Source organism: Battus philenor, unplaced genomic scaffold (assembly GCF_028537555.1).
Source record: "Battus philenor isolate CCGP_79_NKW_IND1 unplaced genomic scaffold, ilBatPhil1.0.hap1 SCAF_22, whole genome shotgun sequence".
Classification (NCBI taxonomy): Eukaryota; Metazoa; Arthropoda; class Insecta; order Lepidoptera; family Papilionidae; genus Battus; species Battus philenor.
Genome location: NW_027181685.1, coordinates 8,377,116 through 8,519,151, shown reverse-complemented (window position 1 = coordinate 8,519,151; position 142,036 = coordinate 8,377,116). Strand labels below are relative to the sequence as shown.

At 31.9% G+C, this 142,036-nt stretch overlaps 1 protein-coding gene and 1 non-coding gene across 2 annotated transcripts; both read right to left on the bottom strand.

Annotated features, from left to right (window-relative positions):
* Window positions 1-20,616: 20,616 nt before the first annotated feature.
* On the bottom strand, window positions 20,617-20,698 carry TRNAL-AAG (transfer RNA leucine (anticodon AAG)). Its single transcript has one exon. It is a non-coding gene; the product is annotated as a tRNA-Leu (tRNA).
* Window positions 20,699-38,427: 17,729 nt separating this feature from the next.
* Window positions 38,428-141,005, bottom strand: LOC137923856 (glutaredoxin domain-containing cysteine-rich protein CG31559-like). Its single transcript, XM_068767138.1, has 5 exons — window positions 140,758-141,005; window positions 95,544-97,182; window positions 58,923-59,156; window positions 42,257-42,322; window positions 38,428-39,237 (listed from the first exon to the last, which is right to left on the bottom strand). Exons 2-5 carry the CDS (start codon window positions 97,008-97,010, stop codon window positions 39,061-39,063), a joined length of 1,944 nt encoding a protein of 647 aa, XP_068623239.1. The 5' UTR covers window positions 97,011-97,182; window positions 140,758-141,005; the 3' UTR covers window positions 38,428-39,060.
* Window positions 141,006-142,036: the final 1,031 nt, after the last annotated feature.

Below are 142,036 nucleotides of genomic sequence, written 5' to 3'. Positions count from 1 at the left end.
TTTACTTCTTTTTAATTTTCTGTTATAATGTAATAATAATATTCATAATAAATAATGTTTTGTAAATAACTAATACGTGTTACTTCATATGCGGTTCGCCAAAAAAATTAAAAATTTAAATTGCTCCGTTGATTAAAAATGTTGCAGACTTCTGCACAAGACCTTTCCGTCTCCGATCAACACAAAATAAAGGCGACCAAATATTTTGCTCGCTCCGTGATTCTACGCCGTAGCTAATACATGTCGGTCTAGTGATCACAGTCTTGTATATTTCTGTAGGAAGAATACAGACTGATTACGTTCTACTACATAGATTCTACTGCATAGGAGTAGCATACTGTTTCAGTAGGCATAGTAGTGGCACCTCAAATTTTCCATTGTCACATAAACTTCCAAATCCACTGGCCTATAGTTTTTTTTTTCATTCGTCAATGTATTTTATAGGTAAATATCTCGGTGGACTTTTAAGCAAATATATAGTCATTTTTATAAGTGAAGTTAAAATACCAAAGATACAAAAAGAGGTCATATTGATTGATGTTGGATGTCGTGTCTATCGGCTTTTACGACGTTAAAAAGAAGCTGCTTAAAGTTTATCTTTTATAAAGGATACATGATGTATTTTGTATTAAATATTTTACGTTGTTTTATAAAAGTTATTTAAAAGAGTACAAAAAAAAATGCTTATTACGAACAAATTGGTATATGACATTGTAAGAATGTCCAAAACTTTACGCCTAAGATATCACTTAATTCTGACCAAGAATTTTCATTAGCGACACTGTATTTTAGAACAGAAATATTTGCATAGTCTCCGCTGCAGTGACTTGCATAATGGCTCTATTAAGAAGTGCTTTTGTAAATTATTTGACAGACAAAATTTAATTGTAAAAGTGATTGAAATACATTACAAAAAGGCTGAATAGTAACTAAAATTATTAACTTTGTGGTTCGTATTAAAAAGATGTAATTTTCTTGTGTCATATCAGTAACTGAACATCACTAACAATATTTCGGTGATTACAACATGCTTCGTTTCTTAACGTAACTTGGAATTACTTAAGCATCGAAATTTATGGTGCAGAGTTTCCAAGTTATTATTAAACAAGTCTTCCTTGGTTTCAGTAATGTTTTTGTGGCAAAAATAATGCTTAATCAACAAACGATTTTTTTATTAAAGTTAAAATTAACGATGTTGTTTACTTTTAATGGCTGTCAAATAACGTAGCTTGCTTAAAATTTGACAATAGCCTTTTACAGCAACAGCAACTTCACGGCAGCAAAGTTGCATTTAAAGTTACTGTCACCAATATGCATAAAGTCACGGAGTAATCCAAACACTTCTAGTAATTAAAGGATTCTTTCGTATAAGACCATGGGTGTACATATAAGTTAAACAACTGAAAAGAACTCACGCAATGTCGAAGTTATCGTAGGACCAATGAATGTACAGATTCGTAATTAAAAGAAATGCAAACACGTGTACATTACCGTCTGAAACAGTTGCACTGGTCCTAGATGGTAATGCAAATCAGATCCCACTTCAAAAGTCGAACAATAAGCCGCAAGAATTTTTATAAAAACATAATGTATCTCGTAATTTACCACACGGTCATGCCTATTTGTACAACATATATAATATTACTTTGTGTACTTTATTTAATAAGTAGAATATAAATTTTTATTCGTATAAAGTTTATATAATGTAAATGTGTTAGAGTCTATATATTTTTATACATCTTTATATATTGGAAATTCCAATAAGGATACGTGTTGTTTTCTGTCTGACCCATTTACAGTCGCGTCTTCATCTATTCTATATTTAGAACTTTAATCAAGCGACTACACCGGAGGTCGGAATGCGGCTTATAAATAAGACTTATTTAAGCCTAGTTACTTGTTCACATATAAATTTGCTATTTCGGTGCCTTCGTCTAAGATAAATGTTGAAAAAAGTTAAGTCGTATTTACGACGTACGTAATTTCGATTGTCATATGGTAGGATGGGTAAAAGTTTCTACGCATTTTATATGAAAATTCAATATCAATTTTTCTTTCAAAATTAGTAGGAAATTAAGCATAGTGACATGATGACAAGTTTTGAACCAAAATACGCAACTAATAAGTTTGGTTTTAGTATTACCGTGTTAATGATAGAAAATTTTTGAAGATAACGAAAAAAATGGAAATCTGAAGGAGCAAGGTAAGAGTTATATGTCGAATGCATTATCGCATCCCATCCAAACTCTTAATTTATACTGGAAAGATGGAAACCTGCGAATTAAATAGAATGAATGCTTTCTTTTTTCTATACAAACCATACAGTAAATGAAAATTTCTGACTCTAGGCAGTCAGTTGATGGTAACAAAATGGAAAAGAAGTGTGTTAGTTTTATTACTTAATTAAATAAAAAACTGTACCACGGAGTCGCAGTTTGGATATGGCAGCGGTAGGCCTATAGTAAAGGATTAGCGTCTTATTAAAAGACGTTTGTAACACTTTATCAATTTATTTAACACACGAACAAATTTTTATTAGCGCTTGAGTGCGAGCAAAAAGGACGTGCATTCGTCGTAGGACTCTGGGGCGCAATGTGCTCTGCGACCGAGTGAAAGTGGGCAATAGAACAAAGGCGCAAAAGAAACAAAAGGTCTGCGCCCGCGTCACCGGTGCGTGCATGTGCTCGCTGCACTAATTCGGCACACTAAGTTCGCTCGTCGGCTACGCTCGCCCACAAAATCTTACACCTATTATTCATTCAGACATCACATCAGTATATATACGACTCCCACAGTACTCCCCCGCAGAGACCGAAGGTCACTGAGGTCGATAGTGGTCTGGAAAGCAGACAGTACGTCCCGATCTGGTTTTCCTTACTGGAACGGTTTCTTCTGTCAAAGTTGGGTTAATATTTTCACGAACGGAATTGGCTAAAGTCGGAGTCTGCTCGGTTCTGGTTTGTGGTGTCGTGTTGTCATCTCTGGTCATATATGCTAGTTTCAGTCGATCTATAGTAACGGTGGACTCTCTTCGTAGTCGTAGTGTTTCGCCGTACTGCGGCCGGTCCGCAGCACCATACATGTCCATGTACGCTTCATCATATGAGCTAACACTAACGTCTGTTCGATTGGCCAGACTCTGAATCTTATAGATAGGTGTGCGTAGTTGCGCTGGCGGCTGCGGTTGTGGTTGCGGTTGTGGTTGCGGTTGCGGTTGTGGTTGCGGATGCCATTGCGGTTGTGGTTGCGGTTGCGATTGCGGTTGCGATTGCGATTGCGATTGCGGTTGCGGTTGCGGTTGCGGTTGCTGCGGCATATTGCTGATCCGCTCCATCATCCGCATTGCGCTCTCGACTACCGCTTCTGGATTCCATCTTAATGCTTGCTGCGTTTGTTTCTGGGTCACCAGTAAAGAGTTGGCATCTTATTAAAAGACGTTTGTAACACTTTATCAATTTAACACACGAACAAATTTTTATTAGCGCTTGAGTGCGAGCAAAAATGACGTGCATTCGTCGTAGGACTCTGGGGCGCAATGTGCTCTGCGACCGAGTGAAAGCGGGCAATAGAACAAAGGCGCAAAAGAAACAAAAGAAACAAAAGGTCTGCGCCCGCGTCACCGGTGCGTGCATGTGCTCGCTGTACTAATTCGGCACACTAAGTTCGCCCGTCGGCTACGCTCGCCCACAAAATCTTACACCTATTATTCATTCAGACATCACATCAGTATATATACGACTCCCACAATAGGATAAAATCATCACCGAGCGAGGCCCGCAGCTGTACCGTCGTCGGGGCGAGAAGAGGCTGTACTTGAAAGAAAACGTTGTTTTAGTCGTCTTGGCTTCTGGGGTTTTTAATCGACAGAGACCGTTGTCCAAGTTGAATAAAGAGACCAAGGTACTTAAAATTCTAACACAAGTTACTACTAGTAAATGGTCTACCTAGTGATTGCCGACAAGTTTTACTGCAATGAATACATTTACTATATTATATATTTACCTTTACTGTCAGTGTATAATGCAATGGTACACCCTATCAAAAAATAAAAAAGGTTTCTGAAATATTAATGATGATGCATATGAAAAAAAAAATATTTTCGAAGTATGGATTGCTACGTATTAAAATTATTTATTGTTCACTATTTGACTCGGCAGTCTATACTGCCAAGGTATTGGCCTGTCACATTCCAATAAAATATTAATATATAATGAGAAGGGTTAAAAGCATTAAAGCTTTTTGCATTTAAGCATTGACCCTTTTAAAAAATTTTTACATCTATAGCCAATGACCCTGTATATTAAATCGTTACACTTAAAAATCATTCTAGTAATCGCTATGAAAATGGTACGTGTATGTATGTATTTTTAGTACAAAATTAAATGTATATTATTTATCATTACCTATTATTTCATTTGCAATAAATAGATTAAGCCGCATAAGTAAGTTAAAATAAAAAGGTTAGTATACATAAACTATGGTATTTCAACCTTCAAGAAGGTACATTAATAAACGTAAAAATCATTTAAACACTGAGCACGTAAAATATGCTTTAAAATTTTCATATGATATAACATGGTTTTCCAAATGAATAAATACAGTGATATTTCAATGTTACGTTGACAATTTTATTCGTATAAAAGATCTTGTTAGTCACCGATCAGATATCAAAGATCGTCTCACGTCTGTCGAAAAATATGGGACACTTGAATATCTTGCTAGAAAAGTCCAATTAATTTTCCTTGTACGTACAAGCAGCTTATGGTATGTCATCTCAAATAGGTCTTCAAAGATTACGACATTTATGATCCGTTTTATTAGTTTAATACTTCATTTATCGCTAATATAAAATAAAAATAATAAGTGTGTTTTCAAAGATATTTTAATTTTTGAAATAGCGTGACAAGATTGAGACTTAAATCAATCAACCATGGAATGGAGCTGGACAGGCTACACGCTCCGAAGATACCCTCAACAAATTCCGAGGTATACTCTTGACTGGACTCCCCAAGGAAGTTAATGTGATCATTTTATGTAGTCCTGGTGGCGGACTATTGTTGCACAAGCGGAGCAAATAGGGAAGACGTCAACAAAGTTAAAACAAATAATAAGTTAAGGTAAAAAAAGTGATAAAACCCGGTTCTGTGATAATTTAGGGAATGAGGCGAAGGAAGTGAGGCGATGAATGAACTGAAAAAAGTATGAAAAAGAATGATAGAAAATTTTAGAATGAAAGAATAAGAAAGATAAATCATACGAAGAATGATAGAAGAGTTGAGAAATAAAAGGTAAAGAAAGTAAAAAAAAGGGAACCCTGTTCTACAATAAGATAAGAGAAGAGTACGAGCGGTGCCTGATAACGGAGGCCATTAAAAAAACGAGTAAAAACGCGAGACTCAAGATCCACCAAAACGGCCATGCATTGTAAACGCTGTTTGCTTCACCTGGAGGAGGTAAGAACTTAAGTAAAAGCGATACTGGAAAAGTAAAGATCTTGTAGGCTATTAATGTTTTAAAATATAAATTTCTTTCGGTTGCCAACTTGAGATATAAAATGGATTCATTGTCCAGTAACATATGAGCTATATACGTTATATACTTTAAAATATCGACTTAAGCTTTCACTCTATTACTTTGCGTTAGAAATAGAATAGTGTCTACTTTGACTGATGATATAATGTTTTTATAGAATATAGTTTGGTATCAAACAAGATTTTTTATAAAAATCTTAATAAAATGAAATATAAAGATAAATAGATAGCTATTTCATACCACAATGACACATACATAACAACATGAAAACTAAAAATAAAAAGCTAAAACATCGTCTTTATCCGATCGTTTACCAGCCTTTGAATAAGGTTATAACAGTATAAGTAACGCTAAAGGGCAAATTTGTGTATACAATTGAAAATGTACAGCCGCCCACGAAAAGGACTGTTTGTGTTAGTCTAAATATAAGACGAAAGCCGAAGGCTACGACCTTGTGCCCAGCCGCCGCAAGTAGGTCAGCTGGGAGAATAGCCTTGCTTCCTGATATTGAACTTGGTAACCTTATACAATGGTCTTTGTAATGAATTAGTGATTTACAAAGAGAGATCTCTCACTGCGTTTGTAAATTCTCAATAAAAAGTTGTTAAATAGGCATAACAACATTTGTTTATTAAATTAATTAGTGTTCTATTTATTTCCTTTCGTAAGGTGTTCTAAGCAAAAACGAAACAAAAGATAAAGCAGGTACCATATTTAAACGCTACCAATATTTATGTTTATGATAGGATACTGAAGTTTTCATTATTAAATTACTTTTGTGGAATGTTCTTGAACACCGACTCTAGGATTTGCAAGAGTTTGACGATTCTATAATGCTTGCATCGTAAAGTATCGGCAGACAAGTTGCAAGGTCGACTTCATCATCAGGAACGCGATTATTTCTTAATGGTCTAACAGTTACTCACAGATAAAACAATATAGTATATGTATATGTATATATAAGTATTCTTAAATGTATGTATCTATGTATATATAAGTATTCTTAAATGTATGTATCTATGTGTATAGTAATATATGTATTAGTAAGTACGGACATTGTAAACTGCCCTCTCCTTAATTTCTCTCATCTCCATCCAAAGGTAGTCAGTCTGGTAGAGATCGCCTCGAGCGATAAGACTGCCTCTTGTACCATATGAATTGTTTCTTTTATTCCTTTATTTGTCATTTGTGGTGTACAAAAAAGCGTAAATAAATAATAAAAAATCACTCGTTCATCTCCATTTTGTAAGTTAAATATTGTAATAATGTGACATGTACTTAATTACGTTCTAATTCTAATTAATTTGTAGTCCCACCGTCAAAGACTTGCCGCTTTCCTAGAGGACCAATGATAATTCGTTTTTAAATGTCTCCCGGCTATTTTCATGGTTCACGTATTACGTATATATACAGGGTATCTAGACGTATATATTATATAGTTTTACGAGTGTATTCAGTGTGAGTTGTTATTAATAATCTTAGGTGGGTAGTTAGGCAATTATAATCAGACCGATTAAAAAAGGTTTTTAATTACGCCACAACTTGACATTATACAGGTTCTTGTGGGTCTCTACGAGCTTTTTCGTAGTGGATTTGAATAAGAAACGTTATATTTTTATATGGAAAACTTTCTATGATTCCCGGGATCTATTAATATTAAATTGAAAAACTATGATAAAAATTTTATTATATATAGCTATGTATAATTAAAAGCACACTCTCATCTAAGACCCACAAACAAATTAACTAAAAAAATCTCCGCACAGTAAATACTGTTATTCCACTTTTAATATTCTTATAGGCTAACTAGCATAGTTTCCGCTAGATAACTTATCACCTCGATGGTTATCAAAGGAGTAGCCGAGCTCCCGACTCAATAATCAAAACGCTGTATCAACCCGACCACTCTCAATCCTTTTACTGGAAGTTGTCAAAAGAGTGACGGGGTCGAGTAGTGTTGTCATTTAAAAAAAAAACTACCTTTTATAAAATTATTACAAATTAATAAATATTATTTGCGTATGTGGTAATAAAATTTATAACTTTAATTTTTTTTTATTTAGGTACATTCGAATGTATCATTGAGCAGTGGTACCCCAGCGATTTAGGAGTGAGAGTCGCGATCGTAGGTAGTGAGTTTGATTCCCGGGATACAATTATACATAATTCAAAATTGGTGCTACTGCTCATAAACAAGTTCCCAAAGAATGGGCAGCAGCGTCTTTTGTGCGCCATAATACCACAGTGCGATCGCTAACCTGTCAATCGAGGCGATTATAGTATATTCCCCCACAGATATACTCGGGGAGGGGGGGCTCTATCTTGAAGTAGGCGTCAAGAATTGAAAGGACGAACGTATCATTTAATTGTTTCGCTATTTCATGAGAACTCTGTCGGCTGTAACACAGTCTATAATTAGTATAGCTGTCAACGACGTGCTGGAATTATATATATTTTATAGTTTTTTGATACACTTTTAAAAATCATCATTATCATTTCAGGTGAAGTTCCACTACTGGCTTAGGCAAAGATTTCTAATAGGACACATTCCAATTCATTTATTCGATTCCAGCGTTATATTATATAATCATCGTTCTGTTTAACTTTGATGATAACTAGCTTTTCTGCCATTGTTACCATCGGTATTCTAGGTTGTTCTAAAAATATGTTAAGTATTTTTTAAAAAGCTACCAGTTCTACCCAACGCACACCAGTGCATCATAATTCGTAAGAAAGTTACGACATAAGTATGTTAGCTTGTTAAGTACGTAAGTACGGTTAGCTGGTACAATTATTGTGTCGCCATTCAAATTGGAACAGTAATTTTCAGGTACTATCCATGAATGTACATTTATATTGTATAAAAAGTTCCCCGTACAGATTTTTATTATAAATAAAATTTTAAATTAATAATATCAATTCGTTGGTTTGCTTGGCTTATTGTACAAATCATTGGAACCACAGGGAAGCAATACAAACTAAGTAAATACATTAACCAAGGCGACGGAGCAGTACCATCGATACTCGAAGGAAATCACGTCGCATGTGTGAAATAATCACAAATATAGACTTAATAACATTTAGATAGAGTATTACAATTTATTTATTTTTGGAATAATTATATTAAACAAATTTCTTTTAACACGTTTATTGCATGTCATATTAGTTATGTCGGCATATAGTCCCCCACTGCAAAGCAAAGGCCTACCTCAAAGATTACCACAATAACAGGTATTGCGCCGCCCTCGTTAAGCCACTACTTGCGAAGTTGACTATGTCATCGGTCCAACTAGTGGGGCCTATCCACGTAGCGTCTACCAACTCGTAGTCGCCACTTAAAGACCTTGCTGCACCAACAACCTTCGTTTGCGCGGGCGATATGCCCTGCCCATAATCACTTCAGACAATCAATTCTTAAAGCTACGTTGGTGACTTTAGTTCTTCTGCGGAACTCCGAGGAAATTTCGACTTTATTTTTATTTCATTTCGAAGTGGAAGTCACGATGTCTTTTTTAAACGGTTTCATTTAGTTCGACCCGTACGGAATTTGTTTATTTGGGTCAAAATTAGAAATTGAAATTTAAGCACCTTCCCGTTTCAGATTGATCTGAAATTTGGTACACACATTTAATTTAGATGACAATACAATATAATAAAATCAATAACATTATAAATCTAAGATGGCCTCCGATACAAAATGGCGGATTACATATTTTTCCTTAACCCCCTCAATATGGGTATCAAATGAAAGGGCTACACTAGTAAAACACGATGATTATGTCAAAATTTAAAATTCAAGATGGATGCCGTTCCAATATGGCGGACTAGGTACATATTTTTCTACAACCACCACAATATGGATATCAAAAAACCGTTTAACTTAAAAGTTTTTAAATGTATTTATTGGATATAAACTTGGCCACAAAAACTTTAATTCAAATTTGTCTTAAAGTTGAATTTAATTGTAAAGTAAAAAAATATAAACTGTTCGTGTTTCTTAAACACTATAGGAATGGTTAGTTATGGATTATTCTAGGCGTTGAAACATTTTAAGTTTTCAACAAGATATTTGAAATAAGATTTTTATTTTACCAATTTATATCGTTATAATCTAATATAAGAAAATTATCTATTTCGGAAATACACTACATATGAATTATTATTTACATATGTCTTCTTGCGTTTTGTTATCTTTAACTTCTTTTAAAATTAAAATCAAAATCTGGTGTGTTGTGTTTAAAACCTGTCAAAGAAAGATATTAAAAAATGAGACATTAAATGCGCCACAAGAAATTTAATAAAAGTAGTAGATAAGACCTCTTCAAATATTTAAATTGTCCGGAATATGGTATAGGCTTATAATTTACTTTTATCCTAAGCTTACAGCAAAGGGATTTCGAGCGTAAGAAAATTTTTATCAAAAAGAGTACCATTTCAATAAGTAAGGATGATGTTAATTATAATATTAATTAATATCCTTTGTTACGAACACAGCCGCTCACCTAAACTCTTAACAAGGATGTAAAAAACTTAATAACTTAATTAGCCAATTTGTTATTAAAAAGAGTAGTTAAAATATTAATTACTTGTAATACAGCTTAAATTTTGTATTCATCTTTATCAATTTACTGTTAAACCTGCAACATAATATTAATTTTTTTATCAATTAATGATACAACATTATAATACGGTTAAAATTCAATATAGTTATCACCAATAATTTAGTTTCATTAATTATTTTTATCGTATAGTTGCAGAGTATTAATACTAACTATAACTAATAACTAAAAACTTCGCCGCTTATTGGCAAGCCAACAGTCGCTCAACCAGCCAGAGAGAGAGTTATGCTCGGAATTTCAAATTAAAGTGGTATTAGACAGGCCGCCTAGCCTACAAACTATGATCGCTGGGACTTTAAGGTTCTAGAGTGGAGACCACGGACCGGCAGGGTAGTGTAGAACGCGTACCAACAAGGTAGACAAACGACGCTGGATACTGACCGTTTCCAACCAGATCTTTTAGAAATCTACGACGTGGGCCTATGTTCGACTATGGAAGACCTACAGTTGAAATGGTGATAGATGGTGATGATTATAAAATACAGATCAAAAGTTTAATGTTTAGTTATATATATTAAAAAAGGTTTTAACTTTTTAGAGGAATAAAAAAAAATTTGAAATATAAAATGTCGCGTAAAAATTCAGTAAGCCATGTCTATTCATTCTACGTTTAATAGTACAAAGGTCAATGTTTTCTTAACCTTAACCTAACATACGTCATTCATTCGATGAAAAGCGTTCGCCCAAATTACTCTCGTGGTCGCGTCACCCTCTCGGGAAATTGCTACATGTTATTTCAATCTCATACTTTATGCGGCTCTTAATTTTTGTTGAGTAAATATACTTCACTACGTATTTACTGAGTGAAATGAAATGATAAAGAAAGTTTAGATTGTACAAATATCATAATATAGTTTAAAGTATACATGCATATTGACGTATCTCTCAGTAGCATGTCAGATCTCTTTACTGTTGAGTAGGATTACTTTGTAACAGGTTCTTATAGAAAAACAATACGATATCCCGCACTGCATATGCAACGTCGTCAAGATTTGATGCACAAGATCAACCTTGAAGGTCCGTGTTTTTCCTATGGCCAGTTTTATGTCGCCCCTTACTGTGTTGGAAAACCATTTTTATTTATTAACGCAGCTAATATATATAACTAACAATGTTAAGTATTAAAAAGCATTGCAATACATACAATGTTTATTTATAGATGTAAAAGGTTTATTAGGGTAAATTTTTAATCGCTAACGTTTCCGATTTTCCGTTTTCTTGGATGGTTTTAAGTGTAATTTACATTATTATGTCTCCCGGCTATTTTCATAACACGGATAAGTTGATTATTCAGGTTACGTAAATGAAAAGCCGTAATCCACCATTTTAATCTGCAATACCATCTTACATGTATATACATAAACGTTGATTATTTAGACGTGTAAAAGATTTGAAGGTGTTAATGTATAGCATATTCACTTTTTAACGATAATACAGTAATAAATTGGAATACATTTACTACGTTAATTAATTATTATATATCATCTATCCCTGCAGGGTTTGTACTCCATATCTTATGAGTCTACCGCATTCCAACAGAAAGAAAATAATTTATGTAATATATTTTTGGATGATCACATTATACAAATGATTGGAAATCGATGTAAAGGCTTTAAATCTTTTTGACGACTGTGTATGTTTATATCAGTTGACAAGTAGTAGTTTCCGATTACTTTATTCCGTTTGAATATATAGTTACGTTATATAAGCTATAATTAACCCTTTTCTTACTTTTCTGCGTTGTAATATCTCATTTATACAAAAAATATAAATGGAATGTCTGTTTGTAACATTAAAATAATCACTTTTTTCTGCATTTATATGAATATATATACGGTACTTATACGAATATTCATTTTTTTTTAATTTTAGTCTGTCTGTTTGTTCCGGCTAATCTCTGAAATGGTTTAATCTATTTGGACAAGACTTATACTAGCAAGTAGCTGGTTTAATGAGTAATTAAGGCTATTTTTATTTTTTAAACATTGGTTTTCTTGTAATATGCAAATCAATAACAATTTAAATAAAAAACAAAAAAAACCTAATTTCATTTTTGTGAAATACCACGCGGATGAAGTCGCGACCACGTCTTGTCATGCATATAGAATCAGGGTAGATTTTGTGAAGGCTCTCAAGTGATTTGTCTATTGTAAAACTGTGCCCCTATACGGTACCTATATGGAGTAACCATCTTGATTTTAAACATCACGTAGATTTTGTAAACTGAAACTTAATATTGAAATCACTTTTCGGCATGAAACAAAAAATACAACTATACGAACTTGTTAAGAACTTGAATGTGTAATTCTGAGTACGGAAGAGTTTTCGTTAGTTGTGGACCTCACCTCACAGAACGGCCGCTGAGGATCTCAAGGTTTTGGATTAGAGATAGCACACATAAGGTGGATAGACGACCTTGTTAAGGTTGGTGAAAAACATTTTTCAACGGGTCCTATTGAAAATCGGCTGAAATTATGATAATTGTATTGAGATATATGTGATCATTGATCAGCTTTACGATGATCGTAAATGACTTGCTGCAATAAAAAGCTACAAAAAAATTACGTAAACTTTTAAAAATATAATACGTACATTCGTATAAAAAGATACTCCTATTTCTCATGTATAATTTTCATTGTCAGAAAATATTTTTCTAAGTTCACGAGAATCGATTTCTTTGTTAATCGAGTTCATAGAATATGATAATATGTTTTGCTTTCACGTCGCAGCGCCTTTAGGGAAGGCATCTCCATTCTGATGGGTTACATAGAAACGTGAGTCGAATGTGAATCGGCAAAGGAATCGATGATATCCCTGCCATTGTTGCTCCAACAATAAGATACGATTTGCGACCTAAATCGATTTACACAACGATTCGGTGTCCATACTTATTTCTGAAAATTCGGGAATTCGTCCTTTTTTTATACTATTTATATGAAATTATAAGTTTCAGCAACTAGTGCACGAAAGTAACTTTAAAGGAGTATTCACTTTGTGATTTGGTATCGTGAAATCTGTATAATTAAGGACCGGGGTTAATAGAGAACAAAAACAGATTGCCAGATAAAGAAACGTAATACTGCTTCAATTAGGCAATTCATACAGAAGTTTAAAATTTTTCTTTTCGTATAAAAAATTATTGATATATTAGCATAAATATATATTGTTAAGCCAAGGCATACCTATTCAAAGAATATTATAAGTTTCTTAGGTATTACTTGTTAATTGTTAAGCTTGTAATATACTCTACCGTTAACCTTTTACTCTACTTTGACAGAATGTAAATAAAAAAATGTTGAAACAAGTTTTAATATAAAAAAATATATCAGTGAAATATAAAAAATATTGTCATAGGAAATTTTTGACACTTTTACGAACCTTTTTTAAATGCTTCGTTTATCTGTTGAGAGCGCCTTGGTCGTTATTATAATTTCAAAGAGCTTGACTGTATATAAGAAGATTACGACGTCTGAATTTAAGTGTTGAGTAAAGTGAAACGCCGACTTAAAATACTAACGACAACGTATCAGGCAATAACTGACGGGCACAACTTTCTTATGTCAAAGTCACGAAAGAACAAATCCGTAACCTATTGATACGCCTTACCGTAACAATACTATAATGATGTCAAGCTTTCGCTCCACACCTTGAGTACGTTTAGTTGGCCTAGTAATTAAAGGTGCCTATCATAGACTCAGAGGTCATTTTGATAGATATAAATGCTAGTCTCGAGGACATCATCTACACCGTCTTTCACTTCAGTACATTTATTTTGTACACTTTGGATTTGCGCTCTCTTGGTAGACAGTTTTTATTATAGAGCTCCGCGGCTTTCATAATAGGTGCGTAATTTTTAAACAAAAATCGTCTAAACAAAAATTTTTGTCTAAAAAATTAATTCCATTTTCGACTAATTATATGATATTGTTAGTAAACGAGCAGTTGTAACCCAGCGACAGAAATTAGACTTGCGATCGTAGGTCGCGGGTTTGATTCACGATATGAAATAAAACATTAATTATGACACATATATATATATATATATTTATATATATATAATCGGAGCCATTAGTAGATTAGGAACCTTTGAACATTAATTCTGACATATATTGATGAAGAAAAAGTATAGTTCTTTATATCCTTTTCTTTTATATGGATAGAATGAACCTTAAAGATAGTGGTTGTTACGCTATAATTTTGGGAACAGGAAAGATGTACATCAAAAATATATAAGATTATAGGAGTACATAAATACGCCACCTCTACCATTGTAAAAATAAACACTATTTGTTTAATCTAAATTATAATAAGATTACTAGCACTGCAGTACCTGTTTGCTCATTCTTAGACGAACGGAAATAGCCGATAAAACTCAGCGTAAATTGGAGAGGCAGTGTGGACATAAGACACAGAACACATGGCCGCTGAAGCTTTAAGATTCTAGAATGGAGACTACTGTCGGGCACACGCAGCGACGTCCACTTTTAACATGGACAGACGATAAAATTTGCTATTAGCCATTAGTCTCCTAATTCAGACTTAATTAGGTTTTCAACTGAAAAAAGATAATTTATGACACGGAGTGGTCTGTAAATAATGTTTTGATAAGCTAATTGGATTTTTAAATCAGTAATAAAGTTTCGCTAAGTAATCACAAATATGAATAAAAATGTAATTTACTGGTACACTTAAAAATACAATTTAAAAGTTGCAAATAAATACTGTGAGAGGATCATTTTTTACTTCTGAAGAGTCAAAGCTAATTAAGAAGATGTATCATGTCTAGAAACTTATATAGGTATGGTGTGTAAATTTGCCTTTGCAATAACCTATTTAACGATATTTGATGTGACCTCATTTGTACTAACCACAAGGGTTTGTTATTTTGTTTACATCCCCGCATATCCAATTAGGGTTGAGTTAAAATATTTTAAGTCTAATTAGTTGTAACCGAGAACAAATTGCGCTAATTTAGTGATCACGCGGTTAGCCACGATTATGGGATGGATTTTTTTTTAATCTGGAAATAAAAAGGTAGAGGGATATCCTTGATAATTATATAGTCACACCTCTTTAAATCTATTAAACCTTTAAGTAATCATCCTTTCCAAAAACGTTTTTACATTTTTATACACTTTTTTTGTTTTATCTCTAAAATATTGCGGGGAATCGTATGAACATTAAAATCGAAAAAACTTATTAACTGCGAAAAAACTCAACTAACAATCTTTTATATGTCATAGACATTGCTTATAAAAGTAATATCACAATTTGAACTAGCAGTCACTTCGTTAATAAATTAATTAAAAAACAGCTCTTGTTGAAAAAGTTTATTTGAAAATGTAAGATTGATAACATTGATTGAAGAAACTTATATCGCTCAGGAGACCATTTCCCCAGACCTTGCGTTATTGCGCTCATATTACGAAGTTTTCAATTGTTGCTAGCAAAAAATCGGACTCTAAATTAGCGAAATCTTCTTCAATGTTCGCTTTCAAGGCTTGTAAGGTGTCGTTGATGTTTGTAAATTATCATTGACGTTGTCGGCAACAGCAGTGATGTTCTATACCAAACAAACAATACGAAGTTGACCACTTCTTGCGACATCTCCACCAAGTTTGCACCGGACGCTCGGCCAATCGCTTCATTGTTCGAGTACATATAGCACGACAACGAAGAGAAATTCACGCTGCATTAAAATAACATACTTAACATTTGTCAAATAAAAAGTAACAATAATTTCAGGTTCTTGTGGTGTGTATCACGTGTTAGCAACTAGTTTCTTTAGCCACCTGTCACTTTTTAACGAAGGTCTGCAATATAAACATATTCAGCTATGTATTTAGTAATAGTAGGTCAAGCAGAGAGTAATGGAGAGACATATGCTCGGAGTTTCGCTGCGAGAACTAATCATAAATGAGAAGATCCGCAGAAGAACCGAGGTCACCGACGTAGATCTAGGAATTGTTCGTCTGAAGTGGTAGTAAGGTACATCGCTCGTGCAGCCGATGTCCGCTGAGGTCAAATTATATCGAATGGCAAACACGAGCCAATAGACGCTATGGGTACACCTCCACTAGATAGACCGTTGACATAGTTGAAGCCGCATTAAATCACTAGATGCGGGCAGCGCAAGTAGGATCGTAGCAATCTCTAGAGGCAGGCTTATGCCTTGCAGTGGACGTCTAAAGGCTAATATGTGTAGTAATAATGAGTAAAAGTAAAATACAAGGAATTACAGCGAGACTAAAACTAGGCGAGACTTGTATTTTGGGTCTCATGAATATAGTTACAGGTTATCTAAAGCGAGTTGCGTGAACAAGTGATTTGGTTGTATATAATTGGTTATTCAGGGGAATTGTTTACAGATATTAAAGTTTTAAAGAATTTAATGTACAGCTCATTTTCCAACAAAAGGCTCTAAAGCGTTTTTGCACTTTTTTCCATTCACCTGTGTATAGTGCTCGCTCTGAAGTATGCTACATTAACTGTTTTTTATTGTAATGATACAGGATGATTAATTCTGGGAGTACAAAGTTTGCAGAGACAGAAACAGTAATTAATTTTAATTAGTTAATTTTTTAAATTGTATTAATTTACAAGCACAACCATACATTTAAAAAAATCCTTTAAATCTTGTACATATATAACCAATTACTCTGTAATTGAATAAAACATTAATGTACTTAAATTAATGTTCAATACAAATTAGATTATTTTTAATTAAAATTTAGAACATGCATAAATCACAAAAAAAGAAATATTTTTTATCGTATATAAACATTAAAACAATATAAAATGAAAAATCTTTAAGCATTTTTATTGCGATCGAATACAAAAGAGACGTGTGTTTAGGATAAATTCCATTGTTAGATGTAAGGTTCAGACAAACGTTTGATTCCAGGAAGGCTCGGGCTTACTTCACAGTAACTCGTTCACTAAAGATAAATAACACAATGTCCAAAGGCACCAAACAGACGTTTTACTGTGTATTTCAATAAAACATATACTTTTATAAACGAATGTTACATAATATCTCCTAAACTAAGATCAAACACAAAAAAGAAATTAAACTTTTTTACTTTCTGTGTTTATTTCGCTGAAAAGAAAATGTACTTATGTAATTTTTCTTCTCACATTGTTTTATTTATGTAATAGAAAATGTAGGCATTTAATTTATCATCCACTGTAAAGGATACCGCTTAAAGGTAATTTCAGGACGTTTTTGAAGCTCAGCAAAATTTAAAGATTTCATTTGAAATAAATTTTTTTCTTGTGTTGTGCATTCGTAGTTAAGCGGTAGAGCACTATGATTTGCTAGGTCGCGGGTTCGATTACTGTGCTACAATGTATTATGATTTACGTAATTTTGTGCATTAATTATATAGGGTTGCCACTGATCACAAACACGTCCTCTACGTACCATAATACCACACTGCGATCGACAACTTGCCGAGCGTAGCGATAATGGTATTATATACTCCGTATATATCTCTGAGAGAGGCCTGTGCTTTGCAGTGGGCATCTATGGTCTGAAACGATGAAGCTATCATTTTTATGTACTAAGTTATTCTTCGTTATGTAAATGTATAGCTTTTAAAATTTCTTATCGTTATTATGTACAGTGTTATTATTTTAGGTATTTAAAAACGAACGGTTTTTTAACAAGGCAGGTAAAAGAATCAATTAAAATATGAATTTTAACATTGTCATCATCATTTCAGTCGTAGGATATGTACTACTGGACAAAGGCTTTCTCCGTGGATTTCCAACAGTATCTGTTGAAAGCGACCTATATCCAGTGTTTTCGGACAATCTTAACAAGATTGGCTGTTTACCTTGTAGATATATGCTGCACTAAACGGTCCGAAACTTTAAGGCCCCTGCGGCCATCTGTAGTGTGCTGTGTGGTTGCCACTTGCCTATCACCTGTGCTATGTTAGTTACTTTCGATGATCTATAGATCTACTGATTCCTATATAAATACTTACACACATAAAAAGAAACCGGCCGTATGTAGGTCGTTTCAAACCAGTCCTCTTGGAAATCTATGGCTGTTCAGCAGTTGACATTTTATGGTTGAAATGATGATATCGTAAAGTAATATTAATTCTGTCGTTTATTGTTGCTGATAATACCGATTCATTAAGAATTTTCTTTTACTTTTAAAATATCAATACACATTTTAAATATCGATTTTCCTCATAAAAGGCCGCCTGTAAATCGCGGTATTGTCGAGGGCGTTACTGCGCACCGCCTGTACGTAATCCTCTCAAATCCCAGCCACCGGCGGACGTAAATTGACCGTCAAATTGACAGGGTGACGTTTCCGGGCACAATGCCCAAATTGAATATCGAAGTGGCGATTTGCCAGTGTGAATGTGAAACGATAATTAGACTTTGAATTGTCAGTTTCACCATGCAATATTGGCTTTTGCTTTATTGTTTGAAATCGTTTTTATGCATAGTGAAAAATCGTATTCAAGATGAATGGTTAAATTTATAAAAGCGTTGAAGAGGTAAATGTATACCTAGTTTATTAGCAAAACGCTTATTAGCTTTTACACCTATTTCCCAGTACAAAGTGATAACTATGAAATGTGTTAAATCAATTCATTTTTTAAAATATAATGCGACTGGTCAATAACTTCTGAGAGTATAAAGTCTGCAGGGATAGAGAGTAAATAATAATGGTTTTATATATGTAGTAATCCGAGTTTCGAAAAGTGATTTTTCATTATATTATCATTAAGTTATTTATTGTTTCTGAAACCTTTTTTCTTGATAGGGTATAATAATCAGTATAACATACGCTACGTTTAAAGAAGGTTTAGGTAAGCACCTCAGTAATAAAGTCAAAAGTTACTACCTAAATATTATTGTTTGAAAGAAACTTTTCGAGTTCTTTCTATAATTTTCTTTACAAAAGTCACGTGGACAAGGCAAAAACGTAGTATTTTCCATTGACATTGATTTCTTTGCAGTTGACATCGACAGCGTCATCGGTACTGGGCGATGAAATGGCCACAACGTTTAAATCTACAAAATCCATTCGACCTATTGTGCAAGCGATTTTCATCCATCTGTTTATAAAGTTAAGGTTTATAAAGTATGCTATGGTAGTTCTAATTGAATTTGCGTTAAAATCGTTCGGCATACACGTGTTTGTACTAAATAACTTTTACCATAGACTTGCGCTATTTTAAATCTTAGATGTATTGTAATAAGGTTCGTGATTCACGAAAAATAAATTGGTATTCATTGCTATTTTAGTTATCAAATGAAGCGGGAACAGTGGAGGTTGGTAGAAAAACAAGAGGTGCCAATTTAGTCGCAATATGATCACGTGGTTCCATTCACGGCAATTAACTCGTCGAATTACTTCGGCAACCCGATATAGGAAGGGCGTTTTACCTTGACTTTTAGTGGCTTGTGGGTGGTAAAGAGGGTTAAAAACACAGTATATTTTTATTACATCGAACGCAATATTTATTGATTTCTTTTACATTTTTGTTCTACGTACGAAGGCGAACTCAACGTCAAAAGAGTGAAGAGATCTATTGACGGTCGATGTGAAAAATAGCAATTATTGTATTGTTTCATTTAACTTACTTTATTATTATTAGTAAAATGCTGAAGTATTTTTTTGGAATGCATGCCAGAGAAGGACAGATTGTATTGAGTTAATAAAGTCAGTACTGTTATAGGAATACAAACTTAGAAGTAAAGAAGATAATTAGATAAGTGAAGTGAAAGAAAAAAAGACGGACAGAAGAGTGGTAAGCAAGGAATGGCGCTTTGAAATAAGCAGACGTCTTAGCCGAGAACGGTGGAAAATATTGTCTAATTTGCTGAGATTAAAAATTAATCGAATGCAGTCATTCAAAGCGCAGTTTGTTAGATTGGTCTGCATTCAGATCAAAATAGCACACATTACTTATAGTCATTATACGAAGAATGATTGCGTATGTATTGCCTTTATCGAATTACGCCTGTAACCCGTATTAGCAGTGAAGAAAAAGAGGATTGAAATATATTTTACGATACTATTATGACGCTCTTACATAGCTCTAGCTAAAAATAAAATCATACCAAATTTACATTTGATAATGTAACACAAGTAGTGTGGTATTATGTTATCTCAAATTGTTATCTATACATATATATCATGTAGTACAGAAATTGATTCGCTGTTGTTGTATAACAAAATTAAATTAACGTAATAAAATATGGTCCTGTAAATCTTAAAAAAAATATTTTAAATCTTGTATTAATTTTATTGAACATAAATACGTAAAAGATTTTTTTCTTATTAGATTTCATATTAATATGAAGTAAAATATGTAACAAAATTTTATTAAAAATTAATCAAGAATTTCATTTTCAGAGGAAGACAAGGTTAATTTTCATAACGGTTAGTTAAGATATCGTTCACATTAAATTAAACTTGATCATAAAAAATAATTGGCAGCGGTGGGATTCGAACCCACGCCTCCGAAGAGACTGGTGCCTTAAACCAGCGCCTTAGACCGCTCGGCCACGCTACCCTGTGTCTACCCATTTCAAAATTATCATTAGATATTATATACTTAGTATGTATATAATATACTTTATTGTTTAATCTTAATTTATTCGAAAACTATAACAAATAATACTACATAAACATTTATTTATTTATGCACTCTTTTTATAACTTGTCTATTGATGAGTTAACGCCTTCAGATATTCTGTACCAATTACCCAAGGTGCAAAGATAACTAATAGGTGTGTAATTATTATAAAATATTTAATTTCATAATATTTAATGGCTAGCCTGCGGCTTGCAAGCCACATACGGCTCTTTGAAAGATTATTTTTTACTTCGATTGTTTGTCGAATTATTGCGATGTTTAAATTTATATTGCGAGTGTCATAGTTAGAGGGAAATTAAAACAAATTACTAATGTGAGTAATTTTATTCCTTCATAAACAAAAAAATCCAAACATCGATCGTAATTAACTAACCAGCATCTAAAATAATTACTGAGGTGTACTGTCGCTACCATTTATTAAATTTTAAACAATTATCTGTATCAACTGTTAATATCTAAATCCAATACATATATTTCGTACTTTTATTTACCTTTATCAATTAAATATTTTTGTAAGGAAAATAACATTCCGCATCTTTTGAATGCATATTTAATAGCGGATAGCAAAATTTTCAAATTTCGAAAAATGGCTTCAAGAAGCTTGAAATACTATACGTATTATTTAATTACTAATATACAGGCGTTGAAAGGAGAATATAAAGTATACCTAAATTACATTTTCATGTACAGAAGCGATCGATAGCAGTAATATTTTTATATTTCATCATAATTTTAGGAGTAGTACTATCAATATCAGGAAGGTTTTGAACGGTTATGCTATTAATAATTATACCAAAAAGTAATACTCGTGTTTTCACACAAAACTTTCTACTCTTAGTACAAGATATTGAGAAGACTTGAAAACTTTGCAACATGTTTCTCTTATTGTCTACATTTCAATGTATTTTGTTTTTGAATCTCTTACTATATTTTAGACTAACCAACACAAATACACATATAACGCATGCTCTAGTTTACGAATATTTGTAAGAAAGTTTTAATTTTTTTATAACAAGTGTTAATAATACAATAACAATACAATAAGTATGAGTTTCATTGGTTCCAACACTACAATAAACTGCTAGTTTGTTGTAACATAACACAAAACAAAGTTAAATTTACATTTAAATTGTATATAAATAGTTTTTTGAACATAGCATCTATACTAAACCAATATACTATAATACTTAGGGTAATTTAAGAAGACTCAGATTTTCCCAGAGAGCAATGGAGATATTTATGCTCGAAGTTTCGTTACGAGATCCAATCCGCAATGAGTTTCGCATAAGAACTAAGGCTACCGATGTACGTCGAAGCTTGTCTGAAATGGCAGTGGGTGAGGTACATAGGCACCTGCAACCAAAGGCTGTTGGGCCGTTGAGGCCTATGATCGCATAACATAAAATATATTACACGAAAGTAGGTTAAAAAGCTTTTTACTGACAAATTAACTACATACTCTCCCTTTTAAATCACCTATAACCTTGTACATAATCAGTTCTTTAATTGTTTTCTATTTTAATTTTGGTTTTGTTATTCGTCTATTTTGTTAATTAAATTTGTGTTTAATTACTATTTTACGAATGAAGAGCCTAACTTTTATAAAACACGTCTACACCAAGCGCAAGCCAGAGAACGAAATAAATTTTGTGTAAAAAAATAAATGCGAATGAATGTAAATATTTACTCAAAAATACGAAAAAAATTATCTTAGTACATATAATAATAATCATATATTACACGTCAAGAATTCGCGATAACATTCTTTTGTTGCAGACGTTTTCTATTTATAAAATTCTTTTCTACACCTATACTAATTATTCTTCTTTCACAACGTCAACGTTATTCTTTTATTTCGTAAAGCAACACGTCAACTGCTATACTTAACAGCAGTGGCGTACCTAGAACTTTTGCCGCCCGGGGCGATCTCCAGTTTGCCGCCCTTTCTCTTATAAGTCAATCAAATTGTGGTTTTTATAAATTAATAAATAAATAAATTGTGTTAATTACACATAAATAAATTATTAAGTTATTTAATCAATATTAATTAATACACAGAGTAATTTTTTTAGACATATTTGTATGCACTCGTAAATATATTTAAATAATATCTACTCTTCTAGCTTTCATACTAGAAAAATTGTGTATAATGCTTTAAAAATTTATATTATTTGTAATTTCTTGTTCTATTGATAATATTGCAAGATTTTGTAGTCTTAATTGACTCATTGTAGAACGAAGATAATTTTTTTTCAACTTCAATTTTGAGAAGCTTCTTTCACAACTAGCGACACTGATTGAAATTGGTAAAAAAATTCTTAACAAAATTACAATGTTGGGAACAGAATTTTCCAACCTATACTGCTGAATAAATTTTGGCAGATCAAAAGGGCCCTTCTCCCCGTTTTTCCAATGTTTTGCCTCTTTTTTTAGTGTAGGTACAGCCATAAAAACCTGGATTCTTTTTTTTTAATACGGAACTGTTCTTTATCAATGTCAATCAAGTCATTTATTTGACATTCAAATTCTTCATTTAGTAGGTTACACGGTATTATACACGAATATTTTCTTACAAGGCCATGCAACTGACCGAAGCGTTCTTTTATTCCTTGATAATTCTGTCCATAGACAAAAACATTTTTCTTCGTACTTCTTCTTCTAAGGATAGCCCCACGTCCCAACGTCGAATTTTCCCCACTCATATTTTTTCTCCTTCTAACTCGACGCTTAGTCGACATCTCTTACTCTTCACAAATTATTTTGGCTGCTATAATAGCGTTTTGTACTAGCATATCTCTTTGTTCCATGAAATGTGTTTGCAAAGAATTTAGTTTTATATGGCATCGGTGGACATTTAACCTTTTTACTTGCAGGTATTTTTGAGCGTCCTTAATTTCCAAAAGGACGGGTTCCCTTTCAAGAAAGAAAAAATATAAAATGAATAAGTTGCTTTTTACAACTATAAGTAAATATAAAAAATGCCGCCCCTAGGTAAGTGCCGCCCGGTGCGGACCGCACCCACCGCCCCCCCCTAGGTACGCCACTGCTTAACAGGTTTGTGTAACGTCAAATTTAATAGATTATGTGTGTACTAGGGTCGGGTAAAGAGACCCAAGCGTCTGACGTGTTACTTGCACGGCACTGACTGTTCATAGTGCAGGGCTGCCAGTTGCTTGGAATTTAATAATAAATATTTTTAAACAATAAATCCATCATAATTCACAAAATATCTTAGACTTTCTTTTTGATACTTTTAAATCGAAAATTATAAGCTGTGGTACGAGTGGTATTTTAAAATTTAGCAGGAGTAGGGTTCTATTGCTTATGCAATAAATATGTGTGCCAAACGGGGCGTCGGAAAAGTGACCCTGTGCCTTGGCTACACAGATTGCCAGTCCCACTTGGCCCAGTTGAATGTGAACATTACCAAAGTTTTCCTGCATCACATCGTCCTTTGTGTATATTGCCTATATATATATGTATATATATATATATATATGTGTATATATATATATATATGTGTGTGTGTGTGTATATATATATATATATATATATTATTGTTTGTGTAAATTTATTCGTAAAGTCATCGTGTGTAAGCATTACAAGATATTGTATTTAATAAATGTTATAGCACCATCAAGAAATTTTCCTTGATCGAAATGTGATGAAAATCAGGGCGTTGATTCATTCACATGGTCGACATTATAATGCATGGTATAGCATGGTACTTGTAAAGCTGAAATAATTACGATTGAAAAGTTTGTAAATGTCTACTTCGATAAGATATTTTGACTTTTTTGGAATATTGATATTTGCTTCACAGTTACAATCACACATGTGCGTGCACTTAAATACTTTCAAACAAAATATTATTATTTGTTGGGAATTAGCCAAAATTACGTCGTGATGCTAAAAATGCTTCAGTTTAGGAAATAAGTTTAATTTGATATCGGAGAGCAGAAGAAGGACCTATCTTTTTAGTCTTATATTACATTGTTAGAATACCTATGTATTCAAATTCCGTAATGTTATCAGCTGTCAAACTTAACAGTTACTTCAGTGACAACGCACGACGTGCCAAATCAAATGCCGGGTACTACAAAAATTAAATGATTATGTATAAGTTGCTGGTAATATATGGATTAAATAAATGTAACGTGCGCTTATAAAAATATTATTGTAGACAGAGAGAAAATTTACAGATGTCGACAACCCTACGTTCTAAACATATTTTAATGTTATCCTTTAGTTTCTCAACAACTACATTGTTCTAAAACCAACTCTCTGGCATTGTAATAAGTGTTAGTATTGTAACATCATTTGTTTCGGAGTCATCGTTAGGACAGAATGTCCTTGTACTAGATATTATTACAAGTTCAGCAAAAATAATACCGTTCCAGAGTCATAATTTCACATCAACATCCATCTCACTTAGGATTATATTTAATTACACACCTTATTATAGCTTAGGCCTCCTCCTTTTTATCTATCATACGGGAAGTATGTGACTGTTGAATTTGAAATTGAATGTAAAGATATTTTATCATGAGAATCGAAACCGCAGCCTGCGATCGCAGGTCTCAGTCTCCTATATGTAAGTAAGAAAAGGATCAATATATAGTTACTTCCGCACATGCAGTGGTAGTCGTGCAACAAAGTGCACCGCCCGCCAGTCCGCTGATAATTGCACATGCGGCAAACAATGCGAATTACACAACTACCACCGTTAAATCACTCAACACGTGTTTCACCCCTTGACGGGGCATCTTCAGGAGTTATGTCACACAGAGTCTAGTTTCTAGTCTAGTTTGGCACTAATCGGTATAACATAACTCCTGAAGATGCCCCGTGGAGGGGTGAAACACGTGTTGAGTGATTTAACTTTAAGTTGATTTAAGTGGCTAAATATTGGTCCTTTTCTTACTTAGGATAGATTTCCACAAAATAACGCCTGATTCCATTAAATATTCTATATGTAATTCGAAACTACATGTTTCGTTAAAAACTTTGCATTTATTAACTATTACTTCTACACAAAAATATTCTGAAAGAAACTTGCACCTTCGGACACGGGTTTTAAAAAAAAGATATCTGTAAGCGTAGCTCTAACATAAGCGCTAATGTGTGTGTAAGCTTAAACGTAAACCAGAAGAAGGGATTTGTCACAAGATAAATGGACCATTACTCACGGGATATCGCTTTTGTTGTAAAAGCTTTATGTATGTGATCAATATTGATAAAGACTTTCAAATTTTATTCTTCTCTTAAATATATTTGTGAAATATTAATACGTTAATATTAATCTTTTTTAAATTATTTTATTTACTCTAACATTAAGTGAATATTAAAAATGGTGACATGAGTGTTTGTTTGATTCGAATTTTCATACTTCAGAAAAAAAAAGTAGGAAAACATATGTATAGGTATAGGCGTTATGCTAGTGGCGACTAGAAAGCACTGGTGCATATATTTTGGTACTTCTAGATGGTGAGGAAAATGAAACCCAAGTGTAATCGTCGTGATAATACGGAGACGATTTACAATTGTGTACTATCAACAAATGCGACTATTGGTGTCAGAATTCAAGGCATTGTCAGAATTCAAATAGAGCGTGTGTGAATAATTTAAATCCAAAAGTATTGTCGACGTAATGGCCAATAATACGGAACGTTCTCACGTGAGAATTCATATAAATTTTCCTAAAATCATACCTAGGAAAATATGGAGGCTTCAATGAATTATTAATATATAAATTATGAAAAGGAATTATTTTCGGTCTAATTACTGCGCATAAGCGGGAGTAATTTATAGCCTTGCGAAATGATTTTCAATCCTCTTTTTTATTTATTTGGTAAAAAGCTAATTAATCAGTAACCGATGTAGCCCTGCTGATTAACGAGTTGAAGAAGCAGTAAGTGAGCCACATAGCGCGCAGAAATAATGATACTGAAAAATAAATTAAAAATTAATTAATAATTTTATTTCTGTACAAATTTGTGACGTCATAAAAGTTGACGTTTTTGTTTTAAAAGTACTTGCAGGCAAAATCACACGTATAGATCAACATGAAAAAAACACTGTCTTAGCAAGAAAAAACAAAATTTTATTTATCATTGTTCAATTCAGACGAGAAAAAGGTTTCAGATGTAAAAGTTCAAATTGCATCGTACCTCACTCGTATTCATCTATGTAGTGTATAAAACGTACAAAGTAACAGGCCTGTTGCTCCTATACCCAACGAGAAATCAATGTCACTACACAGACGCAAATGCCTGTTGCACGCTACAGTGGCCTATATACACAGAACCTGTAAGCACGCATAAAAACGCACACATTCTCGTATTACGTACGTGTGTGAAAGCTCGGAGGCAAATGAAACCACACATAAACGATTTTCAGGGTCTGGTTCACGCACACTTTTGTAAACGACCGTCACAAGGAACGGGCGAACTGGAAGCTGCAGCTAGGTCGCGAATGACGTCACTACGCGCAAGGTCAATACCAGTCCTTTGTACTCTTCTCTCAAATAGATCAATAATATCTATCTCTTTTTAGCGCCGAGCTCGCCGTACTGTCTGGCCGGGGTGCAAGCTTACGCATGTGTGCGTTATTACGTTGGTGTGCTTTAATGTTTATATTATCGCGATGCCGGGAAACGGGATGATTTCCTCCAACTTTTACGGTCGCTACGAACTTTCGATATCAGGTAGCAACACGCTCAATATTTGTTATATGCTTTAAATTTTATGAGACTGATACTTCGTACTTTTCAAATAGAAATTACTGCCAACAACAATTGCTTGGTAAAATTTTATTCACTGTTGCTCTATTGCCATTCCTTTTCTTGAGGAAAGGCATAGGTGGCCACTTATTGTCATTCTGACGCATCTAAAAATTACATCTTGAAATAAAATCGTAACATTTATCATTTGTCAAATTTTTTGAACAGTGCATTGAATTCCACTGGTAAATTCCTAATCAAAAATGTGCGATTTTTTTAAATTTTTCATTTGGCAGATTGTGGTAATAAAAGTTTAAACTATTTCGTTATAATATGAAAATAGCACAACTTTATGTAAAATTTTCATCTGTATAATATTAAATATTAAAACTTCGAAGATATTAATTAGAGCTATAGTGGTAAGAGGAGACAGCTTTTACCGTGGTTAATATGTAAATTGCGGGTTCCATCTCCGACACCTGTACGCTTTGTATGAATGTAAACAATGTGTCATTGTGACCGCGATGTGATATCAGGTGATTGTTAAAAATCAATTACTAAGTGTTGACAAATATTTTACTGAATGTTTCAAAACAAGATTCTTCACCATAATATTCTTGTTTTCCAAATAATTCGCTACTATAACATTCTTAATACAGATTTTTAATGCTATGATGTTCTATTTTCGTCGTATTTTTATTATTGTTGAAGTTGAGTACTACACTCTACATTTTAAAGGACCCTTTGTTTATGAATTAATGTCATTAATACCATAACAGTATGTTAATGGTTGTAAGTATACCAAAAGGTCACAAGACACTGTGAAGGTGGCTGCAATGCTCATATCTTCGGGAAAAACCGGTAAATAAATTATAAAGGAACTGGATCAAAAATTTTAAACTTTTGTTCATCCATTTATTTGTGAAATTATATGTTGCATGGTTACTGGATTACGTCGGTACTTACAATCCAATATCGGGAATATTAATAAAAGTTTACTGGTTTGTATATATTATCCAATCTGAAGAGGAACATGCAATTGCATTGTAATATTATTCCGGAGGGAGTGAATCTAAACGTAACTTCGAGTTTTCCTTAATGCATACCAGATGCTATCCGGCACAGAAAATTTTAGAGTGGGTTTACATATCACAGCTGACTTGAAAGGCTTTCATAGTTTCTTTAAAATATGCTATGGAGATTAGTTTTTCTCATAATTGTCCGTACGGTGACATTGTTGCAAGCAATTTGACCTTTCTATCAAAAGAAATAACGCAATAGATAATTTTTTTTATTACATGCCGCTTTTACTGTTCGTGCAACAGACTCTTAGTCATAATCAACTACGTGGTAACTAGGTATTTTGATGGATACTAATCCATCTAATGTATGGTCTTAAGATTAGTTTATAGTTTCCAATATATGTGCTCCTTCCGAAAAATGAAGCCACACTTGTTTACAGCTAGGCCATACGATATATTATATTATCCTGCTATATTATTAGTTATCTAGTGTAATAAATATATTTTAATAGACTTTGGCTTCTTGGTCTACACACCCTAGTGGGTCAAAGGTTTGTTTTACTCTAGTATTAAATTTCGCCCCTCCTCACGATTAGCCGATACGTTTCATATCAGTAAAGTGCGGAGCCAAGTTTGACTGGGTCAACCACATTAATGATTCCGTTGAGGTTTTCGTGGCTTGCTAAGGTATATACTCAGAAGCCTTACGTAACTAGTGGTTATTCTAATTTCACTTGCGCTGCTTTATTTGTTGTTTGATTGTAAATTTTTATTACTTCTCTAGGATATTCAAATTGGAGGCTTTGTCAATCAAGAATACAACGAGATCTTCCATTACCATCTATGTCTTGCACTCATATAGCAATACTGACTGTACGTTGCATCTAAAGCTATTTAGCCTATAATCCTGAGTCAATTTAGCAACATTACATTTTAATTACAAAACATTAACACCTATGCATTAGTGTTTGGTACCTGATATCTTTATAGGTGTAGTACACCTAACAAGACAGCTTCAGGGAAAAAAGTTTTACTCTTATTAAATTATTGGCGTGACAGTGTAACGTGGCGGGTGATCGTGGTGTGGAAATCTATTATTTAGTGTAATGAGAGAATATATTGTACTAAAGGTATAGTTTAAGATAGGATCTGAAAAAGATTGTGGTGTTCTATAAAGTATTTTGATTTTTCAATCCAAACATATTAAAAATGTGAAATAAAGTTTATACTTTCTACGTTAACGTTTTTACGTAGTGTTTACACACTACGAACACTTTCAGGGTTTTTTTTTTGTTCACCATTTTTCTCTATTTTTTATTATACGAGATTATACTGTAATTATTGATTGATATATATATATATATATTCACTTTAGATTCGGATTAACATCTTTTCAATTATATTTATGATATTCATGACAGTGATTTTTCACATTTTTACTTTTAAACAGCAAAGTGTTTTTTTTTTAAATTTAAAAAATATTTCATTGCATCATTCGTGATATACAAGCCGCTGTAAGTAAACTGACGCTTACTGCTAAAGGAAGATACCAAGCAGTTGACTCGGGTTTATTTTCTGCAGTGTAAAGGGATCTCGTACACTTGGAACACATGTACATACATATGTTTCTAATGTTTATAAGGAATTGTGAAGGATTGCGTCGTGAATTACAACAATTTACAAGAAAATATTAGTAATCATCTTTAGACTTTATGAACCTTCCTAGAAGATTTAGTGTCACAAAAGTTTTATTAAAAAATCTAACAGAAGCCACTGACCAGTCTTGATAACAGGTATTCACAATACGTTATAGATTAAAATTTAAGTTAAAGTTCTATAAAAATATATTATCGGATCACCCGACAATCCTCGCTCAATATTATAAACGACCCCAATCCCTTTTCTTTGCCTTTTTATGTAAGGTTCTATTTATCTTAGTGATGTGATTTTGCCCATCGATCTTATCGATAAGAAAAATAAGATTTTATTAACATTATCTCTCTCGTACCTACATTTCTTCATAGACTTATCGTTATAACTAGTTGACACTCATTGGTACTAGCGTAATGAAAACCTTCGTTTAAGCATCAAATTACCCATCTGATACTTTCCGTCAATCACATAATTTCAGGAACTGTTGGTACTTCACGGCGCACTCCAGTTACAGAAATTCAAGCGCATCCTCCGGAGACAGAGACGCTATTTAGATCTTAAGAATTTTAATTAAAAGGTCAAAACTGAATTTAAAATGTTCCTCATTCCATACAGCATTTGCAAATGTGACAAAGAAATTCTGCCCGATACTCCAGCAAGATCTCTTTTCAAAAAAACATTTGTTAGGAAAACAATGAAAAAAAACCAAACTGAAACATAATAATTTAAGTTGCAAAGTCTGCGATAAAAGTTTTAAATAAGAAAAATGTGAATTATGATAAATATAGTAAAAGAAAATAAAATACAATAATGGAAATGTAATGAATATTGTCGGAAATGTGGCGAAGGATGGGAGGCGATGCAAGTATGGTGTGTAAATGAGAATCTACGTGTGACAAATTCAGTAAATATGAAGGACGAAAAAATAGAACGGAAAATAGAATGAAAAAAAAAATTAAAGACCGTTAGTGTGTTGTATTCTAATGATTATACACTTTCATAAAATCTTATTTTCTGAACCGTTTTTGTTTGTCCACTGTTATAATTTAATTTTAAATTATCAATAATGTGTTACGTATAAATAATCAGCTGTGGTTCTCAAAATAAATAAATAAATAATTTATTAAACGCCCGATACCAAGTTATTGCGCGAGCCTTTAATTGGTCACATTTTATGCCACGTGACAAATACTCGCACACACCACCTGTGATCTCGCTCTGACTTTTCAGGGCTGCTTCACAAACTTCAAGCAATTTAGAAATTTCATTAAGATAAATAATGTTAATTGCATGGTTACTTTTATAAAACTTACTGCTGTCATTGTATATTATCCTATACTTGAAATTTAATGACATCTTTAATAATAAAGAACGTAAAATAATCAATATTAATGACAAATGAAAATATACGTGCGATAAAAAATGGTCTAGTGGTAATGACATTTTTTTAAAAAAAACGTCATATTTATATTTTTACTACTTCTATTATCACGCTGAGTTATAAAGTAGTACGTTAAATTAACCCTGTAGTTGCTGACTGAAGAAAAGTATCAGCAGTTCAAAATGAACCTCATTATGCCTGGAAGTCTACGTCCGATAATATAACATATTCAATCAAATGAGAATAAATATTAATAGAGTACCAGAGTCGGGCATTACAAGGCCGGAAAAGATGTATATCTGCCTCTGTTCGCAAACTAAGTCTGCCAGGGATGTGACATGCAATTTATATCGACAAAACTTTAATGTCATGAAGTGATGAAATTATAAAATATAATATTTCGAAAATACGAATCTGACTTATTCGAACACATACAGTTTATCCTTTTGAAAATTGTTGACACATTGTTTTAAAAAGTACCACTGTTCAGATATCTGCCATATGCTTGCGTAGGGAATTAGGTTCAGATTTACTCTTTTCTAGAGAAAGCCTAATTTATAATAGTGTAACTATTAGTAATCGTTTACCAGGCTCCGCCAAATTCTCGGTATTTACTGGCATGAAATAATCACCAGTACTGATCTATGGAAAAGCTGCAATGAGACACCAATCCACGAGTAGATCAAAGGCTGTAAATGGAGAGGCCACACGCTCAGAAGAGATCCGTAACGTATACCGTGGCAAGCCTTAGACAGGAATTACCAAAGAAAATGAAAACGTGGTCATCGCAACGCATAGTAGACGCCCCCTGCCCTGTCAGGAGGACTTTGGAACTAAAACAGAGCCAACAATGTCTTCCTGTTGTTTTTTCTTTGTTGAATTCAACAAAGAAAATCATAACTATAATGACTACGTAACAATCATTATTACAACGCTTGAGTGAACATTGTCGTTGTCGGTTTAACCCACAGACGCCCACTGGAAGGCATAAATAAGCCTCCACAAAGATATCTATGGAAAGATATAACATAATTGCCATTGCTTGACAGGCGGGTTGGCGATCACAGTGTGGTATTATGGTACACAGAGGACGCAGCTGCCCATCTTCTGAAAACCTGTTTGTGAGCAGTAGCAACTCTATATAATGAACGGACAAGTGTAAACTATATGAGATCGTATCCCGGGAATCAAACCCGCGTTTGCAAGTCTCAGTCTACCACCAGGCCACTATTGCCGGTATAGTATTTGTCATATTAATCTCACGACCTTTTCTTAGATATTGTTTGACGGTCGATTCCATAAAATGTAAATCTACACTTGGGTAAACTCGTCGAAAAATAGACAAAGCGAATTCGCTAGTCGTATAGAAAGAAAGAAATTAAACAGAATTTTTAATTTTGGCATAAGTTAAAATTAAGAAAGAAAATATTATTAAAGTACCAGCAATAGGAACTCCTAATTAGCTATGTACACCTTAAGCCATACTATAGCGACGATTTTCAGTATAGGATCCAGTGTTGTTATATTGTTATTGTATTTTCATGGCCAACCGTTACTAGCCGCAATACGCAATGTACAAGCAATATACGATTTAAAAATCTTCTACTTAAGATGTCCACTTCGAGGCACAGGTCTACCTCAAAGATCGCCACGATTACATCCAACGACTTCCCGCGACCTTAACTACATCGATAATGGTGGGCCTACCCACGCCGCGTCTCCCGATAATACACAATAATAAAATAAGTATAAAAATAAAAAAAAAATATTAATGCAAAACAACAGTATTTGCCAAATAACCGAAGTTGAACAATTGGCAGCATTGAACTATTCGATCGAAAACTGTAGAGAAAGGTGAGTTTAAAGGGATGAATAGCCCATTTTTCTTTCAGAAGCTAATACTTTCTATGCTATTTTATATTAATTACTACGCTATTGCTTATACATCTATTATCAACGACTCTGTATAAAGTGATCACTAGGACATGATACATTTTTTTAAATTAGAATGTCACTGGCAAATAACTTCTGATAGTACAGTCTGCAGGAACAAATAGATGTATAATACTGATTTATTATAATATATAGAGTAATCCGAATTTCAAAAAGCTGTTTATTACTATATTATCATTATAATTTCTAAAACCATTAATCTGTGGCGTTCATTAGAACGCACCCAAAATTTATTATCTATGAACGCATCTATTTTTGCATGCCCCTTCTTACACTCGGTACATCTCGCCTTCTCTCTGACGCGCCGCGCTACCGAGCGGATGTGTCGCTTCAACCGCTGTTCATCAAAGGAAATACTTGTAACTAAGATTGAGATTTCTTGTTCTGTGATATTATATTATAAGTTAACCATCCGGCAAGTGTTTTTCTTTACATCGAATTATCTATTACGGGACGAGGGGCATATATTGGGGCAAACGAGGGGTACATTAATTGATAGCAAATGCATTCAAACTTTTAAAGCTTTTACAACCAATTTACAAATTTACCAAACAATCTGTATATATTTGATATCTTATTTACTACTTTTGAAATTAATGATAGTTGGTAAATTGAAAAACCAAACAAGACACAAAAGAACTTTTTTAACCCCAGCATAAAGTTCTGTGTTATGATGTAAAATAGTAATATACATTTTTAACTAGAGAAATTAAAAATGAAATTCCTTTCGCACGGTTAATTATGCAATCTTAAACGTGAAAAGAAATGTAAGAGAAAAATAGTGTGAAATAGATTAAATATTAGACGTTATCGATATAAACAGTACATCCCTAAAACGCACCCAGAGCTTATACACAAAACAGGAAAGGCCGTTCGCATTGTCATTACCTTCTGTGATCAATGAAGCAGAGCTTAATATATTGAATTGTATTACTCTACCATTTCAAAGATGAAATTGTTTCGACACGCTCCATTGTTACGCTATGCCAAAAGCTCTTCATGTTTCATATATTTCTCGAGTTAAACGGTTATTAAATCATATGATTTATACGTATACAGCATACGTTTTATTTTTATTGAACACAAATTGTTTACTAATATATCTGTCTTCCATAACAGATAGTAATTATTTATATCTACATACATTAAAATGATTCGTTTAAAACATATTAATATATCTATATAACTGAAAAAGAGTATTTCGCTTACTACATTGTTAAGCGTAAATTCGTAAATAGTTTAATCCTTTCGGCGTTTATTTCATATTTTTGTTACTGCATGTGAAAGATTCTCAAGACGGCAGAAATGATTGCAAGAAAAGTAGTAAACCTCATACCGTTCTCTTCCCATATAAACCATAGTGTAAATTAAAATATTAATCCAAAAAAGATGTGTTAAGATTAATCACCAAGTGAAGTGAAGTGTGTCAATTATTACCAAGTTCTTTGAAAACAAAATAGAAAATTTATTCTTGGAAGCAATTGCTGTTACTTAATAAATATCTTAATTTTCAAATTCAAAATAAAATATTCTTTATTCAACGTACGATGGATTGCAATTTTCTATGGAGTCATTTACGGTGCAGTAACAGCAGCAGTTTCAGCACTCAAACGATCTCAACGTCTGTTTCAATATTTTAGTTTCTGGTTTTTTTTCTCATAAAGATACTTCACGGTTAAAATTGTAAATAGCACGATTAGCGATTTTACTCAGTACAAAAATGCGTATTGCAGCAGCATTACCCCATAGTAGTATGCCATAAGACATAATACTGTGAGAGTAACTGAAATATACTTTCAGCGAGCTATTTCAACATCCGCGACTGATCTTATCTTTTTTTACTACAAACGCTGCCGAGTCGAGTTAGTTTGCCAGTCCTTTCATATGAGAGACCCACTGTAATTTAGTAAGTGTATTGATATATAAAGTAATGACTTTGAAAATCGTTTCTCTTACTTATTTCGTTTATGTAACTGTGTGAAGCAGATAGCATTTTACCATCATTTTTTTAAGATTCTTTTACATGTACAATATATATATATATATATATACACGTATGTATTTATATATTAATGAATCTGTTTTCTTTGCTCGTGCTACTCGTATACCGTATAACTTTAGGATTTCATTGTATTTTTAAGTCTCATAATACTTTATAGTTGCTATGAAAACAATGAAATTGCGCAAATTACTTCGCGAAGTAAAAACTAGAAAAATCTAAAATTTATAATCCCTACTGTAATTTTCCGCATTTGAGAGTTTGCTTTGAATATCACGCGTTTGCAAGTTCCTTCGCTGCTCATTCGTTACCGTTTAGTCATGGTTGCACAGACTTATTAAGACTAGAGGCCACTCGGGCAAATCATGAACTGATGGCGGGCCGACCACCAGATGTACAGGTAATTAAATTTTTTTGATTTTATTCTGGAATAGAATTCAATATTTTTCGAATGTACGAGTGTATTATTTTTGCTATCGGCGGACCACCAGTATCCGACCGGCGGGACGCGGTCTGTGCATCCATAGTTTAGATGTTAAAAACATTAATTCTTTATTCAATCAATAAAGTGATCGTTCTGAAATATATACATGAATTGAAAATAAATTCTATTGCAATGCGATAGACGATTAACTTCTGAGAGTAAAAATTCTGTTTTTAAAAACTCAGTTTACAATTATAGATTTAGTCCTGTAAATTATCCCGTTTGGATAAAGTATTGTAATTTTATTGCATATAAACACGTTCAGATTTTGCGGGTCAATCTCTGAAGAAAATAGAGTCGCTTAGATAATATAACTTCACCACAACTTATGTATGAAGAAGGAAAAAACAGCATAACATTACTCAAAATAAATCGAAATATAATATATAATATAAAATATAAAGAGAAATAGGTGTTCAAATAAAACTCTAATAAACAAAATTTAAAATTCAAAATTTCATTTTATCGAAATCATAAAAATAGAGTCCATACCCATGATCAATACTCTCAACTAGAACTCTATCTTATCTATTCAAAAGGTTAGTTCAGTGAAATTCAATGTAATATTTTATCTCTATGCTTCTGTTTAAAACTGTGTATATCTATACATTGTACATATACTCCACCTATGTAGTTTATATATTATATTTGTAGCATGTGGTTATATCACAAACAAGATATATCAATATATTACAACCACTACTTTTTTTAATATTTATGTATGTAGGATTTCCAAACCCTTTCTATCACTTATTGACCAACCATTCTATTTTCTTTATTAATGCAAAAGTTGTCTAAAATAAATTGTTTTCGTTTGATTTTGTTTAATTTTTTATGATTTATTTTCTATTCCTTTGTCTCTATGTACAATCATAATAAAGAGTTAAATAAATAACGTTATATAAAAAAAATGAATTTCACATTAAATATTATGTTGTAAGTATTTTGTACGTGCATAACATACAAAATATTGCAGTATTTAAAGTATGAAGGAGTAAAATGTACGCTATTAAATATTTGCACATAAATATTTCAACGTAATATATTTTCGAGCTCGGAGTGGACAGTTTTATAATGGGTTGGGTGCAAGTTTTTATGCATCCACCAACTTCACAAAGCGAGTTCAGACGCTTTGATGTTCACAGGATAAGACTGCGCTGGTTAGTTTTTTTTTAACTACTACCTCTTACAGTTGAGAGCCAAGCGATTACTTCTAGAACTAACCTCTTTGTAAAGTTGTGAAAATTATCTTCTGAAGTATAATTTTTATTTTATTTCAACGGAGATAGTAATAGTATTATAACTTATTTATTTTTACTAGTAATACACCGCTGTCTCAAAGACGTTTGTAGGTTCCGCAAATTCGAGAAGCCAGGGCGCAGAGGGCTGTCTGGGAAGCTTCAGTCGCTACATACTGTAACTATGTTACACTGTTACTGTTTTACCGGGAGTCCGTCGAGCTCTCAGGTTGCTTAAGCAGATGCTGCTCCATGGACTGATTTGGCACAGGGGTCCCTTCGAATGGACTTGGCTTGAGCTGTCACACCTCGATAATGCCTCTAGCATTCCAAATCAACGGCGCTGAGAGGGCCATACCTCGACTTTGTAAATGAAATTTTCTACGCCTATTATTAAATATATGTAGTTCTAGCCACGGATGCAATAAGATTTGCCTGTGTTTTATCAAGATACGATAACTTGCGACTTAAAATATGTAATCACTAGTACCCAATAAATTTTAATAAATTTATATTGCTTCATATTGCATTGTTAGACGTCACAGATCTGCAATCGCAGCGTAAGACTTTTGCCCACAAGGTTAGAAAGATTTAGGACAGGGAATGTTGTAAGATCGTAGGAAGACGCTAGACGCAGACCGCTTGTGATCGGTAATTTTAGAAAACTAAGGAAGAGGCCTATGTCCAACAGTGTACGTCCAATAGCTGAAATGTCAATGATGAGTTCACTACAAGGTTTATTATGCCCCAAATGGGTATCAAAACTTTGTCGGCATCGGATGAATAGGCAACTGCTACCATCAATTCAACGCCTAGTTTTGTTTGTTTTTAAATTTCATGTCGATGTCACTATAACATACACAATAAAAAGTAAAAATGATTTAGAAAAATATTTATTAAATGAAATATTTACAAAATTTCATAAACTGTACGCATGTAATTAATAAATTGAAAAAAAAAGATTATTTTTCATGCATATAAAAATGTTTTTACTATCAATGCTTAGGTTCCTGTCACGTTAACATGACAGCGGATAGATAAATAAAGGCTTAAACGTATTTGAACAAGAATAAGTGAAATGAAAAATATTTATTGTATAATTTTAGAAAGAAATGAAAACAGCGATCGTTCACATTATTGGAGTAGTACCGTATATAACTAATAGATGGCTCTTTAACCAAAAATTGCTAGTTCAAAATATTAATTTGCCAATACAACAATCGATTACTGGATAGCAGTTTGTGAAACATTATATGATTAAAAAGATTTCGTATAAAAGTAGAAATATATTGCATCTATATTATGGCATACTATTTCTATTACTATGAGCATATACACATGCACCTTATATGCTATGTACATTATACTTACGTCATTACTAATGTAAATAAGTGTAAAATGTTCATTGACTTATAACACAAAATTGCATGAGAGAATGCCCAAGTAAATTAAAACTCCTAGATTTATTTTATACTATTAAGTAAATACTTTCGAATTACAGCTTATTTTTTATTCTATTTAATTGAAACAGTTGAATACATTTACCACTTAAATAGAAACTATTTATGAATCTGTAACTGTTTAGCACTCGCAAAGCGACCAAGTAATTAAAAAATCACCACATATTTCTGTAATTCATTACTTAGCCAGAGTTGTGTTGAAATATTTTATCAGACCATCGATAAATGAATTTAACTACTAGTAAAATAGTAAAATAAATGGAAACAAGGCACGTAAGGCATTCGCATGAATTTCTAGTAATACGTATTTCCAACTTAAAATTTTATAAAAACGAGTATAATTGCATAGATTTGTTATTTAGACAATTCAGGAGCATGCTTCGCATCTCACGAGGCCGACTTCATCGCAGTTCATGCATTTGAGGGCCACGAACTCGGCGGTGAAATGGTTACGATGAAGACTCTTCTTTGATCCGTTGCAGATGCGGCAGGGGAGCAAGCGGAAACCTCCGCAAACCTGGCAGGTGTTGCAAGCATCTGGACTCTGGAAAAAATATGAAAAGAATAAGACAGAGAAATGATTATTGAATTATTTTTGTAAAATGCTAGCGAGTAAGATTAAAGCATAAAGTCTTTAATAACGGTTTCGAAATGTTTTTTTCGTTTCATTATGTGGGTTTGAGTTAGCATAGTACTGATGGCGCTTAGTCCAGGTTACATTTATTGGTCACGGATTATCACTGCTCAACTGGCATTTGTAGGTTTCACGGGTTTAGAGGCCAGAGTACATGGTGCTTAGCCGGAACCTCGTTTATGGTAACTCGAGCTCGAAGGCTCACCCAAGAGCCTAGCTTGTTCCGCTACATATTATTTGAATACTGGATACAGACGCCATCCAGCTCTTAGATTGATTTGGCGGACATTTCATAGAGTTTAGGTAAAAGTGACCCTGTGGCAAAATCCCTATACTGTAACTATACGTGTGAAATCCCATAGATGCTTCGTCTCAAAAGGTAACATTACACGTTTTACCTGATTAGGAAGTTTTATATTTTTTTTGTAGCTTAACGGCCTCCAGAACGGGACCTTGGCTTTGACTGTGGTTGAGATGGACGATCACGGCTCGACTGATGCTATTCCATTAATTTTAGTAATTATTATATACTCTATCGCGTAACACAAGTCGTCTAGACCCGTACATATGTAAAATAAAAGCGATAACTTAACACAACAAAACAGTTAATATTTGTGATAAATGATCAAGATCATAATTTTGTCTCCTACTTATCCCAATCTACAAATTACAAGGTTGATAATTAACTTTTAAAAGATCTTGACTAGTACGTTAAAATAAAGCTAATGACAACTAGCTACGAACCTCAGTAAGAACAAAGAAAACCAATAATTAAGCAGCGAAAAGAGAAAAGAATAAATCTGAGACAACTTTAAGTCTGTTGCGACAATACAGGCAAAAGTAAAGCCTACAGGGAACGAAAGCTTAGAAAGATTCTACAACGCCGTTGGTCAAAGTCAATAGAACAAAAGAGAATTTTGAGAGCTTTAAAATTTTCAATGTAACATTTTTAAGTCCTTTGAAAGGTTTCAATACTTGAAAAGAAACGTTTTATAATTTTTTTTATATTACAGACGAGTGGCCAGAGACATTATCGTCTATCGTGAAATTAATAAGAGTATACATACGGCTTCTTCCAAAAGAGACTTTTAATAAAAAATACTTTAACCATAATTAAGGTGGTTCGGGAAAAAAATACCCCTCACGAGATAGATATTCTTTCTAAATATTTGGTCAACCTTTTTTAACCCTTTGCTGTTCGGATTAAAAAGGTCGGAGCCAAACTCTCTAATGTAAGATGTTCACAATTGTGACAGATGCGAAAGAAATCGCGTGTTGTCAAAAGACCGCTGCCGTTTACATGTTTTTTACGTGAGTTAATAAATAGACGCTGAGCAGCACAAAGGCAAGTAATGAAAATAAAGCCTCTATCTCCTTATCTAGATCGTACAATGTCTGTTTTATATTGTATTATTGAAAGTTAACAAAACTAGCTGAACATATAAATCGTATTTAATATAAAATAATTAATTAATTACATGTGAGGTACGCGTTTTCATAAAGGTAAAAATAGTAAGGTCAAACTCTAACACGACAATCTATAGCTCACTGCATTACGTCAATAGTAGTCGATATTACAAAAATATGTGTTAAGGTGTTTTAAATAATGCATATTTTTACAAGATATCATCACATCAAGTAGTAAATTAATGTTTATAGTTAATAAATAATTATGAAATATACATAATCTTAAAATTTCAATAAAACAGGTCGAGCGATTACAAAAAAAAAATAAAACTACCTTGAAAACTAAAGAAATTAAGGAGAATACAATCACATTGTGACAGATTCTGTCTTGTTAGTGTCAGAGGCCTTTATTTTCTCTTTAAAATATCCACTCGAGGCTTGCTAACTAAAAATAGCACAGAGACATCGCTAATTACCACTTTTACGAGCTTCTTGCTAAGGGTTCTATCAGATTAACTTTTTTACTTCTACGGTTTCAAGATTTTCTTAATTAATCTTTGATCTTTTTGTTTTGTCTTTGCTTACGTTAAATAGCAATTGAGTGAGTAGGCGTACTAAAGGGTAAACTTATGCAGATTATAAATATAAATAAAAATTAAATCAAGTTTTAATTTTAACATAAAAATGTCCTTAGAAAATCATTGAGTTTTTTATGATAATATTTTTTTCTGAATTGATAATTGAGAATTTAATTGAATCTACGTCTCTATTAGCCACGTTAAGAGCCACCGTAGTGCCTCATAATATTATTGGTAGAACCAACCTTGCCCAACCTTGCTCAAACAAATCGAGTTAACGTGATGTAATTTTGATAGATCGAGGCAAACTTTACTCGACGATAATTACGTAAATAAATAAATTAATAACTGTATAACACGGTATAACAAAAGAAATTATTTTTATTTTCGTGGCAAAATTTTGAGAAAAATGTTTGTAATAAAAGTCAATATTTTTGGTTAAGGTTGGTTGTCGGTATGGTCTTAAAGGTTCGAACCTCATTTCCACGTAAACAATTTCACTTCATCGCCATCATCGTAGCAGTCGATAGACACTCACTGGAGGATATAGGCTTCACCGAAAACCGCCACTCTAACCGTTTTTGCGCTACCCGCATATAGCAACTTCTCGAAACCTTGATATTGTCGTTGATTTACCTTAAGGCCAACCTCAGTTCGTGGTCATTACTCGAAAACGTTTTGCTTAAACCTTACGATAATTTGGTGTACATTAAATATATTGAATCCAACAATCATCTCCGTCGAAAGGTGGTTGTATTTTTAAAGGTTTCTTCACGATCAAAAATCTTCTGATAATTCTTAAAGACTCTTTAACTAAAGAATATCTGCAGCGGAAAGAACCACATATTGATTTAGCTGGTGTGAGTCTAACATCTGTTTTCGTCCCCACAAAGATGAATAACGGAAGTAAATTAAGTAAAGAAAGTACAAAATGGTAAGTATACCTTATATGGCTTCAACATCTTCCTTAGTTCTCCGCATTCATTTAACTTCTCCACTGTGTCCGCATCCTGGAAAAGATAAAATATTTTTTTAAATACATTCATGTTTCAATTGCTTTTTTAAAATCAATACGAACTTTGATTGAAAAGAAAGACATTAAATATTGCAGTCCATCTCAAAAATAAGTTTTATAAGATAACATACAACATTTTCTATAGATGTCAGTTTTAAGTCAAGATAATCTAGTTTTAGTCGATTGATTAGATAAAGTGCTACAAAGGTTTGAATAGTAAATTTGCGTACGATCGTGTACTCGTTTTTTAATTAAATAGATAATTTGTTTACCTATGATTATTGATCACACACGTTTGATAGCGAAATTAAAATCACAGGAAGGTACCACTTTCCGAGACTGATTCTTGCGAAAAAATGAGTCTCTTTGTGTAAAATAGTATTTGTTAGATATTAAAAACAAGCTAGTGGAGCAAATCAAACAGAGTTTTAAATAACTTTGAAAACGTTTTAAGTTTTTTGAAACCGTTTAGCAACAAGTAGCGACCAGTGAAGTTAGCCGTAGCAAAGAACTTCTTGTTTGCAAACTAATTATGGTGAAGAGAAAGAAGTCTCGACTCGATTAAACTTGACGCCGGTCGAGTTACGAAGATAGAAGATCGTCTCTAAAGACTACAACTTATCAATCCGTTTGACGTTAACTGCAAACTTTTACCTGCTTTCTTTAAAGTTTGTTATGAGAACGCTCGAGAAAATGTTCTGGGAAAATTACAAACATAGACCTAACAATTTAAACTTTAATAGCTCAAAGTAGAGCGCAATTTGGTTTAACACTCATTATGTTGCATCGTCAAGTTTCAATTCATCTGGGTCAATGTGCGATGCACTTGTTTAATGGAGCTTTGCTTTTTCTAAATAAATTGTTTATGATTTTGATCTCAATTCTCTAAACAGTTAGGTTCAATTTCAAATTTTCCTGCAAACATTATTAGAAATCTTCGAGTACGGAGATTAATGACCTGATAATGTATCATAGACTAGATTGTAATTTATGATAGCATCGACATTTGTTTCCTATTTTATATACAAGTAGCAAACTATTTTACGTTAATTTAAAGTTGAAGCTATTACACAGTAACAAAGTTGTAAATTTAGTGAAAACCGGAGTTCTTACTTCTTCTCTTTTTGAATTAATCATCACTCCTGAGAGCACTAATCTCTATTCCAATATCAACAAGTTTAGGTTAGGTTCTTTAGTTGAGACCAGGGACAGACAAACGCAAAGTAGGACATGCACCCATAGAGTTTTTTTTATTATTAGAGTGCCCCACAGACATTAACATCAGTGCCTTTCTTTTACAATTTTTTTCCTTAGGATTTTGCATGTTACAGTGTTTAAGTAAAAAAGTACGTCTCTTAATCTATGTTAACGACTCCCTAACAGTGTCCAATTTTTAAGACTACGTTTTGCGCGACCACTCCTGATCCCTACTCCATATTGCCATCCTCAAGTTGTAAGCCCGTATTTATGCGGCGGTTGCTGTATTCGGCACATCAATAAATCTTACAATCACATCTTGAGCCTCGTCCGTGTAATACACGCACAAGTTCGTGTGATGTGATATCGCTACCATCTCATTATAGACACTGTTATATAGCCCGAGGGTGTCCGTTGTTCGATGGATAACGATGGCCGCCTCGATCTTTAGCCCCTGAGCCTCGTGGGTGTAGAGCGTCCTTGAACCTGTCTGCACCCCCTCTCCCACTCAAAGTGCACCCACGAGGTGAATAGTCAACCTTGTTAAAGTCATGGAAAGACGCTGAGTGCAGCTTCCTACCGATCTTATCGAAAATCTATGGGAGAGGTTTTCATTTTACGGCTGAAATGATGATACTAGTGAAATAAATAAAACTACGCTTTAAAAATCGCACACATTGCTTACTTTTTCAAATTAAATAAATTAATAAAAACATCGCCTACCCAAAATACGATTATGACTGTGAAACTGTCGGAACAATGCAAAGGTACAGAAAGTAAGGACCTCGTTTAAATCAACATAAATTTAGATTCGCGACTAAACAAAAGTCTGTTGACACTGCTATGCTGGAGCATTAGTTGAACAGAAGAATAAGTAAATGTAGTCAAAACTAAAACATTTCTCTGGCCATTACACTACATTGCAGAAAAATCTGATTTATATTTTTGAACGTAGTAATTAAAATTTATTCATTGTTTTCATTTTTATGTTTACAAATAAAATATATAGAGAGTGATTGATTATAATGATAATCGATAAATAATGTAATCACTCTTAAAACGAATATGGTGACGTTTTTACAGAAATGCGAAAGGTATATTACTTTTCACTATATAAATTCTAACGAGACACTTATTATTTACATAAATTTTATTTTATCAACATTGTAACCAATACTTCAACGCAATCAAGACGTTCGTGTCATAACACGTATAATTCAATTATTGACATAAAGAGCATTCAATGTGTTGTAATAGCTTATATTAGCGTATCGTATTACAAATTACATATGACCTTTGATAGCCAGTCACTTTAATGAGCGCGAAGGTTCTTCTCGTAATTATTTGCTTAGTGTCATGTATCTTATGAGGAATGTTTCAGTGCGTGGCGAGAGATTTCACGATGTGACGTTATACATCTCTTGACATACAGGGTGATTGGTATTAGGTGTAAAAGCCTTAAAGTGGTGAATCATTTTTCAGCAAAAAGTTTTTAAGCCTTTAAGTCTTTTTCCAATAATTTATTTTTTGTATTGAAATACGACTGGCTTCCAGCAGTACAAATACTGCTGGAACAGATAGTAAAACAAGAATTAATAATATTATGAATGAAGTAATGCGAACCATGAAAACGCTTTTTCTTGCTATAATATCATTATATCATTTTTTATTTCTGAAACTATTGGCTTTTGTAAAGGACCATACATTATTCGACAGCTAATAAACAATATATTCACCAATCGACCTGTATAAAACGATTTTTTTAGTTTAAATCTATTAATGTCGACCCATACTTATAAATTTTTAAAAAAGACCAGGTTTTGGCAACCCTTTTATTCGCGGGTCAAACGAGATCAGGTCAAATATTTTCTATAATGCATACATATTACATACGTACATATTACGTAATTTTCCTCATAAAGTGGGTCACTACACCATCTTGATCTTTATTAATTAAGGATCAGGTACTTCATATATAGTCTACATAAGGTACATATGTTTATCTCGCCATCACTAATCCGAATTTTGATAACGCTTTTTATTGCTAATCATTATATATATGACATTCACGATCTCTGAAATAATTTAGTCCTGGACCAAAAATAATAAGTACATTAATTGCTACAAAGTACATTCAACTTATTAAAACTTTTACTACTATAACCAAGCATCTGTATACAAAGATAGTCAGAAATATTTTTTTGTGGCAAATTTAACAAAAAATATATAAAAAATAAAAACAATTTTTTCAATGCCTCGTTGTGTAACTCATTTTGTAACCGACCCATTATAAATATTAGCAGCGCAAATTAAAATACAACTCGTATAGCTCTAAAACAAACAAGATGGCGACGGAAAACGCAAAGGTAGCAAAGAGCAAACGTAGTTATTGCGAAGTATCCCCGCTTGTCCTCCTTAGAAACTCTGCACCTCAATGAATCACACGCGATGTTTTTCTAGCGTTTAATTACAGCTCGTGTGTTTAAACATCTAATGGGTTTTAATTAATGTTCCCTTTTACTCTTACTCTTTGGTTCTTTTTTTGAAAATTACATCGTACTATTATTGTTCTTTTTATTTTATTGTTTTTTTTTATTTTATTTTATTAAGAGACGAACAAGTATAGAGACAAATTACAAGTAAATTTTTTACTGACTCAAGTAACTGGATGTTAAGGTACTGAACTTAAAATACACGGAGGAAAAGATGAAAGTATTTAAGACCCTGTCTTATTATGACTATTACCAGACTACCAGTATCATTAGGAGAAAACTTAAATAGTAAATAAGTCTAACTTACTAAAATTTATTTTTGTATTAGATTTAAGCTATTTCAGTAGAGTTTGATTATATCTGCCAAAGGCAAAACGCATTCCAATAGGAAAAAATGTTGTATAGTATACTATACTGTGTAAAACTTATAAAAAAGATGAATGAAATCAGTAGTCAAGTTACGGCGACCAAGGAAAATATGTAATGTTTCAGCCTTAGACGGCCGTTTCTGAACTTAAGCCTCCCCAGAGATTTCCAATAGGTCCGGTAGGAAACGGCCAGAATCAAACGTTTTCCAACGACCTTAAATAAACTCGTCTGTGCACCTTGTGGGAAACAATCAAACTGCATACATTGTCTATAAAAAAACACGTATTTATTTTTATTTACATAGATTTAGAGTTTAATTAGTATTTCATATTATTTAAATTATGAAAATATATCTAAGATTTTTTTTTTCATATTGCTCGAAATATTTAATTTAATTATGCCGTTTTCAAAATATATTGAGTAAACAATTTGAATACATTGTACGGGCTGCTGTATCGATTAATGGAGTCCGGACGGGCAAAGCACGGGACTCGGGACTCGGTCAAGGTCTCCGGTCTAGCACGTGGATAGGATCGCACACGCGTGCTATAGAATTAGGGTTGACAACACCAAACAACCAAAGTTCATTTTATTGAAGAAAATTTTATTGTCTAATAAATAAAGCTTAAAGTTCTTTTTTCTTTAACTTTAGCACTAATTGTAAAATAATCATTTCACATTTTCTTTTAGTGCTTTTTTAGACTGTGTAATGCCATTGAAGATTTTCGCTCCGAAAAAGCGTTTTTTGGTCGCTCGTTTTTTGTCCATGTAGACACTGATAATAAATTTAATGTCAATAAATATTATATATATTTATGATCCAATATGTATTTATAATTGAACGTCAACTTGGTCACTAATTATTATAAATATTTCTACCGTAGGACCACAGCTGAACAAAAGCCTAGTATAAGGCCTTGACAAGGCTTTATTGATTATATAACCTTTAGGCACTTTGTCACGCCATTTGTTCAGCGCCATATTTCATTAATCCGAAGGAACAATTGTTGTAACGACCTGAACCGACGCTGCCGGGGTAGCGCACGACGTTAATTACTATATTGAAGTCTAGACTAAGCTCCTTCAGACCTCTACCAACTTACACCTTATATAATTAATAACACAATCAAGCAAACTATTTTCAACAACAAAAATATATCTACGTTGCCATTGTAACATATAAAATTGTTTTTCGGTTCTTTTTTATTTCGACCTTTGTTTAAGGCACTATGACAACCCTATAAGGAACGGTTTTCAACATCGAGTCATTCACGTTCTAATAAATTTTTCCTTTTTTGCGACCCGTTTTTTTTATTGCGTTAAAATTACAACTTCCGTCATTGGTTGATCACGTGTAATGTAATCCTTAATACGAATTCTTATATCGAAATTGAATCTACGGATCTATCATTACAAGAGCTAAATGTTTTACATGTCTTTGAATCAAGATTATGTATCGTTGTTTCAGATCATCGATGCCTACTGCAAGGCATAAACCTTCCCCAAAGACATCTAAGGGAGTTATACCATAATCGCCATGTTGGTGGTTGGAGATCACATTGCGATATTATGATAAGCAGAGAACGTTGCTGCGTATTCTCTAGAAGCTTGTCTGTGAGCATTGGTAACCCTTTATTATTAATGCACAAAGTGTGATTTTTATTATATTTTATCTCGGGAATCGAACCTAAGATCAACGATCGCAAGTCCCAGTCCACTACCGCTGAGCTACCACTGCTCGAATTATTATTCGGGTATTTTACTAAATACAATAAAAAGCATAGCGTGTCTGTAATTTTTACTATTGAAATCCAATGTAATTAAAATCAAGGCTAAATGCCCTTTATGTACTTTCAAAACAACAACTCCATAGTTTTTACGAAAAGTAGTTTACAACTACCAGTGTAAACTCATTTTATATTTATTAACTTAATTGTACATAAAAGCACAGAAAAAGAAATAAAATCATATAAAACCGACGAAATGAAACAACAATGGCGGTCTTATTGTAGAAGGCGATTTCTTCAAGAACCGCGTTGGACTAAAATATTTACCAAGAAAAATAGAAAGTGGAAGTGTTTCGAAATCCAGTCTTATCAGTCCCTGAATATATGATACAGAGTACTTGATATACATATGTAATAAATGTGTTTACTGCATTTATATATGAACCTGTTTCATTACAGATACATTGTATCCAATATCGCACTCAATCGAAGTTAAGGTAAATACATTGGAACTTCAATTACTTTATTTCGTAATACGAAACCGATGCATGCGATTTGTACACGCGTGTTCCAAGTGAAATACATTGTGAACTTTCCAGTAAACAAATTTTAACTTCAAGCATCCTGGAATTATGTTTTTACCATTGTATTGTTATACTTGGTAAACAAGGTAAACATCGTCCTGTCAGTTTATATTCTATATAGTGTTTATAAACTTAATTTAACAGCCACATATACTTACCATTTGTTATAGTAATTAGTTAAACGATATAGAAGATATTTGGTCGCGACGTATATAAATCTTTTCCGTGACATAAACATAACGTTTTTCATTTTTATCGGTAAAATAAAATAGTTACAAAGCTATATAATTAGTATTAGTTGATTCTTTTAGATCATTAAAGTCGTCGTCGTCGTTTAGAGCCATAGAGGCCCACTGCAAGGTGTACACCTTGCAGTGGGCCTCTATGGCTCTAAACCACCACCCAAAGATATATCATAATCGCTACGCTTGGCGCCGGGTTTCCCATCACACATTCGCCCATCCCTGCTGGCAATTCCATATATTTAATGCACAAAGTGTGTCTGTAGTACAGACCTTTATATATACAACTATATCTCGGAAGTAGAACCCTAGACTTACGATCGCAAGTCTTTGTCGTCTGCCACGGGGCTACAACTGCTCGTATCATATTAGTGTAGGAGCTGTTGAAGCCTAGAAGTTCCTAAGTGAATTATTTTCTGATTTTAGCTATTTCAAAAATATTCAAAATTCAAAATTTCTTTGTTCAGCATATCATTTAATTATTATTAGTTAATTATTAATTTTGAAACTATTAATTGTGAGATAAATTTTGAAACATACATTACATATATTAATGGGTAGCAAATGGTCGTTTAGTTTACGCACTTTTTTGTTCCGAAACCTCATGTGAGATGAAATTGTAAAAGCCTTAGGGCTAACATCATTAACTTCATCAGGAAAATACTCTGTAATTATCCCTATACAATAATTACATCTATAAGCAATAAGCAAAAAAAATATATTTCCAGTAACACACATGTTATATTATTTGAAGTAAATAAAATGTTGTTCCACACTTTTAATAATCAATTATCGTTAATGACAAGCTTTAATCACGTTAATGTTAAAACCTAGTTATCAACACATAATATAACAGATTTACCAGTTGAATTTATAATGGCCAGCAATTAACGTATTAATTAGTATTTATTCGTAATTATTGATGCTCCCGGAGAAAGCTAATTAATGATCGAGTCAATAACATCGATAACGTGTATGTCTTCCATTCAATTAAACATTGCAATTTCCATGGGGATATTACTGTATAAATATGTACACGCAATATGAGTACAAGAGCTTAATTTCTAAATGATTATGTAAACGTCAAAATTTAGATGAATTAAACCACACATAAAAAATGATTAAAAAAATATATTATTTTACAGAAATCATTTTGCGATAAATAATAATTTATTAATCATTTCAACGATAATACGACACGTACTATTAAATTCGTAGAGACATTTTCGAAGGAAATCCTCTTCGGAAGAGTCTGTGGGGAAATGCAGAAAATGGCTTCGTTTATACCTTTGAAACAAATCTGACTGCAATTTTACGGTATTTAAGCAAGATCATAAGATATTTATAGATTGTTACTGTCAGTATATAGTTATAATTTGAGACCCTAAAATTACCCGTATTTAATTTTATATATTTTAAATAAGAGATTTCTTCAGTTGGTCTCATTCGTCCCAAATCTTTTCTACTTGAAGTATAAACAATAATATTTAGGTCAGTGAGTTTGCTGGAGATAGCACAGTATGTATTTAATAGTGGCATAGTAGTTTTTTAATAGCAGACGGCAATCATTATCATTATCATCATCATTTCAGCAAAAGGACGTCAACTTAAACAAGGTAATCTCTTCTCCTGATGGATCATCCTACTCTGCGCTTGCCGGTCTGTGGTCTGTACTACAGACTGTCACTATTTAATTATTGGTATTTACAGTTTCCTTCAATTGGATGAACCAAAACGCTGAAAGCACTTAGTCTAAAATACTCGTTAGGTAATTAAGAGCTTGATAGCTGCCTCGAGATTCGCGGTTGGGCCGTTACTAATGTCTCTATACATTTACATCTATATTTTATGTTATTTTTTTACAGGATCAGCTGCCTTGGTCTTATGCTGCTTGGGTGGACATTCATGAAGTAACAACGCACAACACAAAAAGCTTGAACTGTCACACGATATGCGTTTAGCATTTTGATTTAAGTGTATAAATACATAATACGTATGTACGCAGGATATACAGGAGGATACAATACGTACGTATACAGGATCGAACTTCAGCTTATTCAATTCCTATTACCGGCCTAACGTTGCTAATCTCACTTCATAAGAGCAAAGTTGAAATCAAACTAAGTATAATTTAAAAAAGCTTTCATTAGTATTAATTACTAAAATAAAATATTAATTATATTATTCATTTTCTCCTTAGTTCATCTACAAAAAAGACTTTTATTAGTACATTACAATAGTAAAAGACCTTTTTGAAAAAGATTTTTATAATAAACATTATAGTGTTTTAATTTAAATAATTAACAGATATTAATTTCATTACAAGCAGACAATGAAATTTTATCAGGTTTTTCATTTTGCCGAAAGGTTTTTATTTATCCGTTTATTCATTATATTTCATATTTTTAATAATTTATACTGGCAACTTGTGTACGTACTACGAACAATGCAAGTAGAACCTTACTAGAATCAAATCGAGCTGCCCTGTAATCACATCTATCAACATAAAGCAAAGAGGATTCCTAATATGTCCGGATCTGTGAAGAGCCCAAAACAAATTCATCAGATTTTCTTGATGAAAATTTCTATAAACGTTCCCAATACAGTTAGAGTAATTCATTCCCAAGCTATAATAGTATACAAAAATATCTTTTATTTCACTTTTTTTACTAATGTTAGTTAGGTGAACTTTTTTGAATTTACTATCTGGGATTTCAGAGGTATAGCAATAGAGTTCATATAAAGCGTATATAGTTGTCTACAAAAGACTTTTTATACATAAGATGAATGATAGAAAATGATGAAAGACTGTAAATTAAAGTTGTAAATTGCATAGACTATAAAATAATTGTGCAATATTTTTTAGATTATCACTTCTAGGTATTTGATATTTGAAATATCGGGATACCGATATTAAAACCAGCATTATGAATAAAAAAATACTAGCTATATTTTTACTTAGCTCAGTTATGATATTGACTTGTTAACAAGTAATTTATGAAATCCAATAAATATTGTGCTGAAATGAGTTGACATTATTTATTTTATTGTATAGAGAGTAGGCGATAGATACAAAAAAAACGTGCAAGTAAAAAGAGTACATACATTTTAAATTCTATGTTATATATAATAGACTCGTATGGCCGTATACGTAATTATATAATTAAATAAGCAAAAAATATAATTAAATTGAAAGTATTTATGAAACAATATAAATAACTTGCGTTTTGTTTGTATAATGTAATACCAAAATACCTGTATTTTTTATTTATTTATTTTTGTTTATTCTTCGGGATCCCGGTGTTGTAAACCCTAGTCACTTAGATAAAAATATTACACTACCTCAATGTAGACAATCAGTGGTGTACTTCCGAAAACTGTATTATAAAGTCCAACAAACCTAATTAATATAGTAATTTTAGACTTCCTGAATAAACTTAGTTCTAACACATCTTTTTCTTTTATTTGACTGTTTTCTCGTGTTTCAAACTTTAATTTTTAATATATCATTTCTTTATTGTAAAATAATATTAGCGTGTGTAATCTGTGTGCACTGTGTACCAAATTTCGTTATATCTAAATGTGTCCTAACCTAAAAAAATGTGTATCCTATTATAAAACTTTAAGTAAATAGTAAATATGTAGATCATGCCCGATACCTTATCTATCTATCCAGTCTGTCTTACCTTAGTGTGTGTTACTTATGTATGTTTGTGTAAGCGCGTCTCCTAACGCAACAGGTGGAGGGCTCGTGCGGTTATCGATTTGACGCTTTAGTTGAAAAAGGATCGGATTACAGTGAAACATATAAACGTCTGTCTCATTACATAAAAACCTATTAATCATCATTAATAACTATCGAAGGTAACTTATGACATAATATTTGTAAAATGGCCATGACATGATTTTATATTTGGACCAACATTAACACCAGGTTTCGCCAATAGTGTTGGGTGTTTTTTGTTTAATGATGAAAGAAGAGTATTCTTTATTACTTGCGAAAACAATTTGGTAATTTAAGTCAAAGCTATGTACGTACTTCTTGTCATATTAGCGGGCTCGCAGTTGCTCAACGTGCCATGAAGACGGTTATGCTCAAGATTTCTCTACGAGATCGAATAAGGAATGAAAAGACCAAAACACAACTAAAAATTGCCGACCGATTACCGAATAAAAGTGGATGTGTTTCGGCTAGTGTCAAAGAGCATTTGCTTTTACTAAATCATGAGATATTACTGCTTATGATTTTTGCCTTGAATATAACAAATTACTTAATTAGCATTGGATATTCATATTATTAATATGCAATTTGGTTTTGATTACACAAACTAACTGAATTTATTAAAATATTAATAAATTTAAAACGAAACTAATTTCGTTAGTTTTTACGACATCACTGTAATTTAGTCATTTCGTCTAATATTTCGAGTAGTTTCTTGAGAAATCGTAATATATATTTTTTTATTTATAAATTAGTCAAATTTTCTTTTTTTTAGAAGATATTAAGAAAATATTAAGAACTGAAGAGAATGATCTGGAAGGAATAGAATTTACTAGAACTATACACCAAGTCATCGTACGAAGATAACAGAATAGACAGACGACATATATCAGACGAGCATTTGTACAGCCCAGTGTGCGCCGAGCGTTTAATACAGACGCCTGCAATAAAATAAGGCGCAATGTGCGGCGGAATGTCTGCCGGGTGCTCGTTGTTTATACTTGAATGTACAGTTTGTTTAACAAATATAATCTAACAAACAAAAACCTACTTTATCTCCTTCCAATAAGGACTACTAGCGTTTCTTATGACTTGTGGTTTGCAGTACAAGCACGTAGGTAGGGTTGCAACTCGATTATTTAATGAAATATCGAGATCATATTACTAATTCCCTCACAACTGCACGATAACGACTCTACCATAGCTTTAATTAAACAGACATGATGATTTATATATGTTTTTTGATAAAATAAATACATATTTGTAATGAGATAAAAATGTGATAAACACTAATAAATTCTTTTAGGTTGCTTCCTTTTTTAGCCGTTTCATATGACATAATCAATTTACGTCATACATCCGTTCCTATTATGAATTAAGGTTAATTTGGATTTGCTAGTTACATAAAAACATATAACTTAATAGTAATAGTAATGTTAAATTCATAAACAAGCTTTATTTTGGCTTCTGAATAAATTTTGACAGTCATATTACTTAATTAAAAAAAACGAAGCTGAAGAAACTCTAGCAATCCTTAAAACTCTAGGATTCTTGTAGCTATGTATCAGTGTTGCATACAGTAATAAGAGAACGGACATTTCGAACGCAACAGAAATTCAGAAACTGATCATTTTGGTCATATATTACATAAGAAATCCTGTCTTCTCTACTTATAACAAAAAACTAAAATCCAAGAGGCGAAAAATGCTTCTAACTGATGAAAAATCTTAAGACAGAGCTTACTATTCCCTGAAGTCGACACAGCTAAAGTGAACAAGTACTAACCCTAATAACAAAATCAGCTCATATCTGGAATGTTTTGATGCATTTAAAATCTGGTTTAGTTGGTGAACACACCAATGCATTGCAAGGACCTCTTTAAATCTGCTGCACGGGTCGTAGTCGTAGCTATGAGCACCGCACCCGGCGGCCATCCTTACAATGCGATGAATCTGGCACCCGCTTATTGAATCATAGAATGCTGCGAAGTTACGTCTTTTTATTGATTATGCATTTAACCTTAATCAAATAATTATTATGGTATTCCTTACAAAAATATAGAATAGTAAACCATGACATCTCGAGCCCGTGATTTTGTCTGTCACAAATTTTATGTAACTTCAAAAGTATATGATAGCAATGATTTCCTCAGTTTTAATATTATTAATAGCTTGGAACACATAGAGAATTAATTTAGAAGTTGTATATTTTAAATTTAAATAATTTTAAATATCAAAAATTATCATTACTTTTTCTACGCCCTTTTCATAGTAAATATATTGTTGTCTCAACCCTAGTTATTATCACAATGTTAATATTACTACCCACAGCCACCTGACTCTAGACGACTCCCTACCACAAAGTTAATTGCACACAGTGTAATTGTATAACTTGCATTAACAATTTAAAACCAACAGAAATATAATAATATTGCGAGTATTTAACTTCAACTGTGGCTCGGCGAGGATTATCATTTAAATACAAAGCTTAAATGTAATAATGATTTTAAACATTACATAAATATTTAAGATAAGGATTATATTTGTCAGCTTTCGATTTAATTAAGTATATGTAACTAAACAGAAAATAACATAATATTAACGTTGCTTTACAAAAAATGTTTCTTAAAAAAGCTTTCTAAAAAACCGTCAAAATAAAAATAAATTTCAGCTAATGGTGAATACAATTACTAATTAAAAATAATTCACCACTAATGGCCGATTAAAGCCACATTTTCAATTATCTATCTCTTTTACGTAAAAATTCTTATTAATACCTTAAGTTAAGAGCTGACCTAATGCATATTTTGAAGTAAAATATTAGAAGCTTATTACACCTTTCTCCAAGCTTCATGAAGTTAATAACTTATTTGTGGACTATACTAATTTACAATAAACTCTATAATAGTATATCGTCTATGAAACATCAAGCAATAGATTTAAACTGTTTATTAAATAAACAGTTGTAAAGAAGCTGTGCGCGGACTGTACAGTATTGAGGATAACATAAAAATGCTAACAAAAAAAGGTACTCTATTATGGGCTCTACTAAATCAAAACGCGCTTGGAACCATCGTAGCTTTATTTTCAATGGTGCAATTTAAAATATCACAAAGATGATATGGGGAATTTTGATTGTAATTTTAACTAACTTACGAAAAGAAACCGTTGCGCGAATCAGCACGTTAAAACAGCAGAACGCAGGCCACAAAGCACGCAAAACAGATGGCTACTGGTACCATAAGGGTCTGGAATAACCAACACGAATCGGCAAGCGCAGCTAAGGACTCCCACCCTCAAGGTGGACAGGCATTATAAAGGTAATTGAAATACACCGGATGCGAGCCGCTTATTTATGATCCTATTGTAATTCGATGAGGAAGCCCTACAAGTAGTAGTAGACCTATAGCTGAAATAACGATAATGCAGATAACTAAGAATCCGACTGTGTGATGTAGCGTGCCACGTCAGTTTACAGAAGATTAATAAAATCGTACTGTAGTCACAAGTAACTGAAGTGAATATATCCAGCAATTTAATAAGAATGTTACAATCTAACAGAGACTTATCAAACCAATCGACTCCGACACACAAGGATGGGTGTGAATCTTACAAGAAAATCTCGAGGATTTACAGGGTCGTTCATTTAATAGTTCTTGCTGTAATAGTAATATGACATAAATCTCTTATATTCTCAAGATTAAAACAACATTGACTTAACCACGGCTAAATATTATTATTTCGTAAAGCATATATATGCTTTACAATATAAGGCATACGTAAGCTATATAAAAAGTATATATGTTACAAACAACGTTAACGACGATAAAAGTCTTTTTTATCTTTTTGATTGTCCATTATAACTATATCGATAATTACCCAATTTTTTCAAAGAAATCTTTGCTATTTAACTCTAATTATTATATTACCAAATATGTGATTTAGAAATAATAAAAGTTTTAAATAAGGAAGTTAGTATTTTATGTGTTATATATATTACTACTAGCTGTCGATAGACTTTTAACTGCCAGAAGTTATAAAGCTTGGTAGCTTTTAATAGGAAAATATAATTAATGTAATATATTCCAGAGGGGTCAGTTCATTTAATGATTAAATATGAAATAAATATTCATTTTTAAATGTGGTTATAAAAACTAATCGATGCAAATATTAGATTACAACATAAATTACCAACGTGTGATCTTTCAAACGCGCGAAGTTCAAAGTGAACTGTAAATCGCACAGATTATATAGTATATTTTTTAAAATAAAACAATGTCTTCGCATTTTTTCCGTTAGATCCTTGTACAAATATTAGGAAACTCGTAAAAAAATGATGAATGAAATAGATTGTAATGAACGTTTTTATGCTATGACACGATCGGTAAGAAGATGGTTAATTCAATATGAATTAGACTGAAGAGAAAAGAATTGTCTCCGAAATTAAATCGATCTGTAGTTAGAGAAATCCGTAGACGAACGAAAGCAACCGACGAAGTCCGGAGGATCGGCAAGTTAAAACAGCGTAAGTTTAGTTTTATAAAAACAAATTGGTTATTGGCCCAAGTTGGTTAAGTCATTCTCAAGCTATACTGTAATCAAGAGAAATGGGGAATCATTTTTATACGTATATATTGTTATGAATTTTGCCTAATAATATAAAACACCATACTGCTTGATAGATAGAAGATAATATCAACTGTTATAAGCTAAAAAAACGTGCTTTCGTAATCGACTGGACTTTAAATGTCATCGAAGGTGTGGTTTTTTTTTCGCAACACGCTATGTTCACACGGCGGCATCGCAATTAAATATTGTTCAATTGTGTTTGCGATTTGTTATCCCTTTTATGCGTAAGTAAATATTTATTCCAGCGATTAATTTATTTCTCCACAAATTCAAACTATCGTATGCTATTTAATTGTGAAACGTAAAAGTTACTCGTAATGACTTACAATTTCAAATAACGTTTAATAAACCTTTGATTATTATATTTAATTTTTAAAAAAGGGAAAGGAAAACGTTGAGTTAGAATGTACTATATTTTTTCTTTTCTGTCATTGAATTAAAGATATCATTATCATTTCAAACGCAAAACGTCCTTCCACTATTGGGCATTGCCTTCTTCCATAGATTTCTCTCTCCCATGATATATCGAGTATACGATGTCATATCAAAGTAAATATTCATTAATGTACGTTGAAACATTTTTTTCAGTAAGTGGTTACTGCAATCGCACCTGGATTTAAAATCAGAATATTTCAAAATTTGCTAAATGAACAGAAATGAAACCTCTGCAATAACATACAAAGCCGTATGTTTACGAATTTAATGGACTAGGTATGTGGCACTTTAGTACAGATGAAATCCTTGTTTCTACCGACCCTTACGAGCGAGGTAGTAGATAAGGAAGTTTGTCGTCTCGTTGCTTTAATTACAAAGGATTAAGGGATTACAAATGGCGGATTACGTTTCTTCTCTTTGGTTTTTTTTCTGATGGTAAATGTATCGACAATCACCAAGTGGGTCAGTGTTTTTTTCCTCTTGTCATTTCAACTTTGATTTATAGAGTTTTATTAATAGTATAAAATGACAAATACGGCTTTGCATTCTTCAAGTCATGAGTGAATAGGTATTTTCTAGGCGATCATGTACCATCGTGGACCTTGCCATCGCTTAACATAAAGCGCGACGGAGGTCAAATATTTTGCATATAACGAATTATAAAAAAAAACCTTAGACCATATTCGATTTTTGGAATTGACAATATAGTTTACCGTTTGAAGATTAAGCATACATTGGTTTAACTTGGTTTGAAATTTATATGTCATTTGTAGTTTAAAAAGTTTCACTTAACTAATTTAAATGAATTAGTTAGGTGAAACGACTGTAATAATTCGTATTAAAATTATAATATTCTAATAATATTAATATTCTGGTGATGTTAATAAAGTAGATCTGCAGCATTATTAAGTATTATTAAGTATTATTAAGTATCTATTAAAAAAGACTTTACACGGCTACATGACAGTAACTTCAATAGACAGGGACTAGGTATAGAATAAGTGAATGACGGCTTATTTGTAAAAATATTAACCGCGATTTAAAGCTACTCTATTATTTATTCATAAAGCTTCTTGACTCTTTAATGGTAATGCGGAATAGCACTTGCAAAGTTGCTATGCATAAAATTAAAACATTGTAAAATGTAGACCGCATGTAGCACTACAAATTATCATAGATAACAACGGGATATAAACTCACCCCAATATGATGTCCGTCGACAAAAAGCTGCGGTACCAGGATCTGATCGCTCTTCATCCTGTCCCGTATCTCGTCCTGGTACTCCATGCTCATGAACACATCCCTCTCCTCGAACTTGACCAAAAGGTTCCTGAGAATCTTCTTTACAAGCACGCAGCGTTGATAAGTGCTTCTCACTATGCCCATCGTAGTAGTATACACTACGACTTTGCCTGCATCTTTTTCTTTGTAGCTCTGAAAAGATAAATTTTAATTATTTTTCAAATCATGGTGATTAATTTATTAATAATCACAACATTTTAATGGCATTAATATACGACAATTAAGTCAGACTAAAGTTGTAAAAAAATCAGCTTAGGCTAGAATAATTGATTATACACATTTATAAAACGTCTACGAGACCAGAATTTTTTTTAATTTGCTCAACTCATTTAGAAATGTTGTATAATATAATATAATATTGATTAAGAATCAGCGACTTTTTTTGGATTCGTGACCCCTGATGATAAAACACTGGAAAAAAAGATCGTAAATGTCTCATTTACGATCTTTTTTTTTTGAAGTTGACGGAAGAGGATCACTCCAAGTTACGGTTGAGTATGTCATTAATGAATTCCATTAAACATTTGCGGTTCCTTTATCCACCGCCGACGTGATTAAATTAATATAAGGTAAACTCCAAAACCGTCTTAAGCGTACGTATTCGTATAAAATGTAATCAGCGCCATCTATTTATTTTATTAGACACTACGTCAGGCTAAGCCAAAGACGCATAAGGATGTTTATCCAGGAATTGGTAAGAATGCATATAAAAATAGTTTTGACTAGGAAATTAGCGACATCTCTTAACAGTTAAAGCAATGTTAATAATGTTTGAAACCAAATCAACGCAAACATAAAAAAAATATTCCTTTAGTTGTAGATGGCGTGACACTTTGTGATAAAATAATGAATTATTAAAACCCTGTGTAAAATGTAACAAATCTTTTAAATGGTGTAAGGCACTGTTCCCTAACGTGGGGCCCACGTCCCATAGGAGCAAATTGATTGTCGACACGAATTTAACCTTTTGGCTTTAATAAAAAAGAGGTAAAAGTTAAAGAAAGGGCGCAAGAATTTTAGGAAGGCTTATAAACAGTAAAACAATACTGATATTAAGGTATACATACTAAATTGTGCATAAAATAATTATAAAATTCGAATCGAAATTTATAGATATCGATTACCCGTTAAAATACTTAGTCGTTTTTCAACATGGCATGTTTTGTTTCATTATCGACTGACTGTCAACTTTGACGGTTGCATACAAATTTCGAGCTACGAATAAACAAAATCGTAATGGCATAATTTTAGCACGTCTATGTTGCATCTTTTTCTATATAGCTACTGTCAAACAGGGTTAGCGTTCTAGTTTGTGGTCATGTAACGGAAAAAAAATACATTTTTATAAGATTTTTTAGTTTCTCAACGAGTCATGGAGAGAACTATGCCAAAGATTTACGAGATCCAATCTGAAATCAGGAGATTTGTGGGCGAACGAAAATAACCGAAAGCTTAGCTAATTGGGAAGTTTAAGTGGCAATAGACGAGACATTTAGCGTACAGAACAGATCGGATTGTGGCTGAGGTAGCACGGTTCTGGAGAACAGACCACGTACCACCACGTACAGCTTGTAACATCCATCGTACGTCAAAGTAACTGACATGACCCAGTAAATTGGCAAGTTGGCAAGTAGGACAGAAAATTTGCAGCAAGTGACAGCAAGTAGAGCACCGACTGGAAAATGCAGCGTAGCCCAATTACCCTCGAGGTGGATAGACAGCCTTGTTAAGGTCGTTGGAAGATACTGGACGGGGGAGACATATGTCCAACAGTGGACGTCCTAAGGCTGGAATGATGAAGCTGCTTGAAGACATCGCATAGGTGACTAATTTCATTTCATCGTAAAAGATATACTTATATTCGAAAAGACAAAATATTCCACCTGTTGATTACAACACCAAGTATATTCAAAACTACATGTTACAATATGTGCAGATGCATTGGTAAAGAACACGCTTTAAAAGTCAATAGCAGATGTAACAAAAAGTATTAGGCATTTTAGTTCTTTATAGTTTACTATGAGACACTATTTACTATTGACACTAACACACTGTTTTACCAGATTTTATTTCTTATATAAAAACATTTTCGTAGCATAGATTATACTTATAATATGAAAAAAACTTCGACGTGCCATATTTTCAATATTATCAACTCAATTCAATTCTATACAAAATTGATATAAGGCTGCTTGGAGATTATTTTCCAATACACCAAATTTGACACCTTTGTGTATGACCCCAGCAGCCTAGTTCAATTATGGAATCCAATTAATATTTTTAAAAAGATAAACCTTGATATAATGTAGATTGGCGTCAACCCTGAATAGGTTGGCGCAATATTCGGTCGTTAAACTGTTGACCACAAATCCTCGTGTGTTGTGCGCACATTTGCGTAATATCCTGTTAGACAAGCAATGATCGTTCTCGTGTTATATTGTACATAAAATAACGTTTTAAATTAGTCCCAGATTTTTAGGTTCTAAAACCACACAAGTGCCTTTTTTCTAATCCTTCGATATTGGCAAAAGATGTTAGCTTTGTTGATCGTTGTTTTCTATAGTACACACCATAATATTCTCCCAATGAACTGGTAGTAAACCGATCAAGCCGTGATGCATCCTTCTTGGGTACCTTTGAATCGGAAACTTAAACACGTATCATATGACAGATAAAGCCGAGCGTTTTTGTTAGCGACGTAAGAAGTCAGCAGTCTCCAAATCTCTCTTCTACCTCCGGTGTAATAACTAATAATAATGGTATAATAAATAATGGTTCAAGCCTAGGTCCCGAGGAAGTGTTAGAATATACAGTCAGACCGGAACCGCTTTAGATATAAGTTCATTCCTAACGCTTCGTACTTAGGTTTGGGTCTGACTATTGTTACTTGCTTTAGGCTAAGCGAGCAATGTAGTCAGTGGCATTGGCAGTACAGATGTATTTACTAAATGTCTATCTAACCGAATCACCATAAGTCCCTGTTTCGAGTTCCGGAAGGTACATTACAACAGCAAATACATTGCTAAAGTGAAAACTCGAAAATGGATTGGAATACTTTTTTATTCATATTTTACTTAAGCCAACTTTTGAAAAAGATTTGAATGGAAAGAAAAAATAGAAAATTCACGAAGAAAATCGTAGAAACAAGAGTATTATGACACAAAACAAAGTGATAATTCATATATCAAAAAATCGTATAAGGCTTTAACAAACAGAAAATATCATGTTCACTATAAAATATTACAGTGACAGTATAATCAAATTATCACTACAGTCTTAAAAAATTACAAAAATGATTTTTGTAAATGTTTTTTGTTTATTATAAGATTGGAATGACTATAGTTTTGACGGTATAAAAGTTTAACTAGAGTAATAATTTTAAATTTAACTAGTAATTGGAGTTGCGAATATTTAGAAGATTATTTCAAATAGATTTGTACAAGTTTACAATGGCTTCCAGACAAGATACACAAATAAAACGTAGTATGCAAACGTTAGCTGCAACTGTAAACCAAAAGAGAAAATATATTAGCATGTATTACGCGGCAACACTCGTTGTCCGTTGACCATTTTCACCGCTAATTCCGTGATAACTTGTGTCATGAATGTCCTATACGCGGTGGCGAAATGACTGCTTTCCCGCTCCATGCGACGCTCTTTACTTTCACGGCCAATATAGGTCTTAAAGCTGTTTATAATGTGCGGACGGGCTAACAAAATTTTCACTATTTTCTAATACGCATACGTGTTTTATACTAAAAATATTTACAACTTATATTTGTAATATATAGAATATACTTAAATAAATGTGTACACAAAAGAAATTTCTTTAAAAATGATATAATTACAGCAAAAACTTTAAAAAATATCTAACTACTATTTTACTCGTCGTCGTCATTTCAGCCCATAAAGGCCCATCACGAGACATCGACCTCCCCCGATGATATCTATAACAGTGTTTACTTAGAAGAAAAATTGTAAATAATAATAAAACGCTGCTGTGACTGGCAGCTGGAAGAAGAAAGATCAGAGCTCTAAAAACGGAAATGTTTTATTACATTATAAACAATCCTACATAATTAATGCAAAAAGTGTCAATTATATAAGACTGTATTCCGAGAATCGAACCCGCGACCTACAGTCGCTAGTCTTAGTCCTCTACTGTTGAGCGACCTTTGCTCCTGCTAACTTATTAATGTATATTATATTCGCATAGAAAAAAAATTAAAATAGCAACAAAATAATTTATTCCTCTTTTTTTCTAGGGCAGTTTTTCCGTACCTATAAATATTACTTAGAATTATGTGTAAAGGCGTTGTATAGTGTAATATATTTAATGTTAAGATAATCCTGTTTGTAATATCTTACACATATTAGTTCTCCGAATAAAATAAATTAAAAATTAAAAAAAAAATACCTAATCAAAAAATTATAAGTAAACCTGAGTTAGTAAACGATCTATGGAGTCCGTATATTTTACCCTTTGGTGATTTATCGCAAAAAATACTTCCTCGTAATCATAAAGGCCACATTTGCAAATGTCCTTGAAGACTTAAGTCGGATGCGCATAACAAAACAAATTAATATCAACAAAGCAACATAAAACAAAAGTTCAAAGTGCCAACAATAAACGCCAATGCCAAAGTCGTTTATCAATTTTAATATAGGCACAATACTTAACAATTACGTCATTTAATTTCTACGCAACCTCTGTGACCAAGTTATATAAGCGATTGTGGTTATAATGAACATAGCATTAACACTCGGGAGATGTGTAGAAACGTATTTCTGTTGCTATTTACATAATACCGAATAATTTCATCACTACTCACTTCTAATGACAGAACGCTAAAAATGTTTGCAATCTAAGAACATCGAATCAATCATATATGCACAACCTTTTACGTGATATATAGTTTTGGTTACAGGTGTAAAAGTTTTAAAGTGATGCTATTGCTTATTTGTTGTAATCGAGGTAAATCTAAAAATCATCGGTTTCAGAAAATTACAGATTATAGTCATAAAGAGCAGTTTTAAATTTCGGATTAGTACATATTTAAATTAATTATGGTTTTTCCTTGTAGACATTACCTGTATTCACTACCAGGTTTTAGAAAAAAATTAATTCATAGAGCATATTTTAGAGTGGCCACTTCATACAAAATGATTGGAAAAAGATGTAAAAGTTTTAAAAATTTTTGCTGACAAACATGCTTTACATTTACTCCTTTAAAACTTTAAATGTAATCAATCACTCTGTATATTACTTTTTGAAAACTCTAGTGTCTTTATTGTATTATTTTAATGTGGTCATTTATGAATAAATATTTTTTTGTGATATGGAAGTAATACATATTGTCTGTATGATTACAACATGCCGTCTAAACATAATGGTGTTATAGATGTATTGCGTGAATTTTTGAATACTTAATTTTGCTTTTATAAAAATGTTTGAAAGATAATTCATTTTTGTAATAGAAAACTTTTAGTTAAGTAAAATAATTTAAGTTAAAATAACTTTCTTTATAACACGACTACCTATCTCCCGCCTACTTCACACGACCCGCACTGCTCTTTGTCGATGTAGTTGCATGTGGTAAGAAAAATTAAAAACATACATTTTTCATGAATGCCTCCTCAACCCCCTTTGCAGGTAGTATTTTGTAAAAATCCGTTCTTAGCTAATATCTACTTGCTGAAAAAATATTTCTACGAAATTTTAAGTCTGTAAACTTTATAGTTTTAAAGATATCGTCATGAGTCAATAGGTGAAAATAGCTTATTTTACTTATGTTGTTAGTTAACTTAAAGCTCAACCGAAACAACTTCTTGTGCCATTTATCTTAATGGAAAAGGAATTGAGCGATATCGTAAGCACTCAGTGTAAATTTGTCCGCTCTTCTTACGAAAGCTTAGCTATCTGTACTTATCGTTCAACATACTTAGACAGAAACCGCATGCGATTAAGACCACACCGTTAACTAGGGTGGCCAGGTATATTCTAATTGAGAATCTTTTTCAGAATATTGTTTTTTATCCTGATAAAATATTCAGAGTAAGTACTTTTAGCATGCATTCCCTATATTTTAAGTCATGAATTATGTGAAGACACCAAAAGGCTAACCATAATTCAATCTAATATAGGAAACAAGGCGTGTATATAATGCCTACGCAGAGCTTTAAAAAATAAATTTCCTCAGGCAAAGTGTGCTGTCTTTAAACAAATGGTAATCCATATTTTATTTATTAGGGGAACCGAAAAGTAATGTCGTTTCTGTCGACGTATTTTACAGAAAAACCGATTGATTTTTACCGCTCCGGCATTGAAAAATTGTATACTAGACGGCAAAAGATTATTGATATCGAAGGTGAATATATTGTTGATTAGAAATAAAAACATGTTAATAATGTAGTTGTGTGATTTTGACTTAAGAAAACGACATTGCTTTCCGGTTCCCCAAATAAATAAAATATTTGAATACAATATAAATAATGATGACAAATATAATACACTCCAAATCGAAATTCAGCAATACTTTCACGCTCTAAGATCGTTCTCTGGTTGTTTGTCGACCATATAATCGAAAGTTCTACGTCACCCTTGCCGTTCCGGTGTCTACACCCCAGAGTTTTAATGCCACTATTCTGCATAGTTGAGAGGCCTGTTCACTACAAATACAACTTGCCGATCCGAAAATAACCATATGTGATGCCAAAGAGTCTTAAGTGATTTTGGCTACATTGGCCGAAGACAAACAGATGACTTTGAACTACTGGTTGTACTGAAAGTAGACGGTAAAAGACAGTGAGCATGTTGACTATTTATTAGTCTGTCCAGATAAGCCAATGTGGACTCTCTATTGCTATTGCACCGAGGAATGCAGAGGATAGGAAGGTATAGAAGCAGCTCGTAATTAATTCCGTCAAGGCATTTCAACGCGTTTTACGGATCGGCAACCGCACCGACGGACGTCTATCTACAAGCTAGATAGGTAACCTCGGATAACGCTGGATTCAGGCCGCTTCCAACCGGTATTACTGAAAATCAATGAGACTCCTATTTCCACCAGTCCCACTACTGAAATAATTATGGTTATTTAGTTTACATATCCCTATTCATAATAAACTATATACATACAATATCACAAGTTCTGTTAACAAATTGTCTTTATTGTTTGTCAACTTTGAGGCACCGTACTCTATAGTTCATTGCATCATTTGAGACATAAACGCCTAAGTGGAAAACATTGCCAACTAGATGGCGTTCGAAAGCACGTTGACTTTACATGACTGTAACCATTTTAATGCCAGGCTGTTTTAAAAGCCAACAACTGTAATTTAATACGGTACGAATGTCGCGTGTCATGTAGAGCATACACACGCCATTGGGAGCGGAGATATCTTGCGTCAATTGAAATAAAGATGGTCATTTATATGCATACAGACACACTTTCGGCGTATAAACGATGCAATCTATGTATTTTATAATAAATTTTATGCGATATCTTATACTACAAAAATAGATTTTTTTAGTTATAGGTGCAGAGTTGATACTTAATTTCATTTAAATTTAATATTCTTTATTGCACACGCTAGAAAACATAGAACTAGTTTCATAATAATGAACAAAAAGTACAATGAGCGGTCTTATCACACGAGGCAATTAATACTTATACTTAAATAAATCAAAAACGATTATCTATTTACATGAAAAGAAATGAAACGTCAAATGTATCGCTGAGCGCTAACTCGCAAACAGCTCGTTCGATCCGCCATTTTTTTATATCACAAGAGCACAAGGAAGGATCTTATATGCATAAAAACAGGAAAATAGTAAAAATAACGCTTTTTTCCCATACAAACAATGGAGTAATTAAATCTCCCATCCATATACGTCAAATATTTGGCGGCAAAAAAGAATAAAAAAATGTGTTAGAATCTAACGTAATATAGAATATACCGTAGGCAACACATTGGCTTTTTTATTCTGTTCAAACAATTGTTTTTAGAGTAGGTAATAGACTCATCATCGTCATCATCATGGCAGCCGATTAACGCTAACTGTCCGGTCTCGTGGATCCGTCTGTGTTGGATTCATTTGGCATCCATAAGAGATGTAATCCTTAAAATTTTTAATAAAGAATTATTGTATTTAAATTCGATTACGACAAAATTTGTCGTGTACCATGTAGAAAAAATAACCATATTATTGCTAAAGTCTTGAAGTATACAAAATAGTAAACAATTTTTGTGATTAACCGTTGTTTATTTTGTCACATTAAATAAAAAATAAAGTGGTCCTTGCGAAATACCTTTTCATTTCCTATGTTTTTTCTATTGCACCGCGACAGGCCATTAACTTTTGTTAGCCTGTTGTTGTTAATAAACGTAAAAAGAATATAAATAAAAAAATATTTCATTATTAATCGAAGGTTTTATTTGTTTCTGTAAAACTTACTCCTTTTAAATTAGTGACTGTTGTAAAGTCGAACAGAATATCAAAATGTATATCTAAAGATCGTAAAAAGTTCAGATAAAAACGCAAATAACACTTATTAAGGGACAAATAAAAAAGCCAAATTAAAATCCGCAGCTGTGTATAAATAATGGTACAGTTACTTATTAACACCTTGCCGGTCGACTTAGCTCGAACGTGTGCGACATAACGGATTTAAAAGGAAAATCTTCCGCTGATAAATGCGCATAGCTGCAGGCTGGCGGCACTTTATTGCACGACTACTGCTACATAGCGGAAGTAGCTATATGTTAGTCCTTTTCTTACTTAGAATGGACTTCCGCAAAGTAACACCTGAATCCATTATATAAGGAAAATCTTAACAACCTCTTCGATTTTAAGTCAGTTTCAATGCCGTGAACGAAATTTTGATTGAATAGATTTCTTTACCTCTATCTTTTCGGTTCTGAGTGACACACAAGTTCATTATTCACTATGTCATAATGTACTAACATGTTAAGCGTCAATACAGTATCGATTTTCCGTAAGTATATAATTTTTAGGAGTATGATCTGATAACTTTAAATGACTGAAAATCTTAACCAATTTTATCGAAATTAACTTATAAATTTTGACAACTTTCTAAGTATCAAGTTGAATAAGAGAATTGTGTGAGAAGTATAGCATAGGTAGTATACATAATAAGAAATAAAAAAGATATTATAGATCTTAATGTTAATCTATAATAACACTATTTGTGCCGACAAACGAAAATAAAGACGTCATTTATCGTTAAGTGAATATGTAGTAATTTTGTAAAAACATATTCGTATTTATCGCAGTCTCTGCAATTTGATTTTACCATTTCAAAAATAATGTGATTGAATTTGTATCTATTTGGCCACTCCTTCGTGTCAAGATTCTTATAAAGCGGACTAATTGTTCCTGTTTAGCAAGCTATATATATATATTTATTATGATTCGACTCTCGATAAAATGAAGAAAAAAATGGCGTCCTTTTACGCGACATTTAACATTCACGACACTTAACAGAAATTGTCTTTTTTAATTTTATAGATAACACTGTGTTAAGAATGTAAAAAATAAATGTCGAGTGAAACATTTAAACTGACTTTTAAGATACGATTTATTTATTAAAGATAATAAAACTATACTGTTAATTTATTACGTGGGCTTGAGTCCACAGATCGCGAAAGGCACTTAGCTTAAACCTTGTTTACGTAAATCATATTTGCAATATGTGTGCAGGTGGTTATTCAAAGGAGTCTTTCGTTAACGGTCGGAAAAAGAATAGTATTAGAAAAATTTCTCTACGCGATCGAATCCAAGGAACTCGCTCCGTAGACGGACGAAAGTAACCAACGTTGTCCAAACGATTGGCAAGTGACAGTTGGCAGACACATATCGAGAACAACAGGTATTATGTGGCCTCAAGGCTTTGGAGTGAAGACCACGTACCAAACTAAATGGAAATCATTTAGAGAGGCCTGTGTCCAGAAGTGGATCATGGTCATCCATCTGAAATGATGGTGATAATGATGATGAATTAGAAAAGTTATGAGAACATTTGAGAAATGAAAGTGTTTTTTCTAAATGGATTAAGTACCAGATACACCACACAAATTACCTAAAAATAAACCATTTTTAGCTTTTATTTTACACAGATTTTTATTATAATTCAATTTGATATGTATGTTATACTATATTAATCGTAAACATGTGTCTACAAATTGAAAGTACATAAGTTTTAATAAAATTATTAACCTTGTAAAATCAATCAGAACAGTAAAGATATTTATACAAAAAAACTTTAAGGTTACATAGAGATTATACTTAATCAAGTGTTCGACTAACTTTATTGCATGTGTAGAAGAAATTAGCGGTCGTTTAAATTTACAGGAAAATAATTTAATACAAAAGCCATAAAGTAGTCTATTGTTGTTTCAGACCCTCCTTGGTTTGTTAAAGGCGAACAACATAATAAAATTCTCACCAACCTAATCATACGTTCGTTCACGATATCAGGAAAATTCAGGATTTTTATTCTCTGTTCGATTATTGAATAAAGGTTCGTTGGATAAATTACCAAACCTAAAGATAAGGATATCTTTAAAAATAGTTAAATATAAAGCCGTGTTCACATTGATCATTTGAAATTAGCATTTTAGCAAGTAACGCAAACGCGTGTTTCTGATATGCAAAGACTTACAAGAGGCCAAGAGGCGTGTCTGTACTGAGTAATATATAATATAATAACAAATGAGTCACTATTTTTAAGCAAATAAACTATTGAGTTTTCGTTTGTAAAATACACGTGAATAATAATAAACAGAGCATCTGCTGGTCTCTCTGTCGTCTTTAAAAGTAGAAAATTCCAGAAAAATAGCAATGTACATAAGGCTAGCATTAGAAATAAATTTTAACTTGTAACTTTCTCTAGGTTTCATAAAATTTGTAGCTTTTTTGTGCAAATTGTATCCCTATACACTCTCATATAAAGAAAAATTAAAGAAACTTTTTTAATTAAAATTTTTATACAAAATGCTGAAAATGTGTGAAGTATTTTTAAGCCATAATAAAAAAAGTTTGGGGATGAATTGCTTTATTACTGAAAAGAGATTGTTAAACTAACCCCAAAAAAAGAAGAAAACCCGCCTGAATTGGTTGAGGGTTCACGTCAGATCAGGGCGCGCTTGCACCGAAAAACCAGAAAGCTTTAAGTTGAAGGATGCTATTACAGGTAAGTTCAATCTGATTGTAGTTTTTATGAATTGGGCTCTTTTAGCGTTTGTCACATGGTGTACACAAATGGTAAGTGGATAATAATGTCAATAAATAAAAATAATTTAATAGGATAGACTTATCCCTTAAAACTGAAAACCAACGGTCGCTTTGTACTTGTAAACACATAAAGTGGGTTAACAAACCCATCAATGGTAGATGTATATTTAAATTGTCCACTTCACCGTTCCCCCACTTTTCCACGGAACCGGTACACGCTTGGGGTACGGATCTTCTAACTCGTTCGCCTTACAAGGTCGCGCGGTTAGATCGTGACTGGCGGCCGGCGGACTGTTATGAGCCGTAACTATTAATTTAGGGCTGTGCCACACACGCAGCAAGGCTTTTATGAACGTTAAACCTATTATAGGATAATCGTATTCATAAATATTAAGTCGTAGGATCTGTTCTTCTTTTACGTTGACAGATCCGGTAAGAAAAACGTTAGGATAATTATTAAGTTTCATTTTTTCTTGGCAAACTCTTCACGGGGTTTTAAAATTATAAATACTTAAACTAGGCCATGTTCCTGTCACCTTAACACAAGACTAGACATAGCATTGACTTTATAATTTTGCTAGTTTAGGCGTTGTTTAAATTTGAGTCGGATTACAATAATACCTGTACACTATTCTTTGAAGATAGTAATAGGCGCCGTGGCGCCAAACATTAACTTAATCATTTCGCTAACTGTACTTTTCTTCAAAGTTATTTAACAAACTTCACAACTCCGCCAAAAAAACGGTTTGTGGTTCATGAATGCATGACCTAAAAATACTATCTATAAGCAAATAATACTTTTAATAGTTACAATATTATTTTCTCCATTAATTTTTAGGTTTGGATGTACTAATATATAATAATTCTAAGTTAAGTTACGAAAACGATAAATTCTGTGAAAATTCTTTAGTTAAAGGTGCACAGTTAGTACCAAGTAGCTGACAGTGCCTATTGGCAGATGTATACGCTATTCCTGGATTGAGAATATCCATACGAATAAAAATAATCGACACAGCTCAACAGATTGGCAAATTGAGCTGGCCGCTGGGTTCTTAAGGTTCTGGAGCGAAGGTAAGCATGGCGTAGGTCCACCCACAAGGTAGACAGTCGACCTCGTCGAGGTTGACGGAAGATGCTGATGCTGACGCCATGACGGTTATATGATAAATTTTTCGCATGAATTGATTTTTAAAAAGTAACATTTAATGAAACAAAACTTTCCTTTTATGAAAGGTTTATTTATTATACATATTTTTTAAAATTAACTCATGACACTAACTTTTTTTTAAAAAAAATTAATGGAAAATTTATTATAAAAATGCACTTCTTCAAATTCGAACGAACAATTATAAATCAAAGCTAAAAGGTATTAAAGATTACTAGAGCGACTAGTATTCCTATATTAAGGTGTGTTCACACACGAAAGTTACCAATAAATCATGATAATGATAAGATCAACATTAATAATATGTTATTGATTATATATTCTAGTTATTCATTTCATTTAAGAGAAGAAGCAATTGCGACAGGTGTGTAACCACCTTTAAATCGAGCAGGTAATAAACGTTGAAATAAAAATAAATAGCAAAGGTTAAGCACTAGTCTCAATAGGTAAAACGAATTGCTCACTTTTTGTTAACGCTACGTTCCTGAACATGTTATTTTTTAAGCATTTTTACGCTTGCTGCTTTATTATTTATTTGTTAGTATTGTGGTATATAGAGTTTATTAAATGGAATTTAAATAAAAAATTACCAACCTGTGTATGAAGTTACATTTTAACTTAATATATATCGTTTAATTCGTGAGTCCCACTTGTATCTTCTTTAAAACAGTCAAAACTAATGAATACTGTGAAATTACGCAGGCCCGTTGCCGCCTATTTTGTGTATCAAAACTCTCGGATATTTCCTTTTATTTTATGGGTCTTGTCACTGAGGTTTGTTGCGTTATATTCTGGCAATAAAAGTAAAATGTAAACACTGCGACTGTGGTAAAGAAGAAACAATTTCTAAGAAACAATCTCTAAGAGCTACATTTGCTACGGTAGAAAATTATAGAATAAAATGATCATATATTTATCCAGTAGCAAGCATCTTTAAATGTGTTAAAATTATAGTATCTATGTGTTAAATATCTCGCATAGCACCTTGGTAGGCTATCAAGACCAAATCAGGCTAAGTCGGAAATACCATCCACATCAGCACAAGTTGAGCAAAGCCACCTTCTTTTGTCTTCATTCTATCATAAATAGAAGAATCTATTTTTATTAATGCAGTATAATAAGGCAATTATTTTTTTTAAATAATTTTTAATTTACTCGGGTTGCACTATTTATTGTAAATTGTGAAATTATAATTATTTATTTAATCGATAAAAGTGGAAAGAGATATGATAAATCATATTGACGAGCAAGAACATATGTATAATTTATTATATAGTCGTTATTTAAAAAAAAAACACTCGTAAGACTATATCTGTTTGAATGTCTTATTTTTTCTCATTATTCCATTACTAAGAAAAACATGTAAAAGGATTACTTATGACTTAAATTATTCCGAATAAATTAATTCGCATATAAATCTACCGTCTAAGATTTGTTGCGTATCGTTCGCTACTGTATGTATTATTCAATATACCAATGTGGTTTCCTACACGAATGTACAAACGTAATTATTTCTTCGTGACTTGTATATCAAATAACAACGTCGGCCACCGTTTATTCCACACATTTAGCCTTAACCTTAGAAACAAACTGCAAGAATAAATAAAAAAAAATGTATTGATTTAATATGGGAATTCACTGCTAATGTATTAGTGTTAAAATTTTGTTTTATTTAAATTGGCGTCTTGTGTGACGAACTTAAATGCTGACATGATTTCTAACTTCAGACTTTACTAACAAGCACACAATTATTCCACGAGCCATGGATTTCGAATTAGAAATGAGGAGATCTGTAGAAGAAAAAATACTTCTAACATAGCCCAGCGTATTGGCAAATTACAGTAGCAGTGGACTAGCCACATAAAGCTCCGAACAGATGGCTAGGACCTTAAAGTTCTGAAGTGGAGACCACAGTCCGGCAAGCACTGGGTAGAAAAAACATACACCCACAAGGTGGCAAGACGACCTTCGCCGGAAGGTCCCGCATTGGTTAATACGATTAAATATTTATTAATAACTTCCTTGGCACTTGAATGATACATAATATATTTTATTTATAATATTCAAATGATTCATCATCAATTTACTTTACTGAAAAATTACGATTTACTATTATAGTGTGATTAACTATGGTTCCAAAATCTTTATAGGGGTCAATGTATAGCTTAATTGCCAGAAGATAGAATTTTAACTTTTACACCTATTTCCGATCGCCCCGGAATGATCACAAAAACATGTTACATTTCTGCTATGATTGCGAGGATCGAATAAAACAGGATCGCCTCCTTCATGGGTGACAACTATCAACGAATATTCCTAATTTTTTTTAAAAATTAGTACAATGTACAACAGAAAGGAATAAGTCTGAGTAGTGAGTCAAAAAGGGTCGAACAAGATCCCAGGCTAGTCATGAATAAAGCTATATAAGTTTAAAAAATAAGAATGATAAAATAACTCTATAGCTTTCAGACAACTATTTGTCTAGAAAAAACACTGGAAATAAAAATTACAACAAACGTTCATTGAAATCGAAAAATTGTGTCAAAACTGTGATAATGTAGCAAACTGTGGTCTAAAAGTGAAGATGAAAGAAGGAAGGTAATGCATGGGAGACGTTTTGAACATGTATAAAGGAAAATTGTAAAGAAATGTACAAGAGATTGTGAACGATAAAAGGAGAAACATAAGTATGAAATGAAAAAAATATTTACCCGAGTTGTAACGTCCCTGGCTTACACATGTGGGAACGGGACGCCCCCTAAAAGGGGTCATTTAGTAAGATAAAAAATAAGTTACATTATAATATTTTTTTATTTAAATGCTACAGGCCAGTAGCTTGTGGCAGTAAAAAGTCTACAGGGACAGATAGTAAAGCATAATTATTTTTATATATACTAATCTGAAAATTGAAAATGATTTTACAGCTAATCGGCTATTTGTTCACCACTTTAAAACTTCATATAACTAATTACCCTGTATAAAACTTGAGAATACTCTCATAATTAGATTGATCGCGCATTTAGAGCAAATGTTGTTAATGTTTTATTACTGACGCCCATATTAATAATTTAATAAACAATCCATTGTAATGATTATTCAATTGAGAACAGGAATTGTAATTGGCGTTACACAAACAATATCATGAAGGTAAACCGCAAATTACAATCGTAATTCTATATTGCTCAATGTAATTTTGTAATTAATTTATATCTCGCTAAAAAGGCTTTGAAAGTAAGTAGAAGGTATATTTATCTGCAATGATAATGAGTTATTTTATTGTCGTCATTGAAATGCCAATATTAAAGTGCGTTATTATATTTTTAATCTGTAAATTAGGACATCACTCTTACGAAATAATTTAATGTTTCTTATTCAAAACTCACTTGGTTACATTATTTTACACAATATTGACAACAATGGCTATCTACTGACGACAAAGCATACCTATAATCATCATCATCGTCATCATCATCAATAGCATTTCGAAGAACATCGATTGCTAGACATAGGCCTTATTAAAAGATTTCCAAAAGGGCTGTTAAAAAGCATAGATGAGGTCTTTCAAATAGCATTTTAAACTAGCGTTATTTTTATGATTACTTTGTAAGTGAATAATTTTATGATGGAAGAAAGAAAGGAAAAGCATGAAAGATGCTGTAAAAAAGAAAAGAGGACAAATATTAATAAAAAATATATACATCTGTAGAATTTATTTATTACCCGAAAGTGTAACGTCTCTGTCCCACACTAGAGGGAACGAATAAAAAAATTATTACTTTTGAAAGTTGCATATGAAGTATCTTATGTCCATTGTTGGACATAGTCGCCCACTTAATTTCGTAAAGGATCTGTAAGAAGCGAGCCTGCACGTAGCATCTTCCGACGACTTTAACAACGTCTCTTTAACGACTCTAGAACCTTATAGTCCCAGCGGTCATCTGTTCTGCGCTCTATATCGCCTACCTCATGCCACTTCAACTTCCCAGTACGCTAGGCTATTACGGTTACTTTCTTTCGTCTACGAATGCGTAAATAACTGTAATCGATGCATATTTCTATTATATACGTCGGCACTCTCCCATTTTTGTTTAATTTATTTATCCTGCAAAAAAAAACATGTATTCATACAGCCTTAAATGTTTTATTACAACATTACTATGGTTTAAAATACGTTTACAACTTTGTTATAACATCATTAAGAAATACTACGTAAAGGTCAACAAACTAACAAGTCAATCATACACAGACAAAATTAATACAACAATGTGACGTCCTTCCCACGCTTTCAAGTCGAATATTCCACATAGAGCTGCAATCACTGTGCATGCGTGATGATAATATTTTAAGTGGCTTAAAAATATTCTAGCAGCAATCTTTTGTTGTACTGGCGTTAATCTGGCTATGGAATGCTTGGGAATTTTAGGCCGTGCAATAGTGACCTAATTATGTTGAATGATTGCTTTCTTATCTCACTATATAATGTCATTTGTTACAGGTGTAATAGCTTTAAAGGGGCGGATGTATATATAAGTCAATTAATGTATGGTTATACCCTGTACGAAATTTAATTTTCAAAAATCATAAGTAATGTAATAATAATAGTATATAGTACGCAAAAGCGTTTCCAAAATTAGGATAGCTACTTATTAAAATTAATTATTGTTTAATGTTTTTCCCTGCACACTTTATACCGAAAAAAGTTATTGGTCAGATTTAATAATCTAACATATTTTAAAGTAACTATTTTATACAGCATGACTGAATATGGGTGTAAAAGTTTTAAGGCTTTTTTTAATTTACACATTCACTTCTTTAAAGGTTTAATATCTGTTACTTTTAAGTCGGAAAAACCAACGCTGTTTCTTCTCGGAGCTAATTTGTAAGGTTCCACTATCAATACCTGATTCCTTGGCCACTGTCAATCATTTCTTAACCCAGGTTATATTAGAAACCCCATATTTTATGGCTACGTAAACTGATTCTCATATTTTTAAGTTTATAATAATTACAATAATTTTCCACTGTGGTTTATTCATGGTGCTCACATCTGTACGTCCTGAATATAATGCCAATAGAGTTCAATATGATACATAGTAGTATCAAATTATGATCAGTAAAGGCATCCCCAAACTCAAAATATGTAGTTACATAATTATTTTAAAAAAGAACCAATAAAAAAGTCATGATTTATTTAGTAATAAAATATTTGTGTGAAGTAATGTGGACAGATAATTTTTATTTATGATATCAATTTATTACATCATCGAGTCATTACTCGCTATCGATGGGTATTAGAATCCATTTGACAAATTATTCACGGCTCAATGCCAATTTTACGCAACATCGTCATAGTCATTAATATTTGATGACACAATAAATGATTTTCTTGCGGAAAATTTTTGTACATCAATGTGATTTTTAATTTATTATTTCATTTTATGTTAATATTATATTTATGAGATTAATGAATTACAATAAAACATTCATTTTTTGATCATATTTTTATTTCCAGATACCTAGGAATAGGTGTGAATTAAACTGTTTCGTTATTACAGACAATACAGAGCTGTTCAAAACCGATATAGCCTAGCAGACTGGCACGTGGAAGCGGCTGTGAGCGCGCCACATAGCCCATACAACAAATAATCCCAGCAACATTATAGTAATTGTAAAGTAAATGGTGACTAGGATGTCCAAAGTTGGACATAGAGTTTCAGTAAGAATGATAAAACGACCTTAATATTTATATTTACTTCTACTTATTTCATCAGGTTAGGTTACAATCAATCCTCTTGAATTTAAAGTATTGAAACATTAATTTCACAAATTCAACGGTATAGTAGAGTATAGATGTAGGTATCCTCTTTAAATATAATTCTATTATTACTCATGCAGAAATATGACACTGTTCTTCTTTGTTACACTTTTAAAAGTATAATGAAATTACAAACAGATGTTTGCTTGATAGTAATTGCGATAGTAAAAGTAATTTGTTACATTACGAGGACGCGTATAACAGTTACGTTGTACACGGTGTTTAATTTGTAACGAGCCATACAATTGACGGTTAATAGATTTTATCTCGAGTAAATATTCACGAGTGTTGTGAAGGTTACCGGAATGACGATTTTCGCTCGCATTGTTACAGATCCAATTAGTTTTTGTTGCACACGTTATGAGCGCATTAATCTTTGTTACATTCGCCGTGACGATTGCCAAGCGTTACGCGACGGTCTGATTGATTTGAACATATGAAGGAAATGCTTCTCGTTTAATATTCCTCAGTGTCTTAAGATGAATGAATGTTACCAGTTATGACTTGGCACATGAACGTGGTATTTCATTCAGAACCTCACTGGTAAGCTAATGGTCGCTCAATGGACCACGGAGAGCGCTATGCTCGGAATTTCTTTCCAAGATCAAATCAGAAAAGAAGAGATTCGTCTAAATGAAAATAAAAGGCATATCCCAGAAAATTATTACGTTAAAGTGTCAGAAGACAGTTCACATAGAACGTAGAACGGGTGGCCGCTGGAGACTTAGTTCTGGAGTGAAGGTCCCGGACCCACAAGCGCAGTTTAGGACTTCCACCCGCAAAATGGACAGCCGACTTTGTTAGGATCAATAGTTATGATTTATTATGTTTGTTTACATCTACTTTAGATAACGTTCACGTTATACAGAATATTTCATCATTAAATGTCATATACGGTGGCAACAAACAAAGACAAAGTTAACAAAAAAATGTTATCTACATTTTTGCTGCTTTACGAACTATCAACGTAACGAAATAAAAGAATATAATGAACAATGGAACAAAATGTTGGTTATTGCAGACTCTTAGACACTGGCATAGTAAAAAGTGAAATTGTTTATTTCCAAGAAACGTAAGTACATTGCTCCCTCGATATATGGCGGGAAATTTGAATTGAATAGAAAATAAAAAAAATTGATCAACCATTCAATGTGTTTGTAAAACTGTACAACAATAAATTTGCATAAATAGAAAAATATCGTTTTCCTTGTTCCCCTATATTTTACCCACTTTTTTAAATTCTAGTCATAATTCATAACAATTATTTATTATAATACAAAATCCTTACACCGTACTATCTATCTATTATTTACTAACAAAATATATTCTCGGTGGTTCTATCATTTTGTTGTATAAAAGAATAATTAAGTCTACGACAATATTACTTTACTATATTATAGTTTTAAACTTCATGGACAGTTCAATTGCAAAAATTATATTTGTATTTATTTATTAACACTTTCTTGTACATCATACACAATAAATAGAGAAAAAAAAAAGAAAAAAAGAATTAATTCATATGGTATAAGAGGCGTTCTTATCGCTAAAGGTGATTTCTACCAGGCAACTTTTTAAAGGAAATGAGAGATATGAAGGAGAGAGCAGTTTAGGATGTACATATATATAAATACTTACACTACTACATGCGTACATGAATACTTACATATATGTATACACATATAGTTCGTGACAAATGTGCTATATAAATACGATTAATTAAGGTATATATTATATCTTTGTGTCATATTTTCATAAGGTAATTTACAGCAGATAATATCTCCTTAAATAATTAATAATATCTCCTAAATTTTGTATCCATTTTGTTTGTGAAGTCACATAACTTTTGTTCAAAATTTATGATTCAAAACTTTAACCATGAAATAGTAAATATATCTTTTCGTTATAAGCACGGGCTTTTAAACTTTTATAACATACTTCATATACAGGATGATTGATACGTAAAAGTTTAAAAGGGGGTGAATGTACAGATCATTTGCTGCATACGTAACACGCTTTGTATTTAAAATTCTATTACTACTTATTAATATAAATTATTGTTTATTACTTGTTACTGTAGAATTTGTGCTGACAGAAGATATTGGACTATTTGTTATATTTTACCCGTATTTCAATAGAAAATATAATTTTATGTAACATATTTCAGAGTGATCATCTATTTAAGGGGTAGTTGGACATATGTCAAAAAGCTTTAATGCTTTTTGAAGATAAATTGGCTATAAATTTACCCAATTAAAGCCTATAACCAATCGACCTATTTATGTGTAGATAAAACTTAAATATCCGAAAAACAAATATACATGTTAGTATACATATTTTATCTTGTCGTGGATTCGAATAGATAGTCCGATCTCACGGTTCATTGCTAGTATTCACTAGGTGTTATGTACCATACAACGGTATCGAGTAGACTTATGCTAAGCACGCGGATTGCCTTGGGACCGACCCACGATTCGCCCACGACTGTGACGGCATCTCTGGTCAATGTATTGAAATATATGGAGCTCTAGTGACCAAGATAATCCGTGCGATAGGAATAACCGAATGGTAATTTTCTATCAAGTGTTTTGTACAAATAAAGATTAAACTGATAATGATTATACGGAAAAAATATTTCTGTAAACAAGAACTTGAGAAATTTTCTAATAAATTTATTACATATTAGAATTGCCTAAATAAAATAAAATAATTTGTTTTGAAATCGTCATAGATTGTTAAATGATATTACATTTTTGACATTACTTTCATATACAGGATGTTGGTTATAGGTGTGAAAATCCTAAAAGGGAGATTATACAACTTTTCGGTCAGCAAGTTTTACACCTGTTTCGACTTATGTTTTCTATTGGAATGGACCAATCTGGCTGTACAAAGTCTACATGCACATTATACAGACAGGTAGTAAACGATATTTATTTTGCTTACAACTTTTTTTAAAAATTATTAAATATTTTTGTAACCATTGATTTTTGAATACAGTACCAGACGCTAATTGACAGCAAATGACATTCACTTCTCTATCGCTTTTACACTTATGACAAAATGCTCTGTATAATTTATATTTTATCTACTTGACTACCGAAAATTACGAACACAATTGAGTAAATAAAATCGACGAAGGCAGGGAAAGTAAAGCCGATCTTTATGACGTAAATCACAATAAGCAATGTACATGCCTATACACCGAGCATCGAAGCAGATGGTCGCGTTAGGTCGAGTTATTTGGTCCAACGACATTCTTGAGGCAAACGGCACATCTGCATTTCGATTTTATCAACGCCTTCCACTAACGCACGAAGCATTCTTTCCATCGTAGATATAAAATTACCATGTGGGAGAAATCGTATCTGTGATCCAACTCACTTGTATTTTCTGTGAGAGATTTTCATGTAATTAGCGAAAAAATTTGTCACAATGTATTACTACTAAAGATACAATTGCTGTATGTTCCTCGTCTACTATATCATTATAACAATAGTTTCCTATTTTCTGTTTTTATTCATTAGAATGTGTTGTAATTCGCACAAAATCTTACAAATTCTCTATTGTTATTTACTATGTTTAACAAGCATTTAAGGAGAATTTTTTTTCAATGTATATTTATACCTAAGTTTTAACGAATTACTTTATTGACAGATGTTTTTGCAAGTTGTAACATTTGTGCAACTTTTGAGAACAAGATAAACTAAATTAATTAATAAGCTATTTAAACATCGATGGTTTATTTATAAGATAATATTTAAATAGATATAATGCCAGCCTTTGATCTATGCGGGTTAGTCGGAAGAGTTGTGAAAACCGTCAAATATTTTAAACGATTTTTGAATTTCTACAATGATATTCAAATATATTAATCATATAATATAAAATTACACAAAATATAAATAAAAATTAATTAATAATAACTTTGCTTTTCTAAACAAGGATAAATAGATCTGCTAGACTAAACGACAAGTGATCAGGTATACACCAAAAATTAAACGACTTTCGTCTGCATGTAAAACAGTATTTAAAATAATTTATTACGGATTCTATATTTAAAAAGATTAATAATGTATGAATACCACAAAATGATTAGCACAAACTAAATGTTGAAGCTTAAACATAATTCTACTTTCGCATTGTGGTCTATGTTTGCAACCGTTTTCTTTTGCTAGGATTAAATGATTAAATAATCCCTTTACAATCCTAAAAGAAAATTATTATAAAAGCAGTTTTTGTGCAAATGCTTGTTACCCGAAAGCGTTAAAAAATTATCTGGCTTAGTGGCAGAGCGTCGAAGGCGCTAACAATAAAAAACCACGATTAAGCCTTCCTTGAAAGTCTCGGCCCTTGCGTTAATTATTTCAAAGAATTAGAGGCCGTGTAGGTAGTCCTTTAAGTATCCTATGTAAACGGTCTATGGATACACAAGAGGACTCGTTTTGAACGGTTTCTCGATACGTAGACTAGGTTTCGATCGGTAAAACTCCACTAATTCGTCCTGGATTAAGGCACATTTCGCTGGGAGAATGCTAATGTCCAATGCATTTGTTCTCATTTAAATTAATATTATTGGTTTTCACAAATGTAAGTATTCGACCTAAAGAAATGAGAGAAAAAAAGATACTTTTTTCAAAGATGCCTTAACAATGTACATTACACACGTCACCTCTATTTTTTATGCATATCTTTCTACACTATCCTTTTACCATACGCGTGTTTCCACTGTACTTTCATAGGTTAGTTGTTTATAAAACAAAGCTGTTCGAATCAGTCTGCGTTGTAAGCGTTGTGACCATTAAATGGCAAAATCCGATTAGTAACACGATATTGTTTATAAAATAGTGCCTTATTCCTCGCTACGAATCACCGGGAAATTGATATCAAATTGTCGATCGTTTGTTTTTAGACGATTACAGAAGCTTGAGTTATAACGCAGTTTTCAAAGTTGTTTATTAAGCAGCTTGGTTTGCAAACTCTATAAGCTATACTAAAAGGCAATGAACGAAACTTAACTGTATTAACTACATAAAAATCCAGTGAATGTAACTAGCGTAAAAGAATAAACAAAATAGAAACAGACTTTTACCCTTTTGTAATATTTATATATATTTATGTCAGGTCTTGTGGGTTTGCAATATTTACGAGTATATATATGTATGTCAGGTCATATTACAGTAGATTTCTTCTCGTGAAAAGTAAACAATTCTTAGCTTTCGGCTAAATGAAAAAAATCTTCTTTCTGTATTAAAGTCGTTATCGTCGCCTCTGATATACTTTTGGAGAAAAGTTATAAATGATAAAGAAGAGTTTAGACTGCATTAATATTTCGTTATTGCTGCCATATGATCGTAAGGTTCTGTCGTATTCTATCGTATAGATCATGGGCCGGCAAGCGTAGAGAAGAATCTCTACTCACAAGACGACCTTGTTAAAATCGTCGGAAGATGCTGAATGCAGCCCGCTTTATACCTTATTAGATATCTTATGGAGAGTAGAGCGAATTTTATGTCCACTTCTAGACGTCCTATGACTAAAATTGAGATAATGATAATGTTTACGAACATTTGTGAACTATAAAAATAATTTTAATCAAAGGAGAATAAGATCTTTTCACATACATTGGCGGATGCCACATAACTTAAATTGTCCACAGGATACGATTATTTCCTCGCAAAGATTTTGTACGCCGTTTGCAAGTAATAAAGATATTTCATGTAAATTGTGCATTTGTCTAAAGACACCTAACAGACTGCTATAATAAATTATATTCCATAGCGATTTGATTACCTCGAGACCAAAGAGGACTTTCTTATTTTTTGAAACATTTCCAGTTAATTGCATATAAATTAAATTAATTGGTTTCGTATACTTCGAAATACATACTTAATTATAGATATATATACACACACACACACACACATATATATATATATATATATATATATATATATATATATATATATATATATATTATATTCGAACATTAAAGGTATCCCACCATGGACCATCATTCAGTATGCGTTCGGCTTTCTTGATTTGATAATCTTGATTTGGTCGCTTACTGTTCTCGAGTTGATACTAGCACTTCGAAAAGATTTTTCTTGGGAGCTTTTTAGTAAGGAGAAGAGAAGGAAGGAAAGTGTAGCAGAAGAAACATTAGCAACGCTTCCCTCCAAGATTGAAGAATATCCGGTACGTGGCTGTATCTCTTGTAAGGTTGAATCGGTACCCACCAGTAAGTACAGAGTCCGAATTATGTTAATTTTTTTATATTATGGTCGATGTGTTGTGCAAAAGGTTGAATACGTATCTTGGTCAAAGGTGTAATGTTTAAAGAATTTTTTGAATGATTAATTGGATTTTTTTATTTAAGTAACACGCAGTTTCGATGCATATATTTATATAGTTCTAAATGAAACTATTATTTAAATTTTTGAATAAAATTGGCAACATTAATTATATACATCGTGCTTGTTACGTAACAATACATTTTAAAGAATACAATAAAGTAACACAGAACTTCCTAATGGCGACATAATACGTCTAAAAGAATGTGACCAATATAGAACAGTTGCGCAGAAAAGCAATCATCGTATTAGATAACCGCGGTCGGTAATTGCCTGAAGATGTCATAAATGTGAAAGTCATCTACGAAGTAAGTTTTGTTGTAAAAAAAACTAGTAGTCGTTACAATGTACGTAAAATCTTTTTAAAAAATTAGAGATGTCTTTTTTAAAATGCTGTAGTAAATATATATCGTAATGTTAAAGAATTCGTGTTTTTGGGTAGCATGGTAAGAAGTTTTAAAATAATTTACGAAAATCAATTGCATTTTTGGTTTTTGATTTATGATTTATTTATGGTGTTATCGTAATACAATGCTGTTATTGCACTGCAATATATAAATATATACAAAATACCATTGCAGTCCTATAACATCCACTGAACATACGCCTCTCTCGTTTATTTACAAGACTGTGTGATGATAAAATTTTAGTTGGAATGAAAGTTTTCAAATGATTGCAAACATTGTTATAAATTTAGTAACACTCTAAGAACATTAAAAAAAAATTTTCTTAGATCTTCTGATTAGATCTGATTTTTCTTATTTGTAAATTGTGTGCCAATTATTATGATTCTAAAAACTATGTACAAAATTCTTTATTTAAAACAAGGTACTTTGATCACCTTGTAAAAATAAAATGCAATTATGATATGCATGATTGCCTCGAGTATTGAGATGTACAACATTTTTCCATTTTATCATTAATTATTTTACTTTATTTGGAAATAGATAAATGAAAGATAATAGTATAAATACCACAGTATGTACAAAAGCACATACGTTATACATATATAAATTTGAAGTAAACCAAATTTACTGAAATTTTCACAAAACATTGCAATTTGTTTGTCACATGAATAAATTATCAAATTGTCATAAATGAATTATATAGCAATGATATATCTTCATATGATTCTTTTAATATTAAAATGTTGATTTTAAACAAGTGCTGTTTCTCAAATATAATTGTTGTGTAGATTGTCAACTTCAATTATGTTTAGTCAGTTAGTTTAGTCAGTTTATTGTGTGTATTTATAATATAATTATGGCACTTGTTATTAATAAAACTTGCAAGAAAATATTGATTCCAAAATCAGAAAGAAAATTAAAGTTACAGAGTCTTTTAAGAAAGGTCTTGTGTAAGTTAAGTACTAATAAATATTGGTAAACAATATAAGACTCAAGAAAAAGAACAAAAAAGGGAAATAATTATTGTAATTTTAAATAATAAAGACACAGACCCTAATGTCCATAGGGTATAGTCTCAAATAAAGTGATATTTGAAAGAGTGTCATTCGCTAAATAAATATAGTGACAAAATAAACATAATTTTAAAGTTTCACAGGACGGAGACCATAATTCTCTCGTACGAAACATTTTGTTTAATTTTCCAAGCCTACCGTTTTATAGCAGTCTAGTTCTTGATTGCAATAGGTCTCGTCTATAATTACAGCGATTAGATGAATAAATCTGCATCATGTTACACACTAATGGCATCACGTTAGACCAGTTTAGAAATTTTCCGCGTTCTTCTTTACCACTCGTGTGTGTCACGACACTAAACAATCTGAACTATATGAAGGTAATTCAACATAGATTAGTGTCGCTTGAGTAATAAATTTGGTGTTATAAGTTTAATATTATTGCTGATGTAAATAATTTGTATCTCTGCGTATGAGTACGGCGTATATAAGTATTCAGTAGTAATCTAGGATTATTTTATTTTTCAGTGTCTATAAATATCTTCAACGTCATATTTGCGACACTAGAATATGTCAGTTTTCAAACTGAGTTTTCTACCACAGTTTATGAATAGTAATGAAATTATATACATAACATTATTAACGATACTTCAGCTACATAGCTCGGAAGCAACTGGAAAGTCTCTATAAACTTGTTGTCCTAGGAAAAGTAGAGAGAAAGAAACCAAGAAGGGGATCACCAAATTGATGGGCGGACTCTGTGCGGGTGATGACGGGCCTCGCAATAACGGAAGCACTCAAAAAAACAGGTTATACCTGGGACCTGTGGAGGCAACTCATTGAATCACACTTTCATATCACGTTGATAAACAATTAAGTTAACCTAAAATATATGACAATGTTAACAATGTCAAATTAACTTATGTGCACGTATATAGCTATATAAGTTAAATATTTTTGCTCTAATTCGAACAACAGGTAGAGCGTAATAAAAAACATAACGACAGTGTCAAGGTATTATTTACCTTTTACTTCACGTAACGCTCAAGTACGTATCAGCCTGCGCTGGTAATTATACGTCACGTAACACGAAAACGTGAATGAAAAAAAAACTAAAATAAATTTCATGCTTCATATGTAGTTCAATATCCTTGTTAATTACTTACGTATTGCGGAAATTCGAGCTTTATGTTATTATTCCGTTTACATTAAGCATTGTTTAATGATTTTTCAACAACTTGAGTTTCTAGCTGAGCTACATTCCGAGCCAGTGGTAGCTTACACTGATCGACTACATTTACCTATTGACAATGTTAAAATAATTGACGTTTCAATAGTGCATATAAAACTCCACTTCAATAAAATTTTTTGATTTTAATTTTATGTTTCTTTATAATTAGTGAAAGAATTCTGGATTCCTCACAACCGATATTAATTTACTTTGCGGTGTGAATGTATTATTTGCAACCGCATCTTAACGCATCAAACCGCAGATACAACAGATTCGCTATACTTTCCCATTGCCCAAGCGTTGGTCGTATTTGATATCTTGTCTTAAATTGAACACAATTTGGTTTGGACAAAAAGGTGTACCGTGAGCCGCGAAGCCAGATAGTACATGAGACATTGTCAAAGGCATCCGACCCGCAAAGTCATATGCAATTTTCGATCGCAAGCCGTAAGTTGGATGTATGAAATAAACAGGGTGTTTAGTTATAGGTGTTAAGGCTTTGAAGGCGTGAGTATGTAACACATTTGTCAGAAAAAATTTTTTTACACTTATTCCCAATCACCGTGTAACTATCACTTCAAAATACGTTACATCATTTATTTATTTTATTGTAATACGACAGGTCAATAACTTCCGGAAGTACAGCCTGCAGAGACAGGTAGAAACCAATAATTAATTTTAATATGTAGTAATTCTAATTTTTAAAACGTTTTTTTTTTTTAAATCTTTGACCCTTGATTTTTGGACGAGATGAACATATATTAATTTACAACAAATAAAATAGGCCGTACATACTCCTTAAAATTTTTATAAACACCGTATAACATTTTTTTCTATAAAAAAGACAAATAATTTATTTAGGAAACCGGCATAAACTAATCAAAATACGTTAAATGATAACGTCGAGAGTAGAGTATTCACCTGTGAGTAATTCAGTCCGCACACCATACGTTAATCAACTGATCCACTCCACTATTGCACGCATCGTATCATTATGTCTCATTAGCAATGTCTCCCGCAATACAGTAACGACAGTTTACTACTATGTAGAGATTGCCGCGGCAGGAACTATAAAATAGATAGTGAGTGATTGGTTCTAGGTGTAAAAGCTTTAAAGGTAATTTATAGCTTATTTATTATCAATTACTATATGGTATACATCTACATCAAAAATAATAAATAACATAATGATAAATTTAAATAAAATAGTTAAGAAATATTTACTAAACCAATGATTATTTATCCTTTAATATTCTCTTTTCATGTTTCTTTATTCTTTCTGGGGCAAATGCGATCCTAGTCACTGATGTTTCTATTTATTTATTATGTATTGTACCGTATTTATTGTAAGTATATGTATGCATGTTTGAACATATTTATGTTTTATCTACAACGTGTGTTCGTTGGCTACCCATTATTTATCTTTCTGAATCCCCCATTTTACTTTTTATTTACACTATTTTACAAATACACGTACAATACAATTTTGTATATATTTTCTAACGTGTACAATAAAGAGTATTAAATTAAATTATCTTAAATTTGTGAGGAAAAGTGCTTTTCAAAATTTTCTTTGCTACATATTAAAATATTAATGCTACGTATTATAATTATTGTTTACTGTCTGTTTCTGTAAATTTGTACTTTCTAAAGTTATTAGTCTGTGCTATTCTAATGGAGTCACAAAGTGATCAATATAAGTAAGCTGATTGGAAATAAGTATGATCTAAAAATAAAAATTACAAAGCTTTTACTTAACCGATCATCCTGTATAATTTATAATTACTTGATTATCAGTTAATCAAATAAATATGCGGAAGCAAATAATTGTAATATAATAAAATAAAAGTCATGAGAATAGCGTTCCACTTTCGAAACGACGGTGATTTGATTTTCGCAAATTCTTTTCACGATCTTCATATGATTGTATTATATAATTAAAAACCTTGATTTTTATCTAATTATTTTGGACGTATGCTTTGATCAATGGACTAAAATAAACAAAGAAAGAATAAATAAGTTACTTAAACGAAAGGTATTACATTAGCTTCTAATGGTTAAGAAATACAGTATATTATAATTGTAATTAAGAATCAAGCCAACGCGTTAGACCGCATTACGGAATATAACCTATAAGTATAATATAAAGTAATTTTAAATAACATACTACTTGAATTTTTATAAAATGAATGTGAATTATATATGCACAATTTTCTAGTATAATACAAAATCCCGTAATTTTGGGTTTTACTTAATGACTATTCATCATTTTAGCATTAGGACGTGTCCACTGCTGAACATAGACCTCTCCCATTAATTTAATTTTGATTTATAACAGATATGGTCTGCAGCCTCATTTGTCTATCTAGACAATAACAAGGTTACGTGTCTGTTTTGTGGGTGGACGTACATTGTCTATAGTCAATTGAAAAAATCTCATCAACCTCACTTACCTTTGTGACAACATAATACATTAAAGACGTTCTGAAAGTAAAGGACCGCTAAGTATATTTTAAGTTACAATACTAAGAAATGAACGAACATCAGTATGTTATATAACTAATAAACTGTTTTGCGAGTGGAATAAAAATTATTCTATAAACAGAATTAAACACAGAGATAGATAAGATAAAATTCGCAAAATTTTAGCAATAAAGAAAATAAACGTAGATACTTAAATAACAAAGTAATTAAGACAAATATATGAGTAATTTAAAGTAAGCTGTAGCATATATATTATACTTATAAACATGCTATGTGCCTAGGATAATTATGGTGGTTTTTACTTTTAAACATTAAATATAACAGCTGTGCTAGGTTTTGTGATCTAGTTTTTCCATTAAATTTTTTTAAATATTTTTTCAAGCAAGGCATTCTCTGCTCAAATTCAAAAATACCATATAAATTAAAGTACAAAAATTACAAATTCAACTAATTAATTAATACTACACCGTGTTACCTTAATAGGTGTATTTGTAAATAACGGTTATTACCATAATAATACCACACAAAAGCTCAAGACTGGAACGTAAACAGAACTCATTGTCATACTTGACCATTTTCTTTTGTAAGAAACGGTCGGTAATTATAAAGTCGGTGAAAGTGACTCTTTCTTGCCAAACCCATTAAAGCATAATTGTCGATACTCCGTATATAGTCTGTGGTAACAATTGTTCAATTCTTTAACCCGGAGAACGTGATAATTTCCCATTAGGCAAAACAAATATGATTGTAGTGTGCATAATAACCATTTTATGTTAAGTGGTGGCTTGGTTAACGTGATTATCGACCTTCACGAGTTTCTTCTTATGTAATATTACTTAATCCATACTTGTAATAATTCTTATTGGGAAACTATGTGAGTTTCAACGAGGAACTATAAATCTGCAGTTAAGTAATTTTAAGGTAAATTTTGAATTATCACGATATCGAAAAACCGCACGAATTTTTTACCCTTTCTTGGTGGCAAGATTGGTAATTCAGTGTTTAGTTATAGTGTAAAAGCTAGTTCCTAATAAATCTATTTTAAATTCACGGACCCTTCCGCTCCGTGAACTCAGTTCAGATGATGTAAAAGCCTTAGGGCTAACAGCAACCACTTCTACAGAGAAAATGCAAATGCAATAAATATATAGTTCTTTTACTATCGATTAATATATAAAATAACGTAATGATAATAAAGTAGTAAAAATCATTTTTAAAATTCGGATTATCACATATTAAAATAAATTATTGTATTCTGTTTGTCACTGACGAGTCTGTATTGTTAAGTTATTCCCTTTCGTATTTCGATATAAAAATAATTTAATGTAACATATTACAGTTATATTACTTTATACAAGGGGATTGGAAATAGGTAAAGAAGCTATAAACATTTTTTGTAACAAATGGGCTTTAAAGTCGATCCTTTAAAACTTTGCCACACCACCAACACACCAATCATCTTGTATATTTATTTATTTATGTTTCTTACACATTGTGCAATGGTGGACTTAATGATCTTACAGGCATTCTCCACCAGTCAACCCGGGAGATATAATCAGTAGGCAGATGTGAAAATATCGTTATAGTAAAAAGGAGAGTTAAAAACGCTACACGTCTATAAATAACAAGTAGTATATGTTTTATAAAATTACAAATAAACATTTAATTAAATATGAAGATGTATTACGGCAGATGTTTGAGTCAGAAGTGTGATTTTGCATGGTTTTCCATTTAACATTTTAAAGGTTACTAACGTACTTGAAGGTATGTTGACAATAGGTAGTATTTAAGATCAGCATACGTAGCTATGCATGCTGATCTTAAATAAAAAATACTTCGGGTGGCAGTTCAAAACGTTTGGTTTAACCAACAATGCAAGCGGTTAAATGTAATGCACGACTACTGTTACATAGCGGAAGTAGCTATATATTAGTCCTTTTCTTACATAGGTTGGAGCCAAAAATTCTAAAGTGGTGACGACGAGCTGGTAGAGGCGGCGTAGGCATGCCCCCACTAAGTGGAACGATAACATAACAAAGGTCCCAACGACCAGGCAGCGCAAAAGTGATTATTGTGGCGGCCTTTGGGGGAGACCTATATCTTGCAGTGGTTGTCTGTCGGCTGACACGACTTTGATGATAATAACAGTCTTTTTATACTTTGGACGAAAATGAATATGATTAATAAACAAAAAATATATATTAGTAAGCTAGTTAAGATTTTTATTCTCAATTTTTCGCGATGTTTTGCTTTACAAGTTTATTTTTTATTACTGTGTCAACTCTGATATCATACATAAACCTAAGTGGTCTTTTCGAAGTCATCTATTAACAAATATTATGTAACTTTATTAAATCAAATTTCTCCACGTTTGTTCTATATTATTACTAAATTATGGATGATTATTATGCGAAAAAAAATGGCGGCGTTACTGTTTTTATTAAATAGAGTTTATTTATATGTTTGATTTTAATTTACGATAACAAATTATACAAATACTATAATTATGTTATTGAATTTACACAATTGCCGAGTCAGCAAACAAATTGTATTTTACATTCGAATTGCAAACCAACGAAAGCATTTATACATGCAAAAAGTCAAGGTAGCAATTATGAAAGCAATGCAAAAATATAATACCGCATTGTTCGATACCAAACTGTAAATACTATCACTTATATTTCGAAATTATTGTGGAACTCGAACGGAAAAAAATAAGCAATACAATTGAAGAATACTCCGCCGATATACCTCATTAACAGTAATATATATAATATATGTATATGAATATATATATATATATATACACACATATGTGTGTGGGTGTGTGTGAAAATATATATAAAAAAGGATAAATCATATATTAAATGCACAATAAGTAGTACTAGGACCACTACACTTTTATTAAAAACTGAGATATTTACGATGCAACAGCAAGATTTATATTATAAGTTGTACAGATTTGTTTTCTTTCAATCGTGTCTTCTGTGTGTTTAAATAGCACAACTAAAATATAATTTACGAGTATCATTGTCATTATTCGTTCATTCATTAATATTTTAAAATGACATTAATATTTAAAAAATATGTCATAAATACTTATTTATTGTTTTTTTTTCAATTATTACTCGTTTTTATTAATTTCAATATTGTTTATTATTGTTTAATAATTAATTTAGTATGAAGGTAGTCAAAATCCTATTTTTTATTAAAAACTATAACAATTTTTTTAAATCACCCAATAAAAAATAACTATTGACTAAAAACATATTTTAAAAGAATGTGACAAAATTATACTTTTCATTAAGTTAACAGCAGCAAATACATTTTACATCACAGATAGATTTATTTATCTAGGCACTTTATCAAAATATTCAAAATAATAAGTTATCGCTTAATCGACCTTTGAATTAAATGCAGTACCATTATTACGCTTTACACATATAATAACTATCGATTTCACTTTTACGAGATGCTAACTGTAAATTATACAGTAATATATAATTAAAGATTTATCACAAACTTAAGTGAAAGCGCACGATCAGATCTAATTTTTTAAAAACGACGATGATCTTGTTATTAGTTTAATAAATGTATAGAACAGTATTTTAATACTTCATCTTTATATATCATATTTATTTTGGATAAGAATTAGGGAAATATTGAATACTTAATTAAGTTAATAATAATAAATGGTACTTCATAAATTAACGACAGGTGCCGACATAGTCCAGCGAATTGGCAAGTAAGAGTGACATTAGCAGGCCACATAGATCGAAAGATTGATGGCTAGGAAATCGGAAAACGCAGCGAAGACCGTGTACAGACAATATAGACAGATGACTATCAAGGACGTCAGAATGATGATGCGCGAAACTTCCAAACGATTCGACTGAAAATCTATAAGGGAGACCTAAGTCAAAGAGGATATTTAAATAAGGAATGCAAAGAATGTCCACAGCACGAATATATCCTTACAGTGTCGGATTCCATGTCATTTATATATTCTATTTAAAAACGTCCTCTGATCTACATACAAAGAACATTCCGTGAGTTTCGATATAAATAAGGCATCGAAAGCGAAACCTGTTGTAAACTTGTCGATCTTCCGTGTTCATTGTATTTCAACCTTGATTTTAAGCAAACCTTCACTACGAACTGTAAAACATTCACTTCTTTTAATCATACAAAAGAATTAAATATATTGTTTATCTAATTAAATATACCGATAACAAATTTTCCAAAATAATAAATAATAATATTAAAAACAAAAGAATAAGAAGACATAGATATCAGGAGACAGATTGTTCTATGAATAGAACAAGTTGAGCCTCTTGCTGAGCAACGCCATTACTTCTTATGAGTATAATTTCATGAAATCCATTATTGATAATACTTAACATGCAAAAAAATCTTGAACAATTTATATATTTTTATGAAAGCTTAACCAATTCTTACGGTTGGAATTTCATAAAATTTCGCAAAACGAAAATACATTTAGAAAAATAAAAAGAAAATACATCAATTACTTATTATCAAATCTTAAAACCTTTTAGTTCTAGAGATATCGCGATGATCAGTACCAGTGAACTGAAATCTCTAATAGATTTATTAGATATTATTCAGATAAATAATTTAATACTCAGATAAATTAATTATAATAATTCTCAAGATTGAAAAAGTTTTTTCAATTCGCAGATGTTATAATATTGATGGCGAAATTACAATAAAAATGGTTATGGTGGTTCTTTAAAAGAAATGTAATTTCCAATTCTGTAATAATAACTTGATTACTCATAAATATCAAAAGAGAATGTTTATGTAATAAATGTTAATTTTATGTATTCTAGAGAACAATTATGACTTCCATTAATAATAAAAAGAATATAAAAAAAGGAATAGTTATTTGTTAATAGTTAACTTAGAAATTATCTTGAAATTCTTACTTGTCGATTGATCTATCGTTTTTTGTAAAGGAATATTTCTATGTATAAGAAATCATGAACATCGTAGCTCGTTAAATATAAACTATTACTACTTTTATGTGTACTATTGTGGTGTAAAAGAAAGATTGGCGTGTAAAAACCGCATTAATTAAGTTGCACGCTTCAATAAATCGGCTATAAATAAACAATATGTGATTACAAATTCTTAGCGGCGAACTTGTCGACGAAACTCAACATCTTTTTAATTCTATCAGCGCTGTATTTCCCAACGTGAGGCACATGCTCTACGTGGGGGCAATTTGGTTGTTAAAGGGAGCAATTTGAAAATGGAATTGACATGAGTTTAACCCTCTGTTTTTAAAATAAAAATTACATATGTTACATAGGGAAGCGTAAGAAGTAAGAACTAAAGAAAGGCTAAGGTGGGGAATGACACAAAAAAACCGTCTATTATCAATTATTTTTGGGACAACATCATTCAACACCGTTTCAGACGCCTCCTGCTGGACAAAAGCCTTCCCCAAAGATTACCAATAGGACCCGTTGGAAGTGGCCTGCGTCTAAGGTTGTCTATCCTTCTGGGCGGACATCTAAGCTACGCTTTCCAATCCATGGTCTCCACTCCAGAACGTTAAGGCTTCAGCAAATTTTTTTGGAACATTTTCATTTTAGATAGTGAATTTTTTTACGATATTACAATATTGTCGATGTATAAATTGGCGCTTTGATTTCTGATCTTGATAATATTTTTCTAATTTATTCACTATTCCTATTTCCAAATTAATATGCTGTAGTTTAAAATAACAAGATGTAAACCACTAAAGCCATCTAACGAAAATTACAGTAAACACTTAGATTTGAAATTGATCTGACAGTTATATCGTCTTAATATGTTATCTTAAAATATATTTTTAAGAGTTTACTTCATAACCAACGGTTACAACTATTAACTTAGTTGCTTATTGCCATGTACTAAAAGCTTCCATGTTTTATTACTCACTTAAAAGTTCACACACGTTTAAAGTTGAATTTTTCCAAGATCCGCCACTTTCACCACAATGCAGCGATTTCTTGTTCGTCGTTGTGTTGAATGCTTAGAAAACTGGAAGACAGACGCTTCCGACATACATAGAGTTGCATGTGAGATTACCGTAAAAGGCAGTGACAATTTTACAATAATTATCACGTCGAGATAAAAAAGCGGAACATCTTTGATAATCTCCTTATAATCGGTGTTTGTCAACCTATTTTCTCATGACACAATGGGCATACAACACAGAACATTTTTGTTGCGGATATTAGCGTCTTTTGACAGATGTTTTTAGTACTACTATACAATTTCTTAAATGAAATCGTAATTGAATTATTACAATTACAATAAATCTAAATTTTTAGACAACTTTAGAATATTTTTAATACGATTTTACACTGTTATGTTTGAAATATAATTGATATTTATTTTTTTAAATTAGATTAATATTTCTAGTAATGTTTGGAATGAGTTTCATTCCAAACAGAAAGAAAATAATATTTTTTTTAATTGTTTTTTCAATTGTGTCGTGTGTTTTTAATAGAAATATTTTTTTTTAATTGTCTCCTAATTCTTAGTCACAATTTTTAGATACATATGAGATAGGTGATTTTTCTTAACTAAGTGTTGACTTAATTTCTACGTACGATTTTATATTGAACGTTAAAAGTGAGAATTATAATAACGTGCTACGTGCCAGTTCGAAACACTTTCAAATACGTTTAACAATGACCTCTAAAATCAGTGCGTGTGTAACGAACAAGTGGTTGGCACAAAAACTTAGTAAGCGAAATTAAAAATGTGATATTTGCAAAAATTACCTTCGTCGTGCTCTGGATCTGTAGGAATGTAGCTATTCCGGCGCGTACGCGGTTCTTGACGCCTCGTATCGTGCCCTTAGAGCTTCTTATCGTAGAGGGCGGCTCCTCACTTTTATAATCCTTCACGCCGGCAAAGTACTCTAGTTCCGAAATTTCACTTACACTAGTATCCACACTAGCACTTTTGGCAGGTACCTCGTCGAACTGTTTCTCGTTGAGATGGAAATCATAAAACTTGTCCGTATCAAAGTAGTGGCTGCTGTAACACATGCGCTCTTGTTTCATTTTGTCCTGTTTCTTTCTTTCCTCGTAAGTGCTCTCGCTGATCAGAGCCGTCTTGCTTCCGAAATTCGCCGGTAATGACTCCGCACCGCTATTATTCTTCGACTCGTTCAGCTGTGAAACTAATCGAAACGACGTTAGCGGTGCACTTTCTTTTGATATATTAGCATTTTCATTAATATTCTGGCTGACTTCCTCGTGCGTTTGATCGGTCGATTCACTTTCAATTTCGACCGTATTGAGTTTCGCTGAACGGTCTCTAATGTCTTGAAGGAGACCTTGCGGTAGAAAGCTACTGTCTTTGTTGTTCGCTTTAGTTGTGAATGGCGGCATGAGCGGTGCGACAGGTGGCACGGGGGCCAGTTTCTTTTCTTTTTTACCCGTATCTTCGCTGTGGCACTCGTCCGTGTGCATGCTTCCATTAAACTCGCTGCTGTTTAGCGAGTCGCATGATATGTTCGAGTCATTGTCTTCGTAATCTAGTTCATTGTTATTTCTTATGGAGCTTATCATTGTGACAGACACGGCTTTCTTCGATGATAATTTCGATGTCTTTTTTTTCGGTAGCGGCGGCGGCGTTCCGTCTAGATCGCTACATGTACCCGAATCTAGGGTATCGCTCGGGGAGCATTGTCCGCTCGACATAATCATATTGTTGGAATTTATATACGAATTACAATAAATATATGGCGCCTTCTCCATTTTCATTTGTTCTTCGTTGTCCAGGATCTTGGGTCGATTTTCGTCTACGTTTAATCTCACTAAACTATTATTTTTCTTCGTGTCACTTATTTTGAACGTTTCAAAGTCGACATCACTTTTAAGATGAACGCTTGAAATCTTTGGCGCTTTCGGTTTATCGGCGTCCGTGTTTATTCTGATCGTGACCACGTGTGGACCGTTGACGGCAAGAGCGTCTGAGGCAGGCGTGCTCGCGGGTCGATCTGGTTGGGTTGCCGCGACGAATACCGTTGTGGATGGTGCCTTAGAATTAAGGACAAGAGAGTGCATCGAACTTAGCGAATCCATGTTAGACCGGCTGTCGTCCGCACTATATCCGTTCACTCTGAGAGGCGCATCGTCGTTAGTTATCTGTGTAAAAGTTGTCGAACCTCTCTGTTTCATTTTTTGGGGCAGAGAGGGGATGTACTCGAGATTTGGGCGTGTTGTCACCTCTTCCATCATGTCGGTCTGTTAATAAATCCGCATAATTTAATAGGGCTTTCGCTTACGATTCGAGACAGGCTCTTTGCTTCAGATAGTGATTGATTTATAAGGCATAATGGTTCCGGTGACCGAATGAGACTGGGTCAGTAATCCACACTGTGTACACGTGCGCTTTTACACGTCTTTTTACCTGCAAAAAATAATTACAGATTAGTTATGTGTTTTTTAATTCAAGGTATTTTTACATGAAAAGTTTAAGTTATGAAATAATAAAAGTTTTTATTTATTAAACTACAATTGCAATTTTGACAATTTAATGTTATACTACCTTTAGATATCTAATTTTATTTTTTAATTTTGAAGTACATGTTTTAACACAATCCAACTATATTATTTACTATCACGTATAATGTTGACACGAATATACTGTCTAAAATATTACCAATTAATTTATTGCAATACTTATGGAGACGAGCTTTAAAACACGTTGAATAGATTTACTAACACTATTAGACACGTAATTATAAAGTACAAAGTTGCGTAAGGTCAATTTCAAATGACCTCATTAACATAATGTTCATATTTTTAATGCTTATTCAAATAATGTCTTTTAATAGTAGTAATATGTCGTCGTTTCAGCCTGTAAGGCCTAAGTATCTATTGGGGAATGTACCATAATCGCTAGGCAGATGGGTTAACGATATCAGTGTGGTATAATGAAACTTCTTTGTGAGCCGTGGGAATCCTAAAAATTTGAAACAACTTTTTCGTTCTCGCATTTAGTGCTTATTTTTGACTACTTTATAATTAATGAAATTATTCTTGTGTTAAGTATTCTGTATTTAGAGAATTTATTATTGAGACACATACTTAAATTCTACAAAAGGCAAATTCACTGATAAAGAATCATTTACTTTCTTTTTGTTTAAATCAACTAAAATATTTGACGAGTGTCATGTGACTTTGACATAGAAAAGAATACATTAATATTCATTATGTACACAATATGAATTTACAATTACTTAACTTGAAATAACAATATGGAATTAAATATATTTATTCTATAAAGTAGAGAAAGCATTACGAAGAATATTAACATAATCAACTTTTATAGACGATGATGATGAATATTCACACGTAATATTCTTTTTAAAATAAACGTTTCTTGTACGTTTAAAAAGTGATGTTAATAAGACAGAACTCATTAATCTTCTTTTGGTATTGATATTGTGTTTAATCATTTGTAATCTATAAATTTTAATGGCCATTTTGTATTGGTAAATATTAAAATAAAATTGCTTTCTTTCCAATTAACGTATTTATTCGTATTATCTTGTCTTACAACAGTAATGTGTTTTAATAAAAAATGGGCTAACAAAAGTTTGTTACTATTATATAAACATCGTACCATAATTTGGATAGATAGGACCAACAAATATATTTAACAAGTTAAAGGTATCTCGGGACATATATGACATGGGGACATCCAACACTTCGATCTTTCCGTGACTATGGGTGCTGCAAAAAGCTGGAACCGTTTTGAAAATTAAAATAAACATGCCGTGACAAGCCCGATCTGGTTCTGTACTAACTTACTCATGGACTAACTACTCTGACCCATTTGTAATGTTAAAAATAATTAATGATTCGAATGTGAGTGTAAACGCCTACTTGAATAAATGTGTTTTAAAATTGAATTTTATGTAATCCATTTGAAGCCTTACACCCGCCCAATAATTCATTGCCAACTTGGCTAAAACTTTACTTCAAAGTCCAACTAATTGTTCACAGACGTAACCAACGGTTTGACCGCTTCTGAACTCATTTTGTAACTTCCCAATTTTACTGACACAATCACCTAGATACTTTGAACCGTGTAATATTTCGATTTACATTAAAATTACGTAACTGTAAATAACTGTCATTACGTACCTCTTAAGCTGTAATAACATAATTGATTATAGTTGCAACTAAATTCTTATATTGTCGTCGTTTCAGTTCATAAACGCCAACTGCAAGGTATAAGCCTTCCCTGAAGATTAATGGGAGTATATACTATAATCGCCACGCTTTGCAGACAAGTAGATAAGTAGCAAGGACGCTGCTTCCCAACCTCTGAAAACTTATTTGTGGGTAGTGGCAACCCTACGTATTTATTTCCGGGAATCAAACCCATAACCTACGATCGTAAGTCTTAGATCCCCACCGCTGCGTTACCACTGATTAAAATTCTTATGTACAATACCTAAATATTTTTTGATAACAAAAACATTTTTTAGATCTGCAAACTTTGTATCTCAATTAACAGTAAATATTATACAATAGAGTAACATGTTTCACTAAGTCTATAACACATTTGGTAAATTGTAATATTAGCTCTTAGCAGACAAACTTAAGTGGATTGGTTATAAATGTAAAAGCTTTAAAAAGGTCAATATGTAATGCATGGTATAGTTCATTTACTGTCAAATAATCTATGTATTGTTATCTCTATATATTATATATAATATATGTATATTAATAATCCATGTAATATATAAACATTATTTAAAGATCAATGAGATCAGAAATAATTAATTACGTAATGATGATACACGGGTATAACAAGAGTTTACAAAATTCGGATTACTAAATATATAATATTAATTATACTATACTAAATATATAATAATAATTAATGTTTACTATCAGTATCTGCGGACTTTGTACAGCCAGATAATATTAGCCTTGTCGCATTCTTACATCTTTCTATTACGCTACACATTCACAACGACTTATATGCCAGCTCAGTCTTAAAGCTTTTAAACCTATTCCAATCATCTGGTATAAATTTCTCACAACAAAATTCTAAGGCGTGCGAATAGTTGATTATTTTATAATTATAAGAAGCTACCACCCACTCGGACTGCTAATCTGCTGAGAAGAGACGGCTAGAAGCTCAACAGTAGTTCTTTTTAAATGAAATTTAATAATTGTTAACATGTAACAATATAATATCAACCATGTACATGAGTCAACAAACAACAGTCAATTTTTTGATCAACTAAAAACTCTTGAATACTGTACTAAGACATGTTTAATTGCATACTTAAAATTTTAGATTTGACAACTGAGAAAACGAAGGTCTAAGATAATCTGGAACTTTATTATATACGCGTAAACTCAAAAATATTTTTCAATTTTTTTTATTTTCTATTGGAATACGAAAGGCCAAAAAAAGGAACAACAATTGACTTTAATATAAGGTTTTAATATCTAAACTTTAAAACACCTTTCCTTACTATGTATATAACATTATGTAATTTTTAATTTCGGCAACTGATTTTTGTATAAGAGTTCCATGTGTTAATTGATAGTAAATAATTTAAGCATTCACCCTTTCAAAGTCTTTACACCTATAATACATCATCCTGTATATTTTTGAAGTCTACAAAACTTGCGTGTCGTAATAGTAAATATAAAACACAACAAAAAAGGGGAACAAGTTTTATTAAATCTAAAACTTATCTGATAGTCTAAGATTATTTCTTGGTACTAAAGCTAATATCGCAGTTTCTCTTGACTTTGTTTGACCCTATGAGAGGATTTCACTTGTTTAAAAAACACAAAACATAGAAGATTAATGAAAGACATGAGAAGAAATTTATTAAGCATATATTTATTAAGCCTACTTAGCTAATGATGGAAAAGTTAAAAATAAATATTAAATATAATAAATCACTATTTTAGCTTTTAAGTATTTGTGGACTTATATACATATAGTGACGAAAATAAAAGTTTATAGTCATAAAATATTAACACAAAATTACTATAGGAAAGTAACGAAACCATATTTTTATTTGTTTAATACTTTATTGTACATTAATACAGGAAAAGAAAGTAAGTCTGATATCAGGAAAACAAAGCGAACGGTTATCTTGCAAAGAAGGAGTTGGAAATCCGATACACATAAATATTAAAATACAGAGTACTTATAATGTATAAATACTTTATAAATATTTAAGAAACGTTTTTATAAGTATTTATGATAAAAAATGTTAATGTTGTAGTTAATGTTCTCTAACAACATAATTTTCAATAGATCGTTGTAACATAAACGTACGAAAGTTATATCGTATGTACATACATAGTTATATATAATTACTATAAATAACGGATTTAATAATAGCTGTAAAATAGTTACTAAAACATATGTGTGTAATATATGTGTGTAAATACAAATAAAAGTACATATACGCGCAGTAAAAGTTTAAATCATTTTTGTTAATGCTTTGCAAGAATGTTATTATTTCGCTTATTTTCCTCGTTGAGAAATGCTGTTTCACCACTGTTTGCTTCAGGACTTTCAGTTGTTCAGCTGTTATATTCTAAAGATTTTGAAATAGTTCTTAAGTTGCTATCACAATCGCTATATGGAGACACAACGGCCCATAAAGAGAACTTTCGTTTCGGCTGACCATTTGAGACCCGTTTAGCATTATTATTAATTCATATTATTTATTTTACTTATTATCCACACAGGGTGAATTTCTGCGCCTAATATTACTGGGACTTTAGGGAGTCGCCGACACTATCATGAAGTGAAATATTTGCTTAATACATGATAGTATTGCTAGTATGTCCATCATCGTTCGAGATCTGACTTCGTAGTCCGCTAAATTGTTGCAAAGTTTGATCACTATTTTAAAATTTAAAATTTAATTCATTCATTTACCCAATGCTGTACGGAACGAACGAGATTATCCACGCCGGAACGTCTTAATCACTCAACGTTCGATGATTACAGTCTCTCAAATCGCAGTCACACCAAAACAGACGCTAAGAACACTTTCCCCTTTTAAGTGTCGAGACGAATTGATTCTCTAATGAATTCTTAGGCGCAATACAATAGTTTCTGCATGTACCACTGCGTATAATTTGCTACGTAGCAATTATTCTGCAATTATGTCCAGTTATATTACACGTAACGAGAGTAAACGTTAACTTTAACATGTTTTATTTTGCATAAAAATGTTTTAATGGGACGTATGTTATTATTGCGATCTTTATCGCTGTATTAACACGATAAAAGATGATTATATCTATTAATAAAACAAGGAGACTAAAATTTGAAATTAACTTTTTCTAGTAATCTTTGCTATTGGTAATATTGACTATAAACGACAAGAGACATCTCCATGTTCAACTCAAACTGTATTCTTTAGTTTTAATACGTTTTATTTCTTACTTCCTCTGTACTTCTAATATTTTTTTAAATCTTTAGTACCCGTAAATTTTTGTGAATACATTATTCAATAGATTAAATTATATGGAATTGTTTGTTATTACTTGTAATCAGCAAATTTGTAACCAACTTAACTTTATTTATAATATTTATTAATAATTAGTTAGTGACTTTTCCTAAAATTGTAAATAACAAATAGAACCAAGTAGCTGTGCCCAATAAAATTTCTCAATAATGCGCGGCGACTATAATAGCTTGTAATTCTAAAATCATCTTCATAAATTTTAGCTTGTGGTCAATGGACATCTCTGACAGATGGAATACATCTGTAATCTCCTTCAGATGTCTTAAGTTTTAAGTTATCAAAGCCTTGTTACAGCAGCTTATTAGACCTAGTATTTATGACTTTATTTTACTTTCAAATTATTTTGAAAATGAATATTATAATTTAAATTAATACATCGACTTCTGTTTTTGGACTTCTGTTATTGGTAACATTGGTAAATCATAATATTTCATGTAATTTTTTAGGTACATTTACACTTTTATTGCTTTTATAAATATTATTTCCTCCTTATATAGGTCCAAATGATTAATCATTGAAACTTTGTTGTAAAGAGCAGGAAACAAGAACATTTAATACGATAAAAAAAGACATTATTCCAATACGGATACTCACTGGTTTGGAAATGTAATTATTTTTTGTTGGTAATATACTCAAATAATTTATACATTTAATAAATGTAAAGTTTAACGAATGGCCAAGTTGATTCAAGTTTTAAGTGATACTTTTGCACTATACTCGTTGCGAACGTTTATTCTTTAAAAGGGTAGAAGACTTAGTGAAATGGGATATTCAGTACACAATTAAACAATAGAACATGTGTATTTGCATACAGGTTTTATGTTAAGTAGCTTACAGTTCGTTGGTGCTAGTCAATGCAAACGAGGCATCGTTCAATATAATAGCCAATTGTCACGGAGTAGAAAATATTGCTTACATACATAATTACGAACAAACTAAGCATGTCCGGATTTAAATAAACTCAATTGTTCTGTGTTTTGTACACCGAATCGATCCATTTTCTTCAATAAAATATAGCAATAAAAATATGAAGGTTACATAAAAGAGTAATAATACAAATAATTAACTTTGTACACAATAAAGGTGTCGTACAAAGTTTTAGCCTCATGTTAAAATATATATTCCGTTTTAATATGCTAAATCACGCGGAAGGTTCTTTTTATGGTCCACGTTTTTGGGGTCTCTCTTCCCCTCTGCCATGTGTAGGGCATGGACGTTACAACTCGGGTTTTCCTTCATAATCTCTTATATCACAATTTTCTTCTATACTTCACAATCTCTATTCGGAAGAAGGTTGCGTTAAATAAACCATAAAATAGTATTAAATTGGTAATAAACAAAATAGTTTCGAAAAAAATATATTTAAGATTTCAAAGGAAAGAATTCTTCAATATTTGGTCTCAGATAACATAGCACACGTCAGAATAGGCAATAAAACTAATCTATAATTTATAACAGAATCTATTGGGAACACTTTCACTAAAATACTCGAATCTTCGCTATGGTATTCGGAACTATGAGAAATTATCGTTACAAATTTAGGGCGTATCAAATTACCCCTTTTTTCTTAAAATCACCCATGGTAAAATGTGATAAAAAATTTGGTGTCATAAAATACTAATGTGGAGGAAAAAAACTTGTGTAAATATTTGAAAACTCGCTTTATTAAAAGCAAAAGTATTACTTTTTGAAGATCCTTCGGGGAGCATAAATGTTATAAAATCTGTTTAAACCCGTATGGGGAAACATGTAATATAAGGGGTCGTGTTGAGTGAGCCTAAGATCTTAATTAATGTAAATCATATAAATCAAAGAAACCGTCAAGTTTGTCGTGGGCCCTTTTCATACTAAAATGTGTTTGCGACCCTTGTACATTTAAGTTGAAGGATGCCATTATAGGGGAGGATGGCTAAAATAACAATGATCCCATCGAGCTCCCATCGAGCTCAATTTAATTCGAGTTTCTGACAAATTGAGCTTTTCTTTTTTAAGCATTCTTCTCATAATGTACACAAGTAGATAATGACATGAATAAATTAATAAAGAAGTCTAGGATATGCACCATCAACGCTTTGTCATCTTAAACGTTTATGTAATAGTAATAACAGTAATGACAAAAAAATTATGTACATAAAATTTCACTGTTTATTTTTGTGATTTATAGACCGCTGACATAATACGCCACTGAAGGCTTACCATTGGACCTTTGACCGCTGAACGAATTTTAATTTTAAGATGGCAAAGTGTATTTTGCAACGCTGCAAGTATTTCGTAATGCTGAGAACTACAGAGACAGCTCATATATGTAAGATTGATAGCAGTCATCTTAACAGAACAAAAAAATGATTGATGAACTACAAGTAGATTACCCCATCATACCCATCGTTAACAGAATCACTTTCCCCGGTCCCACATACCTACTGGCACAACTTTCCATAATATTTGCATAATATTCAAAAACAAATAAACAGGATATTTAGAAGAGGCCATAGTTAACTGTAACTAATTGCTTACTCAACATTGACATAGATCTTGTTTTTCATACAGGTGTCAAGGCGTCACAACCTTGAGATTCCAATAAAACTTTATCATGCAATAATTCTTAATCGATCTTCGTATATTAAACAGGAACTTCAAGAGTTATAATTAACTTTTGATACGATGTGCGAAAACCTAATAATAATTTAAAAAGGTCACCCTGTGTACATAAGGAAAAGAAAAATTCCACGATGATGCAAACGCAAAAGGACAGAATTAGTTTTGACCTTAATCATGTCTTTTGCAGTGTGTTTAGAAAATTAACTTAGAATGCAATCTCTGTGATCAAGAATTCTGTGCTGAGATTAAACAACTTAGACCATGTATGAGACAATTGACCAGACTGCGTACATCTAGTGTTAGAAAAACTAAATTGTGTTAGGATCATTTTCGTCTTCGCAACTATTTGTAATTGTTAGCGTATATTACGTATAATTCGTTTATCATTACTATCACACCTCAAAATATGACCTTTCAAATTATGTCTGATCCCGACATTTAGTCTGATACCAAAAGTCAAGCAGTCAAGGCCGGTTGGAAGAGCGCCTTTTTATATACCGATTGATATTAACGTGTATCTAATAAAATATCTTGTATAGAATAAAATTAAAACTTTGGACAAGTATAAAATCTATTTGCTGAATGATTTAAATAAAATAACTAAAAAAAACGTACAAGTAAACATATACGTGCAAAATATGGAAGATAATTTTAAAGAAATTTAATACTCCTATTACGTTTCGTGCAACTTTTTGTTCTATTAAACTATAAATAACCGCAAGTTCAAAGCAAAAAGGCGATGAAAAGATGTAAACAATATTGAACAAGTTTTTTTTTATTATCAAGCTGTTTTAGAAAACGTTCATTATTATTGTATTTTAAATCACGGAAATTTTTTGTATTGTTTTAATTTATGCTTTCTTAAAGTATATAGTTTTTATAATAACTATATATTCTTTTAAAATCGTTTGTACTTACGATTTCTTGAAATATTTATCAAATATTTATAACGTGTTGTGAATGGGTCGGTTTTCATTTAATTAATTCAATAAGTGACTATTATTTTTCTTCTTATTTTTCCATTCCATCGATTGCACGAGGGATTTGCTCTATCCACTGCCACTTTAGACAGGCAATTATTCAAGCTACGTCGGTCGAGGACTTGGTTTTTCTACGAATCTTCTCATTTCTAGTTCGATCTCGCAGCGAAACTCCGACCATAACCCTTTATATTTCTCTCTTGATGACTTTCTCATGAGACACATTGTAAGCGACCACGTCTTGGCGACTGTCATCACTGGCAAAATCCATTAGTCAAAGGCCTTCGTCTTCTTATAATATGAATTATTTATTACAATTTCTGGTTCAAACACAAGCAATCTTTGTAATTATTCTCTCGAGCTGCAAGGACTCACGTTTTAAAGTACACAATTTAGTATTACATACTTTCTATTACAATTTTTATCTAGTCCATTGGTAGCATTATTTGTTGTTATTGTTCATTTGAGAATTTTTTATCATCTATGTAATTTTTTACATAATTAAAGTTAAGCATCAGTCAGGTCTTTTTTTCAGTGTCTATGTTTTTTGCAAAAAATTACTGAGGTTAGGAACCATACAGTTTAAATGTTTTAAGGCGAGCGCAGTTGTGATTAACGCAAGGTTTTAAATTTCAAGTTGTCATCATTTTCATATACAAAATTCACTTCTCTTTTTCAATTAGAATTAGTATCATAGATATATATAGTTTAACTTTAAAAAATCTCCATTTATATTAAATGTCGAAGTCTCTATGGAGTCTACTTCATTATTATTAAAGAATTACAAGATGTAGCATGTTTGGTATTTTTAGATTCCATTTAAAATTATTCTTGCTACATCATTTACGAACATTAGTATCCGAAGTTTTGATAGCATTTTAAATGTAGGACACGTTTCAACGGAATTTTCCGTAACGTTGTATCAAAGCTAGTTGATATTACGCAGTTGTTTGTATTACTTAAGTGTTTATACTTAACAATGGTATTTGTTTTACGTGTTATTATTGCGAGTTAAGTAATCTACGAACACGCGTCAGGATATTGAAAAACATTATGATTTGTTCTATTGAGTATGTTAGTAAGTTATTGTAACGATGTAAGAATGATGTCACCTTATGCGTACGTACTATTGATGGCTTTAAAACTTTATATATTACTCTTTTACTGTTTATTGTACTATTTATTTCGCTATTTTCGCTATTAAATCAAGAGTTTCAACCTTTAGGTAATAGCTAAAATTTTGTTATCTCGTTAGTTAACATGATAAGGTATTATCATCATTCCAGTCGTAGGACGTAAACTTCTTGACATAATTCTCGTAGATTTCCTAGAATAGACTGATTAGATGTGGGCTGCCCCTAGCATCTTCCGACGACCTTAAAAAGGTCATCTGTTTACCATTTGGGTTTATGTCTTACGCAGTGCTTGGTATTCTGTTCCGATCTGCACTTCCTTTGAAGTGGAGACCACGGAACCTCCAAGGTCTCAGTGTTCCTAATCCCTAAAGCCTACCTAAGGGTCTTAAGTCCTCATAGTTTTGCGCGCCGTTTATTTGTTAACTACCACATCAACTTGCGAAATCGGCGTGAAATTATAAAAGACAGTAAAGAACCCATAACCCGAGTTTCGTAGACCACGTTATTTAATACTAAAATCATGTTTCTTTTTAAGTGAATGTTTAGCAAGAGGCTAGTAGCTATTAAAAGGCATGGTACACTGCGTACAAGCGAACTTTCTTATTACACTCGTAAGAGAACGCGCTATTTTTTTTTACTTTTTTTCATATGTACAATTTACGTCCATTTTAGTATCATTTTTCGGCGTGGGTCTAAATTGTGGCCTAATTTGCATTTACAGAATCCGCAAGCTTTGGGAAGCAAAGCGCAGAATGCGTTTAACCTAAACTTCGTGTAACTTAGGGTTCTTCGACGGCTCCCCCAGTAACTGCGGCTCGGTCAATTACATCCAGTGCAATAGTACGGGATTGGGAGGCCGTCAAGCGTTTAGAAGGACTCACAAGGCGCAAGCGTGCCCGAGAGGTCGACATCCCAGCATGATCGGTTGCTATTTCTTGGCTAAGTAAGCATGCCCGCCGACAGAAACTTTGGCGTTTATTCTTCGAAATAGTTGTGTGAATTTTTTTAAATCTCGTTTATACGTTTTTGGCTCCCTTTACCCCCCACGCGCAAAGATAAAAATTATTATAATAGGAAAGTATAAGCCGATGGTGCAGTAGTTCCACCCTTTCGGACACTCTTGAAAAGAACAACATCTACCTAAACGACCTAAAATCGTAATGGCCTTCAGAAAAATAAATTAAAAAAAGAAATTAGACAACCCGGTTCACTTCTTAAATAAAAAAAAATTACAATACATTTTGCTTATCGAATAATTTACGGTATTTTTTAGCGTTATTTACAAAAAGAAACAGTGAAATTAATAATGCAATATCCTAACCCGAAGCTCCCAAGCGCTTTCAACGCTCTGTCACCTCCAGTTCTGTGAAATTGAACATGCCAACGGTCTAAGAGTATTTGTCATTGGCAAAAAAAAACAAATCGCTAATAAAGCAAACGCTATGCTATAATAATGGTATGCTATATTGTAATTTATAATATTAAATTTTGTGAAACATTAACTCCATGCTCGTTAACTTGTTATATAAGATATTTTATATTTCCTATATATACATATGAGAAATTTCCACCTACGAGCTGACTTACTTACTGAATTACAGCTTTATTCGAATTTTCGAAATTTCACTTAAAAAGGAGTTAAAAAATATTTATTGACTTGCTAAAAATTACGAAGAATGGATTTTATGAAGTTACACCCACAAAAGGTAATGCAAGCCACGCGCAGTGGGCAGGGGACAGCTGGTACCGCCTAAAGCATGTGAGCAATGAGATGGGAGAGTACAACATTCAAACACAATTGCACATAAGGTATTTGAGAATAAACAGTTTGACGTTTGTCTAGCACTACTTGCGCGCATACTAAAGTACTGTTCGGCAGTTTAAATTGACGGCACACATCCACCTACACGGATTTCTGTAAAAGAACAGAACCCATGTAATCGTTATATAATATTGACCGCTAAACCGAGGTCGTAAGAAACATTTAATATAATTTAAATATGTCCCTCAAGCACATAACCTTTAATTTAAATTTAGAATGCGTGACTAGATTTTTTTTAAATTCGACACAAATGCGCCGTAAATGCGCAATTACATTCTCGATCTGTAAATTACACAAGCCAACCTTCGAGTCAAGATCGGCTTTCCAAGTGTGATCTAAATTTCCATTCATGCGATCGAGTTGCGACGGATGGCTCGAACGGCTATCTGTGGCATGACAAGTCGCCATATTTGCGTTTATTTATTAGTTTCTATGTTGTTGTTACTTATCTGTGCTTTAAAAAATATTTTTATTAGACTTTTATGAGTTATGAACCTTAAGTGATATTTGTACTTATACAGGATTTATAATCACATGTGTTAAAAGTTTAAAGTGGCAAAAAAGCTTTTATACCTAATTCTAATCATCCTGCATAAACCAATAACTCTGAAACATGCTACATTTTTTTTTCTATTGCAATGCGGCAGTCCAATAACTTCTAGCAGTTCAAAAATAATTTTAATACGAAGAAATCCGAATTCAGAAAATACTTTATGTTACTATTTTATCGTTACGTTATTTATCATTTCTGAAACAATTAATTTTTGAATAGGATGTGGTTCAGACATTAATTTTACTCCTGTAATGCTTTTACACCTATACAAAATCACCTATAGTATTCATGTTGGTTTAACTTCTAGATTCTTTTATTACTTGACAAACGGCTTTGTTCGATCTGAATATAAATCGGTATTTTTTAATGTTAAATGTTTCTGTTATTTCCATAAATTAACCATAATTCTGAATATGTCATGGGTTGGAAAAACCCTATGGTGCGTCGCGAAATTAAGCTGTTAACATTTATGTTCATATATGAATTTTATCGAATGGAATTGGTTATAAATAACATTACACGCTGAATTTATAAAAAATATATTTAAATATCTTATATTTCAGAATGTTATGAAGATGCTTTGCTTAGCGATTCACTTTTAAATCTTTTTCTTGTTATTTTAATGCATGCATAAATAAATTAAGAGTTTAAAACTTTAGTTTGGTTTAAGCAAAAGTTATCTCAAATATAATGGAATTTTTTATTAATAAGTTAATGGCCTTATAAAAAAAAATACGCAGCCAAAAAAAATCACTAATAAATAGTTTGCATAAAATTTTAATTTTCAATTGTCAAATCTTCTTTTTTATTTTTTACAATGGTATTTACAAAAGCAAGTTGAAGTTTTAAAAAGATACTCATTTGAATCATTATCGATACTTGGTTATATTTGATGAGAAGTTAACCGACTTCTATGACGTAACTTCACAGCATTCCGCTGATTCAACCAGCGAGTGCCGATTCATCGCGTTATAGGGACATGACGTTCGACTTAATCGATCCTTGTAAAGGTACTTTAGATGCGTATTTTAGAAATGAGTCCTTAACAGGCCTAAATCTTTTATCAGGCTATAATGAAATGTCACACCTACCTTCTTTTTATGTAATATAGATGGATAATGCATATCCTTTTTTGCAATATTTTGCCAAAAGAGTTTTTATTAATTTAGAACATATTGAGACCATAAAAATTTTGGTTACACAATAAAGCCATAAAAATTAAAAGAAAAGAAAATGCCCTGGGTTATTATAAAAGTTTACCTTATTATGCAATTAAATATTTATTTAAGCTTGATACATCTAAATATATTTATATATATTGGCATGTTTATTTATATTAAATGGTATGATTTTAAAAAATGAATAACATTTCAAATATTAATGGTCAAGTAATATTTAAATAAGAATCGAATACGAAATATACAAAAAGGATAACAATTCATATTACTATGTAGAAGTTCATAATTGTTTTTTTTCTAATAGTGTATTCGCAGTCCTTAATTCTTATTTTTTTTATTATAAAATTTATTTAATTTGCAATACATTGATGCTCTTAAAATAAATTATGAAACTTTACATTAAATACCAAAATAAATGAAAACGGTGTCATTTTCCTGGCCAATTAATTAGTAATGACTAGTAAAAATCAATAATATATACCATTTAATTCAGCTTGCCTGGCACGCCAGTGATCACTCAGGCAATATCAGAAACAGTGGTCATTATGTTTAAACTTCCATTACTGTATACAATTTAATAACGTCCGTGTATTATATTGCTAGTTTATAATAAAAGTCTACAACGGCACATGAAATGCGCGACGAGTTAGAGCCGTCCATGTATGTCAAGGGATTAATGGAAGAAGTTTTTAATAAGGATACTTCAAGAGACAATATCATGGTCGGAGCGAAAACATCTAGAAACAAAAGTGCGGTGGGGACAAGATTCCATAGCTGAAAACAGTTTATTTTTCTTCTTCTATTTTTCTTCACTAAATCTGTTTATAATAAATATAAGACACTTATTTTTAGTCTACTACTTATTGTAAACCTCCATTTTGTTACAACCTAACAAATATTAATTCCAAGTGACAAAACTTTAACGTCAAATTGATCGTCTATTAAACTTTATATGAATTGACTTGATCCCTAATCGACAGAGTCACGATTTTGTGGCGGTTGTGTTGAACGAATATACAAACAAATTTAGACTTTATTACAATAAACTAAAATGGATTACATAAAGAGAGTTTTTCAGTCAAGCGCATAAATATCAGAACTTGTTGAGGAATTGCTGTACAACGTATTTATTACCATTTGAATCTATTATGGTTAAGAACGTATGTCTTCGTTTTCTAATTGTTTTACACATACCTCTATAAATATTTTAAGAATATATTCAAATAAATCATTTAAAACAAAAAAAGCCTTAAAAGAAATGCCGCAAAATCTTACTTGAAATATAATTTAAATCGTCATCATTTTAATCGTAAAACTTCTACGGCCATACATAAGGAGATTGAAAGTAGCCAGCATACGGCGTCTTCTGACAACTTCAATTAGACCTCTTCACCTTGCAGTTCCTACTCTTATCGCTCCGTAGTGTCCGATCCAGAACCTTAGACTTAGTGGCCATCTATTCTGCTATGCGGCCTGTCCGCTGTCACTTTAACCTGCTATTCTGCTGGATTATATCGAATACTTTCGTCTTAGTACAGAGTAATTATAATCACTCTAAAAACATTAGGCTTCGAGATTTGGAATTAGGAATATTCCTTTTGGCGAGTAGAGGTCGACTCAGAATGGATTTTACTAAATATACGTAGAAAAAATACCTAGAATTGATTTTATGAAAAAAAAACTTAAAAGGCAGCCTGTGACACGCAAAACGAGCGGATGACAACAACATAGTAGAGATATATAACTCTATCCAGATAACTATTCACTAAAATCTCGAATGGAAGTCTAAAGCATCGAGCCCAACATCTTCGGTATTACAAACAATTATATTATTTACCTTTGCTCTGTCTATGACCACACAAGTCAAGCCGTAGTCAAGATATGCAACAAAAGGTCAGAACTTGAAAGTAAACGTTCATTGTCAAGTTTGCAATGTTAACAGGCAACTCACGCGACGCTTTCATCAGCACTGAACCGATTCGCGAATACTTGCTTAAACGCCCCTGTGGTAAAGACCAAAACTATTAAAACTTGTTACTCTTTTAAAAATTGCACCAATGCAACAATGTTGCTAACCTCAAAAAGGGTTTCCGTTCTCTAATAATAATTATTCTAATTATTAATGTACACATCGTAACATACATATACAATAATTTATTATTAACTGAACATACACATAAATATACATAAATCGTGTGTCATATACTTTGTTGGCATGTCATTGCAATTTTTAGGCAAAAAAATATATATTAACATGAGTTTATAATTAAAATAGATGAATGTTGAAAAGTGATAATAATTAAATGACGTTACACTCGATTTAGGCATTTCTTTATGAGAAACTGATATTGAATTATAATGCATTTCTCATGGTGCTAATAATTATTAAACAATGTCGTCTGTCCACTTTTCGGACCTCCTACACTACGTCCGCTCCATAGCCTCCACTCGTGAAACTCAAGGTTCCAGCGGCCATTTGGCACACAGATGTGTGCCATATGGCCTGCTCTCTGGTACTTCAACTGCTGACCTGCTGGGCTCTATCGTTTACTTTTGTTCTTTTACGAATCTCTTAATTTCTGATTCAATTCCGCAGAACAGTCCATTCATAGCCCGTTGATCTACTAATAGCTTGCCTATGAATCTCAGAGGTTCACCATGGTCGTTGTAGGACGCTGGATAAAGACCACTTCGTAGCGGTTCTATTAGATACCTATGAGAGAGACCTATATAGCCATAAGCGTCCTATTGCATAAATAATGATGAATAGCATCTTTTTAAATTAATATTAACTAAGTATTGTAAATATCTTTCATCATTTAATGATAGCAATAAAGCTATTAGTATATCTACAATATTTTCAATGTACTGTGTTATTTATACATGCATGTGGTACCCATCTAATATTTCGGTTTAATTAATTAGAGCTGAGAGATCTATTATCAAATTAGAGACAATATTATATTGCTTCTTGCACTGACATGATAATTATTATAGTTATATGCTTAATACATAAATGATTTAAATTTTGCGCTCTTGAATGAACTATTGTGTGGTATGTAACACATAAAAACAATTTAATTTTAATAATATATAGATATTTGTTTATGTTTAATTATTGCTTATAACGAAATAACTGAGCAACTTCTAATAATATCTAAGTTCTAAAACCAAAGTTTAAGATTCTTTTGTACTACCTTCGTTTCACGCTGTTATTATACATATATATAATATCTATTTGTAATTACCCAATTTTCACGAACTTAATTGTTATATTAGCCGGATAACTTTCGCCAAACCACACAGGCTTAATTCGGATTGGTAAATATCAATAAGCAGTGGTTACTCAGTGGTGGAGGAGATTAACACTTCGTTCGATCGTAGGTCACGTGTTCGATTCTCGGAACACAATCGTATATAATTCGCTCTTTGCATTATTTATATGGCTTTTTCACTGCCCACAAACAAGTTTCCAGAGGGTGGAGAGCAGCGCCCTCTGCGTACCATAATACCACACTGCGATCGCCAATCCGCCAAGTGTGTCGATTACGGTATATCATCTATGAATATCTCTGGGGGAGATCTACGCCTTGCAATGGGCGCCTATGGACTGAAACGACAACGAAGTGTCATTATCTTTTCAAATTTTCGGACTTAGTATATTTTTTCCACACCCACATGATTGAAATCAGATGACGAACAAGATATAGGAAGCATGGATCCAGTCTTATTTTGGAATACTCTGGTTAAGGCCTGTATTCAGGAGTGGAATTCCTGTCTCAAATGATGATATTTGTTCATCATTGCGTATTTGACATAATTCACACAAAGGTGTCCATTTGCCGGAAAACAAACTGGCGACTTTATAAATCACTATGCTTAATGACGACTTTTAAAAAAACGGCGTAATCTATAGTCAATATATAAGAAAAATTTAAAAGGAAAAGAATTATTAAGAATTTGTTATAATAATACAATTGAGTTTCGATCAAAGTATAAACAATTATAATATAATACAAAGCCATGATAGTAGTACACATTTTTTATTTAATCCAACCGGACTGTCTCTTTGAAACGTTAGTTGTTATGCGAAGGCGCAGGTAGCCGGTGTTTCCGGTCTATTACTCATGGTATCAGGTAGTAGAAATATAATAGGTGTGCGCAGCGCATGGAGGCAGTTTTTGTGTTGTCCCTTTGATTACTGGAGCGACTTGAACATGGCTCGCTTATAACTACGGTCCAAAGCTTATTAACAAAAAGTATAGAGGAAGTTGTGGTTTTGAAAGTGCTTATAGGAAAAATTGTAAAATAAAACCTGAGTGTTTTAAAGAAAATGTCATAATTTGTGTTCCCATCCGTGATTTGTATGAAAATTCCTTCGAGTTAGAGTAATAAATTAATGTTGTGTGTATAAATGTTAGGAGTTACCGTTCGAGCCGAATTTCAAACTCCTCGGGTACCTTTGAATATAAAAGAAATGGTATAGTCATATTTGAGCTTCTAGGAAATTATGAACCAAATTTTGTATTTTTATAAGATACGTTTTGTATGGGAGGCGGTAAGGAGTTCTATACTTCGTACGAAATTATCACATCTTTGGTTTTCACCGTTATATTGAACTGTGATTGATTTATGCAGACTTTATTATTCCCGAAAATTTGTGTGTTTCAAACATGTGCACTATTTTTTTTTCTAATTTTTAAAATGTGTCTTTGAAATCTATAGACAAGGCAACCAAGGCAAAAGTTGTTAAATATACAAAAACTGACGCGCTCGGTAAAGAAAAATAACAGGTTTTAGAGAAAGTTAACCACTAATTTCAAAATCAAAACGAATAAGACGATCGCGTCTGTCTGATCCAGTCTTTAATTATAAACTAGCGTTCAACCGCGACTTCGATCGCGTGGAACTTGAATATTCTCGTTCCGAGTTAACAAATTTTGGTTAAAAAAACTTAATTTGAATAAAATTTTGCATTATTAGTTTCGAAAGCGGATGTCCGCGTTTTAAATGAGACCGATTCAACAAACATAATTTAAATTAAGAAAACGGATATAATTATTTGTTTTATAAATTAATTTGAATTTTCTCTTGCGATTTAATATAATTATTAGTAATAAAATTATTTTATACAAATTTATGCACATTTATATAGTAGTTCAATGTCAATGCAATGCGAAGTATATTATGTTTACATATGTACATAGATATGTTGTTACATGTCATTCTGATTTTTGTTCGAAGTTATGCATATGTCCTCACTACGTTTTCTTTCACGGTTTATAAACAGCGAATGTTTCTTACAGCTATGAATTCTTAGTAATTACCTTTCGAGAATCGTACTCATGAACTATATCGACGAGTATTATGGCTTACAATTCAAGATGCTAAGCTTCTGTTAGTAATATTAAACGTATATCTCTGTATATATATATAAATAAAAATGATTCGCCAAATATGTTGCCAACCGCAAATCTTGAACGGCTAAATCACTTCTGCTAATATTCTTTAATATTTTCATTACGGTTGGTAGAATGTTGCCGAGGAGAGAAAAAATAGTGAAACCACAGAGTAAAACGCCTGCCATCTATCAAATATTTTGACGTTAATCAAATCCAAAAATGGCGTATTAGATTAGATGTATGTAAACAAAAAAATAACGCGTACCATAAGCAAATCCTTAAAAATTATACTAAAGTGTAGGTTAAGAAATAAAAATATGTTCAAAATTCTTTTATATTAAGACAAAATCAATAAATACGTTGTTCACTGTAGTATATAAGATTTTTTAACTGGAATTTGACTATACGTAACCTTTTTGGAGAAACTTAAATAATAAACAGGTTGATCGTTTGTGGGTATAAAATAAGGGTGAGTGTTCACTTTGAATATATATATTTATTTTATCTATTGTATTATAATGCGACAGACCAATAACTTCTGAGAGTAACTGCAGGGATAGATAGTAAACAATAATTTTTTGAAATTTTGAAAGCATTCCTAATTTTAGTTACGCTTCTTCTTTCGGTATTATCATTACGATTTATATGATTTCTAGAACCATTGAATTTTGGGATAGAGTGTATCATAGATAAATTGACAACAACCGATATATACGTTCACCCAATTAAAGCTTTTATACCTTTAATCAATCATCCTGTATAACAGATATATTCATAAATAACTAACCAATATACAAAAGGGTTTGTGCGTGGTTAATTGAACGACAGTATCGTAAAACATGTCGACACTTTCACCAAAAAATCAATGTTCAGGTTTTAAAGATGTCAGTTATACAACGCATTGAATGGTTTTCAAGAAACTTGTTTGTTGGTGCATTAACAGATTATAAACTTAAAAAGTTCCGTAACATGCTTTTTACAGATAGCTTATATAGCTTATCACCTGAGGCATCGTGAAAGATTGTTCTTTAATATTTCTTTGTTGTTTTTTAATTATGTTTTCTCTCAAACTTATAATAAATTAATTATAAAGTGATTAATCTGAAATATGTATTTTTGTATAGAAATGCGACAGGCCGCACAAAATCTACAAGAACAGATAATAAACAATAATTAATTTTGCAAACACTTTTTCTTACTATATATGATTACTTTATTTATTATTTCTGAAACCACTTATTTTTGCATAGACATTAATTGACAGTAAATATGCTAAACATTCACACCTATAACTCTATTGATTTAAATTATTGCCTTTCTTACTACTAAGTTTCATCAACACATTTATCTGATGTGATGTAATCTAATGTGATTATTTTACTTATATATACATATATGTATATAATATGATAGCTATAGTGTCTCGCTTTTGAAATAACTACTAATGGGAGTCTAGAAGCCACTCCCTTTTAAAGAGATTAGAAAATCTCTCCGTCGACAAATTACTTTACGACCGTGTGTGTGGGCGAACATACCTAAGCTTTCGAGCGAGACTGTCTTCTCATACTTGCTTACTCATTTTTACCTTAACCAACATTTTCGCTTACGTGATCGACCACTTCACTATATTCCTTAAAGCTTTTGTTTTATCTGAACTCTTGCGAAATAAAAACTATATAAGACTGCAGCATTTTACACTTTAAGAACCATGAAAGAGTGAGCCTGTTAGAGAAGTCTATAAAAAAACTACTTAAAAAAATCGAAATAATTTTAATTTTCTAGTCGTTTAATCACGAAACCTTCTCTCAACAAACACGAAAACGTGGATCTGTGTCCAAATACTTATAAATTCTATCTATAATCTATCTATATGAAACTCATAACTGTTCATCAATTTGATTTTGAATTTATACGGATATTACGAAATAAATAGTTGCCGAATATAAAATTAAAATTAATTAAAAATATGAGTAATAATAAAGAATTATTTATAGAGAATATTACTTCATTGGCGATGAGTTCCACCACTGGCCACGAGAATGGACAGTGCGTTAAGGTTATTTTATCATTCAAGGTGAACAACTAGTAGTTGATTGTCAAAAACACCGAATAACAGGCCGGTATTTGCGAAACTGACCGCTTCGTTATTGCTTATTAAAATTCGATATTATTCTATAGATTTTTTGGAATTCCCTAATTCTATACAACATGACAACTAACACAAACGACATTCTTTAACAAAGTAATTTTTCGATATTCGTTTAAAGCTTATTTGTATTATATTTGAATGACAGTTCAAAGTCGCATTGATTAGAGTAATTATTATCAACCTTCATTGACACAATGTAACCCATTGTGTCAATAAAATAAAAAAATGCGCATTATAAAAAAACTTTAATTAAATTTTGAAGTTCTTTATAATAAATTATGAAATAAAAATTTTATCTTAACACTAAATATACCATTACGGGTCAAATGACCCATTTTGATATTTTGCGTTGAAAATTTAAACAATATGATGAGCTATGGATCAAAAATTTTTGTATTTCGTGTTTGTATAAGAAATGATCAACGTACCAATTTGTCTAATTATAAAAAAAAATATTTGTATTTCCCTCCTAACTACCATATTCCATACGTTCTAGTAGGACCCAATAAGTGTTGGTATAATTAGTGTTAATTTAATATATACTAGAAGAGTAATATGAGGGTATGAAATAGTATGGAACGATACGACAGCTTTCTTATTTCCCGAAAATAATAAACCAGGTCTCTTCAGGGTCAGAGAGAATAGATACCTACTAAATCTGCGTGCTTCATCTTCGACCATCATCGTCACTTTCTATCAGGCGAGTTGGTGGCCAAATGAGAAGAAAAAAACGTTAAAAAAGGAAGATACCGCAAATTCCGCAAACGGCATTCCGCACTAACGAGTCCATTCAGCGATCTTAAAATAAAGAAACATACTTTTTACTGTCTCTCAGCACCGAGGACTCAATTTTTACGGCTGCTGCCAGGAAGCGTGATCAAAACCTCAAATAACTGATGTTAACAGAAAAAGTAGAGGATAATCACCCTAGAGGTCGTATTGTCATCAGTAGGTCAAGTTCTTAATATTCTATTGTCAGATTAATATTAGTTAAAGTACTTTTTTTTAACTAAAATAAAAATTTAAGATCCTTTTTTTTAACATTTTTCTTCTTTAAAACTGGACGAAAATGCAGAATGTTTGCCTAATAGTCAATGACAGCCAGTCTATTGCAATCCGATGGTATGTTGAATTTCAATATAACGTTTCGCTCAACAAAACAAAATGTTTATTAAAAAGTACTCTGCTTTATTAGACTAGTAATAATATTAAACTTTATTCACCAATACATATTATTAGCGCTCTTAAAACGACAATTTCGTAAGTAAGTGAAAGAGGACAGACGATCATGGTGGGCGTCAACAATTGCAAAGAAATGTCAAGATGACACATGACTGTATTATTTAAAAAAGGAATGCAAAAATGTCACGCGCCTTATGTGAAATTTTCATTTTAATACAATCCACAGATTCATCATAAAATATAACATTATGTGAAATTTTAAAAACTTCGGTAATATGTTTCAGTTCAAATTGGTTAAACAGAAATCATTCCAAAGACATGACAAATCATCGGGCGAACAGAAACAAAGGAAACAGATCGTTTCTAACTGGCACTTTTGGAAATCTTTGGAGAACTCCTATATCCAGCAGTGGACATCCTATTCCTGAAATAATGATTATGATATATTTTTGTTCTGGTAATACTTCTATACTACCTTTATTTATCTAGTACTAACAAAGAAATCAATTACTTTGTTATAAACCTACTTTTACTATGTTATCATCTACTTATCGATTCTATAGTTTATCATTTCCGATTTAGAGATTGTTATTAAAATGGAACATTCTCGAAATCGCGAGAGATCATGAAATATGACATTCTAAATTTGTATAGTTTTAATAACTAAAGCACCCTGCCTCTAATAACTAAGCAGTGCGTCAGACACCCGTCACCAGCTGCACGACTCTTCAAGGTTGACTTATATCGTGAATATGTTAATATTAATAAAATAGATATCTCCTAATATAAAGATTTTGGCTGTTTCAAATCAACTTTACGAACTTTATCGATATTCTATCAAATTAGCTATTTATATTTATTCTATAATAATATCCGCATTGTAATATCCAATTAGGTTTACACGACACCAATAGGTGTAATAAATTTATTATTACAGAAATGTCTTCGAACTGTCAACTAAGAAATTACGTGTTATTTATTAATCAGCATAGCAATATCGATTGTTTTCCGAAAAAGCTTCTTCGATATTATAAATATTTTTTGGTAGTTCGAAAAAAGAAGAGAGGACTTGTTCTAAATCTAAAAGTTGTTTTACGAGATCTGTCGTAAGAATCGTAAATATTATTTATGTGCCAATTGCGTAGGTTTACAACCAGTCACCTATTACGTATTGATAACACTTTCCTAAACTTTATACAGCATGTTACGTTCACATTAGATTTTAAGTTGATTCCAAGAAACATGTATTTATTTATTGATATTGTTATTCATTGAGGATCATTTATACTGATCACTTGTGTAAGCCACGAGAAAAAACACAGAAGAGTCTAATTTAGATTAAAAAAAACACTACAAAATCAAGCTCGTACATAATGGCCGCCTTCATGTTACAAGGCTTCCAAACGCGCCCTGATCTTAGAGCAGCTTACACCAAACGTACGCACATATAATAAGTCATGCGGTTTATATTGTTTTGCTGTAGCTTTGAGTATAAGTGTATAAAATCCCAATATAATTAATTAAAAAAGTCATCGTTTTAGCTAAACGAGAAAAAAACATAAATGTTTACTTAACTTTTAAAAGAATTTTTAATTTTGTTAATTCTTAATTTTTTAAGATAATTAACTAATTATTTAGTGTCTCATTCATAAAGAAAGATGAGCTGTTTTATCGTATGCGTCCTTTAAAAAAAGCTTGGGATTTCTTCAGAGGCAAAGAACAATTAAGTGCCACAGACGTTCATAGAGTAGTTTATTATCAAGCTAGAAATCTTGAAGCATTTATAATTTCTATAAGGTACGATATATTTTATTTTACTTTAATATTTATTGAATGTAGAATATTTTTTAATGAAATGTAAAAACATTAATCATTGATTTGTATATTCGATAAAATTTTCACAAAAATAATATTAGTAAAACATACTTTAAATACAACGGCAACATGATGAACTTTTTAAAAAAATTAAATGTAAAGACAATAAATTTTGCAAGAAAATATATAATTTATTGTACCTTGTCTGACTCTTATAAGTTCTAATGAAGCGTAGAGAAAATCAAATGAAAATTTATTTTAAGAATGTTTTTATGATAATTACCAATATAAATTATCAAATCTATTTAACTCGAGATTTTTCATAAACTAGATGATGTGTTTCTATACATCTACAGTCGTCATACATTATGAAAACATGATTATTAATAATACATAATTAAGATTACTCAATAAACGTTAACCATATTAATATATAGTTTACCTTCAAGATTTAAATAGTTTTAGAAAAAAATATTTGCCAACCAAAGTACTTAATAAGTAATACATATCTGCTAAAATTATTGCAGATTACCTAACGTGGGTATGAGATGAGATACCAACTCGTACATCATTTAGAAAAGTCGTATTTTCTATTTGCGCATATCATAAGTCAACTTTTTTTAAATAGGTACTTTGAAAATCTTGGTGTTAATCTTTTTACGAAATGATTGCGCAAGTTAGATTCCAACAAATTATTGTGTTGCTCTGCCCGAACTGTTAGATGCAACGGTAATATATCGAGTATTTGCTGTTAGGAACTCACATCAAATACACGCCGGTACAAAAAGCTCGGTAACAGGTACCGTAACAGCCATTCGACGACCAATGAACTGTGGAACGTCGGCAATTTAAAAATGAAGCTTAACGCAATAAACACTAAAGAAGTTCTTAAGCAATAATTTAAAACTTCGGTATCTTTCTCTCCGGCAATAAAGAAGAAAGTTGACAGCGTTGCCATACGCGAAGCAGCATCATACTACTCTTTGATTGCTATTCGGTCAGCGACAGGTCATTCACTCGCTCACGTCATCGGTAAGCATATCTGCAAAGACTTAACTAGCAAATTGGGTATTCCATGCGTTGAAAGTTATACCATATTGTATATCTACTTTCAACATAATTTTAAAAATATTTTCCCAACACACAAGTTTAAAAAATTAAAAGAGTATTTTTTGCTGAGTTAGTTACCTAAAATACTTAAATACACTTATAATTAGATAAAACTTTGTATTGTATTTATATTATGCAGGGATAAACATTAAATAATTAATTAAAGAACTAGAAACTAATAAAAAATTTATAAATAGAACAGATAAGATAGACAAAAAGGAAAAAAATATAATTTATAAAACTGTACTGTGATATAAAGAAGTATTTTACTGTAGTATTTTAGGAGCGGAAGAAAGGAAAGGAAGGTTGTGTTATAAGGAGAAAAGTAAGCCAGGAGATTGTAAGATATTGTGAATAAAAATAGATGACGAATGAAAGAAATTGTTAAGAGTGTAAGATGTATTTAACACAATAAAAAGACCCTGTCCTTCCCTAGATAGGGGCTAACGAGAGGTCCCCAATGACGAGCGCCATTCTAAAAATTATAGATAATATCTTATCTATCTATGAACAGTGCAATTGAAAACAAAAATAAACACAACCAAAATAAAATTAAAAATTAAGTCAATCTGGTCATTCAAACTGTCGTTATAACAACGCTTGCACTTTCTACATTAAACACTAACATTTGTTTATTAATGTACGAAATTATTGTTAAAGGTGAAATGTTATTAAAATGACACGTAAAATTCTGTACATTCATACTAAAAAAATATTGAACTTGGGTATTTTAACATTTTCAGTGTATTGGTCTCAGATGAGATATTGTTACAGTTTTAAATCACGATTTATCCTTCTTGATTCTAAGTACATATCTTCTGGATTTTAAGATATAAACAATATTATATTGCGCAAATTTTACATTAATTCAGACATACAATCATCTAATTACATTAAAGGAATGAGAAGTTCCGTAGACAAACGATAACGAACATAGTCCAGTGGTTTGGCAGGTTGAAATGGTTGCAGTCAAGCCACATACCGCGCAGAAAAGATCGCCGCTGGGGCCTTCAGATTCTTGAATGGAGACCACGTACCCACAAGCGCCGCGAAGGACGCATAGCCTCAAGGTGAATAGACAAACTTGCTTAGATCGTCGGAAGATACTTGATGCACGCCGATACCTAGCCGTCCTGTTGTAAAGCAATAGGGGAGGCCTATGTCCAGCCGTGAACGACTACTTAAATTATGATGATGATAATGAATTATAGTAGAGCTTTGTACAACAGATTTATGTTGACGAATTTCTTAATAGTAGAATATTAAATAATTGCATGTTTTGCGGTTGTTAATTTCCACAATCCGGAAGTACAAAACAGTATGACAACGTTGAAACTAATTGACAAGCTAAGTAAACGACGCACGTAAACAAACTTAAATGATTTACGATCTACTTTCACTTGTGCAAGAATCGAGAGAAAAAAATATATTCAATAGTGCGTAACGAATGCCGGCTTCTATAAAACGTTCTTTTGTATAAATGTAGTTAAATTTATGGTTATTGTATTTCTATAGATATATATCTCTATAGATATAAGAAATTTAAAGATCCCTAAGAACATAGTTACATGGAAATATATTTATTAGTGATCGATCTAGAAAGGGCTATGTCTAAAGTATATACGTATGCTAATATAAATAGAATAACTGTCGGCCGGTGATATATCTTCGTAGAAAAAAAGTAGTTCACATAGAATTTTATGATATTGTCCGACCGGTACCACTGTACCGCTAGTTAGGTTATCAGCTGTCTTAACAGCAGTATACCGGTTCCGGCTGGATAGATAATTGTCTTAATATTAGTAGATACGTCAAGCAATAATATTTATTTGAGCTTATCCTGAAACATATTTTAGTATTAAATATCATTTGAGCAGTGGTAACCTAGCGGTAGAATTCTGAAACTTGCAATCGTAGGTCGCGGATTCGATACAGTGTATACAATCTTACATAATTCACTTTTTGTGCATTAGGTATACAGGATTGTTTCTAGAAGAAACAATCCTCCAACTGCTGACCCGTCTGTCAAGCATGACGATTATAATATATCCCCCATAGATATCTTTGAGGGAAGCCTAAACCTTGCAGACGTCGTCTTTTAGCTGAAACGATGACGGTGATTAAATATGAAGGGGTCAATATGAAACTATACGACGTATCACAAATCACCAGTAAGGAATATTTCTATTTATAAATGTGGCCATTTTTAATAAAAATAAATAAAATTATTCTTAGCTATTGCCCGTAAGTTAATAGAAGCAAGATACTTATCTAAGATTACCATTAGCTATTCAGTGTTCACTATGTTACCTCATTAAAAATAAATCTAGTATAATCTCATGCGATGTACGGACGAGTGTCCGACAACTTTGGCCTTTGAAATCTAAACTGGAAATCGTATTAGTCTTATGTTCAAATAACATCCTCTTCTGTATCATCGTATCATAAAATATCAACTATGTATTCTTTTGAATGTCAATTTTGAAATAAACGTTTTACGATTGATCAAGATAATGTCAAGTATTGACCATCATTTGTTTTTTAGCTATTTCTTCTTCGTACCTGATTTAAAACAGGACGTTCTACTTTTAAATTTCTATTATCTTATCTTTACATTTCTTCCTTCCATTTCGTATAAAGGCAATATGTAGCCAGTATGTATAGGACATCTTTTTGAAGGGTGTTTTAAGTGTCAAGTGTATAACATAACGTCATTGACGATCAAGTGAATGCCTAAATTAATTAAAATGTCGTGTAGGTCAAATTCTATCATAAAATATATAAAAAGAGCTATATGCGTCTACGCAATTTTAAGTTTGACTTGTAGTCGTGTAAAATCAGTGCACTAAAAAGTAAACGACGCCCGACGTTTCCAAATGTCAATGGCATATGATAGTTTCGTAATATCTTCTAGATAATTTAGAGAGAAATTCAACACAAAATAGATTATAACTCGGACGCATTCCATGCATAAAAAGTTTTATACGCTAAACTTTAACATATCAAATTTTTAGCAGAAATTTGAGGAATAATTTGGCAATATTATTCCTCTTATTTCTAATGTATTTGTCCAGCTTCATTTGCATTTCAATATAAAACCTGTTAATAAGCGGTGAGCGTTCTAATGCTATTTGCAGATACGGTATGACGATGCGCATTCATTGTTGATTCCAAATCGCATATTATCAATCTACCTACTCCATTTTATATTTAACGGTACAATGACCGAGTCATCGATTTCCATGTCGGTTTTATTGTTTGCATTTAGAATGAAATTTATGATAATGTTTGTTAATTCTTTTAATTTTATCTCTCATTTTAATGAAATAAATGCAAATTGACTTAATAAAAATAGTTAGTACAGAATTCAAACTAAATATTTTTGCTATTACCTAAATTTTCGCAGCATGATTCATATTTATAAATTGAAAGTTTCTTTATTTTTGTTAATTCACGAAAATTTTTGTTTTATTGCTTAGACATTATTTTAGGTGGCAAGACTAGAGTATACCTTCGGAAGCCTCGTTTCTTTTCCAAGTAATTTCTTCTTTTCTAAAGATCATGTCTGTTTTAAAACATCATGACGAAATCGATGACATGGTTATATCGTGGAATCCTATTCTTTGCTTTCCTGAAAACAGAAGTTAATCTAGTTAATGACTTGTCACAATCTAATCAGCAGTTAGGTGATCTTTGACATGGTCTTTTACCATCTATTTTTCTTCAATTAGTTGTTTGATTTCATTACCCGATGGGAATCAAATTTTACTTCAGGAATTACATTGAAATCTAATACCGTGAAGTAGATTATATCAGTTATACTTGTAGTTTCATTAATCGCACTTTATGCAAGTCGAAAAAGCGTTCAAAAACCTGTTCAAGAACTCAACCGAAACGCAACGCATAACTTCTCAGAAACGTAATATGAGTAATAATGATTCACATCAGCGGAAAACAGCTTACATCCTGAACAAAACGGCGATTTCGGTTTTTTTTTTATCGCCGATTTTATAATCAACAATATTTACGTGCCAGTTGAGATAATAATCACTCCTAATTATATAACGCAAGAAAAGTTAAGTATTTGTTAATTTTAGTTAATAACAGAGTTACAAAAGGTCATAATTTAAACATAGCGCGCAGAAATAATGGCTTTTTTAAACTGTAGACCACGAACTCGTAAGCGCGTAAGATATTCTTATTAATGAAGACGGAAAATGCTGGATACATAGAATAGCATAGAAAGAGTTGACGTCTTGCGACTGAAGTGTTGGCAAAGTGGTTTCTACATCTTCCGCCATACAGTAGTAGAGTAGTAGTACTGTATGGAAAACTACTCACTAGAAAGTGATATTACTGGGTTAATTAAGCATTTTTTATTAGCGACGCCAACAAGTTGACATTTACGATTTCACCGTATTAAGTGTGGCAGAGCTGAAGGCTTAGCTTAAACTTATTTACAGAGACTAAACTCAGGAGCTCCCTCGAATGGCCTTTCCTCGAGCATTGGTTCGCGCTATAACGTTATTTATTTCATCTAATTTGGCTACTGAAGAAGTTCTTACTTCGGCTAGGCGATTATTCTATAAAGTGACGAAGAACTCTTCTAGATCTGTCATTCAAAACGAATTTAAACTTTTTTTATGATGATGCCATAAAGGGCTGAATCTCGGCTTCTTTTTTTTTGTTACTATAATCAGATAATGAAATATATTATCGAATGTTAAGTTAAAAAGCGCAGATCTCATGTTATGCAATGTAACCATATTACAAAATACAGTGTGACATCGCACTATTATGAACAGAGCCATATCGTTTACGATAAAGTGAATGCCGTACTCGTCTCGACCATTACACCGCCCATAATTTTATATTTCGAAATTCTACGTATTAATTCTATTGCCTGTGCAAGTCGTATCATTACTAACACTTTATGGTGAATACAAATATTAACGAACTATTAACAGGTCCATTGCAGAGTTACTACTATTATCAAATGCTCCGCTTAAGTTAGTAATAAATAAAATGATAATCTAACCAGATTTTTATATTTTCTACCAAAATGTATTTAATTAGGAAGTCAATCTCATAAGAATAAATAAAATGACACACATGTCATCAGATCGCATCTGATGACATGTCATGACGCTGGAAGATTTACGTTTAAAATTACCCATTATTGTTTAGTTTACTTAATTTCCTATGAGAAATACAGTACAGGAATCGTTTTTCTATTATATCTCTTTTATTAATTCATATTATTTATGACATATTCTTTCGAGTTTTAGCAATGTGTTCTCGATAAATCTTGTCTTTTATTGTAATAAATAATGTAAAAATTTTAATCAGATTATAAGTATTCAAAAATATTAACCCTTTCATTATTATGATCATTGTGGAGTTGTCAGAAAGAAGCGACCGTTCGGGTTCGTTGACCGGAACCTGAAGGACTTTCTTGCTCCTTCTCCACTCATAATTAAAGGTCCGGGTTACAAAAACAGGTTTGTATCCAAAATGCGATTCGGTGGTGCGATCAAAGCAATTACTCTTTCTTACAATCTCCTTACGACGTTACCGTGTTTAATGTTCCGAAGAAAATGTAATCACAATTTTTTTCTTTAATTCTACCTGTAACTAATTCAACACATATATAAAAAATAAAATAGTAAGTAAGGCGTGCTTGCTTCTTTCTGTACAGAATTGCTTCTATGTCTTAGATAAGATTTTTACATTCATTCAGGTAATCGATTTCAAAGCGCCCTTCACGTCTTTCTGGAGTAACCAATAATATCTCTTTCTAGATGTGTCGTTATTATATTTAAGAAGAACAATATTCTTGTCTTATTATTATATATACAATAAAATTTAATGATTCATGCAATTTTAATGATAATTCTATGATTATTATTTGTGTATACATTAGTTAATACGATATTATGTTCTAATAAACTGAGAAAACGTGCAGAATCGATGATTTCATTCAGGTTTTATAATTATAAATCCTTCAATAATTAGTCATTTATGTATCTCGCGTTACAGTATAATAAGAATGAAAGTATTTCAACATGACATTTTATTTTTTGGAAGAAAATCTGCTACAACGACGACTTTTACAATGACAGTATTCAACACGTAGAGTTGTGTTGCGCAGTTTGGGAAACGTATAGCACAATAGGCGCCACGGGTGCGGCACAGACCGAAAAAAATTTCAACAATCGCACGCTTAATCAACCAAAACGAGTGAAATTGTGTGGAAGCTATTTACTACGCCATTGTTATTCATATTACATTGTGACATTTCATAATTACCGTCGGTAGTATGGAGAATAAACAGCGTTCCATGGAAAATATAAATTACTATGTAATTGCTATATTCATCCGCGTTTAAATGACTAAATGTATATAACACATAACTCAGAAATATAGCTAATTATTCTGACTATTGATTTATAGATAGCATACACCGTACATTAATTAACAGAAAATGTGCTATACATTCACCCACTTGAAGCTTTTATATCTATTTAAAATCACCATAATATTTTATTGTATTGCACTGCGATAGACAAATAACATATGATAGTACACAGTTCGCAAATATAGGTAGTAAACAGTATTCATTTTAAAAAGTAGTAATCCGAAGTTAACATAGGCTTTTTCCTACTACGAGTATATTATTATAACTTTAAATGTTATTTCAATAACAGTTGAATTTTTAATAAAGATTTTTGTTTAAATTGTCGCCTATACCGTACCAGTGCCGCTTGTGTACTTTGGGTTCATTCTCGTATGGAAAAAAAATAGAAAAGTATTTCGATTAACAATACTCTTTATTAATCGGTCTAATTTGGTACAGGAACACTGGCTATCAGTATTGTGTGTATATTAACAATACTTAGAAAAGGTATTAATCGTTTGATATAACATGTAATGTACCGACTCGATCCAGACTCTGTGTAGAAAGTGCAGGCAAACTTCATCAACGTTTTTTTAGCTCACAGCCGGTGTAATTGTAAGTGTTTTGTCATTTACAATTTTACGAGGTATTCGAAATTATGTACCAACGTAATTAATGCAGATATTCTCAGCCGATGGATACCCACTGCAATGTCTGGTCTCCACCAAAGAGCGCCACAATGTCTTGAGCTACACACATCCAGCAATTTCCAGCGACCTTCTTACGCCCCCTTTACCAATTCATCATATTTATATTTTCATTAAATTATATTGTTAATAAAATATAGGCCACATAAATAATATTTTCGATATCTATTTTATCACAGTACTTTATCCACCAACTCATTGTTATGGCTTGGCCGTATCGAGTTGTTTAATAATAATAATAAAGCTTTATTTCATTCCATACAAATGTCTTAAAATCAGAAATTTTTAAATTTAGGTATTAGTTTTAACAATTTTATACTAAATTTGTATAGACCCCCTCGGAGTAGATGCCTCCTCCATAGCTATCTTTGGCAACTTAGCCATGCCATGATCTCGTCAGCCCATCTGGCATTAGGTCTGCCTCTCGCTCTGGTGCCTTGTGGTCTCGTCCATTTTATAACCCTTTGTGGCAATCTGTTATCATCGAGTTATTTACTTGTTTTAAATAATGGCACAAAAAAATATAAAACCTCTTTCGGTTAGATCAACTGTCAAGAATGTCAAAAGTATAAACGCCATTAAAAAGCAAAGTGACTAGCTAATTTATCTACAATCAAATTCATTATTAGTAACAGGAAACATGTAATTAATATTATTCGTTCTATGATATCACTAGTGTTTGTTTATATCAACTATACAAGTAGTAAATTTTATTTTTTGTCACGATTAGGCTAATGACAACAAGTATTTTTTTCAAGTTTCGCTAATGCGTTAATAATCCTCATTATCATTTCAGTTACAGATTTCCAAGAGGATCGGTTGAATGCAGTGTTCAATTAGTGGGTAGACGTCTTACGCTGCTCTTGTAGTACCGTATTCTCCACTCTACCTTAAAATCCCACACCCACATGTTCTGTGCGCTATGTGGTCTGCCCACCGCTACTGCAATTTTTAAATCCGCTACCATCCAATATAATCTCACGGAATAACCCTTGAATATGTGCGTGCGAAACGCCACGGTTAAGAGATGCCGTGGGACGGTAAAAAAGCAAGGCAGCGACCCGTGACCACCACTAGCTTTCCCTAGAACACTTGGCTAATAAGTGTAATAAATGACAAAGAATGTCTTAAACGGTTTTGTAATTATAATCTATAATTTACTGAATTGTCTATAAAATAAAAACGTTGTATAAAGCTCTTAATTTTTTAATTAAACTTTAAAAAATTAGTAGTAAGTTATCTCGACTCAGTATTTATATACAAAACCAGATGTCCGCCGCCCGCTTAGCGTGTCCCGAGCTGCCTTTTGAAGGTATAATTTCATACAATTACAATACATTGTTTGATTTTTAACACGTATATTAAAAATATGCTGACCGGGTTTTATACCAATAAGAGTCGTAGATAAAAAATATGCATTTTTTATTGCCCTCATTTCTTCCTATGAGTGGAATCTTCATAAAATTCGTTCTTATCTATTCTCTACTCAGTGAAAGCAATATTCTAACGCTTATGTACTGCAGGAATTTGGTTTCCTAGTGCATAAGCCTTATAATTCAGAGAGTAGGATTTTTACAAATCAACTTCACTGTAATTTTTCCTTTAAGTGCCAAATTTCAATACGAAGGATACGTTCCATGTCAAAGTTTGTTGGAAATTTCAAATTAATTGTAATATTCATTTCTGCCCCGTGCTTTTAATTACTACTAAAATAACTCAGTGAGATTGTCATATTTTCAAATAATTTAATAATACAAATGGTTAAAAACATGTAAATCAAATAAATGGTAAAGCCAGGAGGTAATTTTGTTCATAAATGTACTCACAACCTTTTTGGATGCATTAGTGTAGGACTCTTAATTGTATATAACTGTTAATAAATAAAATATTTTTATTCCCCAATATACTCAATATTGGGGAATAAATTCTGTAGCCCCATGCACTCTGAAGATGGGCGTTTATTTTTATTATAAGTTTTAACATATTATTATCATTTAATATACAAACTTTTATAATGTATTACATAATTTTAACCAGTTAAAAATTATGAGATTTCACTCTACTTGTGTATAATGTTATATATGTGTAGTAATTTATGTATGTATTATATCCTCCTATTTAGATATGGGTTTATTAGTAATTAGATATAGGTATCGTATCTGTCAAGTACAATCAGTCTTGCTATAAGTAATGTTACAAAGGAAATCAACGTTTTTTTTATTGTACGTAACATTTATTACTATTATATTGTTAGTTTAATACATTAATAAAAAAACACTAAAATATATAAAGCTTATTTAAAGTGGTCTCCATTGACTGCAATAAAGTCCTTTAAAGGTTGAGGCTAGTTATCAATAGTAACATGTACTCTTTGTATAGGAAAATTCTTCACTGGCAATCGTATGGATTATTTTAAAAACTCCAAACTATCATGGTGTTTAAAGTAAGCCTTACTCTTTAAAACTAACCATAAATGATTATCCAGTGAATTAAGATCAGGTGAATAAAATCCGGAGCATTCGTTATTAGCCTAGATTAGGTGGATCGCATCTTGATAAAAGAACATTCTTGGTTATTTAACATAGTTTTAACATTAACTGCCAGCAAATGCGGTATATATTCACCCCTTTAACGCTTTTACATCTATACAAAGTACTTATCGCTTATTTTAAGACGAACACTTTTTTCGTTTCGTTGTTTCATAATAAAAAAGAGGAAAAAATAAGTATCTTAAATTCAAAATTATGTTTTTAGTATAACCTGTAAATCGTGACAAAGACGTTTACATCGCAAATTTCTTTCAACTTTTCCATCGCGCCGTTATTTATTGCTCTCATACACGAGCAGGCGAGATTGGAATTTGCAAGTCAGTGTTTAAGTAATTCTGAAATAAATCTTTGTCCTTGATTCAGTCAGAGTCCTCACGAAGGCAAGTTCGCGACTGCGAACAGGTTTCATAAAGCCATAACTTTGTGTGGGTGACGCCATCGATGCATAAATATGTCGACGGAGTTGAGAATTTATAAAAAGATCTTTTTATCCGTTTTTTGAATATATAATGATCTTTGAATACGGGAACAAATATCTCTTTTAAATGTTTAAATTTATGGGACTTGAATCGTCTATATATAGGCCTAGGCCTAGGCATAGGCCTCTCCCAAAATTATCATAGATGGACATACCATAGCGTTGATACTCCACACTTGGCAGGCGAGTTGGCGATCGGAGTGTGTATTATATATATATATATATAAGTATCATATAAGTAATGCACAAAATGTTAATTATTTACAAGACTGTATTCTGGGAATAGAACCCACGACCTACGATCGTATGTCTCAGTTCTCTACCTCCGGACTACCACTGTTCACAATTTTTAGTTAATGTAATGTAGCTAAATTATTTAACATTATTTAAGTGTACGTGGTTATCAACGCCAGGGATTAGTTTAAGTGGTGCAATATTTAACTATTTTTTATAATTATTTTATCTTTTTTAAGAAAAATTAAATATTTAACAACAATATATTTATCATTCAATACTCATAATAACCACTCGTTCCTATAATTTATGAAAAGTAATATTATACTTTTTTAATTTTGTGTATTCGCTGCTTTTTAACGCACTTTTATTAATTAGATAGCAAAAAACAATATTCAATTCAGTGATATTTGTGTTAAAAGATACTTAAGAGGCGATAAACAAGGAAAAGTAACATAAAATCTGAAAACTATCTCTCATTATCATAACTTATTGTATATCAAAGGTTTTCAATTACAATTATTCTTTTACGATCCCAGAAGGTTCTTAGTTTATCGCTATACTAAACTGAGATTACTTTGCCGGTAATCATATAAAATTGCAAGGAATTGTAATTTCGTAATCACATTCAAATGGTCCTTACGTTGATGAACAGCAATTAGGGCGTATATTGTGATGCCTCGCTATTACTTACATCGTTAAATGCAAATACAATCTTACAGTGTTCGACAATTCATAGACAATTGCGAAATCTGTGACCGTTTCAATCAGAATTTATATGTCTACGAAATAGTTCGTATGATTCAGATTAAAATCAGAATCTATTTGGTAGATTTTTGAATAGTTTCTTTTTTTTATTGATTACTTTATTTATCACAAAAGAGGTTGTAAATTGTTCAAACATTAAAAAATTGAAAACATCAAGTAACTATAACAACGCAATTTTTATTTTTTTTAAATCTATCAGTACTGTCCATCACTTCAAAATATTATGTCAGTATAATTCGTTTTTCGGGACTGGATGTGTTTAGTGCAGTGTTTTGCTATGCAGTGAGTTTTAATGTAATTCTGATATTATGGAAACAAAATTATTAATATTAAGTAACAAATACTAAGATAACCGCTAAGGCCATAAGGTTCTAGATTGAAGACGATGGATGGGCAAGCGCAAGGTTGTGGATGGACGTCTACGTTTGTCTACGTGGACAAGCGACCTTATACAGGTCGTCGGAAGACGTTGGATGCAGGCCGATTCCATCCGATCCGTGACTATGAGCAGCAGTGAAATATTTATGGCTGAAATTTTGATCACGATAAAAAAGGCTATTTTTATCATAAAGATAGTCGTTGAAAAGATACTCAGATTATTGGTTGTAATAAATGAAATTTATTTTTAAACCTATTTTCTCCCGGCAATTAATTTTTGTTTTAGGCGTCTGAATAAGCGGGCAAGTAGGAACGTTATATAATGTTAAACGAAAAACTTATTTCTATAAAAATATAACAATGAGTAGATTATAATCTTGGGGTGCCCTCAAGAGTAGAAATAATACGTTATTATAACGCGTTTCACCAAAGAAGGAAGGCATCTTTATATTAGATAAACATCATTTAACTCTGGTACAGTTTCATCATCAACGTTACGTATAAATATATTCCAAAAAGTCAACCAAGATGTTTAGCTTCTTAGTAGTTATAATTTGAATTTATTAGTGAAATTAATTTGAAAACAGAATTAATTAACGCTACGGTAAAGAATTTGATGAGCTTCAGAAGTTACAGACGATTTCAAAGACGCATGATAAACAACGCAAATATCAAAAGACTCTCCAGATGTCTCCAAATTCAAAAGTGCTGTGTGATAATTTGTTAATATGTACAATGCAATTGGTTCACTTATATTGTATAAGCATTTTCCTTTAAAATGCTTACTTATTAAATAAGGTTAGGTTAGTTGGAAATTGATCATTCAAATTTGAACATAGCTTAGGCTACAAGGATGTCCCGGCACACCTCTTTTGTTTTTTCGGGTGATGATGTAAGTACTAATGGAAAATTCCACTCGCTTAACTGTACAAATAACACTTTCGTGCCAGTCGAGGTTAAAGACATATGTATTATTTGGTTAGAGAGGTCGAACGTGTCACTTGCAAAACCCTGAAGTGCCTCAATAGATTTCATGACTTCTAGAGCTGAACCTTTGTTGCCAAAATGTTTTACGAAGTTTTTCACTCTTTTTGAGTTGCATAATGCATCGGCGCTGCAAGCGATAAATAAAAATATAAATCCGTTTTACTCAATTCTCAATAAATAACAAAATTATTTTTTTCGAGGATCTATGTCAATGCAATTCTAGATGAGGTAAGCAGTAGTCAGTTAACTCATATTTGTTAGTCACTTTTACTTCCATACGTTACGTATTATTTAAATGCAAACAAACAAATATGAAGTGAGCACAGTAGAATAGTGAACAATGCCACATCAATTTTACTTTCTCTTCGTACTTTCCTTATTTTGCTTGGGAACACTTGAGGGCGGTGTCGCGTAAGTTTTTTTTTTAATGCTCCGATTTCAAAGCGACTTACGTGCGGAGAAACAAAGCGGATCAGGTTTTATACAGGCATGTCCTCGGGTTTTACGACGCTTTTATAGGATTTTATGATACGGTTTTGATTTTATGCAGGCTGTGAAAATGTTACAAAACTTTGCTTCCGAGTATTATTGGGTAAACGTAACTGTTTATCGTTTAAAAAGATAATATAAACCAATACGATGGAGTAAACCTGTAACGGTAACTGTCGAGGCTGCTTAAAAAAGCGTAATTTTTAAAGTAACTTTAGGATAAAGCTGTAATTTAAATATTGACCTTATAATAAGATTTCTGATCAGATTTGTCAAATAGGACTTATTCGCTTAACAGGAGTGTATAATTAATTACAAACTCATGCAATCCACCACAAGAAAGCTGCGGTTATGATGGCCATAAAAGAAGTCCTAAAAACTGCTTCCTAAAAATACTTGGAAATATTGAAATAGATATGGAAGAATGACCTAAGCACTACAATGTGCTGTTTAAAATCGTTTTACAGTACGTTGTTGTTATCAAACCTATATTCAATTTTATTTAACAGCGAAACTGATAAAATTTCAGCAATGCTTAATTATTAAATTTATAAATATGCTATAAGTACTAACGGGCAACAAGTTTTAATTAATGTTATCTAAAAGGCAAAGTAATCTTAAGTAAAGGTCTTAAACACTTGGGATCTACTTCAATAGAGTTAGATCAAACCCTTGTTCTTGTTTACTGCGCTTACTCTAACAGGTGAATGTAAATACGGCTTTCTAATCTGCTATGATCTAATTAGTCTACAAAAGTGGTTAAGTGACTAGGTGTGCGATGTAAATATGTTAATACTTTATATTACGAATAAATGTTGTATAACTTTTTTAGTCATATGGAGTTTTTGTAAAACTGTCGGAACTGTGATCTTCGAACTTAGTCATCACTCACTTGGTAACCTTTCCTCTACAATCATTTATTCCTTATAAAGTCTTTACAAGATAGAAAGACTATCTTGTTAAGGTTGTCGGAAGATGCTGCATGCATGTAGCTCTCAACCGTTCCTGATAAGTCAAAAGTCCTGAAAGTCTATAGGGGAGGACGTTTATCAACTACTCGAAGTCCAATGGCTGAAATGATGATGATGAAAGTCTGCAGGAATTGCGTGAATAGAGGGACGTCATAACGCGTCTCCTATTGCGAAATTACTTTTATTACTAATATTGTAGTTTTTTTTTCTTTTTTATGGCCCCCGCTATTGGGAGCCTCTCGTACCCCTTATCTAGTTTGGAACAGGGACTTTATTTACACATAATTCTTTCAGAGTTTTATCTTTATTCGACACTTACTTTCGTACTTCTCTATTTCTTTTATTCTTTCCTTTTATCCTTCACAATATCTTGCTAATGTTGTAGTTTGTAATATGTGAATTATTGAAATATTTTATACATAAATGGTTTTTATGAGGTTTATTTTGACGTACCTAATTCATAATAAGGTTAGCATATTAAATCATTTTGATCTTTATTTACTTTATTATAAACTAGAATTTACGAAACCTACAATATGTAGTTAATTTATTTTCACGTAGGTTTTTGCAATTAATGTCGACGAGTCATGTCTGCTGCTAAAACAATGCAAAGGCCATTGACACCTTCATTTGTTCTGGTTCTGATTAATGTTTGCTTATGTTTTGGTAATATTAAAATTGTTTGTAAAGTCTAGAAAAAATTTTGTCCTATTTTGTTACTAATCAACAAAATTAGATAAATATTTTCATAATCAATTATAAAATTGAAATTACGTAATAAAATTAATAATACCATAAACTAATAACAAAAATAATTAGTCATGACAATAATTCATTATGTATTTCTTCTATTAACTTATATTGTGGAATATTTTGAATATATGAATATGTGATTGCAGTCTTCATATTGAAGTTTCGAGTTCTTTTATTTAAAATTTAACTATTGATCATAAATAGTAATAACATAAAACTACATTGATACGATTATTCGTCTTTGAAATTTAGTTTATATCGGTTGTAATATATATTAATAAATGATGTACCAAAAACGATAACTCAAAACTATCTTATTACAAAACCAATGAGGTCACATGTCGAAAAAATTTTTTGCCAACGATGACGGAATACCAACAGATTACTCAAATATTAAACATTACAAATATTTACAGGTTTATATAAGATAAGTTATATAATTCATTTTTCAACTACATCAAATGTTTTTATTAGATTTTTAAGTGAAAATGTTACGTGGTCTAGACTAGTAAAGTCGTAGTGCGCGAAATTTTGATTAAAATAAATTCGTAATGTAAAGAAATGAATGAGATATTTTATAACATTTGTAATTTACAAGTCATGTATCACGGTGATAAATCTCGCAAAGAGAAATAGACAGAATTTCTCTCGCATAAAAACGTAAATAAAATGCGAAAGAATTACCCACACATTCGAGAACAGAAAGTAAGAAAAGCCGCGAACCCACATTTTGGGAAGTAGATTGATTAAATCATTTTTTACGAGATTATTCAAATTTCCTCTATGCTACTTTCCAGTGAAACCACATAAGTGGAAGATTTGGCAAGAAACTTATGAGTTTGCTAAAAATTATCTGTTGTTTATATTTTACGCAGATTCAAGCGATTGCCAAATAAAATTCTTGCTATAGTACAAGACTGAAACATACCACAACATAAACGTATAAAAAAACGCAGTCTTCAGACTGTGGAAATCACAATCCGCATTTGTGTGGGACCGAAGGATTTTGGTTTTTCGTTCCATAGGAAAGAAGACGCCACGATAGTCAGTCTTGACTCTATGATAGCAAGCATTATATCATGTATCACAATGATATTCGCGCTACTTTTGACAACTGCCAAATCTAATTTAGATGGATAAAATTGTTGCTGACAGATTCTTCTGCATTTTTTCGTCCGAATATCAAAATCGAAAGAATGACCATCACTATACCGTACAGCATGAGACATCTCTCGTAGTAGCTACTGCATGATGGTATAGATGGTCGAAGAATTAAATCATAGAAAGCTAGGAATAAAAATATTCCTCTGTTGAAAATGTAGTGTAATTTTTTAAAATATTTTGTCCATTTCTTGGTCACATCAATAATTCAAAAACATGAAGTTTAATTTTATTTTCCAAATATGGCAGCAATATTCCATAAGACCTGACTTGGGCTTTATCTATAAATCTATTTCGGCAATATAAATAAATGTAAGTATTAGTTTTTTTATTCGTAAATTAATATTTTTTTGCAAAGGTTTTATAACTATAATCAAAAAGGGATAAGATAAAGTTAATGATTTAGGCGACGTGAACGCGACGTTCTAATTACGAAAGTGACATAAACTAATTGTAATAACTGGAAGTGATTAAAAATACTAAACGTACAAGTTATTTTGTCTATCAATACCGAGAATAAACAATAATTAATGTTACAAAATCGATTTCAAAATATTACAAGAATCACATTATTTTTCGTAATTATGTATCTAGTTTGGCAATAGTTAATAAAAAATATAATATTTCGTATATATGTCATGAAAAGTTTTGCAATACTGCGTGACATTTCTATTAGGTTTACCACGTTTCTTTAAGTTTTTGACTTTAATAGTGACGTGATGTTAAGGTACATAAACATAAACATGTTAATGCTAGAAGTATTTGATAGATATAGTAAAGAAATGTCAAAATAAGACCAAAAATCTTTTACAATCTATGTGTACCCGTCATCTTTCTTTGTTGATGTATTTTCTATATTGGATTGAATGTTATTTTAACATAATAATGTAAAATTTGATAAATAAAAATTATATAAACATATCTTTATTTACATGTATAAAGAAATTTGAACGAAATAACTATTTGTTTTATTTTCGTTAATTATTAATAGTTGTCTCCAAAAAGCAACCTTTATATACTTAACCCTTTCAGGACCATAAGGTTACGGTACCTTATTTAATTAATTTAGCTAGATGTAATGAATTAATAGGCATCCTAAAAACATAAGTTATACTAAAAATTCAAAAAAGTTTTACATTTTTTTTGGAAATTTATGGGACAAATATGTCCCTATGGTCGCTAAGGGTTACTTTCTACTTAAACTCAAAATTTTGGTTTACTTGTTGGTAAGTCTGTTTTGTTGTAAATAATGTACATTTGTTACTTAGTGTACTTTTTTTTACTTGTTTATGAATAATATAAATATAATAGGGCAAGTTATTTGTGGTACTCGGCGAAACAATTCCTGTTGTTAGATGATTGGTTAGTGATTAGATGGATTGTTTTTTTGAGACGTTGAAGGTTCAGGTGATTCTTGCCGTTGAAGAGTCGTCGTCTCTTCAACCTCGACATCAAATACCCTTTGGTCATCATCCTGTACTAGAAGTCTTTGGTCTTCGTCATCAAGCACTAAGTCATCTTCCTTATCGCTATTGTCGCCCACAAAAATTTGAAGAATTTTACTTTTTCGAAGTTCAAAAACTCCACGTCCCTTACGAAACATATTCTGAGAAAAATATGAATAAGAAAATGATAGCATTTTGGTATATCACCAGGCCAAAAGTTAAGAAATTCCGTATAAAAAGTATCCCTTTACGCCGACAGGGACATCCGTGTCCCATAATCTTTATAACGATTTACCACAGAAAACAACATAAATACATTACTACTGAATATTTAGGATAAAAATTTACTTACCAGGTAATGATAATTTGACACTGTAAAAACTTGAAAAGTACTTTTACAATATCAATTATTTATTCCAAACAGCAGATCATTCGCGCCAAAAGAACTCTAACGTTCCGATGACGATAAACAACAAACGGTGTTAGTTATCCTATATTGCTAGTAAAAAATAATAAAAAGGTACTTTCCGAAATATTAAAACAAAAATATAATTTACAATGGTTACGTAAATATTTAATTAATCCATGATTTTTGCTTGGGACACCGGCGTCCCCGTGGTCGTGAAAGGGTTAAGAGTTTATCCATTTAAACATAACTTACCGACTACATAAATTAAAAACGCTTTTGTTAATAAAAATGGTAGACATCGAGATACAATATTTCAATGTTGAGCAAATCAATAACAATTTTAAAGCGAAAAATATTAATTGTAAATTACAAATAGTGTAAACCAAATTTTAGTAATAAACTACATTACAATCCCAAAAAATCTTTATACCGCGCACTACTAGAATTTCATCTCTCGTGTTTATTACTCAAATTAAATTGAAATAAGCAATCGCAAGTACGCTAGCGTATTGTTTTGTAATTAATTCTTAATCACGTTAATCAAGTACTCCGTATATGTTGCATTGTATAGTATGAGTTCGTGGGATTTTTATAATGTTGCGCTGTATTTTTACTTAAATTTAAAAAAGAACGTTCTTTTAAAACCCGAATTCTTGTCAAAACTCTATATGTCATCCGGCCTAGCTTTTATTTATTTTATATAAGCTTCAAATGAAACGTGGACGTTTTTCGCATCGCAATTCATAATTGTTAAAGAATAAATGAAATTGACATGCGATAAAACTACGATTAAACAACTTCTTACCCGAACACGTGAGAAAACATCCAATCTTCGAAGACAAAACTTTAGGAACACAATTAACTGTCATTAAAAATACTGTCAATTTTCAATGTCACAAAACACAGCACTGATAACGGGACACAGTTGGCGCTAAAAAGTGGTCGCGAAAAAGAAATCAAACGACTGATCGAACACGATTGGCCGGTCGCAAAACGTTCGAAATTCAAATCGGCCAATGGTATCACGATGCGTACGCGCCTACCTTCCGCTAATGCTTGACGCAGACTGACAAAAGTGGTTTCTTGACTGGTGGTTGGAATGAAGAGCCTTCTCCATTCACGCTGCCAGGTACGTTATTCACTTGTTAACCAGATGTGAACCGTACTGCTCAGGTAATAAAATTCAAGTATTCACATAATTTATGGTGATTAGGACGTTTCGAAAGGAGGAAATAAGCATTGCCACCTCGGTCGCCTTCACATGCGCACGAGTTGACTTTTTTGCGTTAACATGTACTATTTTATTTACTTATTTTTGTAACGGTTTTGTTATTAAAAATCACCTCTTAAAAACTGGTTCTTTTTTTACTGTACCATAATTTAAGACATACAAATGTGTTATACATGTTAAAAATAAATAAGATATTTTCACTTACTGAAAATTAAAAATAGTGACCACTGTGGAGAATTATTATTATTCATATAATATTTTTTTCATTAATATATAAAAAGAAAACATCGGATACCACGCCTCACAAAGGTGATACTGGTTGAAAAAAAGATTAAAAAGGTTGGCGAGTTCTGGCGAACAAGTTTTGCAATAATTTTTTTCGTTAAGAAATTCACAAAGCCGCTACGCTTATAAATGCGTGATCATGAGCAGTCGCATAAATAACTATACACATTTACTATAATGCATACAGGCATAAGTCATTTGAAAGAGAAAAACGTTATATTTAAAAAATACAAAACTTGTTTGCGTTTAACAATGGTAGAAACAATGGTGTGGGTTTTTTATTTTCTTTTATGTTAACACATGAAAAACAAAGAAAGTCATTTGTTTGTTTAGTGTGAAATATAACAACTTTCAAGTATTGTGACGTACGAAATTCCAAAATATTGTTTTAAATAATTACAATATGATTTCTTAACAAAATGATACATGCTAACCTAAAAACAAACTCGGTAATTGCTGAGTAATGTATCTGGTTTTTTTTACCTGGCTTGTACTGCTACCAAACTAGCAATTGCAGATTCTGTGGATGTGAAGGCTCTTAGTCTAAACTTTTTTTAAGGTAGCGAAG

Bases quoted from the DNA above. Each gene is read 5' to 3' on its own strand.
- LOC137923856 (XM_068767138.1), bottom strand. From the start codon at position 97,010: ATGATGGAAGAGGTGACAACACGCCCAAATCTCGAGTACATCCCCTCT. The intron at 42,323-58,922 runs GTGAGTTTATAT...TATCTTTTCCAG, and splicing joins TCGACGGACATCATATTGGG to GATGCGGACACAGTGGAGAA. The intron at 39,238-42,256 runs GTATACTTACCA...TATTTTTTCCAG, and splicing joins AGATGTTGAAGCCATATAAG to AGTCCAGATGCTTGCAACAC.